At 37.6% G+C, this 142,965-nt stretch overlaps 2 protein-coding genes, 1 non-coding gene and 1 pseudogene across 10 annotated transcripts; 1 reads left to right on the top strand and 3 right to left on the bottom strand.

The window, feature by feature from the left end:
* Window positions 1-21,408: 21,408 nt before the first annotated feature.
* Window positions 21,409-104,776, bottom strand: ATF2 (activating transcription factor 2). Of its 8 annotated transcripts, none has more exons than XM_025000423.2 (15): window positions 104,626-104,776; window positions 93,831-93,930; window positions 86,216-86,333; window positions 80,312-80,386; window positions 78,764-78,833; window positions 66,624-66,720; window positions 63,771-63,889; window positions 63,517-63,645; window positions 59,378-59,556; window positions 57,768-57,882; window positions 54,699-54,785; window positions 43,117-43,266; window positions 40,281-40,487; window positions 28,313-28,418; window positions 21,409-23,946 (listed from the first exon to the last, which is right to left on the bottom strand). In XM_025000423.2, exons 4-15 carry the CDS (start codon window positions 80,341-80,343, stop codon window positions 23,720-23,722), a joined length of 1,518 nt encoding a protein of 505 aa, XP_024856191.1. In that variant the 5' UTR covers window positions 80,344-80,386; window positions 86,216-86,333; window positions 93,831-93,930; window positions 104,626-104,776; the 3' UTR covers window positions 21,409-23,719.
* A 20,618-nt stretch (window positions 104,777-125,394) lies between these two features.
* Window positions 125,395-128,507, bottom strand: ATP5MC3 (ATP synthase membrane subunit c locus 3). The gene is made up of 5 exons (NM_001034692.2): window positions 128,456-128,507; window positions 128,157-128,268; window positions 126,925-127,002; window positions 126,219-126,412; window positions 125,395-125,653 (listed from the first exon to the last, which is right to left on the bottom strand). Exons 2-5 carry the CDS (start codon window positions 128,193-128,195, stop codon window positions 125,539-125,541), a joined length of 426 nt encoding a protein of 141 aa, NP_001029864.1. The 5' UTR covers window positions 128,196-128,268; window positions 128,456-128,507; the 3' UTR covers window positions 125,395-125,538.
* A 6,799-nt stretch (window positions 128,508-135,306) lies between these two features.
* On the top strand, window positions 135,307-135,411 carry LOC112443620 (U6 spliceosomal RNA). The gene has a single exon (XR_003032025.1). It is a non-coding gene; the product is annotated as a U6 spliceosomal RNA (small nuclear RNA).
* A 6,744-nt stretch (window positions 135,412-142,155) lies between these two features.
* Window positions 142,156-142,412, bottom strand: LOC107132246 (ubiquitin-like protein 5; annotated as a pseudogene).
* Window positions 142,413-142,965: the final 553 nt, after the last annotated feature.

Below are 142,965 nucleotides of genomic sequence, written 5' to 3'. Positions count from 1 at the left end.
GAAGAGGCCTGAGATGGTGGGGGAGCTGCAAGGCCAAAAGGACACTGATGTCCCTGGCCACCAGCCTGCTGGGGCTGCACTGAGCTTTCAGCTGCGTCTCCTTGCACCAGCTTTGCCTCCATCACCCACAGTGAAAACTGGGGTCAGGTGCGAACATTTGAAAAGACTTACTGAGATTTTCCCAAAGGTCTATAGCAATTGTGGAGAAAGTATCATACGGGGTGGTGGAGGCGGGACCCACAAAGGAACAACACAAGAACAAAAACTTCCGAATAGGCCAGACCTTCCCAGGGCTCCTGACCTGACGCCCATTCCTCACTCCCAGCCCACTGGAGCAAGGAGTAGCTCACACCAGACATCTCCATGCTCCAGATCATGGCTCTCATTCCCGGGACACTTCGCACTCCAGCGCAAAATGTCCTTCTGTGTGGTCTGAGCTATTCCCAGAATGACTGACAGTGAAAGTATCCACCCCGTCAAGGGAAAACCCAGTCTCCTCACAAAAGCTTCCTATAATTACTCAATAATTACAAGTATGTTTCTCAAATTCTGGGCTGTTTTACCTAATATAAGAATATGTTTGGAACAAAAAAAGCTGAATTGAATTTGGGTTGTGTGATAATCTAAGTCCAATTCCTTTGCGGTCTCTCATCAAGAAATCAAAATTCTTGGAATCCAGTTTATCCATGGTTCACTTGGTTACAACGTGTTTTGGTGATGTGTTGTTCAGAATAGAAGGCTTATTCATATTTTTGATACATTTTTACTATTTTAAATGTTTTTTGTCTCATGTAATACATTAGACTTTGAGTGTTCCTCCACCCCTAATTTTATTAGTTTGCATTTTCCTACCATATCTTTTTTCCCATCTCTTCATTTTCAACCTTCTCTCTTTTTGCTTTATATGCATCTCTTGTACAGAGAGTATAGTTGGGGGCTGGTTGCTCTTTCACCTAACTTTCTGTTTATTATGTTATGTAGTATTGTTTTGTTACCTTTTCACTCAATGTCACAATTTCTGCTGAATTAACGTTTTCTGCATTCATGTACGGTGGCTCCACAATTTCCTTTAAATTTTATTACTTCACCATCAGGTGTTGACTCACTTGTGTGGCCATCATGGCTCGCCTCCACGTGGACATCATAGCCCAAGGAAAGAGAACAAGGGCAGGGCATGACCCAGCAATTGCTTAGGTGATTCCCATTCGTTCAATGAACAAGAAACGGCCTCCCCGTAGCAAGGGACGCTGGGAAAAAGCAGAGGGGCGGCTGTTGAATGCTTGTCTCTCAGATCTATTTCCACCCTCCTAAATTCTGGTTTTTGATGCTGGAACTGGGACTCTGCAAACTATGTTTCTTCTGTGTCAGCTGACTTTGTGATAAATTCCACGAAGAGAATGCGGTGGAGGTAGGACAAGCTGGAAGACAGAAGGGGACAGGGGAGTACTTCTTTATTTGCTGGCTGTCGTTTTCATGTCATGCTGGGAATGGTTGTACGTCCCAGTGGCACCAATTGGTTTCAGTCTCCAACTTCTTTGGCTCTCCTAGAACCAGACCTCAGAAGTCTGAATCACAGCTCTGGGAGACCCTTTCTCTGAACCTTTAGGTTCTACAACTTTAATTTCTTCTCTTTGTTCCCAAAGCCCTAGGAGTTGTAGCTTCTTCCTGAAGTTATTTACCTCTGTTTTACCGCCACATTCTTCAGTCTTCCAACATCTGTTTTGTTTTTTTTTGGCTGCATGGGGTCTTTGTTGCTGTGATTAAGCTTTATTTAGTTGCAGTGAGTGGGGCTACTCGTCGCGGTGCGCGGGCTTCTCACTGCGGTGGTTTCTCTTGCTGGGGAGCGTGGGCCCCAAGGCACACAGGCTTCAGTAGTTGGGATGCGTGGGTTCGTTAGTTGTAGCTCACAGACTTAGTTGCTCAGCGCCATGTGGGATCCTCCCAGACCAGGGACCGTGTCACCTGCATTGGCAGGTGGATCCCTAACCACTGAACTAACGGGGAAGTCTTCTAACAGCTGTTAAACTAATTTCTTATATTAAATTCTTATTATTTAATTAGTATGGTTTCAGCTTTCCTGAATGGACCCTGCCCAGCACATTAATCTGTAGCTGGATGGCCAAATGGCACTAAAGATTCCAGCGCTGTTTAGGATGGGGAAAATGGATATTGAGAACTGCTATCTTCAAAACAGATCAAGAATTCTAGTCAATTTCATTCTGTTGGGGGCATAACCCCACCATATCTTTCAAGATTTGTTGAAACCATGTTAAGCTTTTGTTCCAGATGATTAATTTTTTTATGCCTATAACATTTAAAGACTTTCTTAAACAGTTCTACTTAAATTCACAATAATTATTTGGACTTAACATTTTATTGGTTTTATTTTCATAACTCTTTGATATAACAGATCTTCTTATTTTGTAAGTTATTCTTATTCTTTTTCCTCCCCTGGTTTTTTTTTCTTTAGGGAAAAAATGAGCTGGGAGTATGTTGCATACATTCTGGATTCCTAGATTTTGAAAATGTGTCTGGTCGTGAATGCTGTACATGTCTATAGTGTCATGTAATATTGACTTAGATTATTTGGGGGAAAAAACAGAGTAGTAGCACAAGGCATCAGTGCCCTGAGCTCCCATTACTCCACAGAAGGCTGATCTTGGTGTGACCTACGTGGACTGCATGCATGTGGAATGGCTGCCAGGAAATGAGGCCTCCAAAGCACTTTATATAATTATAGGGAAGATGGAGGAACACTTAGTGGATATAACAGTGGGGTTTCCTGGTTCAGGAGGCTAATAAAGAGCCTCCAGAGCTCAGCCTTTGGTTTTAACCTGTTCTTCTACTGGGCTCATTTAAACCTGCTAAATGGGCTTCTTGTTAAGCTACTGAGAGAGGTGAGAAAATGAACCTCCAGCGCCTTTGGATGTATAGTTGCTGTTCAGTCACTAAGTCATTTCTGACTTTTTGCGACGCCATGGACTTCAGCACACCAGGCTCCTCTGTTCTCCATCTCTTGGAATTTGCTCAAATTCATGTCCATTGAGTTGGTGATGGTATCTAACTATCTCATCCTCTGCCACCCTCTTCTCCTTTTGCCTTCATTCTTTCCCAGCATCAGAGTCTTTTTCAAAGAGTCAGCTCTTCACATTAGATGGCCGAAGTATTGGAGCTTAAGCTTCAGTATCCGTCCTTCCAATGAATATTCAGGGTTGATTTCCTTTAGGATTGACTAGTTTGAGCTCCTTGCAGTCCAAAGAACTCTCAAGAGTCTTCTCCAGCACCACAGTTCAAAAGCATCAATTTTTCGGTGCTCAGCCTTCTTTATGGTCCAGCTCTCACATCTGTACATGACTACTGGAAAAATCATAGCTTTGACTGTATGGATCTTTGTGGGCAAAGTGATGTCTCTGCTTTTTAACACACTGTGTAGTTTGTCATAGCTTTAGTTTCATGGCTGTGGTCACCATCTGCAGTGATTTTGGAGCCCAAGAAGATAAAATCTGTCACTGCCTTCAGTTTTCCCCCTTTTATTTGCATGAACTGATGAGACTGGATTCCATGAGCTTAGTTTTATTAAGTTGAGTTCCAAGCCAGCTTTTTCGCTCTCCTCTTTCACCCTCATCAAGAGGCTCTTGGATGTTTATCTCCTCAGTAATGTTGATACTGATACATATAAAAGATAATTTGGCTGGGTGTGCAGTTCTAGGGTCAGAACACTGTAAGAAAATTACTCTTAGATATTAGTGTGGCTTTCTTGAATCCTTGAGAACTGTGTGAGATCCACTTGAACCGTGACTTCACATTTTGTACATGTTCAGAGCAGTACCCAAGAGTTCTTCATATTCCCAGGGGATTTGTGTAGCATAGTGGTTAAAAAAAAAAAAAAAAAGGTTCATAACCAAAAGTGCCTGTGTTTAAATTCTGACTCTGTTGCTCGGGTAACCACGTGACCCGGGTTTCTTAGACTTTCATTGCCTCATCTGTAAAATAGGAAAATAACACATCATCTGTCCTGACCAAATCTTTCGAGTCCCCTTGTGGTGGGTTAAGCTGTGTGACTAATCGTTGGTTGTGAGTAGAAATGACATTTGTGATCCATGGAATTGTTGATTTGAGACTTTCAAGAGTCCCCTCCCCGCAATTTTGGCATGGTGATAAGCCATGTTTAAGATGGTAAGAATTGCCCAGTTTGCACACACAAATGAAAGGGAATAAAGAGAATCTTGGAATTTGAGGCCTTGTAGGTAGGCTTGCCCATAACATTTTTGAGGTCTGAGGCCAGAGCACAAAAATTTATATTCAGTTGTCTAGATATGTGAAAGTTATAAATGGAGATAAAATATTAAATAAAATATGTTCCACCTTCCTGCCTTAACAAATATAGTTCCATAATGAAAAAATAAAAACTAGTTTAAATCTATTTTTTATGACTGAGAGTCAACAAAATGTCACAGATAATTATTGCACATATTTTAGGTGGTCTTTGTTGGGTCAATAATATTACATGAGCAAGAATATTAAGAAATAAAATTTATGACATTTGATATAATTCTTTTATGAAATCACTAATTATAGATATAGTAAGATTTTATATTCCTGTTCTTTTGACAGTAGTGATATAAAGGGTTAAAAGCAAAGTAATTATTCAAAGTATAAAAGTTTAAGTAGAATTTTATCAAAATGGAAAATTATATAGATGCAAAGTCAAAATCAAAAATTAAAATTATTTTGTTTTCAAAAACATTTTCTCCCATAAATAGCAAAATTTTCAATCTATGAAAAGGTAAAATAATATATAATTTTATTGTAATATATGGATATTAAGCTTATAAATCAAGTTAATAAGTGTAAATAACTTTAATATTTTGAAATGTTAATCTTATTGCTATTTTATAATTTTTATTGCAATTTTAGTGTTCAGTGTCTATCCAGTTGCCAATATAAAGGAAACTGGCATCACTTTATGCATGCATCTAGATCTGATATTTACAAATTTAAGAGTAACATGAAAAAAAAAAGAGTAACATGAATTATTAATATTGCACAATGTTTCTCTGGCACTATGTACATCTTTTGACAATACTACAGATTGGAACAGGAAAAGAAAATGAGCATTTGACATTACTGGGAAGTCGTACTTTGTGCATGAATTTATTGCATTCATGTTCAGAGAAGAGATTTGACAAATTAGTCTTTTTTCTTTCACTTCCATAACTTGAATCTTCATCCACTACAAATTAGTGTTCATCTCTGATATCAGCAGTGACAGCCCACAAAGGTACATGTCACTCTGATGTAGTTACTTTGTTTTGATGATACATGAAAGAGATGTAGAGAAGTGTATTCGTGGGGCCTGAATGGTGTAAGTTGTGAACAGCTGTTGGTGCTGTGCCAGGGCTGACTGTCAGATCTTGAGTGACACAGAGACTCGCTGAAGTATGGAGCCGAGGGCAGTAGTCCCTCTTGTCTAGGTCTGAGGGGACAGAGTGGCAGATTGAGAAGCTGCTGCTGCTGCTGCTAAGTCGCTTCAGTCGTGTCCAACTCTGTGCGACCCCAGAGACGGCAGCCCACCAGGCTCCCCTGTCCCTGGGATTCTCCAGGCAAGAACACTGGAGTGGGTTGCCATTTCCTTTTCTAATGCAGGAAAGAAGAAAGTGAAAAGTGAAAGTGAAGTCGCTCAGTCGTGTCTGACTCCTAGCGACCCCATGGAGTGCAGCCTACCAGGCTCCTCCATCCATGGGATTTTCCAGGCAAGAGTACTACCTACTCCTAAACTCCAAAGAATAAGAGACCTGAAGAAAAAGTTTGAATATCAAAGGCCAATCAGTAATAAACCCAGCAACAAAGGATTGAGTCTTCTCACTGAAGTCTGATGGCATCAAACTGCCAGTGATTAGAGAGAGAGAGAGGCCTGGGAGTGAGACAGTAATGTAGTAAAGTGATGTTTTTGGAAAGCTAAGAATTGGAATGAAAGTTGGGTGTGCCTACTGGCTCATGACACTAACTTGAAACAAAAAGATCATAAGCCAGTTGAGATTTTGAGAAAGTTATATTGCAGAAGAATCTCTGAGCCTAGACTAAAAAGCTTTTAACAGATTGAAACACTCTCTGGCCCCAAAACTTGCAGAGGCAGGAAGTAGGCTGTGAAATCAACAACACCCACCATGATGTGGCCAAAGAGGATACAGAACATGGAAGAACCTCCAGAAAGGTGATCTGGGGCCACAGAAAAAAGGGAAATTCCATCAACAAGTGGCATCAGGCCTCATCCAGGAAATTCCCCAACTGCCAGCAAAAAAAATCCTCACAATGCCTGTCCCATCAGACTCTGTAGTTGCTGCGGACCAGTGATTGCTGTGTATTCTCCAGTGGTCCTTTTTCTGGAGGGAAGTATCTGTAGTAGTTGTCCTCTCCTGAATTTGCAGTGGTTTAGTAAGAGTACTAAACCCACTCCAGTACTCTTGCCTGGAAAATCCCATGGACAGAGGAGCCTGGTAGGCTGCAGTCCATGGGGTCTCGAAGAGTCAGACACGACTTCCCTTTCACTTTTCACTTTCCTGCATTGGAGAAGGAAATGGCAACCCACTCCAGTCTTCTTGCCTGGAGAATCCCAGGGACGAAGGAGCCTGATGGGCTGCCGTCTCTGGGGTCGCACAGAGTCGGACACGACTGAAGCAACTTAGCAGCAGTAGCAGTAAGAGTACTGGGGGGTCTGAGGGAAGATAGCATGTCCACTAGTTCATGTGTTGTGAGGTCACACAGAGCCAAATCCAGATCTCAGAGATACGGGTGTGCTGCATCAGCCTTGGACTTTGAACTGGATGTAGTAACTTGATGGGACTTTTGGTTTTCTTCCTTTGGAAGATGAGAGTATGTTCAGTATGGGAAGAAGAGTATGCTCACTATTTGATAGCCAGAGAAGGGGGGAAATGCAATCAAGACTCAAGCAGGAAGGCTGGATTCCGATTTTAGCAATCACCTTAGCCTCTTCTCGGTGTCCTTGCATGTCATTTTTTCTTTGGATCTTTGCAATAGCCCAGTGAGGGAGCGGGAGACAGACCTTCAAGTACAGGGAGCATCACTGACGAAGGGCCCCCCCAGCTGCTGACTCTGAAATCCATGGCCACGTTTACTCTATGGCCACATCGCCCTCTTCCCACCAGCTGCTTCTAACCAAAGCCTGGATGTGGCTGGGATATTGGGGCCCCTCTGATAGTGAACTTTGGCTCAAGGATATCCCCAATCCCATGGCCCTGATGACCCTTCTTGAGCCTCCTCTCTACTTTCCCTCCTTCTCTATTTTACGAGGGGTCAGCTTTATCAGGCTCCTTCACCTTTTCTCTCACAGGCGTTTCCCCAAATAGAACCCTTGCTTGTTTGGGAAAAAAAAAAAAAGTAGCCAAAGCAAAGGAGTAGATTGCTGTAGACATCACCGTCTTCCACTGAAAACTGTGCTCTTCCCTATAGTGTAGAGACATTGCTGGAAAGACATATAATCAGTTCTTCTGCCGGGGATTAGTTTTATTGGTGTCATGTTTTCCTGGCTCTGGCTTTACAATGGGAGCCCAGGGCAGTCTCTCACTGCGAAGGACACCTAACTTCAAATCCAACTCTCTGCTGTGGGTGTCCTCCTTATTTATGGCACTCCTCTTGCTTTATAGCTCAGCTGTATATTGAAATATTTCAAATATTATATATAGCATTTTTATGTGTTTGGAGGAGGTAGGGTTACATTCCGCATTATCTCCATCCTTAAGTTCTCCCAAAACAGCAAACATCCAAAAAGAAAATGCAAAATTCCAAAAAAAAATAAATAAATAAAAGTTAAATCACTGGGAAAACAGAAACATTTTCCTTTTAAAATGTTTACTTCATCTTATCCTATGCATCTCTTTGCATAGTTGTAATTAGCATGTAAATCATGATTTTAATATTTTCATAATATTTATCAGGTTCCATACAGTATTTTTGTAGTGAATTTCTTAGTGGCTTCTGCTTGCTAGTCATTAAGTACAACATAAATATACCAGTTTACATTTAGATACATTTTTAAAAAATTTATTGAAGTATAGTTTTTTTTCACTTAATTTTGATTGAAGGACAATTGCTTTACAATATTGTGTTGGTTTCTGCCATACAGCAACATGAATCAGCCACAGGCATATGCATGTCCCCTCTCTCTTCAATCTCCCACCCCTCTAGGTCATCACTGGGCACTGAATTTGAGCTGTCTGCATCATACAGTAAATTTCCATTGGCTATCTAATTTTGCATTTGGTAATGTGTATTTTCAATGCTGCTCTCTCAATTCATCCCTCCCTCTCCTTCACCCTCACGTCTGATCTTAAGATCAGGGGGAAAAAAAAAGCTTTATAAAAAACTCCTAACTATTGACTTTCCTTCTAAATGTAATTTTGCTAATAGACTTTCCATTTGGGAAGATACAACATTTGTTCTTTTAGTTTCAGAAAGAGGTTCTGGTATATATTGAAGATGCATTGCTTAAATTGGGTCCATTTTGCTTTGTCTTGAAGGAATATGACCTAGTGCTATATCAACATCTTTTCTCTGTCCAAAAGAGTATTTCACACAAATGTAGGACAGAAAATCTCTGAAGCATATTGAATATATCAAAAGCTGATCAGCAGTGGCATTTTACGGTAAAAAAATCACTGGCTACTTGTTTCAAATTTACTGCTCTTGTTGTAAATATTTGCCTATATTTAAGATTTTGAATACCCTCAAAAGAATCAACATGTAGGAATTGGGATTTGATCATGGCGTTTTAAAAAGCAAGTTTTACCTCGCAGGTAACACATTCAGAAAACTAAGATCATGGCATCACTTCATGGCAAAGAGATGGGGAAACAATGGAAACAGTGAGATACTTTATTTTCTTGGGCTCCAGAATCACTTGTAGATGATGACTGCAGCCATGAAATTAAAAGACGCTTGCTCCTTGGAAGGAAAGTTATGACCAACCTAGACAGCATATTAAAAAGCAGAGGCATTACTTTGCCAACAAAGGTCCATTTAGTCAAAGTTATGGTTTTTCCAGTAGTCATGTGCAGTTGTGAGAGTTGGACCATAAAGAAAGCTGAGCGCCAAAGAACTGATGCTTTTGAACTGTGGTGTTGGAGAAGACTCTTGAGAGTCCCTTGGACTGCAAGGAGATAAAACCAGTCAATCCTAAAGGAAATCAGTCCTGAATATTCATTGAAAGGACTAATGCTGAAGCTGAAACTCCAATACTTTGGCCACCTGATGTGAAGAACTGACTCATGGGAAAAGACCCTGACGCTGGGAAAGATTGAAGGTGGGAAGAGAAGGGGACGACAGAGAATGAGATGGTTCGATGGCATCACCGACTCGATGGACATGAACTTGAGTAAGTTCCGGGAGTTGGTGATGGACAGGGAGGCCTGGGGTGCTGCAGTCCATGGGGTCACAAAGAGTTGGACACAACTGAGAAACTGAACTTAACCTCTGAAGTGGCTCACTGGTAAAGAGTCTGCCTGCCAGTGTAGGAGATGCAGGTTCAATCCCTGGGTCAGGAGGATCCTCTGGAGAAGGAAATGGCAACTAACTGCAGTATTCTTGCCTGAAAAATTCCATGAACAGAGGAGCCTGGCAGGCTGCAGTCCGTGGGGTCCCAAAGGGCTGGATGCGACTAAACACACATGGATGCATGATGTTATGCATGAAAAACTGGCAATGTGCTACTCTGAAAAACTTAGTGTAATTTTAGTAAAATTATTTGTTTAATGTAATATTTTATTTTTAAATTTTAATTATGAAACATTTATAGAAAATTAGACAAGAGAAGAGAAACTGTCATCAGCTTTATAAAGTGTTATCAAGTTGCTCTTTGAAGTCATGGTACCAATATATGCTTCCACCTTGGTCTAATGTTCTCACATGCTCCCCCAATACCTGGTCACATCTGATTTATTTTTCTAATCTGATGAGAAATTTTTGTATCATTGTTTTTTCATATTAATTTGTGGTTTATATAATTCAAAGAGGATATTATTTATACATTTTTCTTAGTAGTAGACCTAGGATTTACAACATTTATCTTAATCATACTGTATCTTTAAATGGTATCATATACTTCACATACAGTATAAGAATCTTACAACAGTATTATTTCAATCTCTCCTTCCACGTTTTATGCTACTGTGGAGATATATATAACTTTTGCATATGCTATAACAATACATTGCTATTATTTTTGCTTTAGACAGTTAATGATTCACTTTGCCATATACCTGGAACTAATACAACATTGTAAATCTGATTAGACATTAGAAAAAATGTGATTAGACATAAAAACTCTTTTATATTTACTTCCATTTTAACCATTTCAAGAAAATTTCCTTTTTGTCAATCTAAGTTTCTGTCTGTTAACACTGCTTGACTTTTGACATTTCTTGCCGTTCAATTCTGAAGATAATAAATTCTTTCAGTATTTGCTTGTCTAACAAATCCTTATTTGTCTTTCATCTTTGAAAAGTATTTTCACTGAATATAGAAATCTAGATTCATCAGTCTTCTCCAGCCATTTGAAGGAGACACAAAGGAGACTTGCTTATTTGGATAAGAAATCTGTGGTGAAACTTACCATTTTCTTCTGTATGTAATTTTTCAATTGATAGGCTTTATTATTTATTTTTTCTGTTGAGTTGCGTGCGTTCTTTGTATAGTATGGATATTAATCCCATATCAGATATATGACTTTCAAACATTTCCCCCCATTTGGTACATTTCCTTTTCATTTTGTTGATTTCTTTTGCTGTGGAGAACCTTTTTCGTCTGATGTAGTCCTACTTATTTATCTTTGCTTTTGTTGCCTTTTGGTATCGAATCCAAAAAATTGTTTCTAATACCAACTTCATGGTGTTTACCTCCTGTTTTCGAGTTTTATGGTTTCAGGGCTTATGTTCAAGTCTTGAATCAACTTTGAGTTTGTCTCTGTGTATGGTAGAAGATGGTGGTCCAGCTTCATTCTTTTGCATATGGCTGTCCAGTTTGTCAACACTGTTTATTGAAGAGATTGTTCTTTCTCCATTTTATGTTCTTTTTAAAAAAAAAAAATTATTGGTGTATGGTTGATTTACAGTGCTGTGTTAGTTTCAGGTGTACAGCCAAGTGAATCAGTTATGCATATGCATATAGCCATTCTTTTTAGATTCTTTTCCCATTTAGGTTATTACAGAATATTGAGTAGTTTCCTGTGCTATACAATAGGTCCTCATTAGTTATCTATTTTGTATATAGCAGTGTGTATTTTTCAGTCCTGATCTCCTAATATAGCCCCCTCCGCCCTTTCCCCTCTGGTAACCACGTTTGTTTTTTGCATCTGTGACTCTATTTCTGTTTTGTAAATCAGCTCATTTGTACCATTTTTAAGATTCCATATATATGCAAGCAATACCATGTGATGTTTGATTTCCTCTGTCTGACTTACTTCACTTAGTATGATAACCTCTAGGTCCATCCATGTTGCTGTAAATGGCATTATTTCATTCTTTTTTATGGCTAAAATCCATTGTGTATATGTATCACATCTTCTTTATCTGTTTCTCTGTTGATGGACATTTAGATTTCATCCATGTCTTCGCTATTGTAAAGTGTTGCAATAAATATTGGGGTGTGTGTATCTTTTTGAGTTAAGGTTTTCTCCATATGCACAGGAGTAGGATTGCTAGATCATATTTATTTTTTTAAGGAAGACTGTCCATTATTGTTCTCCATAGTGGTTGTACCAATTTACATTCCCACCAACAGTGTGGGAGGGTTCCCCTTTCTCCACATCCTCTTCATCATTTATTGTTTGTAGAGTTTTTGATGGTGGCCATTCTGGTGGCCCTAGTGGTGAAGAACTTGCCTGCCAATGCAGGAAATGTAAGAGACGCGGGTTCAATCGCTGGGTCAGGAAGATCCCTGGAGGAGGAAATGGCAACTCACTCCAGTATTCTTGCCTGGAGAATCCCATGGACAGAGGAACCTCACAGGCTACAGTCCATAGGGTCGCAGAGTCAGACATGACTGAAGTGACTTAGCATGCACACATTCTGACCAGTGTGAGGTGATACCTTATTGTATTGGTGATCCTGAGCATCGTAAATGTGCCTGTTGGCCGTCTGTCTGTCTTTTTTGGAGAAATGTCTATTTAGGTCTTTTGCCCTTTTTGTTGTTGTTATTGAGCTGCATGAGCTGTTTGTATATTTTGGAGGTTAACCTCTTTTCGGTCACTTTGCAAATATTTTCTCCCATTCTGTAGGTTGTCTTTTCATTTTGTTTATGGTTTCCTTGGCTGTGCAAAAGCTTTTACATTTAATTAGGTCCCAATTGTTTCTTTTTAATTCCTTTAGGAGGTGGATTAAAAAAGATATTGCTAGAATAAATGTCAGAGTGGGCTGTCCATATTTTCCTCTAAGAGTTTTATATTATCCAGCCTTATATTTAGGTCTTTAATCCATTTTGACACAGTCACTTGTGCATGGTGTTAAGAGTTCTAATTTCATTCTTTTACATGTAGCTGTCCAGTTTTCCCAGCACCACTTACTGAAGAGACTATCTTTTCTGTTGTATAGTCTTGCCTCCTTTGACATAGATTAGTTGACCATAGGTGCATGGTTTTATCTCTGGACTTTCCTGTTCTATTGATCTCTGTTTTGTGCCAAGACCATACAGTAACCTGTCCATTGGTGTAAGTGAGGTGTTGAAGTCCCCACTATTACTGTGTTACTTTCGATTTCTCCTTTTATGGCTGTTAGTGTTTGCCTTATGTATTAAGGTGCTCCTGTGTTAAGTGCATGTGTATTTAAAATTGTTACATCGTCTTCTGGTACTGATCCCTTGTTCATTCTATAGTGCCCTTCCTTGTCTCTTATAGCGGTTTTTGTTCCTATTACCATTTTGTTTTGGATTTGTTTTTTGCAGGTGTTTTTTTCTCCCTCCCCTCTTTCGTTCTTTTGTGATTTGATGACTCTCTTTTAGTGTTGTGTTTAGGTTGTTTTTACTTTTTTTGTGTGTTATCTAATGTAGTTTTTTGGTTTGCAGTTCCCATAAGGTTTTTTTTTTTTAATGCGATGTAGTTCTGTTGGTTTCTGCTGTCCAACACAGTGAATCGACTGTATGTATACGTACATTCCCTCCCTCTTGGACCTCCCTCCCAGCCCACGTCATCCCACCCATCTAGGTCACCACAGAGCATCAAGCTGCACCCCCTGAACTACACAGCAGGTTCCTACTAGCCATCTATTTTACATACAGTGTACACATGCTGACCCCAATCTCCCAATTCATCCCACCCTTCCAGCCTGCCCCTGCCCCACCACGTCCACCCATCTGTTTCTATGCCTGCATCTCTACCATTTTACTAGATTCCACATATATGTGTTAATATAGGATATTTATTTTTCTCTTTCTGACTTACTTTGTATGACAGGCTCTAGGTGCATTCGTGTCTCTACAAATGACCCAATTTTGTTCTTTTATATGAATAATACTCCATTATATATATGTACCACAACTTCTTTATCCATTCACCTGCTGATGGACATTTAGGTGGCTTCCATGTTCTAGCTCTTGTAATAGTGCTGCAGTGAACACTAGGGTGGCATGTGTCTTTTCAGAGGATGGTTTTTTTTCAGGGTATATACCCAGTAGGGGGATTGCTGGGTGATATGGTAGTTCTATTTTTAGTTTCTTTTTTAAGGAATCACCAGTGTTCTCCATAGTAGCTGTATCAATTTACATTCCCAGGAACAGTGCAAGAGGGTTCTCTTTTTTCTACATCCTCTCCAGATTTTTTGTAGATTTTTTGATGTAGATTTTTTGATGGCCATTATGACCAGTATGAAGTGATACCTCATTTTGCTTTGATTTTTTGCATTTTTTTTTTTTTGCATGTAGATTTTTTGATGGCTTTGATTTTTTGCATTTTTTTTTTGCTTTGATTTTTGCTTTGCATGATTTTGCTTTGCATGCTTTTTTTTTTTTTGCATGTAGATTTTTTGATGGCTTTGATTTTTTGCAATTTTTTTTGCTTTGATTTTTTGCATTTTTTTTTTTTGCATGTAGATTTTTTGATGGCCATTATGACCAGTATGAAGTGATACCTCATTTTGCTTTGATATGCATTTCTCTAATAATTAGTGATGTTAAGCATCTTTTCATGTGTCTCTTGGCTATCTATATGTCTTCTTTGGAGAAATGTCATTTAGGTCTTCCACCCATTTTTTGACTCTTTTATTTAAAATATTGAATTGCATGAGCTATTTGATATTCAGTCTGCCGGAAGGTTAAGTTGCTGGTCTCTTAATTTAAAATGCAATTCCCATTTCTGGTGTTTGTACTCTCTTCTCCTAGTCTTTGGTTTTATCATTTTTGTGTATGGATAATTTCCTGCGTTACTGTATGTTTTTCTTTACTGATGACCTTCCCACTTGTAATTTTATTTCTAGTTGTGGCCTTCCCTCCCTCCCACTCTCCTAGAGAAATTCCTTGAGTTTGTTGTGAAGCTGGTTTGGTAGTGCTGAATTCTCTTAGCTTTTGATTTCTCTGTCGAATCTGAATGAGAGCCTGCTGTGCTGCTGAGTCGCTTCAGTCATGCCCGACTCTGTTCGACCCCATAGACGGCAGCCCACCAGGCTCCCCCGTCCCTGGGATTCTCCAGGCAAGAATACTGGAGTGGGTTGCCATTTCCTTCTCCAATGCATGAAAGTGAAAAGTGAAAGTGAAGTTGCTCAGTTGTCCGACCCTCAGTGACCCCCTGGACTGCAGACTACCAGGCTCCTCTGTCCATGGGACTTTCCAGGCAAGAGTATTGGAGTGGGGTGCCATTGCCTTCTCCAGAATGCGCGCCTACCAAGGTAGTATTCTTGGTTGTAGGTTTCCCCTTTCATCACTCTAAAGCTATCATGCCACTCTCTTCTTGCCTGCAGAGTTTCTGCTGAAAAATCAGCTGATAATCCTATGGGAATTTCCTTGTATGTTGTTGCTTTTACATTTTTTCCTCTGTATTTAATTTTTGTCTGATTAGTATATGTCTTTTAAGAAAACAACTATTTTATTGTATATTGGAGTATGTGTGCATGCGTGTGTGCTCAGTCGCTCAGTCAGTGACACTATGGACTGTAGCCCACTAGGCTCCTTTGTCCATGATATTCTCCAGGCAAGAATACTGGAGTGGGCTGCCACGCCCTCCTCCAAGGACCTTCTCGACCCAGGGACTGAACCTGTGTCTCCTGCATTGCAGTCGGATTCTTTACTGCTGAGCCACTGGGGAAGCCCATATTGTAGTATAGCTGATTAATAACGTGATAGTTTCAGATGCAGAGCAGAGGGACTTAGTCATACATATACATGTGTCCATTCTGTCCCAAACTCCCCTCCCATCCAGTCTGCCACATAACATTGTGTAGTTTCCTGTGCTTATCAATAGGTCCTTGTTGGTTATCCATTTAAAATATAGCAGTGTGTACATGTCCATCCCAAACTCCCTAACTATTCCCATCCCAACCCTTTCCCCCTGGTAACCCTAAGTTTGTAAGTTCTCTAAGTCAGTAAGTCTGTCTGTAAATAAATTCATCTGTATAATTTCTTTTTAGATTCTGTGTATAAGGGCTATCACACAGTGTTTCACATCCGTCTTGCTTCATTTAGTGTGATAATCTCTACGTCTATCCATGTTGCTGCAAATGGCATTAGAAAATTAAAGTGTTAGTCATTCAGTCGTGTCCAACTCTTTGCGACTACGGACTATGTATATGTAGCCCACCAGGCTCATCTGTCCATGGAATTCTGCAGGCAAGAATATTGGAGTGGGTTGCCATTCTCTTCTCCAGGGGATCTTCCTGACCCAGGGATTGAATCCAGATCTCCTGCATTGCAGGCATTCTTTTTAATGGCTGAGTGATATTCCCATTGCTTTTGCTCTGAATTGGCTCTTCTTCCCTTAGTGCTGGTTACAACTTGGATTAGTGCAATTTGTAGGCTGACTGCCACAAGGGGCACCCTTTCTATTGTGCATTTTTTAAGCTAAGTCAATAGTTGCCTGTTTTCTAGTCTAAATCCCTTCAGTTCAGTTCAGTTGCTCAGTCGTGTCCGACTCTTTGCAACCCCATGAATCGCAGCATGCCAGGCCTCCCTGTCCATCACCACTCCCGGAGTTTACTCAAACTCATGTCCATCGAGTCGGTGATGCCATCCATCCATCTCATCCTCTGTCGTCCCCTTCTCCTCCTGCCCCCAATCCCTCCCAGCATCAGGGTCTTTCCCAATGAGTCAGTTCTTCACATCATGTGGCCAAAGTATTGGAGTTTCAGCTTTAGCATCAGTCCTTCCAATGAACACCCAGGACTGATCTCCTTTACGATGGACTGGTTGGATCTCCTTGCAGTCCAAGGGACTCCCAAGAGTCTTCTCCAACACCACAGTTCAAAAGCATCAATTCTTCGGTGCTCAGGCTTCTTCAGAGTCCAACTTTCACATCTATACGTGACCACTGGAAAAATCACAGCCTTAACTAGATGGACCTTTGTTGGCAAAGTAATGTCTCTGCTTTTGAATGTGCTATCTAAGTTGGTCATAACTTTCCTTCCAAGGAGTAAGCGTCTTTTAACATGGCTGCAGTCACCATCTGCAGTGATTTTGGAGCCCCCCAAAATAAAAGTCTGACACTGTTTCCACTGTTTCCCCATCTACTTCCCATGAAGTGATGGGACCAGATGTCATGATCTTAGTCTTCTGAATGTTGAGCTTAAAGCCAACTTTTTCACTCTCCTCTTTCACTTTCATCAAGAGGCTTTTTAGTTCCTCTTCACTTTCTTCCATAAGGGTGGTGTCATCTGCATATCTGAGGTTATTGATATTTCTCCCAGAAATCTTGATTCCAGCTTGTACTTCTTCCAGCCCAGCATTTCTCATGATGTACTCTGCATATAAGTTAAATAAGCACGGTGACAATATACAGCCTTGATGTACTCCTTTTCCTATTTGGAACCAGTCTGTTGTTCCATGTCCAGTTCTAACTGTTGCTTCCTGACCTACATACTTTAGGACCCTCTATAAACTAGCCCTATTCCAGCTATGCAGTTTTGCTCATTGCTAACCCTCTTCTTCCTATCTTTCCATTGTCCTATAAACATAACTCATTTATGTGGTCTTTTGTTGTTACTTTTGTTTCCTTTCTACCCATCTCATTCATAATTTAAATGAAGTTCAAATATAGTATGGTTTGCTTCCTTTTGTGAACTTATAAATTGTTTCAGAAGTTGTAGATTTTGATTATTTCCTGTCATAGATGTAACAAATATTTTGTCTTTCCAAATGGATTCTCCTTGACAGTAAGATCCTGGTCTTTATTATTACTGTGGTCCCTACAGTCCAACAACTCGGTGCAAAGTCTGTGCTTATTAGGTACTTCGTTTAGTGAGCCAATATTCGTAAGTGTTTTCACCAGCAAGAGAAATGAGACACCTAAATTAATATTTTTGTTAGAAATTCAGAAAAAATTGGGGGAAAACTTTAAGCAAGAGATTAAAGCATTGTTAAATGATAATTTAAAATTATATATACCTATGCACTATTCGGAGAAGGCAATGGCAACCCACTCCAGTACTCTTGCCTGGAAAATCCCATGGATGGAGGAGCCTGGTAGGCTGCAGTCCATGGGCTCGCTAAGAGTCGGACATGACTGAGCGACTTCACTTTCACTTTTCACTTTCATGCATTGGAGAAGGAAATGGCAACCCACTCCAGTGTTCTTGCCTGGAGAATCCCAGGGACGGGGGAGCCTTGTAGGCTGCCGTCTATGGGGTCGCACAGAGTCGGACACGACTGAAGCAACTTAGCAGCAGCAGCAGCATGCACTATTAGTTATAGCAAACATACAAATATTTTATGCAAGTTCTTATAGATCATTAATATGTTCAAGCGCCTACTACTTTTAAGCCACTTACGTAACTTCTACAGATAAGTAGAACACAATTAAAATGACAATAGAAGTAGATATTTTCAAAATTGTCGTCTAATATTACCTTGTCATAAATAATCTCTAGTCCATAAAAAAGAATTTCCAGTTTTTTTTTGTTTTTTGTTTTTGGTGCCGAAACCCAGGAACGAACAATGAATTTCCAGTTTTGATCTTCAGTCACAAAAAATATCTGAAGATCTTTGTTTGCAATATGTTAATTTAGACTATTGATATGATTGTTGATAATTTAGCTGCTGCTACTGCTAAGTCACTTTAGTCGTGTCGGACTCTGTGCGACCCCATAGACGGCAGCCCACCAGGCTCTGCTGTCCCTGGGATTCTCCAGGCAAGAACACTGGAGTGGCTTGCCATTTCCTTCTCCAATGCATGAAAGTGAAAAGTGAAAGTGAAGTCGCTCAGTCATGTCCGACTCTTCCCGACCCCATGGACTGCAGCCTACCAGCTCCTCCATCCATGGGATTTTCCAGGCAGGAGTACTGGAGTGGGTTGCCATTGCCTTCTCCTTGATAATTTAGCAGATTACCTCAATGTTGGAAGATACCTCAGAATCCATTAGCTAAGCTGAACAGATTAAGATGTAATGCTAAAAATTTAGCAACTGGGGAAAGTCATTAATTATCTGTTGAATAAGTTTTAGATGCTCAAATTAATTATGCTGATAGCTATATTACCTAACTCATTTTATTTTCAATGATAGTATTAGACCCTATGAACAGAATTTTAACAAGCACATCTCCTAAAAATAGAGAAATTTAGCTACTGTTTAATTACATGGGAGATTTAAAAAAAGTATTGGTGAGAAAAAAATAAAATTATCAATTAATACTGAACTGTGCAAAAGGGTTTCTTTTTGAGGATAATGGTAGTGACATATTTTTGCATTTTCTCAAGCATCACATAATGCATTTCTTTCCTTCCAGTTATGAGAAACTCAGACAACTCTATCATCTTAAATTCTGTTAAGTAAACTTCATTTAAATACTTTTTGTGTCAGGTTATGGAAAACAGCATTTCTTAATTTACATGCTTTTAAAAAATCATTAAAGCAAAAATAATTTTAAAAAGAGCTCTTTTGAAGGAACAGTCTCTTTTGTCTACTTTCATAGAAAGCAAAACCTACTGTAAAATTAAGTGAATAAAGTAAAACTACCTTTATTTGACTTGATAGTTAAAAATGAAATTCATAATCGTAAGTACTTTCCCAAATAATTGAGGTAATGCATGATAAAACCATGGTTCTAGCTCAATGAATTATTTCTTAAACGTAAAATCTAATGCAAAATAAAGCAAGGGAAGCACCATGACCATGACAATGGTGTGCTAATGCCATCCTCTTCTCATAGTCATTGGAAAAATTTGGATGTCCATTTGAGGAAAAAAGGTACAATTTACTGGCCCATTGTTGAATATCAGAACTCTTCTAGTCTGAGTGCTATGACATTTTTGAAAATTTTACAATATTTGGTGCATTGGACTGCTACAACAGAATAAAACTATTCATATTTTCTTTTATTGTAGGTTCCAATGTCACATGGCCTTGGTTATTTCAGAACTAATGAATGTTTAGTTCTGGAAACATTTCCATTAATTTTACTTCTATGGCAATGTGTAATTGGCAACTCACCATTTACTTAAATGGTAAAACTATTTATTTCTCCAGAAAAATCCTTATTCTACTTTTTGTGAGTTTTTTTCTCCCACACAGAAAGGATCTTAATAATACTTTGCTTCGGTGAAAACCCAACTGTTAGTCTAATTTTAGATGGCTAGAAAGATCTTCACTTAAAAATGTATGAGAATCACAGAAAAAATGTATTTGTATTTATTCAAAGTTTAAAGAGGTGATTTTTCATATCAGACATAAAATGGTATAATTTTAATTGCTTCAGAAGTTAAGTATTATCTTGTGGTCAAGGTAATCTAGAAACATCAGATTAAAATTTTCTTCTACTTGGTTTTGTAACTGTTCTTTAGGTATTTAGTGTATACAAGTCTGTGTGTGTACATGTATATATTTTTATAAGATGAAGTCCCAGCAGTAAATGGATTCTCTCATAATTATTCTCAGAAATAAATTATTATTGTCAAACATCAAACTATAGTTTCAGAGATGGATAATGAGCAGAACTACACTTAAACTCTTGTCTGTGGAACTTACTTATCTTTCCTATCCTCTGAAATAAAGCAAATGTGTAGTTTCTCAGTGTATTAGTCAAACTTTGTTACAGAAACACATCAGTTTGTCTTTATCAAGTCTTTGATATCATGGATTTCAGATTAAGCACATTTATGAAATGTACACCTTAAAAGTAAATAACCACGTGTTTCTTTGTATCTTTTCAGATTGGCTCTGAGAGAGAAGACTGAAACATCACTCCAGTGCTCTCCAGCACAACTGGGATGTCTTTCTTCACTTAGCACTGATGGTTTCTATTATAACACAGTAAGATGATGTACTGATACTGTGTTGTGTTTCCCTAAAACCTCTCTCCCCACTTAGAATGTAAGCTTCCCCAAAGCAGGAGTTTTTGTGTTTTGGCTGTTAGTGTATACCCAGTGCCTAGAAGAAAAACGGACACCCAGCAGTGCTCACAGTGTGGTAGGAGATGAGGTCAGAGATCTAATGGGATGCAGTTGGGGGAACAGGCCTTGTAGGCCCCTGTAAGGGCTGGCTCCAGCTCTGAATGTAATGAGGAGCTGCTCTAGAACTCGAGCAGAGGAGTGCCCTAACCCGTTGCATGTTTGGAAAGCTTCAGTGGGGCTTCTGTATTGAGGATGGGCTGTAGCAGGCAGGGTGAAAGAAAGGAGGTGGGTGTAAGGTATTCAGTACTCTGGGTGAGGAACAACGAGGGCACAGATCAGGGTGATAGCACTGGAAATGATGAGTGGCTGAATTCTGTATTATTCTGAAGGTAAAGTAACAGCATTTCTTGATGTGTTGGATGTGAGAAGTGAGGAATCAACGATGAGAACAAGGTTGTTCTGACCTCAGCAACTGGAAGGATGGTGTGGTAATCAATTGCTTTATGAAACATTATGGGAGCAGTGTGTTTGAAGGCAGGGTAAGGGAAGATTATACAGTTCAGAGTGAAAGATAAGAGTTGTTTTGGCAGGCAGTTACCAAGATAAACCAAAGGCTGGTGCATCTGTGTGTAGTAGTTGTGTGTGTGGGTAAGGGAATATTCTGGGCTGGAGACATAAATTAAAGTGAATGCAGAGAAGAAGAAAGAGGCCTGAGTGACCTTGCAGCTGAAAGGTCTTTGAGAAGAAATTAATTTTATCACAGGAAACAGAATATTAGGCTCTTCTCAGGTAATAAACATTCTGAAGGAGAAAAACATCATGATCAAGTAATCTTATTTTAGGAAAGACAGATAAGAACAAGCAAATTATGAACATAATTTAAAGATAGAATTTATTCTTTGATGGTTTACTCATGCAAACTGCACATAAAAGAAAATAGTACAGTTTGTGTAACATTGCAAATATAAGGACTCAAAATGCTAGGTACAGAAGTAGTGTGACATCCTGAAAGTCAAAATGGAATTTGTGTTTATACAACTAATAATGATTTTTATTTGCTGAGTACAGACTGATTTACAATGAGTTTTGCTAACCTTGGTAATAAGCTCATTAACCGTTTACATGACTTCTTACATCTATGTAGTTTTATTTTACAGTTGCAAGAATTCCTGTTACCAAAGAACTTTAACTTGCATAAATAATAAAATTTAAGAAAAATGCACTGACTGACCTAGGAGAATGAAAAACGGAGGCTTTTCCTAACCCATCCAAACTACAATAAAAAACAGCCTTCTTGCAGAATTCATATTTTGTGCCTTTGAGATCAACTCCTTAGCATAACTACGGCAAAGTCATGATTAGAAATTGAGTACCTGAAAATTATAAAATCAGTTAAAAAAAAAAAACTTTAGAAGTACAATTATCAACCAAAAATGCTCTCATTTTTTATAAGCCAAACAATAAAATTCCTATTATCTTCATACTTGAAAGTCCTGAAATGTCATTTGTACAATCTGAATGTTTCCCAGTTCGGAACTTAGGCAAGGTGGGGTATTTTCTTGAATTGCCAAGGATATTCCATACAGGTTTTTAAAATGTCAGTCTCATTAGGAGATGGCACTGAGACTTTAGCAAATAGTGTAGTATGGATGCAGAACAAACCACACAACTTATTATAAATGTGTTACAGATATTTACATAATGGAATCCTGCTTGAATGCCAGAGGTCGCTACTGGGGAGGACTCATAACTATTTTACAAAGTTTTTTTACACACATCTACTACTTTATTTTTAACAATTTTGTCTATTTTAAAATATTGTACTGTATTTTGAACATAACTGCAGAATAAAAATAGATAATGGCACATTAGAAAACTCAGTATCCCACAGATGATTGGATAATGAGAAAAGTGTACCTACAATCATCTCATCAGAAACAAACTACATCATGGAATGTTAGTTATCCAAGCCTGCACAGTAATGACATCTTAAATTGCAATCATCTATTGGCCAGCATCACACTGAAGGCATCGTTAAACATTCAAGCAAAGATTGCTGGCATAAACTATTGAAAGACACACACATACACACATACTCACTCTCTCTCACTCACTCTTGTGTCCCACATTATAGTTACATTGTTCTAAAGATAGATACTGATTTTTTCCCACGAGAAACGTTATCAAAATTGGCTACTAAAAGATGACAGTGCTTCCACAAGAATAAGTACAAGTTAGCTTGCAAGTACAAGACAATGGGGGTAAACAGTCTTAAATTTTCTAAGTAGTAATTTTTAGGCTTTTCTGGCAACCATACCTTACTTGATTATGCATAAACTTCTCAGTTTAAAACCTGAAATCTGTAAAAAATAAACAAAACCAAAAATCTAATATCAAAAAATTATTAGGTATCCGATAACCCTGTATTGTACTTTATATAATTTCATATTGTTAGCCTCAAAACATAGGATTTAAAATACTGAATTTAAGACTTGAAAAACAGTCGTCATTGAAATGATAAAGGATTCCAATATTCATGCTTACTTAAAATCTTAAAGAAAATGCACTATTACTGACCTTCATTAAGAGTGTGCCTAAAAGCACTGTATGTCTTTTACCACATTTCACTCACTTAAAAAGTGTTCGCTAATGTTCTTCCTTTTGCATAATGTGCAAAATAAAAGGCAAAAAGATTAAAAGCAAATTTCTTTCACTTGCTAGTGCTTTATGACCTTGTTAACATTACAAAGTCAATAGGGACTATGCAGAACTTTGGTATAAATGATATAACAAAACTACCATCATAGTTGAGGGTTAAGAGGTGGTCAAAAGAAGTGGAAGTAGGAAGAAAGATTCAGTAACACCCCCATTTATTAAAACACCCCCAAATTAAAAGTGAAATAAACCACAATGAATTATAATACAATTTACACATTGAGCACAGAAAAATTAATAAATCTAACAATATTTATAAAAAAAGCAAAATCAGTCTTTTTCCAGAGACTAAAAACTTGTTCAGTCTGATCATCAACTGCTGCTACACCAACTTTAGAGTCAAATTTAATTTCAAGTAAAAAAAAAAAAATTTACAACCACAGATTTCGCATAAATGGAAACTGGTCTTTCCTTGATTTCCCTTTGAAGTCACTAATGAGTATCTAAAGCTGCCGCACTGCAGGTTTTTAATCAACTTCCTGAGGGCTGTGACTGGGAGGAAGGAGCCATGACAATCTGCGAAAGCACAGGCTCTGTACTCTGGTCCGCCATCTGGGTGAGGACTGAAGTGGCTACAGCTTCTGCCTTGGAAGTTGAACTGACTCCATTGGATGTGCTGACAGAACTATGTTGTATAGCTTCGGTATGTGGACTACTCGGCACTGACAAATCTTCTGAACTATCGTCTTTATCAGCAGCTGAGTGGAAAAAAGAAAACTACTCAGTTTCTTAGAATAGTTGTAAAAATTTATCAGGCTGAGTCAATGTACAGAATAAAAGGTTAGATGACATTTTACATCAGTTTAGAGAAGTTGGTATCACAGTAACTGAGTAACTGAAAGGTGGCTATAAGTCATGAAGTAGGCAATTTTGCTGCAACAAGCCAAATGAAGGCACAGGCATGCACATGGAAACCCCTCAAGTCCAGTAAAGCAGAGCTGAAGAATTATTTGTTAAATAGTGTTAAGAAAGAAAATGAAGTAGGAATTTGAGAGGTAAGTCTCTTATAGATGAAACACCCAGCAACACATTTGACATGTAGGCCAATAGACTGGTTTTGTTATTAAAAGGTTAGAAAATATAATCAAAATGAATTCTAACATACAAATTATGTCTTCAAATAATTCCCTCTGCAGAACTATATTTATTCTGACTGACTTTCAATCTGCTGCAGCAAAGGATGATTATAATACCTGATTCTAATGATCTATACACATGAGAATAAGCAATATTTAGAATCTAAATGCCACCACCTGTTATAGTTGCATGCATTGAGATTCAAATAAAAATCCATATAAAACTGGAGACAGGGCATTCTAAATATTTATGAAAATAGATTACCAATTTTTTGGCTTGAACAAATCTACATCTTTCTTATTTTAACAGAAGAGAAACCAATAATTCCATTTGTATAACACCCACAAATTGTTACAGTGTATGCAAGTTATGAGACAACTGATCCTATCAACACCTGTGAACTCAGCTTCCCAACTTAAAAACTGCAATTAACACTTGTGCTTCCTGGAGGGTCCTCTCTTCACCAAAGGTAATCACCATTCTATATGTATTCCTTTTGTAATTCCTTTGTTTTTTCTTTGAAGTTTTACCAGATAAATATAAATCTCTAAACAGTATCGTTCAGCTTTATTTGTGAACACTTTAAAAACAGTGTTATACAGGATGTGTTCTTTTGCACTTTGCATTTGGTATTAAAATAATTTTTATTTAGTGCTCAGAAATAACAATTAGCTGGCTTTCTATGAAATCTGAGAGTACATACTGGCCTGCTTACTGATGGCCAGGTGCTCATTCTGAAAGTCAATTATTAAGATTGTGGACCCCATGAAGCAGGACTTACCCAGTGATTTGTAATGTAGAAGATAGAGGGGGAGGAATCTGGCAAGCACAACTTTAGTTCAAATATAATTCTTCCTTTTGAGGGTTTTCTGAAATATAGTAACCCTTACAGTATTGTGATACATTTGCCTCAAATCCATGCATTTTTGAAAGAATCTCACCTCTCTATAAATCTGCTTTAAATACAAAACTGCACCACTGGATAAAAGTTTGATGTCAAGATATAGTTTAAAAAAAAAAAAAAAAAAAAAACCACTATCAGTAATCCTTTTTAAAATTATGTAAAGCATAAAGGTACTTTTCTGATTAAGCAACAATGAATGTTATAAAATATTTACAATTCAGTTAAATAGCCAATACAATAATAATGCATTCAAAGAAAACACTGGCAAATAACAGTTTAACTGGAGAGAACAGTAAAAAGCCCTTTATTTCACCACTATTCAACACGATAACAAAATGACCTTCCTCTCAATGTAAGTTCTCGGGATATAACAGCTTTCAGAAATAGAGCGAGCTGTGACAAGTGGTATGAGGAAATATAAATACACAATGGGGGAGATGGAGTCAAAATGAAAGTGATAAGGGACAGGTGTATCTTTCTCCAAGCTTTCAGAATTAGGTAAAACAAATCTCTAGGCTGTACAAAGAATCAGGTACTCACTTATAAATTATGTATAAAATACCTTTGTAATGTCATACAGCTGTACCTATGTCCAGTTCGAGATGGTAAGGGGAGAAGAATTACTAGTGTAAATCACAAACAACAGAAAGATACAAGAGATCTTATTACACTCTAAGAGCCGTTTTTAGCACTACTTAAACCAAAAGAAACCAGTTATTTGACAATTCACTCTCTAAAGTTCCACTAATGTTTATACATATTTTCATTAATGAAAATATAAACTCACATTTAGGGTCTAATAAACTTTACTTCCCACTTATGATTACAGAAACAACTATATGTTATGTTAATTATGTCCAGAGGTTTACAGAAGATGAATTAATAGCAGCAAGATTACTCTTATGTTTTATTCTTCATGGAATCCAAACATTAAAAATGTTTTCATATTTCCACTCTTGTTTTGACCCTTAAAATCAATGTCGTGGTTTTCTCATGACTGAAAGGTTTCCTAGGATATGGGACTTTCTGTTTTTAAAAAAGAGACCCTGTGACTGTGTGACTTTATATTGTCACTTTTACCGGCAAGATTTTGTGATATTACTTAATTTCTTCTAAACCTTAGTTTTCTGTCACATCGTTTTGAAAGAGCTAACTAGTATTACAGCTCATTATCATTAGCAATTGCTGTGTGTTATAATTTGATGAACAGTTATGTATTTGTAAATTTCTCCACATTTTTTTCTGAGATGTAAACATTAACTTAAACAATCTTTACTTTGACTACCAAACAGAGAAGTCACATTTTTTTCCAGACTTCAAATTTGAAAATAAAAATTTTGAAATTTCTACAAAATCCAATTTGTAGAGCTGAAGAGAACTAATTTTATGCAAGAACTATACTGACGTCAATCAGTTTGACATACAGATAACTAGACAGGAAAAAAGATGGGAACTGTTCCAAAACTTCAAAATGTCTTATTTTTTTTTACATTTTCCACAACCTTGTGTATCTTCACTAAAAACTTATTAATCTAGATTTCCAAGTCAGTCTGAGGATACAGCATGCAAACCTATACATCTGTACAGTTAAAAAAATCTTTATGGCTTCAAATAAAGAACTGGTTTGCATTTGCTGAGTATATACTGCCTGGATAACAGCGAACTGTTGGGGTTATCCAATAAATTTAGATTAAAAAATTGAAGATAATTATAAATTGAATGCAACTTAAGAGTTTATTTTCCTTCTACTTTTACAGAATTATTTGTATATTTCTTTTTGAATATCAAAATTCAGGAGAGCTCTCTTGTTAAGAAAATCATGTATGCATAATGCTGGACTCAGTAGCTTCTAAAGGAAATGATGTTGTGAAGTCACACGGGAGCCATAACGGCCTCATCCCCGCAGCAGGCGTTGTTAGTACAGCCCCAAACATAATTCTATATGGTTCCAATTTACTCTACAATGTGTTTCACAATCCTGTCAAAATGACAAGACGTCAAAGGCCTGAGATTTATTTGCTCAAAACTGGCAAAAATCAATGTTCTAAATATACATGGCATAGAGAGTTGCTAAATCTACTGAATCTTTTAAATTAAAAAATATTGCCCATTCTGATGAAACTGCTTACAATGACTACAAGTAAAGATGGTGGCCATTAAGTTTTATCGTGAGCACCTGAGGAACTGTTTGCATCCAATACAAAATGTTTTTTTGCTTTGAATTACTGACACTGGCAAATTAAAATGAAGTGGATACAGATGGTTGAAACAATCTTCAGATTTACAAATATCCTGAAATATCACTAAATCATAAAAATGAAAGCTATGGGTTATATATTATGAATGTTCCTAATGCATTCCCAGCTATGTTATTTGTTACAGATTTGTGTACGATGGACAAAATTGGCCATTTATTCAAGACTACCAGCTGGTTCCAACATTGTGCATCTTATCAAAATAGGACATTACAAGAAGAAAAGCACAATTAACCTCTAAAATGCTGAAAACAGAAAAAAAAACCCACCTCATTTTAAAGGGAAATATTTAAGAGGAAACTTACAAGCAGATAATTTCAATACTGTTCTAGTTTAGTATTTTTGTAACTAGAAGGCTCAATATAAACATTCAGAACAATGAAACTGCACAATGCTGATTATCTAAGGAAGAACACTAGGATCTGCTACTGTAACAATAGGATCTGTTACTGACTGTTAAGATAGTTAATTTTAAAAAAATTACTAAATGGAGGCTGGAAAAGAAGTGTTCAGTCTGTCAGTCCAAGAAAACTATTACTCTGAGAATATAAACAAAATATCATAAGTACTTTCACTATATTTTAAATTATTAACCAACTGATTTTGCTGATCTATAGTAATCTCTAGGGAAAAGCTAGATATAGGAAAATTAAAAAACTCTAGATTATGAGAAGTATATCCTCCATTCCATAATAACTATGCAGAACTTCTGATATTTAATATTAAATATTAGAACTGCAATCTCCATTTTTTTAATGGTAGCTTGGTTCACTCTGGCAGTATTTCACTGATATAGCCTAAGGCTATAGGTAATGGAACATTACTCACTATGATAGCCAGATTTCTTCTGCATGGCGGTTACAGGGCAATCTTTATGAGCCAGAAGAAGCTGTTTCAGCTGTGCCACTTCATTTCTCAGCAGGGTGACTTCACTCTGGAGGGGAAACAACTTATGTACCTTACCAGCATCAGACTAAACAATTTTCACTGTTTAAAACAAGTGAAGATTAAGATATGAAAATCAGATATCTTTAAAATACCAAGAAATAAACAAAAATATGCTGCTTAAATTTATTTAATCATTACACATTAGCTTTTATATTTTAATATTTACATAAAACCTGCAACTTACATAAAAATTTAAATCACAAGTGGATAGCGTATTTCAAAGTTTTTTACATTATCATTTGCCTTGGAACTGCTTATATACTACACAGGTTACCTATCAAAGGTATTTTTATTTTACATATGTTACATGCTCTTTTGATTATATGAACAATTAGAAGTATCAAGGGAGTCAGGATAAAATTTCACTGATTCTATTCACTTGGAAATAAAAAAAATTTATCCTGGAAACTAATTAAACAGCTTTCTAGAAACTAGGAAAATCTCCATAGGGGAAAGCACAATAACTGGAGAATCACAGCTATCTAAAGTGCATCACAAGGCACTGTGTTTTTGGACACGGAACCAATGAAAGTAGACCTGATGTCTAAACGGCTTAGCTGCCTTTGACCTAGGCCATTTGTACACATCTAAATTTAAATCTGGTAAGTCAGTGATGATTTGTCCTTCTTACAGAATAAGCAGTTCAGTCTTTGTTTTGGATGCATTAATCTGGTAGATTCTATGTTGAAGTTCCAAGTTGAGAAAGCCCAATTAATTCCTTTGGATCACCCCCAAACCTTAACACATAAATTAGTGATAATTACCAATACTCAAGAGTTACAAATAATATGAGTGTAATAGATTAATAACATTAAAAAATCTTAACTTACAAATACCTCTACTTATTTGGACTTATATTAACTATTCACATTTCATCCATGAACCCAAAATTAAATGAAGAAATACAGCAAAAAGGTATACATAAAAGCTCAAGCACTTCTTTTTCCATCCCTAAATCTCTTACCCAGAAAGCTGAATGTAAAATAATTTAGTAGATTAGACTCATTAGGTCTCCTTAAGTGACTGATGGTAGGAACATACAAGATCAAAAGAATAAAAGTTCAGTAATCCAAAGGCAAGTTTGTCGAGTCAAACAGTTCCTCATACCCCAATACCAACGAACTGTAAATGCTGTGTTAAAGCACAAAACAAAAACTGATGCTTTACAAGAACTTTGAACCATTAAAAAAAAAAAGGTTAAATTATGTTTAAAACATTGTATTTGAGACAAGAATGGGTGTATAGTGATTACAGTACAAATGAAAAAGGTTTAAAGTTTTGCTTTAAAAAACCAGCTGTTACTTAGAAAATTAATTTCTATGGAATACTGAAGTCATTAGTGTCAATACTGCTAATTATCTCTATTAATGACAGTACTTATGAGAAACCATATTATGAATAATCCAACATATATAATCCAAAATGTTTCTCACTCTTTCTGCTGTCAGCTTGATTTTGAGACTCCCATTTACAAGTTTCTCTCATTAATTTCTCTAATATGAAATAGGGCGGGATATGTATTTTTAGTCAAGAATACACAATCTTTTACAATCGAGTACCTGTGATCACCCTTCTCATTAGTTTGAACCTATTAATCAATATTTAATCATTTTGACCTATAAATAGAAATTTTGTATGCCTAACTAAATATATACTGTTATTTCCATCTAGAAAACCTTTCCTTTTTGCCTTGTTAATTATTTCACTATCTTTAAAAGTCAACTCAGTACAATATAAATACACATGGTGTTCATTTCTGTGCTTCCACAGCCATATTTACATATATGTACGTATGTGTGTTTGATAGTGTGATAGCACTTATCACACTGGATTGTTTTTGGTTTACTTATTTGCCACCTCTGTTAGATTGGGGTTTCTCAAGAGCAGGGATCACCTTGCTTTCTATATCCCTAGATCACAGCCCATGGCCTAGCATAAACTGAGTACGCTGAATTACCATGGTCTTCTCTAAAATCTATTTCCAGTGGGTAAAAAAAAAACCACCACCAAAGAGGGTGAAATGAAATAGCTTAAATAATATAAAACTGGTCAATGGTTCTAATTTCATTATTTTTGTCAACAACCTCACCACATAGTCACACTGTTCATTTTCTTAGAAAAGGAAGATTGACATACTTAATAGCATCATCTCAATTACAGAATTTTAAAAATCACAAATGCCTTCTCAACTAAATACTCCATATGGACATTCATCATAAACCATATTATGAAAGGAAATGATGTATTAGATAAAATTCCTGAGCAGTCACAAGTTGATAATCTGATACAAAATAGTTGAAATAAAATTCTGGGTGTTAACCATTAAAACAATATTCCTATGCACTCAAAAATAAATATACTCAAAAATCTCTCTTTAAATGACAGGTTTGAAACTGGAAAGTCTGAATACAGAAACTGTATCAACCATCTAACAGTTGGTGGTATTAGGTCGTTCACCTAATCAGACTACCTGGTCCACGAACAAGTCAACAAATGTAAAGATGCCCCTAGCTAAAAATGGGTAATGAACATTACAGACTTTAGAGAGAAGGTATTTGATTCCTGTTATAAGGGCTTCCCTGGGAGCTCAGATGCTAAAGAATCCGCCTGCAATGTAGAAGACCTGGGTTGGGAAGATGCCCTAGAGAAGAGAATGACTACCCACTCCAGTATTCTTGCCTGGAGAATCCCATGGACAGAGGAGCCTGGTGGTCTATATAGTCCCTGGGGTGGCGAAGAGTTGGACATGACTGAGCGATTAACACTTTCACAACTTATATTTATGTTAACTGACTTTAATTTGAATCAGGGGCAAAAACTGGAAGAGAGGAGGAAATTTAAAAATGATTAAATATTATAATTTGCATATATTAAAAAGGAGATCAGTCCTGGGTGTCCACTGGAAGGACTGATGCTGAAGCTGAAACTCCAATACTTTGGCCACCTCATGCGAAAAGTTGACTCACTGGAAAAGACCCTGATGCTGGGAGGGACTGGGGGCAGGAGAAGGGGGCAACAGAGGATGAGATGGCTGGATAGCACGACTGACTTGATGGACATGAGTTTGGGTAAACTCTGGGAGTCGGTGATGGACAGGGAGACCTGGAGTGCTGCGATTCATGGGGTCGCAGAGAGTCAGATGCGACTGAGCAACTGAACTGAAGTGATACAGTACACAAGTATGCTGTTCTTTATCCAAAATGCAAATAATGTAATTTTCCCCCTATACCTTTAAATGACAGAAATTTAAGGAAAAAAAACACAACAAACTCAAGGTGTGCTCAATACAAATTTAGTCCAATCTTTTACATCATCCTCATCTAAAATATTTTATAATGATGAGATTTTCCTAATGGTAATCCTGAAGCTCAAGTGATTTTTGATCAAAAGGTTAAATTAAATCAATAGTTTGTATTTTATTGTATCCTAATACTCAATTTCTTTAAAAACTGGTTATCAGCACTAGACTGAAAGCAGCAAATGGGACATGGTTGCTAGCAAAGAATTGGACTCTAAGAAATACTGCAAAGCAAACACAATTGGATAAACGAGGCCAAACCTTAAAGAAATGGATTTAGTTGAGCTGGAGAGCCCTAAGTATAAGCATATGCTTACGGTCTACATCAGGTCCCAGGTAGGAGTTGATAAAAGGAGGCTTATCCTGGTATATAACCTTTACATTAGGCAAAATTAGAAGAGTTTGCCAAAGCCTGGCCAGGATTTTTAAAATCATTTATGACAAATGCAGAAAATTCAACAAATTAAACAAAACATTCAAGAATTATAGTCACATAATTATATGTATAAAGGAAAGAACTTAAAAAGACAGTATTTAGACAAGGCAGTTCCATAAACCATGACTTAAAGCCATAACAGAACCAGTTTGCTTAAGCCATAGTGAATCTGAAAGAAATACATGTAATTTGGAAAACTCAGCAGTGGCCACAGGACTGGAAAAGGTCAGTTTTCATTCCAATCCCAAGGAAAGGCAATGCCAAAGAACGCTCAAACTACCGCAAAATTGCACTCAGGGTTCACACACTAGTAAAGTAATGCTCAAAATTCTCCAAGCCAGGCTTCAGCAATACGTGAACCGTGAACTTCCAGATGTTCAAGCTGGTTTTAGAAAAGGCAGAGGAACCAGAGATCAAATTGCCAACATCTGCTGGATCATGGAAAAAGCAAGAGAGTTCCAGAAAAACATCTATTTCTGTTTTATTGACTATGCCAAAGCCTTTGACTGTGTGGATCACAAGAAACTGTGGAAAATTCTGAAAGAGATGGGAATACCAGACCACCTGACCTGCCTCTTGAGAAACCTATATGCAGGTCAGGAAGCAACAGTTAGAACTGGACATGGAACAACAGACTGGTAGGAAAAGGAGTACGTCAAGGCTGTATACTGTCACCCTGCTTATTTAACTTAAACGCAGAGTACCTCATGAGAAAACGCTGAGCTGGAAGAAACACAAGCTGGAATCAAGATTGCCGGGAGAAATATCAATGACCTCAGATATGCAGGTGACACCACCCTTATGGCAGAAAATGAAGAGGAACTAAAAAGCCTCTTGATGAAAGTGAAAGTGGAAAGTGAAAAAGTTGGCTTAAAGCTCAACATTCAGAAAACTAAGTGGCATCTGGTCCCATCACTTCATGGCAAATAGATGGGGAAACAGTGGAAACAGTGTCAAACTTTATTTTTTTGGGCTCCAAAATCACTGCAGATGGTGACTGCAGCCATGAAATTAAAAGACGCTTACTCCTTGGAAGGAAAGTTATGACCAACCTAGACAGCATATTCAAAAGCAGAGACATTACTTTGTCAACAAAGGTCTGTCTAGTCAAGGCTATGGTTTTTCCAGCGGTCACGTATGGATGTGAGAGTTGGACTGTAGAGAAAGCTGAGCACAGAAGAATTGATGCTTTTGAACTGTGGTGTTGAAGACTCTTGAGCGTCCCTTGGACTGCAAGGAGATCCAACCAGGCCATTCTGAAGGAGATCAGCCCTGGGATTTCTTTGGAGGGAATGATGCTGAAGCTGAAACTCCAGTACTTAGGCCACCTCATGGGAAGAGTTGACTCATTGGAAAAGACTCTGATGCTGGGAGGGATTGGGGGCAGGAGGAGAAGGGGACGACAGAGGATGAGATGGCTGGATGGCATCACTGACTCAATGGACGTGAGTCTGAATGAACTCCGGAAGTTGGTGATGGACAGGGAGGCCTGGCGTGCTGCAATTCATGGGGTCGCAAAGAGTCGGACATGACTGAGCAACTGAACTGATAAACAGATTTAATATTAAATGAGAAAAGAAATATTTATACCTCTGTATCTGTGGATTATTTTAGAGTGATTATAATTGGATTCAGCCTCCAAAACCTTTCTGGTTAGTCTGTTATTAGTTTATTTGCAGAATATATTAATTGTCTTTCTGGGTCATTCTGAAGATTAAATGAAATATGAGACATGAAAACATTTTGAAAACATTAAAGTCCCATTCAAATGTGACCAATTACTGATTTTTTTTTTGTGGGGGGGTCAAAGTAAAATGTATTGGGTAAGATAAAGCAGATGCTAATTGTGGTCTAAGAGAAAATGTAATTATTTGGCATTGTCTATACCATTGCTCTAATCTATCTGTATCTACTCAAAAGTTAATTACATACTGATGAACAAATTTTATATATATATATATATATTTACAGTTTGTCTGAAGCAGATCAGACTGATGAAATAATGACAGGATAGCTAACTGATTAACCAATCAAAACATTTCATTGATATTTGGCCACAGATTGATGATCAGGTTCCATAAATTCATGATCTTTGACTTCTAGTTCAGCTACTATCCCCCAAATTAAAGAAATAATATTGGATAGTTTCTTCTTTGGGGAGTTTCTCATTGCTATTATCATTGATTTTTGTGAAGAGTAGCTTAAGTATCTTAACTTCTCTATTACCTCTCTTATTTGGTCTTTAAAATAGTACTTATTCTATGAGTTTGACAGATGAGGAGGTAAAGGCTTGGGAAGATTTTAGTAAAGACTAGTAAAAACTGCAGCCATGAAATTAAAAGACGCTTGCTCCTTGGAAGAATAGCTATGACAAACCTAGACAGCATATTAAAAAGCAGAGACATCACCTTGCTTTGCAAGGTCCATATAGTCAAAGCTATGGTTTTGCCAATAGTCATGTATGGATGTGAGAGCTGGACTATAAAGAAGGCTGAGCACTGAAGAATCAATGCTTTCAAACTGTGGTGCTGGAGAAGACTCTTGAGAGTCCCTTGGACTGCCAAGGAGATCAAACTAGTCAATGCTAAAGGAAATCAGTCCTGAATATTCATTGGAAGGACTGATGCTGAAGCTCCAATACTTTGGCCATCTGATGCAAAGAGTTGACTCATTGGCAAAGACCCAGATACTGGGAAAGATTGAGGTCAAGAGAAGAAGGGAGCAACAAAGGAGGAGATGATTGGATGGCATCACTGACTCAATGGACATGAGTCTGAGCAAACTCTGGGAGATAGTGAAGGACAGGGAAGCCAGGCGTGCTGCAGTTCATGGAGTCGCAAAGTCGGACACAACCTAGCGATTGAGCAACAACAGTAAAAAGAAGTACTCAGAATAGAATACAGGAGATAGAAGTGGCATCACTATTACCCTTTTCCCCTCTAGATTATAGTGAAAAACTCAGTCTGGGAGTGGAGTTCTAGAGTTTTTCAGGAATTAACATTTTTTAATTTTCAGGTATTGGATACCATCTCCCAATTGTTGCCATTCCTTTCTATTTCAAGTGATAAATACTAAAATACTGTTTAGGTACCAGGATTTAAAAAATTGATCCCATTCCCCCTAAGTCAATGGACCAGTAAACAATACCTTTTCTGTATCATTAACTTATTAGTGAAAACTCCTCACATATCTTGTTATCAAAGAATGCTTCTATTAATTTACCAAGCTTCCAGTCCACACACATTTGCAGTGCGTAAGTTTTAAAAGCAAAATCCACAACAAATTCTACAGGTTTTATCACAGATTGTTCAGAGCTCCTATGAGTCTGCCTTTTGTCATAAAGGAAATGCTGCAATTCTAAACTGAAAACTAACCCACAAGATGAGTATATGAAAGACAAAGACATGGGGAGGGAGGAGGGAGGAGGGTTCAGGATGGGGAACACATGTATACCTGTGGCGGATTCATTTTGATATTTGGCAAAACTAATACAATTATGTAAAGTTTAAAAATAAAATAAAATTAGGAACAACAACAAAAAAAATAAATCAAAAAAAAAAAAAAGAAAGAAAAAGACATAATGGTGTTAATACCATTTCAAGTAAAAGACAAAATCATATATTACCTTTGAAAATATAATAATTTATAACCAACAGCATCCAATTCTTGGTCTAGAGTACCATAAATGTCTCTAATACAATTTGATGAAATTGTTTTTCAAGTAATGATTCTAGAAAGCTAAAATATAATTAAATTCAGTGAATGGGGCAGTAAAGTTGAATAATTAGTATTTTCTTAAAACCTAATATATATTTGGTAAAAATATGAACAGTCACACCTCAACACTCATTAAACCTTTTATTATATATAAGTAACCATGGGTCATTACTGCCCATTACACTGATCAGCTAAACCTGAATGTCACGTGAAGAATTATTAAGGAAATGTAGAACTGATGAATGTTTTCCCATAAAGTAGAGTTTAATTATTTCTTTGACATTCAATTTTCTTTACAAGTCATTCTGTTCTTCATAGTTAACAGTTTTGCTGTTGGCAGACTGAATGAAATTTTTTCTCCAGAATCTATTATAAGCATATTAACTCTTCATATTCTGAAAACTAGAATGTGTCACTTACTTTTTTAAAACTTATTTTACATGACATGTAAGTAAAAAAACAACAAAAAATCATATATCCACTTGAAACAATAGAGAAAGTCATAGTTGAAAGTACCCTTTCTTCTCAAACCCCCTTTATCACTGTTGTTACAAACTAATACATGTCATTCTTAAAATTTTACCTGTTTAAAGATTCATTTCTATACTGATTTCCATACCTACACATTTACACATTTTAACTATAAAGCTTTCATTAATGAAAAAGAATTATGCTATACATTTTTAGTATGTGACTTTTGAGTAATTTGTTGAGGTGCAATTTCCATAATATAGAATTAACCATTTTAAACTGAAAAATTCAGTAGCATTAGTACACATCTGCAATGTTGTGCTACGCGCACCCTCTATCTGACCATTCAAGAGTAAAACCTCTTGTCCGTTAACCAGTTTCTTCCTATTTTCCTCTTCCTCCCCCCAGTCTCTGGAAACTACCCATTTGCATTTTGTCTCTATGGATTAATTTGTTCTATATATTTCATATAAATGGAGTCACATAGTTTATGACTTTGTGGCTTCTTTCACTTAAGCATAATGTTTTGCGATTTATTCACATTGTAGCATGTAATTTCACTCCTTTTTGTGGCTGAAAAATATTTTATTGGATGTATATGCCACAATTTATCTACTGATGGACATCTGGGCTGTTTCCAAGCAACTTACTTTTTGCCCATAATATTAAAGACATTTTCCAGGTTAATATATTCAGAAGGACCTTATCCTCTTTCTTTTTTGCAAAAGTTTTTTTTTTAAAAACCCGATAACACATCGTCTCACCTAGCTTCATGTTTTGGTATACATCTTTAAAACTAAGAACACTTTCTTTCTAACCATGATGCTATCCATCCCTCAATTATTAAAAATACTGATTTTTATGCTTAGTGAAATAAATCAGAGAAAGACAAATACTGTATGATATCACCTGTATCTTGGTTCTGAAACATAAAACTAGTGAATATAGTGAATAACCAAAAACAAAACAGATACTGAGAAAAAACTGTGCTTACCAGTGGGCAAGACAGAGAGATAGGGGATTAAGATATTAAAAATTGCTATATGTAGGGACTTCCCTGGTGGTCCTGTGGCTGTGTCTCTGCACTCTCAATGTAGAGCACCCAGGGTTTGATTCCTGGTCAGAGAACTAAATCCCACATGCTTCAACTATGAGTTCACATGCCACATCTAAGATCCAGCACAGACAAATATATAAACAAACATTTAAAAAACCTGCTATGTATAAAATAAACAAGCTGCCAGGACACATTGTACAGCAGAAGGAATAAAGTAAGTTGTAAATGGAGTATAACCTTCAACAATTGTGAATCATGACATGTACATGGCAACATGTAATTATATACTATATATCAACTATACCTCAATTAAAAAAAAAACTGGTTCTGTTTTAATTTGAGATATTAAGTAGTTATGTTCAACTATAGTTTAACTTCGTGATTTCTTGATTGTGACTTCTATTTAAAAGTTTCATGCCTGCTTCAAAACTGAGGTGTTAGCTAACTTTTACCTAGGTGATAAATCTTGCCTTTATTCCTCCAATCAAGAAATTTCTACTCAAATTAGGAAATGTAAAAATGAATACATTTGACAATAATGGTATTTTATATAGTTTGGATGGTGGAAATAACATGAAATTAATGAAGTAAATATTACATTTATTGTGAATACTGAATTCTCCAAAGTTTTCTGATGAGTTTGAGCAAACTCTGGGAGATAGTGAAGGACAGGGAAGCCTGGCATGCTGCAGTCCATAGGGTCACAAACAGTTGGACATGACTTAGCCACTGAACAACAATCTCATTAAAAGTTGTTAATATTGTTATAACTTGGGTCAGAACAGAAAACTGGCCCAACCTGAAGTCCAGTACCTTGAGAATATAACCATATATTTATATACCACTTTACAGTTTTGAAACATTTTCACTTCAAAAAAAGGCATAATTAGCCAAATTACAAAAGAAAATATTGATAAATTTATCCTATTAAAATTAATATATTTTAAAATGCCTGCAAAAATTCTAATTTGATGTAAATAACAATCCAGAGCAGGAGGACCAACAAGTATTATTATCTCTATTCCATGGGTAAGATAACTAAGGCTGACAAAGAATGTTATTTTTAATACCATGTAACTGTTAAGAAGCCAAGTCATTCAGAAGAATGATTTTGTTAGTTTAATAGATCCACCTAAATCACTTTGTTAATGTATTAGTATGAATACTCAAACATTTAAATGATAGTTAATATTCAGAAATCTGATAAATAACCATTTTTACAGTACATAAATAAACTTGTATCTATAATGTTTCACTTTAAAGAAAAAAATTCAAAAGTTTGTTTTGAAAAATTATAATATGAAAATAGTTCCTGAAGAAGAATTTATTTATCAGGTAATATATTATTTAACATATCCTAGTATATAAGTCGGAGAAGGCAATGGTACCCCACTCCAGTACTCTTGCCTGGCAAACCCCATGGATGGAGGAGCCTGGTGGTCTACAGTTCATGGGGTCGCTAAGAGTCGGACACGACTGAGCAAATTCACTTTCACTTTTCACTTTCACGCATTGGAGAAGGAAATGGCAACCCACTCCAGTGTTCTTGCCTGGAGAATCCCCAGGATGGGGGAGCCTGATGGGCTGCCATCTATGGGGTCGCACAGAGTCGGATACAACTGAAGCGACTTAGCAACAGCAGCAGCAGCAGTATATAAGTACATATTGAAGTCTCTGTGATACGGTAAAATTAAAATCATATTTAATTTTAAATGGTTAAAAGTAAGTTTTGCAAGATAATTTATTTGTTCTAAAGCTAACATGTCAATATTCAAAGCCCAACACAGAGTTTTAAAAGATATCTGTCTCACATATGAAAAAGTGTTAAGTTATTAAAATTTACATTAGGTGAAATGCTATGCCTGGAGCTAAAAAGCTAGAAAGCTTTTTCCTAAGCATTTAAACAAGACACTGATACTGGTGACATCTTTAAAGATGTAAGATGAGAGCAAGTCTCATCATCGGTCATGATTAATTTTTAAGTAGGAATGGACAGCTCAGAGGATTGACCAATAATAACAACTACAATTAATTCATTAAATTCATAATGAATTTAAATTCATCAATTTAATTCATCAATTCATCGATTTTTCTCATTGATGCTTATCAATTGATAGTTTAGAAGATTTTACTTGAGAATATTCACAACATTAAAAACAACAAAAAAGGAAGAAAAAACAGAAGGAAGGAAATAGACTTAGTGCTGCCAAATACCATCACTGAAAATCTTACCAAAGACTGAATAGGAAGGAGCCTTAAAACCTTTATACCACATAGGGTTCCTAAGAAATAAATCTGAGGCACACTGGCAGGGCAGTATGAAATGCTTTCTACTGCCACTGGCCATATTGTACCTGTTCTGTGGGTAATTAGTCCTTCAGTTCCAAAGCTGTCAATCTGGCACCTTTCACGAGCACTATATTCACTTTAAATAAAACAAACAAAACAAAACAAAATTTATAATTCAAAGAACAAAAGAACTTAAAAACAAAAACTGTAAACTGAACCAACTCTACAGTTGTGACATGAACCAAAAAATAAGAGAAGTGAAGTACCAGTAATATTTTACAGTTTAAGATTCTGTTGAACTCTATATCATAACTTTATAAAGTTTAAACCAGATAGTTTAGGTACTTTTGTACTATGCAAGTAAACACTTAAATTTAAAAATTTCTTCACTGTATCAGTATTGAAAATTATATTACTTCATCTTGGTATTTAGTTTATTAAACTACACTTTACTACAGATTCCATACACACCCAATATTATGTCCTAAAATGTCTGAATAGCTAACTAGGAAAAAATAAGGAAAATGTGTGTTCATAATTATTAAAAATAAATAAAACAATTTACATATATGCACCATACCTGCAGTTGACCATTTAATGAACTCAAGTCTTCTGCTTTCTTCTCTAAAGACTGAACCCAGACTTTTCTCTTTTGTCGGCATCTTGAAGCTGCTGCTCTATTTCTTTCCAGAAACTTCCTCCTTTTTTCATCGGGATCTTCATTAGCTGCTCTTCTTCGACGACCAGTTGTATTTTGGGTCTGTGGAGTTGTGTGAGCTGGAGAAGCCTATAATAGACACAAATGAAAGTTTTTTATATTTGTACCTAGTGATTAAAATTAATATAATAGGCAGTAAAGGACTGCAAAGGTGAAAGTGAAAGTCACTCAGTTGTGCCAACTCTTTGTGACCCCTGTGAACTATACATTCCATGGAATTCTCCAGGCCAAAATACTGGAATGGGTAGCCTTTCCCTTATCCAGTGGATCTTCCCGACCGAGCAGTCGAACTGGGCTCTCCTGCATTGCAGCTGGATTCTTTATCAACCGAACTATCGGGGAAGCCCCTTGCAAAGGTGACAGGTACTAATTTTATTTTCTCTCATTGTATACATCTGAAGCAATGTGCAAATCACCCTGTTGTTTAACAAATTCCTTGAAATAAATAAGCATTGCTAAACTGAGATTCTCACTATCACAGTGAATGTATTCTTTGTTGTTGTTCAGTCGCTAAGTTGTGTCTGACTCTTTGCGACCCCATGGACTGCAACACGCCAGGCCTCTCTGTCTTTCACTATCTCCTGGAGTTTGCTCAAACTCATGTGCATTGAGGCGGTGATGACATCCAACCATCTCATCTTCTATCACCCCCTTCTCCTCCTGCCTTCAATTTTTCCCAATATCAAGGTCTTTTCCAATGACTCGGCTATTTGCATCAGGTGGCCAAAGTGTTGGAGCTACAGCATCAATATTCATACAATGAATATTCAGAGTTGATTTCCTTTAGGATTGTATTCTATTCTTTAACGTTTGTATAAATAATATTTTCATGTTTATAGACAGAATACAAAGAAATTGAAAAATGTAATACAAACGATGATGTACAGATCTTTTATTTTTCCAAGTGCACTTTTAAGCAAACATTATGTTATTATTCAGTGCTTTGATAATTATTAAGGTACTAATAAAAAATAACTTTTTATTTAAATTCACTATGGGAAACCATGGTTTCTATGCTATTTTTACAATAAAAATAGCATTAAACTGTAAATGTTTTTTAAAAATTGGTTTGTCTAAAATTAAGGAGTTGAAAGTACATACACATTTTAGTGTATTCAGCTTTTCTTCAGTTTCTGAAATTTGGGGTCAGTCTTTTTCTAAGGGTCAGGTTTATATAATTATTAACGCTCATTTTCCGGTAGGTAGAATCCCAGAGTCTAGATTTTCATTTTAATTGGTCCGCCTGCCCAGCAATATCAGCCAGACAGAAATCTTCAGTCATTAGTGATACTGTCCAGTGTTTAGGATTATAGGATATCTTCATGTCTCTCACAAATCCCCAAATAGTGCCACAAAACACCTGAATACAGGAGATACGATATAAACCCTTGGAAACAGTGCAAAAGAAAGCACTTTGTGGCCGTAGACACATGATCCAAAGTAGCAGCCTGAAAACAAATCTCTTGCCTCTACTTTAATGATGTAAACAAAGATTTCTACATTCTCTTCATCTATACCATAGGCAGAAATCTTTACGTTCTGCAGGTAATTAACCTGAATTATATATATCTCTACCTCTAACAAGGATTTGAGGCTACTTAGAAGCATATATTCTTCCTTCTCTCCCTTTTTCTATTGATTCATTCATTCTACTTCACTGAAAAATATGCAGGAACTATTTTAGTGATATAGCAGTGATAGACCAGATAAAAGTCCTGCTGTCCTGGAGCTTCATCCCAATACAATAAAGTATAAAAATATAAATAAAAACGAGATCCAGGTAAACTATAGTTAGTACAAGAAAGTAAATTACATTCATTTACTTTCTTTTAAATAAATTTTTAAGTATGTAAAAGCCATACTGAACTTGCCAGCCATAGATAAACAGCCATGAGCTGCATTAGGCTCATGAGCCAGTTGGCTAACCCTGAATTAAGACATAAGAACACATTCACTTTTCCTCTCTTTTGGCTCCTAGGTAAAGTTCTTGGTGGATGACAACCACAACTATTTCACTTTATCTTAAGTTTCACAAAGGTAAAAATACTGTTATCTAAACACCTATGCTTAGGAGGTAGTATTAAACTTGTTGTTCAGCTGTGTTTCTTTAATTGGAAAGTTTTACTTTTAAATGCTAATATTCTTTAAATAGAGAAGAAAAAGGTCTAAATAGAGCTCTGAAACATTTAACAGAAATACAGTAATGCTTTACTGCAGACATATAGAAATAGCAATCATCTAATGGCCAGACACAAATTAGAGTGAAATGGGCCTCTAGTATAAACAGCTGCCATTAAACCTATCTGCGACTTTGGTGACATTTCACAAGTGTTAAATTCAAGAACTGTCTTATATCAGTAATATGGTTCATATATAAATTACTTGTTGAATACAACCAATAGTAAAATTTTCTTTAAATACTATTGATGGATACTATGCCATTTTAAACCAACATACAGATACTCTGAGAAACATTTACAGAGTGCCCTCAGCAGTAACAACTGCTTATTTATTTTTTATATGTTCAACTTTTATGTTGAGTTACCTTTTCTTAAGGCTTTTTAAATACACTTTTGAAATAAAAATTTGACGAGAAAATCTTTTCAAAGTATATAGTCATTGAAGTCACACTGTGTGGTGTTTTTTTTTTTTTTTTAAAGGAAAACTGAGAGATGAATGATAAAAACAACACACATACCGGTGTTTCTGTGGTGGATGTGGCTGGCTGTTGTAATGACTGTGGTCGAGATTCCTCTGATTGAGTCCTAACCAAACCACTACTGTGACCTTTGACAGTATCGCCGTTGGTAACTGGAGGATGTTGCTGGGTCAAAGCAGCTTTTAATCTCTGAAATGCAAATACCAATTAAAATAAAAATGCTCCCTGCTTTCTACCCAAATCTAACTCCCAACACACTTTTAGTTAACCAAATGAGACATTTGTTAATGAATACATAGGCTTTAAACTTAGTTTTGATTTATTATATTCCACTGCATTCCTAAATATCAGTAAGACAGATAAAAGGACCTTTGGGAAGCTTTCCTGAGTCTTTCTTGGCAACTTTTCCTCTCTTCTTTCTTTGGAAATAGCATAAAGGGGTAGATACTAGAGAAGAGCTTTAGACAAAATCCCCTACATGATTCTAATACAATTGTTTTCATTTACTTCAACTAAGAATAATCTGGAAAATCTGTAATTTATTTTCATCTGTGCATATCTTAATATCTATAACTGATTCAGATACCTTAGAAATGAGGTATATATTAAAAGACCACCAATATTTCTGCTTAAGCAAGTGTTAGTAGACATTTTCTACTGCTAATCATTGTAGATTCTGGGTATGATTTTAAAAACAAGGTCAGTAGTGTAAAAAATGTTTTGTTGAGGTATAAGTTACGTACAGTAAAACGAAGTCTTTTCAGCATATATTTCTATGAATTTTAACAAGCACATACAGTTGTGCACCACCTCCTACAATGAGGATACAGAACAGTCCTATCACCCACCAAAACTTCCTCATGCTTCTTGTCACACTCTCCTCCCACCACAGTTGAGTCACTCAGTCATGTCCAACTCTTTAAGATCCCATGGACTATAGGACCCCAAGCTTCCCTGTCCATCAGCAATTCCCAGAGCTTGTTCAAACTCATGTCCAATGAGTTGGTGATGCCATCCAACCATCTTGTCCTCTGTCATCCCCTTTCTCCTACCTTGAATCTTTCCCAGTATCAGGATCTTTTCCAGTGAGTCAGTTCTTCGCATCAGGTGGCCGAAGTATTAGAGCTTCAGCATCAGTCCTTCCAATGAATATTCAGGACTGATTTCCTTTAGGATTGACTGGTTTGATCTCCCTGCAGTCCAAGGGACTCTCAAGGGTCTCCTCCAACACCACAGCTCAAAAGCATCATTCTTCAGCGCTCAGCTTTGTTTATGGTCCAACTCTCACATCCACATATGACTACCTCCCACCACAGTCCCTGAAAACCCCAAGTCTGTTTTCTGATTTTCAAAGTTTTGCTTTTCCAAATATCATATAAATGGAATCATACAGTATATATAATAAGCCTTTTGAATCTGGATTATTTCCTTTAGCATAATGCACCTGAGATCCATCCCTGCTGCTGTGTTATCAGTAGTTTTTAAATCAGTTTCTAATAAACAGTATGTTGATTTTACAGATTCAGTACAGCTCAGTTCAGTCGCTCAGTCGTGTCCAACTCTTTGCGACACCATGAACCACAGCACACCAGGCCTCCCTGTCCATCACCAACTCCCAGATTCCACCCAAACCCATGTCCATTGAGGCGGTGATGCCATCCAACCATCTCATCCTCTGTTGTCCCCTTCTCCTCCTGCCCTCAATCTTTCCCAGCATCAGGGTCTTTTCCAATAAGTCAACTCTTTGCATGAGGTGGCCAAAGTATTGGAGTTTCAGCTTTAGCATCAGTCCTTCCAATGAACACCCAGGACTGATATCCTTTAGAATGGACTGGATGGCTGTCCTTGCAGTCCAAGGGACTCTCAAGAGTTTTCTCCAACACTACAGTTCAAAAGCATCAATTCTTCTGCGCTCAGCTTTCTTTATAGTCCAACTCTCACATCCATACATGACCACTGGAAAAACCCATAGCCTTGACTAGATGGACCTATGTTGGCAAAATAATGTCTCTGCTTTTTAATACGCCATCTAGGTTGGTCATAACTTTCCTTCCAAGGCATAAGTGTCTTTTAATTTCATGGCTGCAATCACCATCTGCAGTGATTTTGGAGCCCAGAAAAATTAAGTCAACCACTGTTTCCCCATCTATTTGCCAAGAAGTGATGGGACCAGATGCCATGATCTTAGTTTTCTGAATGTTGAGCTTTAAGCCAACTTTTTCTACTATCCTCTTTCACTTTCATCATGAGGCTTTTTAGTTCCTCTTCACTTTCTGCCATAAGGGTGGTGTCATCTGCATATCTGAGGTTATTGATATTTCTCCCGGCAATCTTGATTCCAGCTTGTGTTTCTTCCAGCCCAGCGTTTCTCACGATGTACTCTGCATAGAAGTTAAATAAGCAGGATGACAATATACAGCCTTGACGTACTCCTTTTCCTATTTGGAACCAGTTTGTTGTTCCATGTCCAGTTCTAACTGTTGCTTCCTGACCTGCATACAGGTTTCTCAAGAGGCAGGTCAGGTGGTCTGGTATGTCCATCTCTTGTAGAATTTTCCAGTTTATTGTGAACCACACAGAGGCTTTGGCATAGTCAATAAAGCAGAAATAGATGTTTTTCTGGAACTCTCTTGCTTTTTCCATGATCCAGCAGATGTTGGCAATTTGATCTCTGGTTCCTCTGCCTTTTCTAAAACCAGCTTGAACATCTGGAAGTTCACGGTTCACTTATTGCTGAGCCTGGCTTGGAGAATTTTAAGCATTACTTTACTACTGTGTGAGATGAGTGCAATTGTGAGGTAGTTTGAGCATTCTTTGGCATTGCCTTTCTTTGGGATTGGAATGAAAACTGACCTTTTCCAGTCCTGTGGCCACTGCTGAATTTTCCATATTTGCTGGCATATTGAGTGCAGCACTTTCACAGCATCATCTTTTAGGACTTGAAATAGCTCAACTGGAATTCCATCACCTCCACTAGCTTTGTTCGTAGTGATGCTTCCTAAGGCCCACTTGACTTCACATTCCACGATGTCTGGTTCTAGGTAAGTGATCACACCATCGTGATTATCTGGGTCATGAAGATCTTTTTAGTACAGTTCTTCTGTGTATTCTTGCCACCTCTTCTTAATATCTTCTGCTTCTGTTAAGTCTATACCATTTATGTCCTTCATTGAGCCCATCTTTGCATGAAATGTTCCCTTGGTATCTCTAATTTTCTTGAAGAGATCTCTAGTCTTTCCCATTCTATTGTTTCCCTCTATTTCTTCGCATTGATCGCTGAGGAAGGCTTTCTTATGTTTCCTTGCTATTCTTTGGAACTCTGCATTCAAATGTGTGTATCTCCTTTTCTCTTTTGCTTCTCTTTTCACAGCTATTTGTAAGGCCTCCTCAGACAGCCATTTTGCTTTTTAGCATTTCTTTTTCTTGGGGATGGTCCTAATTCCTGCCTCCTGTACAATGTCATGAACCTCCATCCATAGTTCATCAGGCACCCTCTCTAGCAGATCTAGTCTCTTAAATCTATTGCTCATTTCTACTGTATAGTCATAAGGGATTTGATTTAGGTCATACCTGAATGGTCTAGTGGTTTTCTCTACTTTCTTCAATTTCAGTCTGAATATGGCACATTAGGACACTAGAGATCATTTGCCCAAGGTCACAGAGCCATTAAGCTAGTTAAGATCCTAGATTTAAATCTGGATCTCCTTCTTTTCAAAGTGCAGTTTTTCCATGGCATCATGTTATGTATATTATCCTATCTCCCCCCACCAAAAAAAGAAGGGAAAAAAAAGAAAATGCAAAAATCAAGGAAGATAATCTAAGACTGGGTGGCTTGATGATTCAAAAGACAACTACAAGGGAATCCCCTGGTGGTCCAGTGGTTAGGACTTCGCTCTGTCCCTGTCATAGGCCCAAGTTCAATCCCTTGTCAGGGACCTAAGATCCAGCAAGCCAAGTGGTGTGAAAGACAACCACAAAGGATTCGGAATGCCAAGTCTGATACTGTAACCTCTAAAGCCATATCACCCCAGATTAGGTATATTTTCCCCATCTTTTCTGACTAAGTACTTCCTTATGAACTGCAAATAGCAGTTCATAAAGTCCTAGTTTCTTCACTGGTTAGCATACATAAGATATACTGTGTATATATATTAGCATACAAAATGTGTACAGCTGAGAAGATACTTTACTGTTTAGAAATTAACTCTGTCTCAAACTATCTGAACAAACTATCTGTAAAACTGGGAACAATGACAACTTCCTTGTAGGGCTGAGGTAAAGATTAAATATGTAAAACTTCAGTTCAGTTCAGTCGCTCAGTTGTGTCCGACTCTGTGACCCCATGATTCGCAGCACGCCAGGCCTCCCTGTCCATTACCAACTCCCGGAGTTCATTCAAACTCACGTCCATTGAGTCGGTGATGCCGTCCAGCCATCTCATCCTCTGTCGTCCCCTTCTCTTCCTGCCCCCAATCCCTCCCAGCATCAGAGTCTTTTCCAATGAGTCAACTCTTCACATGAGGTGACCAAAGTACTGGAGGTTCAGCTTTAGCATCATTCCTTCTAAAAGAACACCCAGGACTGATCTCCTTTAGAATGGACTGGTTGGATGTCCTTGCAATCCAAGGGACTCTCAAGAGTCTTCTCCAACACCACAGTTCAAAAGCATCAATTCTTCTGTGCTCAGCTTTCTTCACAGTCCAACTCGCACATCCATACATGACGACTGGAAAAACCATAGCCTTGACTAGATGGACCTTTGTTGGCAAAGTAATGTCTCTGCTTTTGAATATGCTGATATGCAGATGACACCACCCTTATGGCAGAAAGTGAAGAGGAACTAAAAAGCTTCTTGATGAAAGTGAAAAAGGAGAGTGAAAAAGTTGGCTTAAAGCTAAACATTCAGAAAACTGAGATCATGGCATCTGGTCCCATCACTTAATGGCAAACAGATGGGGAAACAGTGGCAGACTTTATTTTTGGGGGCTCCAAAATCACTGCAGATGGTGACTGCAGCCATGAAATTAAAAGACGCTCACTCCTTGGAAGGAAAGTTATGACCAACCTAGTAAACTTACCTGAGTCATATAAGGATTTCTTAATTTTTTATCAGCTTCCTTACCTTTTTCAAAAATATCTATTGAGCCCTCTATTTTCATAGTTCAGGTGTTAGGGTACGGACACCAAAGAATCACAAGAGTTCCTTTACTTTTGTATTTTCAAAATATACTTAGGAAAAAAAGTACTCAGGGATCATCTTAAGGACAGGTTTAGCTCAGTCTGGAGCTAAATATTTAAAATTTTAAATTAAAATTTTAATATTTAATATATTAAATTAAAAAATATATAATTTATTTATTTGACTGTGCCAGCTCTTAGTTGCAGCATGCAAACTCTTAGTTGTGGCATGTGGGATCTGACCAGGGATCAAACTTGGGTCCCCTGCATCGGGAGCGCAGAGTCTTAGCTACTGGACCATTGTGAACTCCTCCAGATGTATTTTATTTTGGAAAATATATTCTCAAGACCACATGATACACTGCATCTTTCAGAATCCAGATTAAGATTCCCAGTTCCATTTTTTCCTCCTTCTCTTATGCTATGCTAAGTCACTTCAGTCGTGTCCGACTCTGTGTGACCCCATAGATGGCAGCCCACCAGGCTTCCCTGTCCCTGCGCTTCTCCAGGCAAGAACACTGGAGTGGGTTGCTCACTTCTCCAATGCATGCGAGTGAAAAGAGAAAGTGAAGTCGCTCAGTCGTGTCCGACTCTTAGCGACCCCAAGGACTGTAGCCTACCAGGCTCCTCCGTCCATGGGATTTTCCAGGCAAGAGTACTGGAACGGGGTGCCATTGCCTTCTCTGCCTTCTCTTATAAACAAGCAGAAATAACCACATTAGCAGCTAAGATTCAGGAAATTGGGACACTCATAACTGATGGGATAATGTGGAAGTGGATGGATTAAAACTAATTAGGTAGGTGACCAAAGTAGTACTTGGCTGTAGTTAGGAAGGAATACTTAAACTAAATGGTCAAAGAAGTGAAAGCAAAAAGAGAGGAATTTGAAAGTGTGGGTCATATAAACAGAAGGAGGAAGATCTGGGAAGGTGGTCAGTGTGCATAATTACATCTTTTATAAGCCAATCTATAATAGCGTTAGGTTAGGGCTTTCATTTCTGGATATAAAATGTATAAAAATATAAGTACTGGTTGAGATGTGAACCTTGGTAAATTATGTGTTGGTAAAACATTTTTAAGTCCTTAGGTAGAAAACAGAATTGAAGAGCATTTAAAGTTTTATAGTAAAGAGCTTAGCTCTTAGAATTAATGAAATATAGTAACTGCACATAGGGGAGTCTGAAGTACATAAACATCACTCTCTTGAATAATCTTTAGTAGGGCAAGTTACTACCTTATAGAGCACTTAAAAGCAGCATCAGTATTCATTCATTATCCTCTCTTGACTGCCCTAGGGTATACAGTACTCATCTAGTGAGGAAGCGCTAATGTTTGCTCCATGCTGTTACATTGATTACAATGGGTCTATCTTGGAAGTGTGCCACTGGATACAAAATGCAAGAAAAAGATTTTCAAGGGTTAATTAACACTGCTTTCAACTACAGATTTTTTTTTAAACTATAAATTTTTTTTAAACAAACATGTTTAAAAACAAATGTATGCTAAAAAAATTACAGTGGGTTAGAAGAAAGTTGTCTAAACGGTGATTCATATACATTTTACAACTAATGTAAGGATATCTATAATCCACCCACATATATGTTGAGACATTTTAAAGAAGGGTAATTTGGTCCCCCCAAATTAATGAAAACATCTATAAATATGATAGATATTTATCTTACAACAGAATTTTGGAGCTACTCAATTAGTCCAATTACCATCTTACAGGTAAAGAAATTAAGGCCCCAAGAGTGAAGTTACTTCCCAGGATCACAGAGCAAGTTAGAAGCAGATCTAGGACCAGAAATTCTGTCTGTTGACTCCTGGTTCACTGAACAAACATATTTTAAACAAAAGGTTGAAAAGGTTTGAAAAAACTAGAGCTTTTGTCTCACATTAAGTATTCTTTTTTTTTTTTTTTAGTATTTATTTATTTAGCTGTGCTGGGTTTTAGCTGCAGCATGTGGAATCTAGTTCCCTGACCAGGGATCCAACCCCAGCCCTCTGCCTTGGGGGCACAGAGTCTTTGCCACTGGACCACCAGGGAAGTCCTAACATTAAGTATTCTAAGTATAGTTTAGTAACCATTAAGAGTATCAAACACTGGTCTGTCCATTACTGGATCAAAATTCTATCAATAGAGAAATCTAATGTAAGTAAATGAAGATTAAGTACTCAGAGAAATTATATAAGATTTAACAAGTCTATATTCTGTAACATGTACAATAAAAGCTAGGCATAATTTTAATTTTAAACTAAAGGAAAGAAAACGAAAATCTTTATTACTATGTTTCTAAGCAGACTAGTAATTTAATGGTAGAGTTACATTTTAGTGTTGTAAAATTCAGCTACTATGTTGAAAACTTTTTGTCTTAAAGACTATGTCAATTAGAGTGAATGTAGGGAAAAAAAAAGTGAATATAGTCTTGTGCTGACCAATCTGATATCCATCTTAAGAGGTAATCTGCTAAAAATAATGTTATTCAAATTCTATGTTATATGTTGTACCCATGAAAGCAAATTTTTATCACATCTGTCAGTACCTGGTAGGAATAAACTACTCGATCATAGTTCAAAGAAAAAACACAATGTTCTCTAGAAACAATTTATGAAAAAGTCAGATCCATATTTCATAAGCACCACAAAAGCTCATCAGAGTAATAACCCTCCTTCTCCTGGGTGTTATCCTACCATCTGCTGCTCTATTACTTATCTTTATTTTGCAACTAATTAACAGCATAATCTTCTAAATTCAGCAAGTTAATTATCATTATTGTGGTCTTTGCAGCATCATCAGTCCTTGTGAAATCTTGCTCCCCACCCCCAGAGAACATATGAAAATGAAGTAGGGTGGGAAAGAGTCTGTTTCGTTGGAGTGGGCTCATTTGGTGTTTGCTCATTAGCTTGGCATGCAGAGGGAGGTCAGAAGAATTCTGCTGAACATGAGGCTCCATGCAGGGCCCAACTAAGTTAATGTAGGTTTCTGAACATTTGCCAAGATGCCCTCTGTCAGCTCTCAGTAGAAACCCCCTGCAGAAAACCTACCAGCTACCCACTGTGTGCAAAGATCTCTCTCTGTTTGTCACACAAGTCTTAAAGAAATGCTTCTGGGGAATACATCTTAAATACTTAACTAAATCTTCTTAAATGAAACTCCTGGATGGTTAACATTTTCTTATTCAGATGAGTTACTTTTTGATTATAAATATTACATAGGAAATTTGTTTTTTTAGAAGAGTAACACAGGTAGCAAATATCTATGGTTTAATGTGCTTAAAGACAAACAAAACCCCTAAACTATATGTACATTTGGTGAGAGCCAGTGCAATTTTGTAGAAAACAGTAGATCCCAGGAATTTTCCTAGAGTATTAAAAAATACTGGGTAATCTTTTATTTGTGGACCCCCCCCAATACATTTTTACTTAAACTAAGTTTTTACTTTTCCAAAAACTCAAAGTTCTTAAAAAACAAAACAAGCACAACTTGTCCTGAAAGAATTTCTTCATTAAAAAAAAAAAGAAAGATCTTTTTAAAATATTTGTAACAAACACAATGCATATAAATCTTCCAGTAAGCACTGGGCACATGAAAACCAGGCCACCGCAAAAGCATCCTTGGCTATCTTAGGATACAAGTAAGTTTCTCTTCAGCTATAGTGTACTACTTATTGTTCTGTGTTCCAATGTTGCCATTTCTCAAACATTTTTTTTTAACCACATTTTAGCAGAGTTACTATTGCTGTACTATTTAACATTAACAGACTGTGACCACAAAGGTCAAATAAATCCTTAGCAGAGATGCAGAATCAAACAGGGAGGATGTTTAAATATTTTCAAAGAGTTGAAAACAACAAAGCAAAATCCAATTGAAGCAGTTAAAGAAGAAATTATAATGTTTGCTGGGGGGCTTCAGACTGGTAAAAAGTCAGAAAAATTATTTAACATGTAACATGAATCTAGGGGATGTGAGCTGGGGACCATTCATTTGGAGAGAATGGAATTAAGAGTTCTATCACTGACAGAGAAAAGAATCCAATCCTATGATCATTTATCTGATCATTAAAAAACCTCTGTGCACTAGGGTATGAATCTAGTCTCAACTTTCTCCCATTAGAATTATACAATTATTTATTTAGTAAATCTTTTTAGCCCCCTGATGCTTAATAAATTAAGAAGATCAATGACACTGACATTTTAATTCAAGTTTAGAAACAATCAAACCAAACCATTCAAAGTTCTAGCAACAGGAGAATGGATAAAGAAATTGTGGTATACTCACAGCAAAATACGCAGCAATAAAAAGAAACTACAGAACATGCAACAACATGGATAAGTTTCACAGACATATACTTAACTGAATGCAAGAGTATATATTGATTTTATTTACATTGCTGGTGATAAATATTAACAGCTGGGGGAGATGGACTGAGGGAAGGAACATAAAGAAACGTGGGTAGATGTTAATGTTCTATACCATAATAGAGGTGAGTTACATGAATGCACTTAAATTGTACAGTTTAAATTGGTCCATTTCAATCTATGTAAATTTTACATTTAAGAACGACTTATTAAAAAATAATTCAGTGACGGTAAGGAGTGGTCTGAGGAAGAACAACAGTTACATTGCTAATAACTGAAGCTGGGTGATGAGCACATGGGGATTCATTACAGAATCTTATTTACTTTGTATATAATACTTGAAATCTTCCATAACAAAAAGCTTAAAAAAAAGGAGGGGGGAGGCTAATTTCTGAATCTTTTTATTTAATTAAAAAATAGGACAATCTTATTTACTATCCCAATTAAAATAGGTAATCACCTAAATGTGGCTATTTTATATGTTAGCAATATTTTACTAAGAAATTTAATTGGACTGTTAAATTTAAGTGAGGCAATTTGTGACTCCCCATGCAATTTGGGGGGCCTTCAACCTATAACTGTGTTTCATACATAAATATGTGAAATACAGCTTTGGTATTTTTCAGTGTACAAGCATACAAAGTATTTTTATTCTTACTAATTAAATTTCTCAAATTTATTCAGTTATTCAGGGAAGCTTACTAGTTTCTATCTTATAGCCAAAAGAATTTCTTTAAATCTGATCTGTTCTTTACAAACTGTGGAGGGAAAAGTCCACTGAATATGTAAAAGTATTCTGAGATGCAGAGAACAACAACAGGATCTCTTTAACTTCTATTCTATTCTACATAGTTCTCACTAATTCATTTTTTCATTATACTAGTTACGTTAAGTAGGAAGTGTAAAACACATTCCTAGTGAAGGTCTTCTGCTAACAAATGAAAAAGATTCATCTTAGTTCCATGGCTTTGACCTAAACATGGTGTTACATGAAAAATCGTCCTCTTGGATTTTCAAGTTCTTTCACTATCATCAATAACCAGCTAATTTTAATACTCTTCAACCAACTATTATTTATTCAGACAGTATATAAGTTTTACTGTTAAAAAAAAAAAAGTTATCACATGCCAAATTCAGAATGATTATTTGCATTAATGGAGAATAGCAGTAAAAAATTTAAAGCCTTGCAATAATACATAATGGTTTTTATGTGTACAAATTTATAATGTCAGTGTAGTGCCTAGCATATAACTGAAACAAATAATAGGTGTCTAACAACTATCGACTGATTTTAGTTAAAAATTAGCTCTAAAGTGTGTTAAATTGTAGAAGGGAGAATTATTTTGATTTAAAAGAAAATTACCCCACTGATCCTCCCACCCCTTAGCAGCAGCTTCAGGTCATCTACTAAGAAGTTAGCAAGTAAGAAAGATTTGAGGCTAAGAAAGACCCCAGAAATCAAAGTTTAATCCCTTTATTTTACAGATGAGGAAAATGAGTCTCAGAAAAATTAAAGTGGCTTGTTTGGGGGTAGTGAACAGAAGAATTATGAGTAAAATGAAAATGTCTTCTGATTCCTACTCTGTAGTTCACCCCTTAACATCGATTTCTTAGTGCTTGAAACACAAGTCAAAAATATGGTTTTCCTTTATATATAATGTTTACTAACCTGTATACTATTTCAGAATTTTTTCTTAATACTGTTCTACTCATTTGAATGACTGTTTAAAATCATTCATAATGTCAGTGCTGCCTTCAGATGATTACTTCTAGTTTCAGCTGCAATATCCCTAGCCTCCAGCAGGAGGAGTTTGCCTAAAAAGCCACATCAAACATCAGACAAACCAATGATAAAAACTAGAACTTTACTTCCAATCGATTCAATTGCTTTCAAGTACCAGTACCCTGTCACTATGCTAATTAAAACTTTCCTTTTCCAAACTTTCTGGTTCCCCTATAATGTAGTACAGGCCCACAAATTTATAAAATTTGATCTAAATTGTGCATCTGAAGTGGGCTTTAATTGAAAAAGCTAATTCAAAACAGAGTCAAGATATGTACAGAACAAATAAAATCTTGCTTACCATTTTTGCTTCTGACTGCACTGGTTGAGGAGAGGAAGGACCTGGAATTCCTGGAACGCTAGGCACCATGGTGACTGGTCGAACAAGCTATCAGAAGATATTGAAAAATAATTACTAGAAAATATATTCAAAATGAGATTTGTACTTTATTTGCAAAATGGCTGCTATAATAATTTACATAATAAGTATATATTAATATGTATATGACAATATATTACACATTAACAGAAAGTATATATTGTGTTGGCAAAAAAGTTCCTTCTGTTTTTAAAGTAAAAATAAGACACATCTTTCACTTTCATCAAGAACTGTATTGAACAACATATTCACTGTTTTGTTCCACTGCCTTCTGCCATTTTTCAGGCAAGTTAATGATTCTGTCTTCCCAAAACCTTTTATCTTTTTGAGCAAAGAAGTGTTCTAGGTTCCTGTCATAATTTGTTTTAAAAATGCAATGTTTTCATTATCTTTCTAATCACATGTAGAAATGACAGTCAAGAAGGTTTTCTTCACTTCACTTACATGGAACACAAATATCAAAGTGATGATTAATCAAGCTGGTACAAATGATTTTCAGTGCTTGATTTGGATATTTTGAGTATGTCAGCTATCAAACTCATAAGATTGAGTGTTCTTAATTAATGCCTCGATTTGATCACTATCAACTTCAACAGGACTACCCAACCATGGGGCATCATCCAGCAAATCTCCAGCACAAACTTCACAAACCACTTTTGACACGTTCTATCAGACACAGCACCTTCTTCATTTACTACACAAATCTTTTTTATTTTTTGCATTTCAATTGTGTTTTTACTTTTCTTGAAATAATAAAGCATAAATGTGTTGAAAATGTTGCTTTTTCTTTCATCCTCAATATTAAAATGGCTATAAATAATTCACCGATTTCAATTTTTTTAAAAAAAATGTACACTAATACAGCAGCTGTCACAATACAATCTAACAAAATTGTTTCAAATGAAGTTAAAGACAACTGAGTGCTACTAGAGCCATCTCATGGGGAGGGACTGAATGAACTTTTTGGCCAACCCAATATATTAATATTTATATTGTAATATAAATATAATAATTGATAAAATTATTTGAGACTGCAGAATCAGAAAACTTCAGAAAACTGTATCTGAACCCTTAATGATCTTAATCCTGACTTATCCTTCAAAACTTGTCAATTTTTCTGAGACATTCATTTTTAATCTCCAATTCTCATAATTTATTTTTAATAATTCCTTCTTACAGAAACTAATAATATTCACAGTGATGCAAAATTTCTCACAGATCTGTCACACCTCCGTTTTGAATGAGAAAGAATGTTAAAACCTGTATAACTAGGCATAAAAAGTAATTTCAACAATGAACTTTGCTTTTCTAAAATATATACATATAAAATTTATAAAATATATACATGAAAGTTCTTTAATACATTAAATACAGCATAATGACAAAGGAGAACCTGATTACCTCTAGTAATTTCACTAATACTACTACTTAACAGATTTTCCATCGTCTTTTGCCTTTAAAAAAAACATAATATCAACAGTGAATGATTAGTTATTGTATACTAAAGTATATCTCTTTTTCATTTCAGTTTCTCTCACTGCAGTTACATTTAACAGGATACCATATAAACCCAGATACAAGAATGCTTCCCCATCAAAAATATCCGGAGAAAAGAGAGAGTAGTCACCTTATATTTGAGTCCTTATAAAACTCTCAAATAATGCATTTTGAACTACAAAGTTCCATTTGAAGACAACACATTACCTTGATTTTGTGGAAATATCTGAAATATTACAATCAATGCTAATTTTGGATACTTAGAAAGGTCACTTTAGTTAATAAAATAAATATTTAATAGTAATTTTAGTTAATATTCATGAGGATATAATCTCACCAAAAGTGTAAAGAGCATTTTAAAAATAATTTTTAAGAACTATACAATAAATGATTATATTGTACTGACCAGAAATATCTATCTACAAGGTGATAAAAAGAGACTGTATTTTTGAGTATCAGGACTTGATGTAAGATTTCCAGGATTATAATAGTAGATTCAAAAAGTGTTACACTGAAATTATTTAGATGAGGATGAAAATAATGTGTTTCGGAAAACTTTGTGAGGCTCCTTAAAAAGTGGTTCTAATGACAAAAACTTGAATGTTGAAGACACACTTGAAGATTCTGTTATTTTATGAAATGTGAGAATAGAAAAAAAAGCATTATTTGTAACATATTATTCAGAAGAATGTGCCTTTAAATACTCACTAAGTTACTGAATAGTATAAGTAGATATTTAACTACTATGTCTTTCAACATTTATATAATTAACATGCCCTTCAAAAAACTTCTTTTTGATCTTCTCATTAGGAAAAGTGGAAACTATCTATTGTCCATTCTAGTAGACCATTTAGATTTTCACATGCTTGGGAAAGCAAAGGAATTCCATAAACCCAACATGATCATAAAAGTTAAGAATGCTTTTATAAACGATTTCTCTAATAATCAAAATAACATGAAGTTACCTGATAAATGTTCCAGTATAAATATCTTCTTATAGAACAGAAATCTATGTTAATATTTGAATTCTACAAATCTAGCAAATTGAAATGGGTTGAAGAAGGAATTAGTTTTTTTTTTTAGTTTCAACCTTAAGTTTATTTTTTAAATTTATTTTGTAATTGAAGGATAATTGCTTTACAGAATTTTGCTGGTTTCTGCCAAACAGCAACATAAATCAGTCATAGGTATACATATGTCCCCTCCCTTTTGAACCTTAGGAATTAGTTCTTAATTACTAAATTATTAGTTCTTAATACTAAAAATAAAAGGAAAACAATTAAGATTTTGAGGATTGAAAAATGTTACTTATCCAGTTATGTTTGCCTTGAAAGATTTACGCGATCACAGTAAATATCAATGAGTAAATATTACTCAACATTAAGTATTTTGTTGAACTTAGTTTCACAAACCAATCAAGCAGCCCCAAGTGTATTTTCTGATTATAAAGATCAGTTTTCTATAAAGAAAATATTAAATAGTCTAAAAACTTACTGGAACTGCAGCTGGAACATGCACATTAGAACTTGTGATTGATGCAGGAATAGCAACAGGCATGGTTTGTCCATTAGGAAGATGTAAGAGAAGAGGAAATGGGCCTGGTACAGGACTAAGGAAAACAAAAGAAGGGCAATTAGAAAAAAGAAATCCGTATCAATGATGTCTAAAAAATATAAAAGTATTTTTACTATTATAATTTAAAAATAAATTTTCCAGAGACATCTAAAAAATTAATAAACATAACAGAAGAGAAACAGAGAACAGACAGGTGGTTGCCAGAGGGAAGGGAATGGAGGGATGAGAGACATTAAGAGGTACAAACTTCCAGTTGCAAAATAAATGAGTCACAGGAATGAAATCCACAGTGTGAGGAATATAATCATTAATAATGTAATATCATCTCTGTATGGTAACAAAGGTGGTCAGAAGATACAAACTTATAGTTAGAAGATATGTAAGTACTAGGGATGTAATGTGGTGTGCTCAGTCATGTCTGATTCTTTGCAACCCCATGGACTATAGCTGCTTGCCAGGCTCCTCTGTCCATGGAATTTTCCAGACAAGAATCCTGGAGTGGGTTGCCATTTCCTTCTCCAGAGGATCTTCCTGGCCCAAGGATTGAACCAGCATCTCTTATGTCTCCTGCACTGGCAGGTGGGTTCTCTACCACTAGCGCCACTTGGGAAGCCCTAAGCGTTCACTGTACATCTCAATAAAACTGAAGAAAAAAAACGAACAAGAGGTCAGCCCAAGGAAAATGCCCATGTGACAGATGCAAACTTGATACCATTTCTCATAAAATGAACAAAATACCCACAAAAAATCATACATGGTATATATACACTGCTCAAGTAATTAAACAAAAATTTCTGAACCACTGCAAAGCACACTGTAAAATTTAATTAGTTTTAATTGCATCTTAAATGTACAATGTATGTAAGCAGTGTAGAAAAAAAGAAAAAAAATGGGAAAAGCTACGAATTTACTTAGAGAACAATCTGCAATATATTAACTGAGAAAAATTCTTGTCAGAAAACTCTTGAGAACTCCCTGTAAAAACTGAAAGAAATGTTTTGTGTTAGTCGCTTAGTTGTGTCTTACTCTTTGCAACACCATGGACAATAGCCTGCCAGGCTCCACTGTCCATGGGATTCCTCCAGGCAAGAATACTGGAGTGGGTAGCCATTCCCTTCTCCAGCGGATCTTCCTGACCCAAGGATCAAAGCCGGGTCTCCTGCATTGCAGGCAGATTCTTTACCGTCTGAGCCACCAGGGAAGCCCTGAAAGAAATGTTATCTAGTGATAAAGATAATCTTATGTGTTTTGTGTAAAATAGCATGAAAATAAGAGATCATCTTAAAATCACAATCTGTTTAGTTTGTCTTTAAAATTGGGCACTGTATATGTTTTCTAATGTGTTAGAAAACATTTATATTAAAAAAAAAAATTACCCGAGTATTTTTTCCAAAAATAAAAGCATGCAAAAATGATTAACACACACACAAAACTAAGGCCACAATTAGAATAATTAAATGTCTTAGGAAAATCATGACAAGAAAAACTTAACAATTCATAAAATTCAATGACTGGCCCAAATCACTTACACAATTGGCCTGTTGGAGGACGGTGCCTGGGTGATTACAGTACTTGAGGTTGGTGAAGGTACTGCCTGCTGAATAATGACACTTGAGTCAGAACTTGTAAGCAGCACATTGGGAACTTGTAAAGATGCTGGACGAACAATAGCTGATGTGGGCTGTGCAGTTTGTGCCAATGGTACTTCCTATTTAGTAATGAGATGGAGAAACAATGAAATTTAAAAATCCAAGTCAATTCATGTACCTTTATGAAAGGAATATAACACATCTCTTAAAAAAGCCCCACAAACTTAGTACTTAGTATCACCCCAAAATATATTAATATTTATTTAAAGTTAATTAAGAGAAAATACAGTACTTTGGCCACTTCATGTGAAGAGTTGACTCATTGGAAAAGGCTCTGATGCTGGGAGGGATTGGGGGCAGGAGGAGAAGGGGACGACAGAGGATGAGATGGTTGGATGGCATCACCGACTCGATGGATGTGACTTTGAGTGAACTCCGGGAGTTGGTGATGGACAGGGAGGCCTGGCTTGCTGCAATTCATGGGGTCGCAAAGAGTCGGACACGACTGAGCAACTGAACTGAACTGAACTAAAGAGAAAATTGTAGAAGTAGTTGTTTCAAATGCAATGTTAATATTTTAATTTAAAAAACATCTGAGTGGTTTTTTCAGTACAACTTGTTTTACCATCAATCTAGAAATAACTTAGGCTGGGCAACTTGGCTATATAACTCCATGAGAATTCTAATAAAAAATAAAACTACAATTCCATGCTCATGGAAGTACAGAACTTAAAATCCAGATGGGACTTCCTTGTCCTACTCCATCATTATATTGTATAAAGAAGAAATAGGTCCAGGAGACTCTTTTATAGTTGATATAAATTCAATAATAGAAATGTTAAAATTTTTTTTTAAGTAATACAAATGTTTGCTAATTTCAGGTAACTATCTCTACATTACCAATAATTTCTCAATATCAAAAGGTGAAGTAATATTAATACCTTGAATGTAAAACTAAACTACTGGAGTAAGATCTTTCCAAAGTAAAGAAAAACACGGAACCTTATAGATGGGTCTCTTCCCCAGTTTACAGATTAGAAAACAGGTTATCCAGAACTCCATAACTAGAATAAAAATTGGTCCACCATGTTCTTTGAATTTGCCTTTATACTGCCATTTATTCTCAGAATTTTATTAAGCTACATAGGAAGAAAGATAAAACTAGTACTACTGGAACTTTGTTTACTTGACAAATTTGAGAAATTACAACATGCCCTGAAGGACTAGTAGGAAAAGAGACAGTACACAAGTAAAACAAACAAGAAAATTTTGGACAATAATGTGTTATAGGCTAACAGTATAAATATAATATCAATAAATCATGAGAGATTAACTGAGGGAAAGTTGGAGTTGGCTACTTTAGATAGTATAGTGAGGTAAAGTGAGCTTCTTTGAAAAATGGCATTTGAACTGGTACTGAAAAGATGAGGAGTGCATTCTAGGGAGAAGGAAGCAATACCAAGAGCAATGTCTTTGAGGGAGGAAAAAGCTTAGAATATCTGATGGACACTATCACAGAAAAGGCATGAGGTGAGGCTGGATAAGAACACAAGTCTAAATCAATGATGGCTTATGGAAGAAGTGTGAGTTACCTTAAATGCAAAGGCAAACCACTGAAGGATTTTAAGCAGAGAAGTGACATAATATATTAAAAAATATACATCCTAGCTTCCCTGGTGGCTCAGCTGGTAAAGAATCCACCCGCAATGCAGGAGACCTGGGTTCGATCCCCGGGTTGGGAAGGTCCCCTAGAGAGGGGAACAGCTACCCACTCCAGTATTCTGGTGAGTGACTTTCACTCACATACATATATATTCAGATATACATGTACATGTACATGTATTCTGTATATGCTTGTGTTTGGATACTTTCTGCATATTTGTTACATTTCAATTAAAAAGAAAAACAAAGCCACCAATTAAGAAAAATATACAGCCAATGGAAAATAGGTTGGAGATGGAAGTAGAAAGTCCTGGTAATTGTTAAAAGTTATATTAACTGAACAATATATTAACAAATAATTATTAATAGTTATTAGAAGGTAACTGTTAATTATTCAAGTAAAAGATGATTTGGACTACAGTTGTGACAGTGAAGATAAAACAGATAAATTAAGGATATATTCAGGAAGTAGGTTTGGTAAGATATGCTACTGGTTTCACTGAGAAGGAAAAGAGGGAATTAAGTATTCTTTATTTTTGGCCAGAGCCAACTAGAGAATGGATGGGAGAAAATTTACTGAGACAGAGAAGACTGGGGGGCGGGGCTCTAATTCAGACGTACTACGTTTAAGATGACACATAAAAGGAAATGTCAAGACAGAGCTGCATATGAATATGGAAATCCGGGAAATATCTGGGTTGATATAAATTTGAAAACCAGGTTGATCGTTTTTAAAGTTACATGTCTGGATGAGAGCATTTAAGAAGGAAAAAACTGAGAAAGAGAAGGGGGCTCAGAATTTACTTCTTACAACTTGGAATAACTATGCCCTGCCCAGTGTGAGCTAATGACTGAAGAATGCAGGAAAAAGAAATACCCCTAAGAGAGATAAAGCAGCAACCAGCAGGAAAAAACTGTTGAGTGTGAAGGGACTGGAATATTCTCTAGGTAAAAGGTATTTATATCAAAGATGTAACAGCATTTCTTATAACTGCGATAATGTGGAAACAATATTTACATTCAAGATCAGTAAATACATTATGATAATGATAAAATAAAGTGCAAACATTAAAAATTATGACTTTGGAAAATTTTCTAATGGCATGGGAAAATCTTGATTAATGCTGAATGTCTAAAACATGATATAAAAAAGTAAACTATGATTCTTCTTGGTATTTATCTTTTTATCCCTTTATACTTCTATGTAACTATTCACTTGTATATGTGTGAAAGTGTTAGGCAGCTCTTTGCAACCTCATGGACTGTAGCCTGCCAGGCTCCTCTCTGTCCATGGAATTCTTCAGGCAAGAATCCTGGAGTGGGTAGTCATTCCTTTCTCCAGGTGATCTTCCCAACCCAGGGACTGAATTCGGGTTTCCTGCACTGCAGGCAGATTCTTTACTGTCTGAGCCACTACAGAAGCCTAATACATATATGTATATTTTTATGTATAAAGGTATACATGTATCTAGGAAAAATGTTTCAAAATATTAGTAATTCTTATTGCTCAGTTATGGGGTAAAAGGTGTTTTTTTCTTTCTTATATTTTTCTGGATTCTTAAAGTTTTTTAATAATGAGAATGCACTTTTATTATAAGTAAATAAAAAAATACAAAACACCTAATGGTCAAAGCATTTATTCCTAGGTATCAATAAATAGTTACCTTTTCTGCCTTACTTCTAGCTCCTCTGTCATGGCAAAAGTCCGTTAGGCTATGATTTTAGAGTAACATAACCTACAAAAGAACACTGTCATTGCCTTTCACTGTGCCCCATGCCTCCAAATAAATGTGTTTAGTAGATGTGCTAATGAATGAACATTAATTGAGAAATATCTGTAGTAATGGTTAACTCAGCACATAATATACCCCAGTTGGCCCCAGGTACCAAAGTATTCAGATCTAGGAATGAGGCACTAAATTACTACAAAAAGACTATACCAAGTAAGACAGTGTCATCGTCATCATATTAGTTGGTATTACCAAACATCACTGCTGAAGTAAGTAGCTATTCCTTTAACCCTTTAAAAGTCTAAATAACCTTTATTCAAACAATTTTTAGTTGCAAAGATTCTTAATTAAGCTATCACTGTATAAAAGTAGCAAAAAAAAATAGCAAAACCCAGAGAAATTAAATTTATAAATGTATGTATCCTCTAAAAAAATAACAGGTTTATCTTAAATGACTATTAGTCTCTCCAATAATTTGTCATAAAAAATTATCTATAAACAAATTATCTTCTTTCCCTAAAATATCTGAGTATTCACAGGCTTTCACATATAAGACAAGTACAACCTGATGCCGATTAAGGCATATTACATTAAAATTTTATGTAGACCAAATATTAGACTTTACTGAAAATGCTGATTTTTTTTTCCACTTAGTTTGAGTTTCTTCTGTAAATACAAACTTCTAACCTTCTCATCACTGGTAGTAGACTCTGGGTGAGGTAAAGGACTATCCTGGTGAGTTGTTTCTACAACAGAAGGCTCCTCAATTTTGCTTCTTATGATGGGTGTTGCAAGAGGAGATAAATCTAGAGGCATCTAAAATGCAAATTAGAGAAAGTGTTAGTTTAAAAACAGCCAATCAGTTTATCTAAAATAAGAAAGCAACAAGTGAAAACTGTTCTGTCAGAAGCACTCTTTTAATTTCATGGTTAATAACATACTTTTTTAATGTCATCTTCTGAGGCTTTCTTGAACTCATTCTCAAATGGACTTGCCAACTCATTAAACAAACCCACTTCTTCACAGTTTTTCAAGAATCTTGTTGGTGTTGGGGTCTGATCTGAAATAAATGTCAATAAGCAATTACACAGATTTAAGTACCATACAGGACTCTAAAGTATTTTAGCTAGTAAATTAATGAATTAGCAAGACTGGTTCAGTCAGCTGTTAATTCTCTTTGGAAAGACCTCTTCCTTTAAAGCAAACAAAATTTGGTTAAGTTCTTGTTGCAGTTTAAGGTAGTTCCTCCAACTTTATGAACAATAAAAGTATGAAAAGAATTTCTTCTTGTTCCTTATTCCACAGGTTCTGAGTAGAGTGACATAAGCATCCTCTATTCAGAGATAAACTATTATCATTATCTAACACAAATTAAAAAAAATTTATAGTATTAAAACTTACTAATGCTTAAAATACATGCAATTTGGGGAAAACTAGGACCAGAACATGTATATTTGCTTGAACTTGGCCCTTCCACTAGTATTCATAATCTATTATGAAAGCAAGCTTAAGATGAAACAATGCTGCACTAAAACACAAACTGGGTGTACATGTGAGCACATATTAATTACAAAACAATAGCTAGTTAAGGTCTACACTGAATGAAAAACAGCCAAGTTATGAATTTTGCCTGTTTTATTATTTTCAAGGCTATTTGCTCACATTGATTAGGATTAATAGCACATTCAATTCTATTCACATTTTATATACTTTAGGGCATCAACTTCATAAGTTACATCAAGGATCTAGCCTAAACTAAATAAAAGTATAAGGATGACTCCTGGCTTAAGATATAATACTCATAAAACCTTCTGTGAAATTAAAATATATATTTGTTAACTACTGGGTTCCTAGAGTGGGCATTACTTACTGTTTTATCATCACCCTCAACCCAACGTACACACAGAGTATTACTACATATAAATATTTTACACTAAAATGATCTATTTGTCATACACATTAGATATAATATAGGCCTACCTCAGACAGTAGTAGTATTATCAAAATTACTGAAGGACTTTTTGTCATCATTTTACCTAACAGTCTGCAATGTACATAACCTGTACTCCCCCAAAGACATACAAAATGGTAATAAGGGCCCAGCATTCTTGTATCAACCTAGGTCCATCCATCATGACTGCAATAGTAAACTGAACCTAAATTTGACTCTTCTGTTCATGCCCAAAGGATTTATCTATGCCTAAGAGAGGGTTCCTATTTTGTATTAAAGGGAGAGGAGTCTTTAAAATACATATGCAAAAATCATTTTTTATCAGCAATTACTATAATGATCAGGCTTGGAAAGAAAAAAGTCAACACAGGCACAACTGTTTAAACATGCATATGTGGTTTTTGGCTATTGATCATCAAATATATATCACACGCATCATGCACTATATTTACACAGTTACGCTATACTACTGATCTCAAATGTATTTAAAGAAAAAAAGTCAAGTGCTATGTTTAAATGTGTTCTACTTTTCTAGCGCATTAAATGTAAACAGATCGGAAAGTAAGTTCTAGAAACCAATCTCAAAATATTTTTGAGTTAAATGTTACAGAGAGAGATATGGCTCTAAAGCAAGAAGTTCCAGAGAAGGAAAGACCTTCATGCTCAGGGGAGTGAAACTTCCAGGCTGTAGTTATTTTGTTGGCATTTTTGGTTTTCTCTCTCAATATCTGATACATGGGATTTTAAAGAAATGCACACCACACTCTTACCTGCTTCCTTTTACTTACAGAAATAAAGATATGCTGAATGTTTCCCTACATTTTTCCTAAACAAATTGTTTTTTGGTGAATTATCTGTTTTACCTCCAGTTTTTTCAAGACAAAAATCTTGATACTGAATGACAAGAATTATCTTTTTTCTTCATTATCATATGCAATGCTTATGAAAGATAATTTGATTTCAAGCTGGGTAATAACTTAAAAGTATTAATAATATTCAGTATTTAGATATAATTCTAGACTTACAAATATATAACCTAAGCTTTACAAGAGAAAAAAATTAAAACATTAATTTGAATATTTGGACTACATGACTGTGGTTATGACAAAAGGACTGAAATTTATATATTAAATTTTATATAAAATTATTTTATCACAATACTTCTGTGTGTATACATATACAGAGATGTATGTATCTATAAATACCCAAAAAAGAAGTAGCTGACACAGCATGGAAGGACAATAAACCAATGCATGTACTGGGCTTCTCTTTTCACATACTGAAAGATAATCATCCATTTAGGTGATACAGTATGTTCACAGGAGCAACATAGGAAAATAAAAATCATTTATTGAATTTAAGCCCCATTTATTGAGAGTATTTTACTAACACAGATGTTTAGTCCAAACAGAAACATAAACAAAATCCTAATGAACAAGTCTGCTAACTGCTTTCTCCAACAGGAGGAGCCTGATCATTTTCTAGCTTCACATAGCACTGTAAAGCAGATGTAAACAGCTAAAAGAAACAATGACTAAACATCACATTAATTGAATTATCAGTTAAATGTAAGTTCTGGAAATGGTATGAATGCTCCCAGATCCTAATTAACTTCCACAAAAAATGATATTGAAGTCTACATTTGAAAACTATACAAAAATGTGAAATGAATGGTCAGAAGGAAACATGAAAATGTAATGGGTAAAATACATGTTGCCAACATTTATTGTAAATGAAGTCATTGGAATATCACCAGACTATATTATTTACAGAGAATACACAAAAATTGTGCACATTCCAGGTGAAATATGTATATAAACTATTAATAAAAGCATATACTAACCAGCCACAATGACACTGTCATTACGTGCTGGACCAAATTTCAGTGTCATCTCATGTTTATGTTTATGGACAGCCAAATGATCCTCGTTGGTAAAACGCTGTGGCAAAAAGTTTTAAAATATAGTTAAGATTTTCAATTTGATCAAATAAGTTAAATGATAAGGAAATTTTCATTTCCACAACAACATGTAAAACCACCATTAACAAAGACATAGCAGTTTGTTAACTATAAAGAATCTACTGTTAGTATAGATAAACATACTAGGTCTCAATCACAGAGAAACTCATTACCCAAGAATGAGCAATAATGATAATACTAGGTCACTTAACTCATTTGAGAGCATTTAAAAACAAAACCTGAGGCAAAGAAACTTTACATAAATTTCATCTGGACACTAAAAATAGATGACTTAATTTTTGCCATATCATAGTAGAAATATATACTCCACGGTATAATGACTTTTGAACAAAGTACTGTTATTTTACTTAGATTTCAGGTTACTTACCACTTTTAAAATGAGAACTTTCTTATAAAAATATTATTCCTGGACAAATTAAGAAGTAAATCAGGTGCTTTATGTTACCACATAAAAAAAGAATGCCTTGATTATAATCCAGCAAAGAAACAGCAGTCAATACAATAAAGCAATTCATTTCAAAATAAAAATTTTAACTTAGAATAAAGTGGTTTTACATTTTTTATCATACTCTTACATAAAAAAATGAAGCAAAATTATTTCTAAAGCTACACTTAACTTTGATAGGTCCTACATGCTAAAGGTGACATTTATGATTACAATATAATAAATACATTGTTTAAATATCTCCTGTGTCTGGATATCAATCTTTATGAAGATGCTCCTTATCTTTAGCAACATTTACAACTGAATATAGAGCACTTTTTAATTTCAAAGAAATAATTATAAGATGTTAAATTAAGAGATCTATACTCACTCTCTAGGCTATATCCTTAAAAGTGGGATGTTAAAATAATGAACATGGTTTCTCAGAACTACCAGAAATGGATTCCTTACCCTGTGGTCTTACCATTCCCTATTCAACTCAATACATACTTCCTTTCATGCAACTAGTGATAGCAGCTTTAGGGTTAACCTTAAAACAATGTAAAAGAAAGAAATATTTCTATCTATTACGCTTTCTTTTCTAAATATTAGAAGTATGACCTGTATCATCCTTGGCCCAGCCCACAAGCCCACTGTAAAAAGTTAATCCCTGTCATTTATATCTGATTTTGCTCTGCACGGTACATGTTTATAGCACCTACTACTACTACTACTACTAAGTCGCTTCAGTCATGTCTGACTCTGTGCGACCCCATAGACGGCAGCTCACCAGGCTCCCCCGTCCCTGGGATTCTCCAGGCAAGAACACTAGAGTGGGTTGCCATTTCCTTCTTCAGTGCATGAAAGTGAAAAGTGAAAGTGAAGTTGCTCAGTTGTGTCCAACTCTTCATGACCCCATGGACTGCAGCCTACCAGGTTCCTCTGCCCATGGGATTTTCCAGGCACGAGTACTGGAGTGGGTGCCATTGCCTTTATTATATTGATGTTTTCATATTTCCTTTCAAGTAGACTGAGCTCCTACTATTTCAGTTTCCCTAAATTTAACATATAGTAAATAGTCAATAAATGCTAACTAAAAGAATGAACTCCTTACAAGTAAAGAACTGAATCTTCAAGCCCAATCTAAAAGAAACAAAAACCACCAAACCACAGACTGTTCCTAAAGGTGAATTAAGCGTTAATTTAATTTGGTTATATTGTTTTCTCATGTAAGTATGCTTTCTACTAAGTCTTTAAGTTACTGTACACCAGTGGAAAATTATTAATATGTCCCCTCTTTGGAACCTGTTTGTATTCCCATTGAAGATGAGTATACATATACAAAGAGTAACTCTATCCCTTGACTTACTCATTTACAACTGAAACAATCATTGAGCAATCATAATCTAGCTCTGCCCTATGCAAGTGCTATTTTCCTACTGCTTTGTCATTATGTGTAAGAATCCTTTCCAAATTTGGAAAAATAAGAAATAGTCATCCTTTCGTAGAGTTTCCAATAACGAAGCTTTTGGAGAATGAACATAGCGATAGCATTTACCAGCACTACTTCATTGCTTTTTACTTTGCATTACAGTTTTGAATGTCTTACAAGTATCTTAAAGCAAGATTCACTTTATGTTCCAAAGAACCTAACAATGTGGCTTCTCCACTGAAGGTAATCATTAAACATTTGCAAATAAATGCATTTTAGTAGAGGTCTTAGATTTTAAAACAGCAAAGTCAGCATAATTAACAGACAAGCTTACAAAGTTATCTCCTAGGAATTTTATCCCAACGGTATCCTCTGCTTAGTTACTGGTTTGAACACAAATATTCAAATCAAACAGCAACTACATATACAATAAATAACATTATGTTTTGTACAAAATATGTGAAAATACCAACAAGATTGATTCTAAGTGAAAAGTAGCAGGTAAAAGGACCATAAAATACATTTAAGATCATATGAATAGTAAAAGGAGAAATGCCAGGAATATGAATTCACAAAGTTTCAAAGAGAACACAGATCAAGTTTATCTAAATGCTATTTATAAAGGAACTGTTAATCATATAATATTTTTATACATGGGTAAAATACATTGAAATTGATACTTGATACAAGTTAGTATCAAGTTGATACATTGACACTCACTTGTATCAAGTATCATGGATCTTTATCATGATATAGATATTATCTATATCTATAACGTTGCCTACCATCTGAGAAGACTTATTTACCTATAACGAGAAACTTAAAACAGTGTCAAAAGGCAGTCACCAGGAAAAGATATATATATATGTAAAATGCATTATTTTTTCAACAAATACAAAACAGCTACTACAAGCTAAAATAGTTTTGCAAGAATCTATTTGAACTGCTTTTCCAGACAAATTAAAAGGTTTATTCTAAAAATAAGTTTTGTAGAAAAATAATGATATCGCTGCTGCTGCTAAGTCACTTCAGTCGTGTTCGACTCTGTGCGACTCCATAGACGGCAGCCCACCAGGCTCCCCCGTCCCTGGGATTCTCCAGGCAAGAACACTGGAGTGGGACTGCTAGTAATAATATATTGCATTCATACAATTTCTTTCTTCCAGGCAATTGAGAGCACTACTCCAATGAAAATGTTATACATGTGCAGTGTTTTGTCAAATAAGAAAGACTTTGAACATGCAGCTGAATAAACAATGGGAAAGGCAGTCAAGAAAGTTAGAATAGGCCAACAATGTCTCTTACAGGGTTAAAAAGTAAGGGTAACCTGACAAATATAGGAAGCGGTGAAATAGTTGCTTCCATAAAAAATTAATTTAAGCTCAGGTATTGGAGAAATTTGTGTTTCCAAAGTGTGAACACTCTTATCAGAATTAACTTAAGAAATGAGTCATTCTGCATTTAATACATGCATTTATATCCATGATATAGATGATTATTCCTAATATAAAACATTAAATAGGTATTAAATTATAAGGTCATTAGGCCAATAGCCAATTTTACTACTTCTTTCACGAATTTAAGTACTCTAATTTAACACCAGGGAGTTACTGATCAAATACACACAGATACACACACTCTCCCATACTTTCATTGAAACTTCAGATTAAATAAAATGAAATCTTTATCTCCTTTAAAAAAAGTTATAATGTATTAACATTTCACCAAAGAAAAAATTTTCAATGAGAGCATCACCAAAAGCAAAGCTATTATCAATAAAATGTAAAAATTTCAATGTTAAAAAGACTCTTTCACTAAATTATCTCAACTTTGTCTCTTTTACCAAATTCAATGGAACATCATGTTAAAATAAATGAAATTATCAAAAGTCTATCTATGAAATACCTAACAGTGACTGGGACATAAAAAAATTTACTAGAAAGAGCCAACAGTTAAAACTTTTGCACTGATTTCTATAGGTCTCTCTGAAATAACATTATCAACAAAATATACTTAAAAATTTTTAAATCTATTTGAAAATTTAAGTTCATTAAGTGTTTTAAAGCTAAAACTCAAATTTGGAAGAATGTTGTTAACTAGTGACAAAAAATAATTTGTACTACCACCATCAGATTGGTGCTTCTAAAATCAATGCTTAATAGAATTTTTGATTTCCTAGGAAATTACTATTTGAATCTAGAGAGAGACCATAACTATTCCTAGTCCAAGCAAGATTTAACAAATGGATGATGCTGACCTTGGCCCAGTTATCATTTGGCCAGTAACACTTATAAAGTATTACTATAATATAGATTAGACTATTTTAAGTATCTCAGAGAACAAATATATGCCAAAAAGTTATTAATACCTAGGAATGAAGTGTTCATGATGAGAACAATACTTAAAGTTATTAGTGAAACTAAAAAGTTGTTTTCGCTTTTAAAAACAATATGAAAAAATGTATGAGGAGCCTTAAAAATGTGTATACATTTTGATCTGATAATTTGGTTTCTAAAAATGTATTTTGAGGAATTAGGGAGATGTACATAAGGGGTTATAGAGAATATTCATCACAATGTTGTGATTTTTTTAGGCCATAATAATTAATTTTTAGGCCATAAAAGAGGAATAGGTAAATAGATTTTGGGACATATTCTGACAACAGAACACTATATAGGAACTCAAACTCATGTTTTCAATTAACACACAATATATATAATGTATAGGATAATACTATATAATGTCATCTGCATACAAATAGAATACAAATTAATACATGCGGTATGATCCCAATTTTGTTTGAAAAATAAAAGGGGGGAAGGACTTAGGAAATGCACAAAATGTTGACAGACATCCTCTCTAGATTTTACTTTGTCAGCATTCTCAGTGATACTTTTGTAATTAAGAAAAAAGAAAAACTTTTAATGTTCACTGAAAAAGATACATATTCAAAGACTCCTATTGAAATATACCTCGAAGGCTTTGCGATATTTTGCTATAAACATAACACAAAAGTAGGCTTGGGTTCACACTTATCTCCAGTGTTCACAGGTTCTGTGACTGAGAGGCATTCAATAATGTATATTTGATTGTACATGTGTAAAATGAGGCCAGTAGCACCAACTTCATAGGGCTGGTGCAGGATTAAATAACATAACCCACATAAGCTTAGTAGCACAGTGACTAAGTTGAAAAATGTTAGTATCATTGTAATTGCTTTTGTTACTACAACAACGATTATATGGAACTTTTAATTCCTCCAATCTTTTTTGAAACAAGTTGGAGCACAAATTTAGACATGGTATGCTACACACTTGATAAATATTTGAAAGCTCTATTCTATGGTTCACAAGCAACTTTTGAGTTTCTCAGGTAGACCTTTTTCATTACTGTTTTGAATACACTTTTTATTTTGGAAAACTTTTAAATTTACAGAAAAGTTGCAAAAATTGTACACAGAGTTCCTGTACACTCCTTACTCAGTTTGTTTCCCCTAGTGTTCTCATATTATTGTGGCACATTTATCAAAACTAAGAAACCAACACTAATATATTACTATTAACTAAACTCACAACTGGTAGCTTTAGTATTGCCCAGCTTAACCAGACTCTGGCTCCAAATGACTTTTTGTTATGTTCCCAAATTCAAAATCATCTCTGAAAATTATGTCAAGGACTGCCAGCTGTCCCTTAATATCTACTACTCTTTTTCCTTCAAATTAAGAATTTCTAAATTTTAGGTGAGCACTTGGCTGCCCAGAACAAAGACCACATTTTCTAGCTTTCTCTGCAGTTAGGTGGCCATATTCTTTTGGGATCAAAAGAATGAGTGAAAATCGTTTGCATTATTTCCAGTTAATGCTCCTAAAATGATGCGTGTATACATGCTCTTCTCTGCTTCCCCTTCTCCCTCCCTTACTGCTGGAATGTGGACTTCATGTCAGGAGCTGAAAAGCCATTTTGGACCTAAAAATGGAAGCAGCATGATGAGGATTACATAATCAGCCAACCTGGGACTCCTACTTCCTGGTTATTATATTAAAAAACAAGCCGATCAGTCTGTTGTTAAGGTTGATTCTTTGTCTCAGCCTGCATCTCTTAATAACAATATGCCATAGCCTCTAAAGATAATTTCTTTTGTGCAATGGAATATACAGAAATGTAGTCCATTCTGAAGGAGATCAGCCCTGGGATTTCTTTGGAAGGAATGATGTTAAAGCTGAAACTCCAGTACTTTGGCCACCTCATGTGAAGAGTTGACTCATTGGAAAAGACTCTGATGCTGGGAGGGATTGGGGGCAAGAGGAGAAGGGGACGACAGAGGATGAGATGGCTGGATGGCATCACTGACTCAATGGACGTGAGTCTCAGTGAACTCCGGGAGTTGGTGATGGACAGGGAGGCCTGGCGTGCTGTGATTCATGGGGTCGCAAAGAGTTGGACACAACTGAGCGACTGATCTGATCTGATGTGATGGTGACCATATCGAAGAAACATGTTTGTATGTCTAAGTTTTGATATGGTTCCTTTTCTCTATTCAAACCTTCTACACCTCTTCCTGACTTTTCATTCTCAGGTACTATGGATAAATTGTCCATGGTCCTATGTAAGGCCAGTCCTTCCACTTGAACACTGAATCCCATCCTCTCTTAAGGACCCTATTTTTGCAACAATTCCTCTCTCTACAGTGTAAAGTATGCTGTGATAGTCGCAACTTAAAATTCAAAACAAAAAAGCTCCATCTTTAATCCTCCTCCAGCAGTATTTCACTGTTCCCTTTAAGCTATTACAAAAGGTATCTTATAAAGTCTCCACTTCTGATTCTCCACATTTACTCTTCAGGCTGACTCCAATCTCATTGTCGTCACTGCTCTTTCACTGAAACTACTCTTACCAGGGTGTCTTAACAGTCCCCATATTCCTAAATTCAATAGTAAATACTGAATTATCCTATCAACTATATGACTATACTGTTTCTCCACATTTTGAAACTTTTTCTACTTGACTTCTAGAACAGTTTTCTTCATTGTCTGCTGCTTCTCTGCCTCCTCTGTGTCCTTCCCCTCTTTCTGACTGCTAAACACTGGAGTGCCTTAAAGCTTAGTTCTCATCCTTCCTCTCTATACTACTTAAATACAGAAGTAAAACTGAAGAAATATGGGGAGTATGGATTATCAAAATGTATTTCTAACTCTACCAATGGAAAAATAATTATTATCAGACATCAAGGGAGGAGGAAAGGAGAAGAAGAAAAATGAGTGTTATCTCCTTTCATAAAAGGGAGTCTAAAAAACTATTCTAACAATATTTTTTCATATTTTCTAAAAAAATTAAGTATTTTAAGCAATCTCTGATACACACATGTTCTTATATTCAGCCATAGGTTGCTTTTTCTTCTGTTGAATTTAAGTAAATTAAAAAAAAATAGTGTAATAAACACCCTTGGTACACTTCACTCAGCTTTAGCAGTTATCAACCTATGATCCATCTCATTTCATCGCTACTCACAATTCACCCAAAGCATTTCTTTTTTTGAGACCAATCCCAAGAATTACTTTACCTAGAAATATTGCAGTATTCATCTGTGGCACATTGTAAAACATGGCCACAAATTCCTTTTGGTATGATATATACCCTCCTCCCTTTGCCATGTGGTTAACGTTGGTTCTCCCATCCAGAGGATGGTACCTATTTCTCCACCCCTTGAGTCTGAGCTGGTCTGGTGACTTGCATGATCAACAGAATGCTACAGGACTGATGCCCTGTCACTTCCAAACTAAAGCTTCAAGGAGCTTTGTAGTTTTCAGCTTCTATTCCCATGGAAAACTGCTGTCCAACGATTCCCAGGTAACAAAATATATTGAACATATATTTAATAACCTTGGCATATGTCCTTTCATAGTTTTGACATAACATTTGTGGGACAGAATCCCAGAAGTGGGATTGCTGGGTCAAACCGTAAATGCATTTGCCATCTTGCACTTTTATCCACAATGAAGGAGAGTGCAGAAGGAGTATTTTTAATATGACTGAAGTAAAATGGCTGCTGCTTTGCCAAAAATATAAACATTCTGATGGTAGAAAATGTCAAAATAATAATAGATTGATTTATAGACAGCATCATTAGATGGAAATGCTGCTGATATATATATACTGAGGAAGAACAGTTGGGTGATTTTTAGGCCTGATAAAGCACTGGAACACCCTTGCTATCTGCCGAAGACTCTACAAAGGCTCTCCTTCCTATTCTTCGTGGCCTGAGGGGTAGTCTACCTCTCAGTCTCTTGACTATTTGTGCCACGGATTGGGCATGTACAAGGCAGTCTGCTATGAGAACTCAAATAATGAGTATCAAAAAGTTCCCAGACTTCCTGGATCTGGTATTGAGGTGAATAAGCTCTGGCTTTACCCCTGGGATGTGTTGTGTAATGTTCCATTTGCCTCATCTCATCAGCTAAGGAAGCATTAATAGTGTCTATAAACAGTATGGGTGTGCTTGAACAGATTGTGTACTTTTCCTCAGCAATTTTAAAATATTTTCTCTACCTGAAAACTATCTCATTTTCATTTACCTTAATTCCCCTAATTTTATTGAATTCATTCTCTCACTGGTTCTATCTCCCAGTTTTGGGGTTGAGGTACCAAAAACCGGGAAAGTTAGATGTTATTAATTCGATCTTGGGTTCTCATCCTCTCTGATCTTTTGTTGGCATTTAATCTTCATTTGGTTAAATGCCAGATGAGAGCTAAGCTTCATTTAACCTTATTTCTTAAGTAAATTTAAATACAATGCTTTTTATTAAAAGTGGCATATATATTACTAAAGAGTCAATCACAAGATGATAATTCCAACTATTTTAAGCAGAAAAGAATAAGACAAAGAATCAGGGACTTATCTGAGACTGACTTTTCAAGAATGATTCCTAGAACAACACAGCAAAATTGGTCATGGTCCAAAGGCTGGCTTGAGAAATATACTGTATTAGCTATAATCCAGGGGTTACAGAATTACGCTCTCTTTGTACAGTCCATTTCAGCAAAATGGACTTTTTTTTAAGTCCATTAAAAAAAAGAGTGGTGGACTTTTTAAGTGGTGGACTCTCTAAGTCCACCTTTCTATTTAACTTAGTCCCAAATCCAAGGAGTAAATGTAATTTACCATTATAAGTAAATCATATCCAAAATTTTAGTGGAAAAGGATTTTGGAAATTGCTTTCCTGAATATATAGAAAAATGTATACAAAATTTATCTCCTAAATATATGTCAAATCACTCTATTTCTCTATATGTACATTACTAACACCTAGTCAAACCACCATTATCTCTCAGCTGACTGCTGCCAGTCTACTTTCCCAGCTTCTACTATTAGCTCAGCAATGGCTTTTCATTCCTCTGTGAATAAAACCCAAACACCTTACACCACAGTCAACAAAAAAGCTCTACAGGTTATGGGCTCTTTTTATTCCCCTACCTTTCTGACCTCATCTCCTACCCTTATCCTAGTTAATCACTATATGTTCCAGTTACAGCAGTCATCTTTCTGCTCTTAAACACACCAAATCCATTTCTTCCCTCGTGGCCTTAAACTTGTTGTTCTTTCACTCTGAAAAATTCTTCCCCAAGGTATGTGTAGGGTTTGCTTCCACATCTTTATTCAAGTGTCACCTTATTACAGAGGCATTCACTGACCAACCCATTTAAAATATCACCAACTCTGGTAACTTCTACCTTTATCCTGTTAAAGTGAAAGCGTTAGTCGCTCAGTTGTGTCTGATTCTTTGTGACCCCAAGACCAGGCTCCTCTGTCCATAGAATTCTCCAGGCAAGAATACTGGAGAGGGTAGCTATTTCCTTCTTCAGGGGATCTTCCTAACCCAGGGATTGAACCTGGGTCTTCTGCATTGCAGGCGAATTCTTTACTGTCTGAGCCACTAGGGAAGCCCCACTTTTATCCTGCTCAACATCACTGGACATCATGTAAACTAAAATCTTTAGATACCACTACACCCTCACCAGAAGGACTACAATTAAAAGACCATCTGAAACAATCCTGAAAAAGGAGAACTAAATCGGAGAACTTACCCTAAGTGACTGGAAGGCTCACTATGTAGCTAGAGTAATCAAGACATATGGTACTGGCATAAAACTTGACAGATTGATGAAAAAACAGAATAGAAGCTCAGAAACAGATCCATGCTTTACAAATCATTTGGTTTTCAAGAAAAGGGATGAAGCAATTTAATGGAGAAAGAAAAAAATCTTTCAACAAGTGACACTAGAATCTCTGAAAAGCCATAAGGGAAAAAAAAGGTGAGCTTCAACTCCTACCTCATACTTATGCACAAATATTAATTCAAAAGGCAAGAGACCTAAATGAAAAGCCAAACTTTCAGAGGAACATGAAGGAGAGTATTTTTGTGCCTTAAAGGTAAGCAACAGTTTCTTAGATAAGTCACAGAAAGCAACCACCAAAGAGAAAAAATTAACACATCAGACTTCATTAAAATTAGAAACATCTGTCCATCTTTTGATGGACAGATTATTTTCATATTATGAAAATCAAGTTGGAAACCAGAGACATAAAGAAAGAATTGAAGATGGACTGGTATCCAGAATATTTAAAGAACTCATACAACTCAATAATTAAAAGACAACCCAATTTTAAAAAACAAGCAGATTTGAAAATATTTCACAAAAAATAAGGTATAAAAATGGCCAATACGCAAATGAAAAAGTGCTCATCTTTTCATCAATGAAATGCAAATTAACACACAATACATCAGTATACACCCAATGAAAATGACTAAAATTAAAAGAACCACACCAAATATTGGCAAGGGTATTATACAACAGGACTGCTCACAGACTGCTAGTGGAAATAGTGAGTGGTTCCTGCCTTTTAGAAGCAGGTTGACAGTTTCCTATTATATGTAACATATGATCCCACCACTACCCTTCTAGGTAGTCACCCAAGAGAAAAGAAAGAATGTGTTCACACAAAGGCTGGTACTTAAACATTCACAATAGCTTTATTTCTAACAACTAAAAATTGGAAATAAGCCAAAAGTCCATAAACAAGTGAATAAGTAACTGCTTGTGAATTACGGAAATATTATTCCTCAATGAAAAGGAATTAACTATGGATCACAAAGGGAGAAACTGCAAATTATGTGGAATGAAAGAATCCAGTCAAAAGTACATACTGTATGATTTCACTTACATAAAATTCTAGAAAATAAAAACTAATCTATAGCGACAGAAGGCAGAACAGACGCTGACAGGGTTGGGAGGGGTGAGAGGGAGGCAATACAAGCACAGGAAACTTTGGGAGATGACGAATACGTTCACTATCTGAATTGTGATGGTTTTATGGGTACATACATATGTTAAAATGTATCAAACTGTACACTTAGAAGTAATTGCAGTTTACTGTATATAAATTATATCTCAACTTAAAGTATCAACTAAAGAAAACAATGAGAACCAGAGAAACATTTTAATATTTATGATTTACAGTTTATATATTTAAGTACTCTACAATTTTACTACACATTAAATTTATTTTTTCATTCCTCAGTGTCTATAGTTATTTTAAGATTATTATAACAATATTAGATTATTTAATGGCCTATTGAAAACCACAGAAATATCTTCTGAAACACTAAAATATTATTTTCTGAAAATGTTTCCACACAAGCCTAAAGATTTTAGACTTAATAACACTAGTATATTAGTGATATGCTGTACATTAGTGATTCGCTCAGAGGTAAAAATTAGTTAATTTCACAAGAGTTCAGCAAATAAAACAATTTTCATATAAGATAATGTATCTGATTTCCAACTGGGCAGTTTACAATGATTTTTAACCAATAATGGTCAAATGAAAATACTTTTAAACCTTGTGTTTTTTCCAGGTTTTCCATCTTTCCCTTACAAGACTTAACTTTTTTTTTCCATATTAGATTGTCTTCTTTAAAATTCAGATATGCTGCTGAGGAAAATGAATTTTTTTCTCCAAATTTTTCTGGGTTATTTTCATTCTAACTCCAAAATTGTACAAAATATCGTAAAGGAATCCCCTTAATGACAACATTCACTGTCATAAGTGTTTAATAAATGTGAACATACCAAATACTTTATGTATTACCTGGCCACATCCAGGGGCAGTACATAGAAACGGTTTGTCATCACTCATATTCCACAGGTCCTTGTATTGCCTATAATAAAACATTCAGAGATAGTTAAACATTTTACAGTACAGATTTTTAAATAAAGAACTTAAAATGTAGTATTACTTGATTTTCATTAAGTTTTTTACCTTTTCTATCTGAATGTGAAATAAAACAGTTTTACCGACATCTTAACCCCACCTTCCATTTTCTTACTATGAATAAAGACATGCAACATGCAGATTTTACATTATAGAAAAAATTGTTAAGAACTCTGATCTATTAGGTTAAACCTTTCCTGTTCAGTAGCATAAGTGTGGAAAGAATGAAATAATTAGAAGATCACTACTTTAAATACCAATGAAATAATGGATAGGCAACTCTCATCAATGTCTGATAAAACCATCAGGAGCAAAGGTGATGGGAGCTTCATAATGGCTGCGTCAGGCTGACAGCATCTGAACTCATGGGTCAGTGTTAAGTTAACGTCACCAAAAGTGGGACAAATATTTTGAGTCCCCTGATGAGACAACAGAAAGCACATTAAGTATTCGTGGTGGGGGGCGGAGGGTGCGGCTGTATCCAAACCTGAAATCGAATCAAGCTTTTCTAGATTCTACTACAGGAAATAAAGGAGATAGACAAAAAGGTCAAACACCACTGCTAAGATACAATTAGCGAAATTCTACAGCACGAAAGACCTGGTCTCCTCAAAAATAAATGTCATGGGGAATAAAAGAAAAGAGAAAGTAGAGGGGAATTGCTTTAGGTTTAAAGAGGTTGAATAAACCATATTAAACAGAATACAATATGGGGACTTTCCTGGATCCTGATTTAAACCAAAAACTACAAAAAAAGACATCTTCAAGTCAATATTATTTTCCTACTTTTTGATTTAGACTTGAAAGTTCCCAATTAGTCCTTCCATTAACTTGCAAGTTTTTGTTTTTGCTTTCTTCCTACAAATTACATGTAACAATTATATTTGAATGAACTAACAATTCTGTAAAATTATTCCTTTTTCAACACTAGTTTGTTAGCCTTTCAGAAATATGTAACCTTCAAAAACCTTTCAGAAAAACCCCTTCACAAACAGAGATGACAATAGCTATTATAGTCAGATTTGGGAAGTGCTAGACTATTTCTTTTGGGAGGCAGGACTTTTCAAAGACAGTATATTCAAGGGAAATGACCAGAAGAGCACCTAGAATGCAGCATATCTGCCACATCCATTTTCTATCTGAACCCTTTTTCACCTCATGGGACTAGTATTATTTGGAACTCATTTAAGGAGAAATCAAATATATATATTTATCTTTGTCATAGTTGACTGTACTTTGATGCTCTATTTAATAATTTAAAAATACAATAGGAGTATCAGCTAAACTACATACTATATAAATAAGTATTCCTTATTTATATATTAAAAAAACATGATCTAGAAATAACCTATGAAAATACTTATAATCTACAATATGAAAAATAAAATTTGAATAGCCCAAAATACCAAATTATTGCATACACACCTGGCAGAATTTACATGTAACTTGAATTTCATAAGCTGAACAACTTATCACGTCCTCTTTTTCATGGCAAGGATACTGAAAAACAAAGTGGTTTCACACTATTAAGTATTTAGTTTTGAAACACTTATAAAAAAAACTCAGATAATTACACTCTCTGTAACTACTGTCATCCAAAAACCCACTCACTATTAAGAATCTTTATAATAGAGCTCTGCTCCTAAAACAAAACACCCATATAAATGCAAAATATATCCAACTCTACCATAAGGTAAAAGAGAAACATTTAGCTTAGCCTTTAAGGTTGTGGTTGAAGGGCAATAATTAAGAGTGAAAATCCTGACTTTTGAAGTCTGGCAAAAAGACGAGACCTCGTATTTCAAAATACCTATTCAGAAAGCTTTAAATTTTTTCAAATGCAGTCAGCGTGGTCTGGTTCTCAGCCTAACTCATCAAAGTCTATTTGCCACAATGTAGTTGAAGGAGCTCCCTCTTCCCTCATTTCATAGCTTACTTATCTGATATTAGCTTAAGGATGAGTACAACACTTAAACTACTTAGGTGAGTGTCTCATTTTTAAAAAAATATATAAATTTACTTATTTTAATTGGAGGCTAATTACTTTACAATATTGTACTGGTTTTGCCATACATCAACATGAATTCGCCATGGGTGTACACGTGTTCCGCATCCTGAACTCCCCTCCCACCTCCCTCCCCTAAGTGTCTCATTTTTAAACCCAGCTAATACTCCATTACATTCACTGAAACCCCATCTAGTGGCGAACAGAGTTAACTATATGCTTATCCATAAAAGCCAACGGTACATAAGAGAAAAATTATTTTTACATAATATTGCTTATAAATGTGGTGAAGAATGTCCTGCTCAACAGAATTGGGTAATTCCTGTGGAGAAATGTGCAAATAGCTACAGTTCTGAGTCCCGGAATCAAAGATGATATAAGAGATAGGAAGAAGAAAGTTCTCCTGAAAGAGAGAGAACGTTTTAGTTCCTCAGTCATCTTGACTCCTTACAGCCCCATGGACTATTGCCTGCCAGGCTTCTCTGTCTCTGGGATTCTCCAGGGAAGAATACTAGAGTGGGTTGCCACTTCCTACTCCAGGGAATCTTCCCCAACCAGGGACTGAACCTGTGCCTCTTGTGTCCCCTGCACTGGCAGGTAGATTCTTTAACCACTAGTGCCACCTGGGAAGCCCCCATTAAATACTAAGGAATGAATAAACTGCTATATGATATGAACCAGATAAGTTTAGATTATGTTACCTATCTCAATAAACTCCTAAAACCAGTAAGAAGATGCAGTTCATATTACTTTGAAAAATCAAAGCAATATTTAAACTCAGTTGAATTCAGGAAACATTTAAACATCACACACAAAGACACAAAGGTGAAAAAAACAAACAGACCCTCCACTCTGAGAAACTTTTAGTCAAGCAGAAGAAAGAAAACAGAAATTCACTACAATCTGGTTAAGAATAAGAGTTAAAATATTAAAAATATAGAAGTAGTTCAGGGAACCAATACAATACTTATAGAAAAGCTTTCTGAAGGAATTAACCCTTGGTATTCTTTTCTACCCCCATGACTACTACTGTCCCATTCTACAAAAGAAGTTCCTTATATACACAGCAGATTATTTTCTAGCCAACCAATAACAATTCCCATTCCTTATACTATTTCCTAATATCTAGCTGAGGTAGCTGTAAAGACAACAGTCGAAGCACCTTCTCCAGCAGGCTTAAATGCTAATCTCAAACCTCTAAATCCAGGTTTATCTCCCTTTCACATCAAGGGTGAAAATATGCTCCTAGGAAAGCATGGGAAGGAGGCTTTGTTCAACTCTAAACTGTCAGAGAAGACAACGACTGCAGATAGAGAACTGTTACTACAGCACACCGCTCTCGGGCAAGCATCTACAAACCCATGAGTTCAGTTCAGTCCCTCAGTCGTGTCTGACCCTTAGCGACCCCATGGGCTGATGAACGCCAGGCATCCCTGTCCATCACCAACTTCTGGAGTTTACTCAAACTCATCTCCAGTGAGTCGGTGATGCCATCCAACCATCTCATCCTCTGTTGTCCCCTTCTCCTCCTGCCCTCAATCTTTCCCAGCATCAGGGTCTTTTCAAATGAGTCAGCTCTTCCCATCAGGTGGCCAAAGTATTGGAGCTTCAGCTTCAAATCCTCCGTCTTTCCAATGAATATTCATGACTGATCTCCTTTAGGATGGACTGGTTTGATCTCCTTGCAGTCCAATGGACTCTCAGGAGTCTTCTCCAACACCACAGTTCAAAAGCAACAATTCTTCAGTGCTCAGCTTTTTTTATAGTCCAACTCTCACATCCATACTTGACTACTGGAAAAACCATAGCTTTGACTTGATGGACCTTTGTTGGCAAAATCATGTCTCTGCTTTTTAATATGCTGTCTAGGTTGGTCATAGCTTTTCTCCAAGGAGAAAGCGTCTTTTAATTTCATGACTGCAGTCACCATCTGCAGTGATTTGGGAGCCCAGAAAAATAAAGTCAGCCACTGTTTCCCCATCTAATTGCTATGAAATGATGGGATGGGATGCCATGATCTTTGTTTTCTGAATGCTGAGTTTTAAGCCAACCTTTTCACTCTCCTCTTTCACTTTCATCAAGACGCCCTTTAGTTCTTTTTCATTTTCTGCCATAAGGGTCGTGCCATCTGCATATCTGAGGTTAATGATATTTCTCCCAGCTATCTTGATTCCAGCTTGTGCTTTATCCAGCCCAATGTTTCTCATGATGTACTCTGCATATAAGTTAAATAAGCAGGGTGACAATATACAGCCTTGATGTGCTCCTTTTCCTTTTGGAACCAGTCTGTTGTTCCAAGTCCAGTTCTAACTGTTGCTTCCTGACCTACATACAGGTTTCTCAAGAGGCAGGTCAGGTGGTCTGGTATGCCCATCTCCTTCAGAACTTTCCACAGTTTATTGTGATCCACACAGTCAAAGGCTTTGACATAGTCAATAAAGCAGAAATAGATGCTTTTCTGGAACTCTCTTGCTTTTTCAACGATCCAGCAGATGTTGGCAATTTGATCTCTGGTTCCTCTACGTTTTCTAAAACCAGCTTGAACATCTGGAAGTTCACGGTTCACGTACTGTTGAAGCCTGGTTTGGAGAATTTTGAGCATTACTTTACTAGCATGTGAGATGAGTGCAACTGTGAGGTAGTTTGAGCATTCTTTGGCATTGCCTTTCTTTGGGATTGGAATGAAAACTGATCTTTTCCAGTCCTGTGGCCACTGCTAAGTTTTCCAAATTTGCTGGCATATTGAATGCAGCACTTTCACAGCATCATCTTTTAGTATTTGAATAGCTCACCTGGAATTCCATCACCTCCACTAGCTTTGTTTGTAGTGATGCTTCCTAAGGCCCACTTGACTTCACATTCCAGGATGTCTTGCTCTAGGTGGGTGATCACACCATATCGATTATCTGGGTCGTGAAGCTCTTTTTTGTATAGTTTTTCTGTGTATTCTTGCCACCTCTTCTTAGTATCTTCTGCTTCTGTTAGGTCTATACCATTTATGTCCTTTATTGAGCCCATCTTTGCATGAAATGTTCCCTTCATAACTCTAATTTTCTTGAAGAGATCTCTAGTCTTGCCCATTCTATTGTTTTCCTCTTTCTTTGCATTGATCACTGAGGAAGGCTTTCTTATCTCTCCTTGCTATTCTTTGGAACTCTGCATTCAAATGGGTGTATCTCCTTTTCTCTTTTTGCTTCTCTTCTCTTCACAGCTATTTGTAAGGCCTCCTCAGACAACCATTTTGCTGTTTTGCATTTCTTTTTCTTGGGAATGGCCTTGCTCCCTGTCTCCTGTACAATGTCATGAACCTCCGTCCACAGTTCATCAGGCACTCTATCAGATCTAGTGCCTTAAATCTATTTCTCACTTCCACTGTATAGTCAAAAGGGATTTGATTTAGGTCATACCTGAATGGTCTAATGGTTTTCCCTACTTTCTTCAATTTAACTCTGAATCTGGCAATTAGGAGTTCATGATCTGAGCCACAGTCAGCTCCCGGTCTTGTTTTTGTTGACTGTATAGAGCTTCTCCATCTTTGGCTGCAAAGAATATAATCAATCTGATTTCACTGTTGACCATCTGGTGATGTCCATATATTGAGTCTTCTGAAAAAATGTGGTCCACTGGAGAAGGGAATGGCAAACCACTTCAGTAGTCTTGCCTTGAGAACCCCATGAACAGTATGAAAAGGCAAAAAGATAGGACACTGACAGATGAACTCCCCAGGTCGGTAGGTGCCAATATGCTACTGGAGATCAGTGGAGAAATAACTCCAGAAAATGAAGGGACAGAGCCAAAGCAAAAACAACCACCCAGCTGTGGATGTGACTGGTGATTGAAGCAAGGTCTAATTCTGTAAAGAGCACTACTGCATAGGAACCTGGAATGTTAGGTCTATGAATCAAGGCAAATTGGAAGTGGTAAAACAGGAGATGGCAAGAGTGAACATCAACATTTTAGCAAACTAAAATGGACTAGAATGGGTGAATTTAACTCAGATGACCATTATATCTACTACTGTGGACAAGAATCCCTTAGTAGAAATGGAGTACCCACCAAAGTCAACAAAAGAGTCCAAAATGCAGTACTTGGATGCAATCTCAAAAGCAACAGAATGATCTCTGTTCGTTTCCAAGGCAAACCATTGAATATCATGGTAATCCAAGTCTATGCCCCGACCAGTAATGCTGAAGAAGCTGAAGTTGAACATTTCTATGAAGACCTATAAGACCTTCTAGAACTAACTCCCCAAAAAGATGTCCTTTTCATTATAGGGGACTGGAATGCAAAAGTAGGAAGTCAAGAAACACCTGGAGTAACAGGCAAATTTGGCCTTGGAGTACAGAATGAAGCAGAGCAAAGGCTAATAGAGTTTTGCCAAGAGAACACAGTGGTCATAGCAAACACCCTCTTCCAAGAACACAGGAGAAGACTCTACAACCTATACTGGTAGGAAAATCACTGGCATGAAGAGTACACAGAGGGTTCTACACAAGATTTAAGAAGTCAGTTTCTTTAGTTTCTCTAATCTCTCTTTTAACTCTTCTAATATTCTTCATCTTCCCTCTCCTTGTGATTTACTGCCAAGGTTTCTACTTTCCACCTTTCAACAAATATCTGAGGGTCTAATTTGTGCTTCACTCTATGCTATGTGCTAGGGATGTAGTAGTGAACTAAGATACTCTCAAGACTATTTGCTATCAAGACTTCCAGAATAGTGACGGAGTTTATACTAGCTAATCAAATATCCAGCTCAGACTTCTCTTTCCAGTTTCTAGGACAATTCCACATATAAACATGTGTATGTTCTTCATATTTTTTCTATTTCATTGCTATAAGGCATTTTATTTTAGAACTCCAAACATGGTTGAAGGTATAGTTTAAATTTTGTTTGTTATAACAGAGTCATAGCAGTATCCACTACTAAGTATACCACATAAATGATCAATCTTACATAATATAATTCTAAAAAAAAATCTTTAAAGCTTAAGGTTTATTTGGGGTTCACAAAGAGGTCATTGCTATTTTTGGATATTATGAACTAAATTACACTTGCTGAATTAAGACTTTGTAAAGAACTTTAAATTTGCTCTCAGAAAAATACAGAAAAAGAAAGAATAATGTACAAAAATACACAAATATTTTTTAATTAAAAAAAAAAGAATATTACAATTTCCTTTAAAATACAATTATTTAAATAATTGTACCTAATACAGGACCTAACAGAAACAGAAGATATTAAGAAGAAGTGGCAAGAATACACAGAAGAACTATACAAAAAAGATCTTAATGACCCAGATAACCATGATGCTGTGATCACTCACCTAGTGCCAGACATCCTGGAATGCGAAGTCAAGTGGGCCTTAGGAAGCATTACTACGAACAAAGCTAGTGGAGGTGATGGAATTCCAGCTGAGCTATTTCAAATCCTGAGAGATGATGCTGTTAAAATGTTAGCAATATGTCAGCAAATTTGGAAAACTCAGCAGTGGCCACAGGGCTGGAAAAGGTCAGTTTTCATTCCAAACCCAAAGAAAGGCAATGCCAAAGAATACTCAAACTATAGCACAATTGCACTCATCTCACACACTAGCAGAATAATGCTCAAAATTCTCCAACTAGGCTTCAACAGTGTGTGAACTGAGAACTTCCAGATGTTTAAGGTGGATTTAGAAAAGGTAGAGGAACCAGAGATCAAATTGCCAACATCCACTGGATCATAGAAAAAGCAAGAGAATTGCAAAAAAACATCTATTTCCACTTCATTGTATACACTAAAGCCTTTGACTATGTGGATGACAACAAACTGTGGAAAATTCTTAAAGAGATGGGAATACCAGATCACCTTACCTACCTCCTGAGAAATCTGTATGCAGGTCAAGCAGCAACAGTTAGAATGGGACATGAAACAATGGACTGGTTCCAAAGTGGAAAGGAGTATGTCAAGGCTTTATATTGTCACCCCGCTTATTTAATTTATATGGAGAGTACATCATGTGAAATGCTGAGCTGTCTAGGTTTGTCACAGCTTTTCTTCCAATGAGCAAGCGTCTTTTAATTTCGTGGCTGCAGTCACCATCTGCAGTGAAAAAGCTAGCTTAAAACTCAATATTCAAAAATCTAAGATCATGGCATCCAGTCCCATCACTTTATGGTAAATAGATGGGGAAACAATGGAAACAGTGACACTTTGTTTTCTTGGGCTTCCAAATCACTGCAGATGGTGACTGCAGCCATGAAATTAAAATATGTTTGCTCCTTGAAAGAAAAGCTATGACAAACCTAGACAGCATGTTAAAAAGTAGAGACATTACTTTGCCAACAAAGGTCTGTCTAGTCACAGCTATGATTTTTCTAGTAATCGTATAGATGGATGTCAGATATGGATGGACTATAAATAAAGCTGAATGCAAAGAATTGATGCTTTGAACTGTGGTGTTGGAGAAGACTCCTGAGAGTTCCTTGAACTGCAAGGAGATCAAACTTTCAATCCTAAAGGAAATCAGTCCTGAATATTCATCAGAAGGACTGATGCTGAAGCTCCAATAATTTGGCCACCTGATGCAAAGAACTAACTCATTGGAAAAGACCCCGATGCTGGAAAGACTGAAGGCAGGAGGAGAAGGGGATGACAGAGGATGAGTTGGCTGGATGGCATCACCAACTCGATGGACATGAGTTTGAGCAAGCGCAGCGAGCTGGTGATGGACAGGGAATCCTGGTGTGCTGCAGTTCATGGGGTTACAAAGAGTCGGACAAAACTGAGCAACTGAACTGAACTGAAATTCTGCCACATTATTAAATAGTATCAGGAGTCTCCAACCTTTATTGGCACCAGGGACCAGTTTTGTGGAATACAATTGTTCCACAGATGGAGGTGGAGGATTGGGGTGGGGGTGGATGGTTCAGGTGGTAATCTGAACCCATGAGGAGAGTGATGGGGATTGGTGCATGGCACAAAGCTTCACTCACTTTCCCTGATGCTCATCTCCCACTGTGCAGTCCAGTTCTTAACAGGCTGAGAACAGGTACTGGTCTGCAGTTGGGGGGTTAGGGACTCCTGATAAAAATCATTAAATTTTAAATGTCATTTTAATGGCTATATAGTATTCCATATAGATCTACAGTGTCATACGGATACAACATATTTATAACTAATTCTCTATTACTCCATTATGTGTGTGTGTTAGTGGCTCAGTCGTGTTGACTCTGTGACCCTATGGACTGTCACCCATCAGGCTCCTCTGTCTGTGGGTTTCTCCAGGCAAGCACATACTGGTATGGGTGCTTGCCTGGGAAGCACCATACCAGAAGGGAAAGGTATGCCATTCCCTTCTCTGGGGGATATTCCTGACCCAGGGATTGAAAGTAGGTCTCCTGCAGTGCAGGTGAATTCTTCACTGTCTGAGCTCTATTACAACTATTCTCTTACTGATTTTCATCATCAGTTACTATTTTTGAGGACAAATCTTTGTGTAATATCTGTAATTATTTCCATTAGATGAATTTCTAGAACTGAAACTACTATATCAAAGTGAAGGCACATTTTTAAGACTTAATTTATATTGCTAAACTCTTCAGACACATAACACTGACTTCTACTTTACCTGTAAGTGTACAGAAAGACCTAATTTCTCAATGCTCACACCAACAGTGAATATTTAACATTTTTGTTAAATTAGTGGGAAAAAAATTTTTAAGTTGCATATCCTGACACACAAATGAGATTGAACCTTTTCATATATATATTGGCTCTTTGTAATCTCTAAACTGCTTCCTTTGCCCAATCTTTTTTAAAAAATGGAAGATATCTGACATACAACATTGTGTAAATTCAAGGTGTAAAATACGCTACCTTGATACATTTGTATGTTGTAGTACAACTGACATTGTATATTTATTTTACATTACCTAATTATAGTACAATATTGTTGTCTATATCCATTATACTGTACATTAGATCATCCTAGCTTACTCCTTTCAAATCTGTATCCTTAAACATCAACTTTATCTATGCCTTTTGCCCATTCAAAAAAATAAAATGTTAGTCCAAAATTCTCTCTTGAATACAGGTCAGAGGCTCTTTCTTATAACATGGATTTCTGATTATTTACCTCATTGTATTCCTGATCTAGTCCTAACTATGCAAACTACAAATGATGCCCTAAACAGTGAAATGACTTACTCAAGGTAAAAAATGGTATGAGAAATTTCTCCTGCTATACTGTGCCTGCCAGCTGGCAAGCTTTGCTATACTGTGCATATGAACTGTCTTGTGTTGCAATTCTTTGCTTACCAACTATACAGCAATTTTATGTAAACCACTTTAAAAAAATAGTACAGAAAGACTCTCTGGGAACTTGTAGAGTTACTCAATAGACCCATTATCAAATAAAACCACACATAATATAAGACGCCAATTAAAAAATCCTAATGAAGAACACTTTAAGGAAAGATGAAAGGAAGGAAATGGTTGAAATTAACCAGCAAACCATTTCTTGTAACTTAAAATGAATAAAAAGACAACCTTCCAAGGAAAAACATAAATAAGGGTATCTTCACAGGAGACAGATTAGTCAGGCCATTGAGGGAGCAGCCTGTCTAAGTACAGAGTGTGGGAACCTGGACAAGAAGAGAAAGGTGCTCATGGGGGGAAGAGGTTGGGCTGGACAGGAGACTGAGTTAGGTGAGGAAAGATCTGTCTATGCAGGCAGGGGGAAGCAGTCTGATGTGGGATGTCGGTGCCCCAGAAGGGTGAGGAGGCATCCACGTGAGGTAAAGAACAGGGATGGCATCAGCCCAAGACAGGATATCAGGACCGAGCAAGAGGATACCTACCTGCTGAGAGGAAAAGGCCTGGTGGCAACAGGCAATTCATTACATGTAACGCAGGTAATGAATGAATAAGTGAATTTCTCAAGGATACAGTGGATGAAAATAGGCAACACTATACAGAGGATGGAAATAATTACACAGAATAAATCCTGATGATGGGATTTAGAGATATTGGTATGAACTCATGATTTTCAATGTAAACATACAGAAACACAGATGATAATATGTGTATAAATATGCACATATATTCACATACTTCCCTAGCTGTGTCACTGAGAGGGCCTAGGAACACTGATAACACATAAGCAAGAAGCCCACTTAGCACCCAGACCTTGATGTCAAAATGCCATTTTCAACCAAAAGGAACCTGGGATCCTTGAAGAATTGGTTGATTCCAGGGCTGAAGCAGGAAAAATACATGATGGGCCTTAAGTACCTTGTGCAAGAAAGAAGGAATACTATGGATTTAGTCAGAAAGTGGCTAGATCTCAGACAATTTCAGAATCAAAATAAATGACAGTAATAGATATTATAAATAAAATAGGATTTCATTAATCTGATATAAAAGATATATACCAATATAGAAGAATAAACTGAAAGTTTGATTAGACAGGATACTTACATCCTCTCAAACTATCTCCCCATAAAATACATTTTAATTACTAAAGACAAAAGAGTAATATACAGTACAAATGCCTGGCAAACATCACTTTACTCAAGTGATACAAGTTAACAATACTAAAAATAAGAAAAATCAGTATCCATATCATTGCAACCAAAGGGTTGCAATGAGGAGGTCACAGCATCACTTTCATGATAGTCATGCCAAAGACACATAATCTGAATCTAATCATGAAGAAATACTACACAACCCCAAATTGAGGTAAATCCCCTCAAAACAACTGGCCCATAATTTTCAAAGTGCCAAGTCAAGGAAAGATCAAGGAACTGTTTCAGATCGAAAAAGACCAATGAGTCATGACAACTAACTGCAACATGAGATTCTAGACTGAATCTGTTTGCTATAAAGGACAGACATTATTGGAATAACTGGCAATACTTAAATATAATGTACAGATTAGATGATAGCAATATTTTAAAATTAACTTCTTGATTTTCATGGTTGTATTATGATTTAAGAGGAGAATGTCTTATTGTAGAAAATAAAGTACTTGCAGGAATGGGACATCATGCTAGCAACTTATCTTAAAAGGTTCTGAACTAAAAAAAACTAAAAATAAAAACGGAAAAACTTACAGGAGGAGCTTAAAGTGTATAGAAATAACATGCACTATCATAATTCACATATAACCATTATATAATTAGCATCATGTAACTTAGCAATAGTTAAGAGAATATACTAAAATATACAAATTCTCTTAACAATTCTCTGATTGTTTCTGGATTATAACTTTCATATTGTGTCAAAGAACAGAAAAACTATGTTCTGTATTGAAAGTTAAGAGCAAACAGAATAATAATTTCTATATCTGAATAAAGACTTGAGAGGTGACTAAAATTTAGACAATTAGCTGTCCTATAGGCAACTCCCTTGTTTAAAACATGAAATGTGGGTTAAACATTTTAAGATAGACAATATTAAACATATTAAGATAGACAATCCTTTACCCTGTAATATCAATATTCCCATGCCATTTTTAATTATATTATTCAAATGATACAACTGATAAAAATATCTGCTTTTCTTAGATCTCCTATCAAAAACAAGTAAAAAGGAAATCACTTCATAGAAACTAGTATGAGCAAATGAATCTTTGAAAACAGAAGTGGGGGAAATGAATCCGTTTCTGGTGGTTAATTTCAGAAATCACTACATTCTAAAATATGAATTTTACTCATCTTCTAGTTATAGAACTACAAATGTTGTAACCTCTACATTTAAAACATGTACTCAAGTTTCAAAGCAGATTTCTGAAATACAGATAATATTTAATGTGACCTATGATGTGCAGAATTCCCAAACATTTCTAATACAAATATATTTTATGAAATTTATTTGAAGATATTTGACTATTTGTACCTGATACTGCATTAAGAATAAGGTATGTTTCCTGACCTCAAAATTAGTTTAGTAAGGAAGACAAACAAGTGAAAATAGTAATACTAATTTAGTGATATACATACAATAATAAAGATATACACAGGTGCTATGGGAACATAGGGAACAGGGAGTATACTAGAGCTGGTTACCTTTCTTCCCCACCCGTAATCCCCTCTTAGAGCCAGATGGCCAGCAAAGGGCAATCCTATATTTCCATTACCCGACATACCTGTTTCATTCAGGTAAACCAGGAAAGACATCTGAATAAGTTAAGCCAATCAGAATACCTCTTCAAGAAATGTGTTAAAAAAAAAAAAAAAAAGTCAACCAGAGCTATACATGAGACATTTAAAATCATACTCAGGATTCACAGACACCTTCTATCATGTTCATACTGATAAGAAATTAATGAAAGCCAGAATGGAGCAGGCACAGAAAACAGGGACAAAAAACCATGTAGCCAAGATGAGTGAAATGAAGCCTGATGCTTTCTGTGACTGGGTCAAGTGAGAATCTTTTCTATACTGAGTATGAGCTCTTCTTTTCTCTAAAGTTAAATTTATCTGATCTTCTACCCCGTCATTAAGACAAGTACCTAACCAACCCTGGAGAGACAAAGGATCTGCGAAGGGTACTAAAGGAAGTAATGCCTGGACTTAAGTCTTCTCAAAGAAAAAAGAGATGATGTTTTGGGCAGAGGAAATAGCAGAATACACAGAAGGATGGATCTCCAAGAACCTCTAATGGCTAAACTATGGGCTATGTGATTGAAGAAGAAGACAGCTGGGGCCACAGCAGGAAGCAAATTTCAAAGGGCCTTTAGTGCCCGAGCAAGGAGTCTGGAGTCCAACCTTATTCCCTTATCTGACCCCTACCCTGAGGTTATAAACTATGGCCCTGTGCCAAAATGTTAAAGTTTTTCAACTTTCTAAATAGTCGAGGGGTGTGTGTGGGGTGGGAGGGGCGGAGGAGAGAAAGAAGCAATAGAGACTATATGTGACCCCCATAAAGACTAAAATCTTACTATTTGGCTCGTCAAAGAAGTTTGCTTAATCTTGCTATTAAAAATGGGAAGATTCATGTTGAGGTTTGACAGAAAATAACAAAATTCTGTAAAGCAATTAAAAAATAAATTTAAAAAATTTAAAGAATTAAATAATAAAAAATGTAAAGATTTTAAATAGGTGATTTAGATCATCAAAGGGGCATTTTGGCAACATCACTAATAGAAGTGTGGAGGATGATTAGTGAGAGTAACACCATGCATAAGAAAATCAGTCACAAACATCTAGATTCAGGAAAGAGAATGATGATTTATACTCAAACAATGCCAGTCAAAATGAGAGGAAAGGAGAAGTTATGCTCTTATGATTAGGTCTCTAATCCTTAACAGTGTCTGGATACCCTTGCATGGACTGGCCTCTGACACCCACCGCATTCTTATGATACCTTGATTTTCTGGCAGTAGTAATGCAAACTTTAATCAGCTCACTCTCTCATCCTAGAGTGCTTTTACTTCCCATTCATCTGTTTCTTAGTTAATGCCACTCACCACTGATCTTCCTCCCTCCACTTTCTCCATACCCTGTAATTTCAAATGTCTCTTTTAGCAATCCAGTTATTGAGCACATCCAAGAGAGTAGGACTTTCTGTCCAAATTGTTTTTAAAATATAGAAAATATCTCAAGGATTAACTCCTGTTACTATCCTTATGAAGTCCTACAAGAGCTGCGACTTTCATACTGGGACCCTTTGCTATAAAGGACTCCCTAGTCAGACAAGTTAGGACCCTTTGAATTAAAATTATGTACTTTTATGTAAAGTCTTTGGTGTGCTTTTATATGCTGATATGCATTGTAGCTCCAAAAGGACATCTCCAAATCTGCCAAACCTCAGAATTTTTTTTTTTATTAAACAATAGTCAATATGGTAGGACACTAACATTCTGAGGATTGCTGTCTGGAAATACCTCTTTAATAATATTTGAGAGACAATCACAAAATAAAAGGCCACTTTTGCAGTAAAAACTTAAAATCTCTTACCTTTCTAGCTGGTAGGCCATGAGCTTTATCTACTCTGCTGCCAGGTATCTGTCAGCTCTTATCAAGTAAGCAGTGCTTCTCAAGCTTCCATCTAAATATCCTTAGGGCAAAGGAGAGACAGAAAAGAGAAAACTCATTACTCTGCAAGAGCTAAATAACTTCACTACAAAAATTTATAATAGCTATTTTACATTTTAAAGTGCATGTGAATTTTGCCTTCCATTCCATTATTTAATATAAAAATTAAGGTTCCCTCAAAAATCTTCCAGGAAGATACTTATCCTGTGGCCTCCCACAACTCCTGGCACACTGCCACCTATTAGAGGTGTAATAGTTTCAAGGATGGAAGCATGGTAATGGAGTCTTGGTGAAAAGAGAAAAATAAAACTTTTTAATGCAACAGAAGGGAGAGGTAGTCATAGCTGATCTGTAAAATGGCAGTGCTGAATCTGAGCAGCAAAATTCTTAGAGTGAACATATTAATAGTTCCTCCTGTATCTGTGTGCTCTACACAACAGTTTATGTGGTTCTTATTTGAAAACAACTTGACTTTTTTACACCTGTATCAGCTAGGATTAGGTTTAGCGGTGAGTGAGAAAACTCAAAATAACAATGGCTTAAGTGAGTCAAAAGTTTATTTCTCACATGAAAACAGGCAGTCAGAACCATGACCATTAGGAACCCAGGTTCCTTCTATTTTGCAGTTTTGCCATCTTCAACATGTGCCATCTCCATCATGGCTTAAAATAACTGCTCAAGGTCTAACCATCACATCAGATGACAAGAAGGAAAATGGGGAGATGAGTGATAGCCTCCTTTCAAGGACACTTTTCAGAAATTTTACAGGAAACCTCTATTCTGGTCAGAACTTAAGTCACATGGCTAGAGCTAGCAGGGAAGCCGGGAAATACATTCTTTATTTCATCATATGCTCAAGGTGGGGGTGGGGGGAAATGGAGCATCTACAATAAGGAAAAAAGACGAGAATGAATATTGGTGGATAGTTTTTTCTATCATCATACTCTGGTCATTCTAAAATGGAAGATGGTTGGATCCCTTGTAGAGATGCCTTATCAGTCCACTGATGGGAGCTTTCAAAAGTAGATAGTTCTGCTAGCAGCCAAGGAGCAAGACCAATGTTAATAAGGACTTCTCTAAATATGCAAGACCAATCTGTATCTGAAGACCAGAGTAAAGAAACAACGTAAATAGCTAAGGTTTGGAAGGATAATCTCACTAGGTTTTCCATAAACTTTCCATAAAAATGATTACACGGGACCGTTAGGTAAGTAATGGAGTGCCTAAGATGAAATTGGGTAAGAACCTGTTAGAAAGCTCAGATATTAACTGCATTAGGAAAAGGCAGGAACTTTGTTCCTGAACAAAGTTAAAGGGAAAATCAACTTTTCTCTACATTTGAGTGCTGAGCTCCCTTACGTGAGAGCCAAGTGTGAATTTGAAGCTCCTTTTCCTTATTGCACAAACTGTTGAAAAGAGAACTTGTCCTTTACCTTGAATAAGGTTGGCTGAAAAGGCCTTAATATGTTTAAAACTTCTGATGCAAATACCAAAAGCGATAATGACTCTTTATTTCAAAGCTGGCAACAAAATTCTGTTTTATATACAGACTATTCCTTAAAGGAAAAGGGACCAGAAGAGGGTATTCTGCTAGACAAATGTAAAATGGGGACTATGAAAGGAGCAGCAATTCAAAGGACAAATGGCTCTGTGGGATAGCTCAAAGTTTCACATCTTCCAGAGAGAGATAAATTTCTGCAAATTATCTTTCATGGAAATGCTTAAGTATGGCTTCAGATTTTCCTATTGAATATTTGCATTTAGTTCAGCAGCTGCTTACAAAAGACCAGGAACTTATATCTAGAAAGCAGCAAGATAGCCTTATGATCTTTACTTCAAGCAAAAGCAAGAACATTAAGCCAGCCAGCTGAATCTGCCAAACAGAGCTCATGTTTAATGCATGCAAGGTTAAGCTAATTATCTAGACTTTGAAAAACATTAAAAATAAAGGTTTATTTGTTTGTAACTTGAAGGGCACAAATGTAAGGACTCTCTCCTTTACTACTACTACCCTACCCCAGCTACTGTGTATGTGTGTCTTATACTTGGATAAAATCGACTTGTAGGTAAGAGGTAGGATCTGTCTGCTAAAGGGGACAAACACTACTAATGACAAGTATTCAGGAAAGAGAAATTGGGGCAAGGAACAGGGCCCAAAAAGGTAGACATCAGTGTGAGAAAGGAATTAATTCTACTTAAGGGTGATTCTGGGAGAGAAGCTAGCTTCTGGCCTTGTGGGAGCAGAAGAGCTAGGTGGGTGGGGGAATAGACTTTCAAGGCAGCAACATTCAGACAGGTGTTTGTATTACTGCAGATACACTAAGACTTTTCAAGGGACTCATAAGTAAGACATGTTTTAAGAACATCAATTCTTGTATCTTCAACTTCCCTATGTTTGCTTTCCTAATAATAATCTGCCTGCTTTCCCTAAGTGCTCATAATTCCATACTTGAAAAGAAACCCATACCTCTTAGCCATATCAAATATTATTACAATGCATTGCCCTGGATTGTAAAAATCTCCATGGAACAAAACAAGGGGATGATTTAAAATAAGAGTGTCTTAAAGCCTCCATTAATCAAGGCACCCTTAAAATAGTGCTGTTAAAGCAAAGCATGGCTTTTTAAGAATGGTGTCGTGCCTTGTGTTGAGGCATGTTTTGAATTCAGATGTACTGAACAATGTGATGACAGGAACAAAAACCCTTTCATTTAATGATTGCCTCTTCTATTCTCAAAATACTGTGGAAAAATGCATTGTCCTGAGAGTGAGCTTCATGAGAACAAAGCAAAGAGGAAATCAATAGGAAACTCTGTAAAGTTCAATTTATATTTGTTGCAAAGAAGTAGGATAAGGTGATGTGATCAAAATAGTTTAAAGCATTAAAATACCCTGGATTCAAATAAAATTATTCTTAATTATAAGTTCAGTCAGAAAAAGGAACAATAAAAATGCTCAATTGTTAAAGGTGAATTAAGTCGTTTGTTTTTTTAAACCAATGACAGATTGAATCACTAAGGATCACAGTTGACGCTCGAACAACTCAGGGCACCAATCTTCCATACAGTCCAAAACCTGACTGTAACTGAAGAGATGTCCTCTGTATATGTGGATCCTCCACTTTTGCAGTTCTGCTCCCACAGGTTGAACTACTGGCAGGTGACGCAGTAATATTGTATATACTACTGAAAAAAATTCACGTAAGTCAACCCATGCAGTTCAAACCTGTGTTCATCAAAAATCAACTGTACTTAGAATGGTGTCAATATCTTGAAAAGTCAGAAATCATTTTTTTTTCAGCTCGCTGTGTCTGACTCTTTGTAACCCCATAGACTGCAGCATGCCAGGCTTCCCTGTCCTTCACTATCTCCCGGAGTTTGCTCAAACTCATGTCCATTGAGTCAGTGATGCCATCCAAACATCTCATCCTCTCTTGCCCGCTTCTCCTCTCGCCCTCAATCATTTCCAGCATCAGGGTCTTTTCCAATGGGCTGTCTCTTCACATTAGGTGGCCAAAGTACTGAAGCTTCATCATCAGTCCTTCCAAAGAATATCCAGGGTTGATTTCCTTTAAGATTGACTGGTTTGATCTCCTTACTGTCCAAGGGACTCTCAAGAGTCTTCTCCAACACCACAGTTTGAAAGTATAAATTCTTTGGCGCTCAACCTTCTTTATGGTCCAACTCTCACATTCACACACGACTACTGGAAAAACCATAGCTTTGACTATACAGACCTTTGTCAGCAAAGTGATGTCTCTGCTTTAAAACTTTTCTTCCAAAGAGCAAGCATCTTTCAATTTCATGGCCGCAGTCACTGTCCACAGTGATTTTGGAGCCCAATTAAATGAAATCTGACACCATTTCCACTTTTTCCCCATCTATTTGCCATGAAGTGATGGGACTGGATGCCAAGATCTTCATTTTCTGAATGATGAGTTTTAAGCCAACTAAAACTAAACTTACAAAGAAAAATTTTAAGAATCAACTTAGAAATGTGCAAGAGTACACAGTTCATCAAATTATTTTCAGGAGTATGAGTATACTAGACAGAATGGTTGCCCAAAGATGTCCGCACCCCGATCCCCCTGGAATCTATGAATAGGTTATGTTACAGAGCAAAATGGACTTTGCAGATATAAAAATGGTCACAGATTCTGAAACAGGAAGGTTATCCTGGGTTATCCAAATGGGCCAATCTGATCATATGACCCAGTGAGAGCAGAGAACTTTCTCTGTCAGATTCTGACAGTAGCAGAAGTCAGAGATAAGCAAGAGATAGACTTTACTTGCCATTACTTGAGGCAGCGATACTGAAAGCATTTTAGCTTCTACAAGTGAAGACCAGCTCCAACTGACAGTCAACGAGGCAAGAGGAACGGCAGTCCTGTAACTGTATGCAGTCAACAATCCAAACAAACTGGAAAGTGGATTCTTCCTCAGAGACTCCCCACTTCCCCAAAAATGTAGCTCTGTGAGCACACTGATTTAGACTTTGTAAGGTCCTAAAAAGAGGGCCCAGCTGGACTTCTGACAAAAGTTGTGAGATAAATTTCAATTGTTCTATAATGCAAAGTATGTGGTTATCTTTGATGAGGAATAGAAAATTAATAAAGCAAAAACTGTAGGACTCGGGAGGACAGGCTTGCAGACCAAGGAGCTGCAAAGATTTATTAGAGTTTTCTCTGTGATCTAATTTCCTTCTCATATCTTGGTAAGCACCAAAAAAAAAAAAAAAAAAAAAGCCAAGAAATGATCCTAGAACTCACACTGGGAACAGCAGTATAGTCATAATAAACCTAAGAAGCTGAAAACCTGAAGGTGTAAGCTAGAAGGACTTCATTCTCCTTTCAAGGTTTAAGATTCTTTGAATTTCTAAGCTAGGAAAAATTTAAATGGTATGATTTCACTACTATCCTCTCCAGTAAGAAAAATATACTAGCTTCAGGATTGTCCAAAAAAAGTGAAATTACTGTATATGTAAAATACATTAAGTACAGTGCACAGCACTCATACAGTATCTATTCAGTTTATTATAAATTTTACTGTTTTATTTTGACTTTAAATGTACATTTTCCTAATAATCCTAATCTTACTACCTCCTTTTTTTTAAAGTCTGAAGGTGAGAACTAGTTAAATTTTTAGACAGAAGTTTTTTTTAATTAATCTTTAACCCATGAACTTGATGGTATCCCCTCAAGTTATCTGGTACATGTTTAGTTCATCAGTGTAAGGAAGTGAGAAAAATATAAACTCAGCTTTAAGGATGAAAGCAGTAGTTTTTAATTGTTGCCCACTGCCAGCAGACATGGGACTTGCCAGGTGGCACAGAATCTGTGCCTGCCAAAGTGGTAAAGAATCTGTCTGCCAAAGCAGGAGATGCAATAGACACAGGTTCGATTCCTGAGTCAGAAAGATTCCTTGGAGTAGGAAATGGCAACCCACTCCAGTATTCTTGCCTGGAAAATTCCACATACGTACACACAGCACACATGACAGATGTTCTTCATACATATCACCACTCCCAAGAGTATACCCAAGTTTTGATGAAATTCCTCAAAGTTGATGAGATACATGAAGAGCATCATAGACTTTTCTCAATACTGTATTCATGAAAGTACATTATGAGTGCAGATGGCCCTATGGATTCAAACAACCTTGAATCAAAAATATTTGGGGGAACAGGACTTCTTTGGTGGTCCAATGGTTGAGGCTCTGTACTTCCAATGCAGGGGGCACAGGTTCAATCTCTGGTCAGGGAAGTTCCAATATCCCAAGCAGTGTGGCCAAAAAAAAAAAAAAAATTCGGGGGAAGAAATTTCAGAAAGTTCTAAAAAGCAAATCTTGTGTTTGTCTCCTGCTGGCAACCATGTACACAGCATTTACACTGTATTAGGTATCATAAGTCATGTAGGATGATTTAAAGAACATGGGAGGATGAACTTAGGTTATATGCAAATACAATGCCATTTTATACATGGGACTTGAGTATCAATAAATTTTGGTATCCACAGGGGATCCTGGAACCAAACTTCCACAGATATTGAGGGATAGCTGTACGTGAATAGTGAAATTAGCCCAATGTCTCAAAATATTCTTTAATAAAAATAACGGTAGTCCAATTTTTAAGTCGAACTTCATTTCTCAAGTGAGTCTTGATTATTCCCAGACCTCTACTTCCTAGGTGATATAAGGTAAGCAAGTTCTTACTTTAAATTTTAAAATTACAATAGAACAAGATTAGAAATATATAAACACAAAGAACTTACAGATTAATGGTTATGAATGTGAACAGTGCTAATCCAAGTTTTTACCAATAACATTATTTTAGACTTGGTAATCATATGAGTTATGTGAAATAACATCTCCAGCATTGTTTCTGCTCAAGGCAGATGAGCAAAATACGCTTCTTGATCACTGCTTTTCCTCACTAAAAACTTATCTCTGAAAGAATAAAAAGATTAAATAGAAATTCACAGCTCAGCAAGAATTAAAATAATTCATAATCACCCCTCAGGAGTATATCAATAATAATTTTTCATTATGAAGAGGGCATAAATAAGATATAGATTATGTACAATTCCCATAACAACACTAGTAAGCTTATATCCTCCGACACCATACAAAGTATGTCAAAATTAAAGTAAATGAAAGAGATACTACCTCAGAAGTAACCCTCATTCCAACATCCATATTTCACAATCATTAAAATCTATCTTACGAAAGATAAAAGATACCAGTGACTCTCAACACTGTGATTGAGAAATGATGTTGTACTTATAGTAAATAATTAGTAAAGAAATCAAAAGCACAAATATCAGAAGTATGGTCTTTAAATTGAATCATCAGGAAGAAATGAAAGGTCTCACTGAAATGTTTATAGTGGGATTGGTGAAGTAGAAGAAAATGATAACTGGATTGCACAGAAATCACAGTATTACAATTTTATCAGTTCAGTCATTTCTGGTAACACTATCCTAGGAAGTATCCAATAAATAGAAGGAAACTCACTAACCCAAACAATAGAATTAGAAAAAAACTAAGTTATAAAACTGGAATGTCAAAGATTCAGGTTCCATGAGGCAAACTAAAGAATGTTTAGGGAACATATTTATAAACTTAAGGTCATTATTAAGGTAGCCATGTAATACCAAAATACACCTGGTGATTTACCAACTGGCTTTTGCCAATTACAATCATTCCCACCTGTCTTTCTCTGCTGCTGCTGCTGGGGCTAAGTCGCTTCAGTCGTGTCTGACTCTGGGAGACCCCATAGACTGCAGCCCACTAGGCTCCTCCGTCCCTGGGATTCTCCAGCCAAGAACGCTGGAGTGGGTTGCCATTTCCTTCTCCAATGCAGGAAAGTGAAAAGTGAAAGTGAAGTCGCTCAGTCGTGTCCGACTCTTAGTGACCCCATGGACTGCAGCCTACCAGGCTCCTCTGTCCATGGGATTTTCCAGGTAAGAGTACTGGAGTGGGGTGCCATTGCCTTTTCCTTGTCTTTCTCTACTAATCTTAAGAATCTCTCCAATAATAAGCTACTATTACTGTTGGGACTAGGCTTCTCAGGTGGCTCAGTGGTACAGAATCAGCCTGCCAAGCAGGAGAGACAAGTTTGATCCCTGTATTGGGAAGATCCCCTGGAAAAGGAAATGGTAACCCACTCCAGTATTCCTGCCTGGGAAACCCCAAGGACACAGGAGCCTGGCAGTCCATGGGGTTGCAAAAAGTTGGACACAACTTAGCAACTAAACAACAACAGCTGTTGGGAGTGCTTTCTATTCCTTGGATATTGTGACAGAAAAAATGACTGAGAATCACTATCTTTGTTAAGACAGACTGCAGACGGGTGAATAGGCCTAGCCCCCAAAGCATTTATTTACATCCCTTCTTGTTGCAAAAAATGTTTTTAATTACTACAATTACCAAAATGCCAAGAGGAAAAAAAGCATCAGTAAAAATAAAAATGTAAATGATGTATCAGTTTCAAGCTTGTTAAAAAGAATTAAGTGAAAGTAATAATCTGTATTTACAATTACAATATATATGTAAAATAATTCCAATTATTGTTGGCCTTAAAAATCCACAAACTTCCTTAAATTTCTTTGAAACTATACCTTACACTAAGTTTTTAACCTTAAGAAACAGAAATAAGATGTTTTGTGGGATTGGCCCCTAGATATGAATGGTGAATACTATTACTACTACCTCCTCGTTAAGTTCCATTAAGAGAACATGAGGAATTTTATGTACGTTCTTAGTCTTAAGGAATAGGTGTGAGAATAAGATAAACAGAAATATAGTAAGTTAAACTTCTGACTATAACTGCTAATTTGTTTTATTTACAGTACATTTTAATTAGAGCCTAGAATAACATTTTGTGTATTAATTTTAAAAAATACATTATTGCTACTCACTGGGTTTTCAATGAGAGACTGGTGGAAATCTGGTTTTAAATAGGGAGACTTCAACTACTTTACCTTGTTGGAGGACATTACAGTAAGACTATTAAAGAGAAAGAAGTACCAGCTTATAGTCTTTACTTCATAATGGAAGGAAGAGCTTGAAAACAAAAATGAGTGGAAACAGCATGTACAGTGGGACTGTTTACTTGATCTAATATGATCTAACAACAATTTACCAGCAGATAACATACAAGTCATTAAACCCCAACTTTTCCAAAATACAAAAATTTAAGTAGAAAAAATGTAGATGATTAATTGAAAGTTAATACTAATTATAGGTAGTAGAAATTTGAGGCAGAGTACATCATTTTTAAAAACGAAATTCATATAGCTTCTAAATCCTAAATACAAATACTCCAATTTATGAAAGAGCTGACACAATCATTTTTACTGTTAATCTTAGTTTTAAAACACAAAACAAATACTCCAAGTAAAGTAAATGTAGGAATTTCTGGATTACATTATCTAATAGATAATATAGTGCCCCAAATATAAAATAAACATTCTAATATGTTTTAAAAAGAACTTCTAGAAAATACAATCAAATCTGCAGAAGGTATCATGTACCTTAAAAACATAAGCACAAAAGCACCTGAAAGCTCCGTCCTTAATGACAGTTAAAAAACAAGCACTTATGTTCTAAATTACAATATTATATTTTAGTTAAAAACCTAATGGCGGCAGCACCCTCTCAGAGTAAGATTAAACATGTCTTGGGGAAGCAGCATACACAGCACTGTAAATTTGGACTATTCTTACAGATTATTTTACAAAGATTAGGATTCAATTATCGATGGCCTTAATTGTTTGATCTGAAGAAAGACATCTCTATTTTTTTTAACATACTTTACAACGATGTTCCTGCAGTTTTGAGAACAGTGTTTTTAGTAGATTCTTCAAGTCAGTGTAATCAATTAAATAACAAAATATAATTGCTATTATATTTGTCTTTCAGGGCACTTAACCATATAGGGATGACTTTCTAAGAAGTTTCTCACCTTCATAGTTTTGGTACAAAACACCAAAAATATAGGCTTTAAGATAATGCCTAGAGAGACTGACAGTGGTTATAAATTACTTCAGATAGGACAAAAAATGTGCTCAGCCCAACAGTTTTTGTTCTGATTTCAAATCTATACATTAAGTGTATCTACTGTTACTGTCTCCAAATTTTAAAATTCCCTAGAAATTGTTACTTTCACATAATAATAGGTATTAGTCAATAGCCTAAAGTCCATCAGGAGTAATCCCTTTTACTCCATCATATTCACAGTAGTTTTGCTCTTGGCCTGGCCAGTTTTAAAACTCTTCATTAACCAAAGGCAAAGATAATTTTATACGATATAAGGGCACAAAAACAGTCCCCATCTCTTTCGCTCTCTCCCTCCTTCTAGCGTCAGTTGAACAAGTGAACACAGAACCCCCCACACACACATACATACACACATGCACACACACTCTCGGTACTGGTCCCCAGGGCATCAATTAAAAAAAAAAAAAGGTCATACCCCTACGATTCTCTACAGTCTACCTAGGAAGGTTTTAAAAAAAAAAAAAAAATGGGGGAAAATACAAGAATCAATCTGCACCGCACCTCAGCCCCGCCCCATCGGGAAAAAGTGGGGGGTGGCGGGAGTGTGAAGGGGCAGAAAGGACAGATAAGGCCAAGACTTCCAAGTCCCAGGTTCTCCATTCCATTTGTTCCGTCAGCTTCCACCGCAGCCAGAGACCCTGACCCTATTTTCTACCGCGCCTCCAGTTCCTCCCCACGCCACCATCATATACAGTGCCCAACCACTGAGTGCAGAGACCAGAGCCGGCCCTCTTCCTGTTCCATTCCAGAACTGAGGGGGGGTTTCCCCGCGCCCTCTGCGACTCCGACATGTGCCCCCGGGACCTCTGAACAGACCAGAGAAGGGGAAGGTACATCGGGGGAGGGGTCTAAGAGACGCCGTTATTCCTTTTTCCTCCACGTTAGGAAAGCGCGCGAGCGGGGAGGGGCCGGAACAACAAATGCCAGTTACCTAACGGTCCGGCCTGGCCAGTCCGGCTCCTGAAGCCGACACCGCGCGGGCCGCAGAGGCGGCAGCGCAGCCACAGCCGCCCCGAGGGCTAGGCACAGAGGCAGGAGAGCCCGAGGTGATGGGAAGCGGGGGGTGGGGACTATGGTGAGCGACGTCGCCATGTTAGTGCCTTCTTTCTCCGTATCCCTACAGTCTCCAGTCCTGCGGCCCTCTCCTCATCACTACTCACCTTTCCAGCTCACTAGTTCATGCTCTTTTCGGTCGTTGGGAAGACCCAAGCTCCGCGGTGTTTACAAACTACCCCTAGAGGAAAGGGCTGAACCGCACTTTAAAGGCCACGGGCTCCCACAGGCTTCCGTCCTCTCTCGCGAGATCGGACTGACAACCCTTCTCTCCGCCCCACTCCCGGCATCCCTCCTTTCTTCTCGCGCCCCTCCCCTACACGCATGCTCCCCTTCTAGCCTTCCTTCAGACGGAGCGCCTCCGGGTCAGGTGGTTCCCTCAGGCTTAAGGAAGTGGGTAGGACTTCAGGAGGGCAGGGAAAAGGAGGCGGGAACCAAGGGATACTCGAGCGCTGATTATTGGATAAAGAACTCGAAGGGCGGGAAGCAGTTATGGAGGAGACGGGACCAGAGAGTCAAAAGAGCTGTGTCTCTGTAACCCGCGAGCAACTGCAGACTGTGATTGGCAGACGGCTGGGAGGCGGGCGCGAGTGTGGGGCGCTGGAGCAGGTGGATGCTGAGGTCGCGTGAGGTTGATGGTGTGCAGGAAGGAATAGGTGAACTCTGGGAAGGCTGCGAGCGGCGGGAGAGAAAGCAGGCGTCCTCTGAGCCCAGCTCCGGAAACCTGGTATTTCCGTTGCTGTCACTTCCCGGTCCTAGGTAGAAAGGAGAGTAAAGCGTAGGGAGGCGCTCACCAAAACCCACCTTCCGGCTACAACTGAACCCTGAGACGGAGAGCTTCGGTTTAGAAGCGGAGTGTGCTGGAAATTAACTCTCGAGCCCCCAACATGTCTGAAATGCGAAAGATGTCAGTTCTGAAAATAAACGAGAAAGCCTTTACTATGAATGGCATTTTTTCGAATTTTACTAAGCTGTAGCTGAAACTGATTCCTCCGGCTCTTAGCGCCCTGTACGTGATGTTAGCATATAATTATGTTCAAAGTAACTTACCAAAAGGAAATACAGTGCTTTACACTATATCTCCCTAACTTAAAATAGTAACAGGGACTTTTTTATGAGAAAACCTTCCATATTATGGTGTATCCTATTTTATCAATTTTCCTTTACTAAATAGTTATAGGCAAAAATACATCAATTTTAGTAGAGATAATTTCAAATCTTTAGAACATGAACAACTCCGTGTTAACACTTCAGAGAAAACCAAAGGACACTAATACGGCATAGAAATAGCGCTGTTTCCACATTACTATCCTACTGCTTCACAGGTTGATGCAATACCAAGAAAATATCTGTCAAACTTTGGAGGTACCTGTTTAAAAACTGTGTGTGTGTGTGGAAGGGGCGGGGGTCATTTGACTAACATTAAGGACAAAAGAGATCATATTTATTGTGCCGCAGTTAACACAAATACACTCCTACAAACTAGAAATCTGTGATTCTTTTTACAACTTAAATGTTTCAAATGTTAACTGTAGGGATATTGGTTGTTCAATAAATACACACTGGCACCGTTGAAAAGTATGATAGGGACCCCTGCAAAAATCTGCATTAGTTTTTTATTTTTTGCATTAGTTTTTTTAAAGCACATTTTTTCCAGTGCCTATTTTTCTGCTTATTAAGTGATGATTTCTAGTCTGTAGCAAAATTGTGAATTGAGTTTACATATAAACATATTTGCTCAACAATAAAAACTTCACCTGCTAATGCAGGAGACATAAGAGACATGGGTTCAATCCCTGGGTTGGGAAGATCCCCTGGAGAAGAGAATGGCAACCCACTTTAATATTCTTGCTTGGAGAATTCCATGGACAAAGGAGCCTGGCGAGCTTTAGTCCATGGGGTCCCAAAGAGTCAGGCACAATTGAGCAACCAACACTTTTACTTTCATGAGCATAAATGGTACTCTCGAACATCTCCAAACTCAAGTGAAACAGAAACTGTTGGAAGATTGTGGGGCATGTATTTGACAGTTAAAGAACTGCAGTTCAGTAACGGTATCTGGCATTTAGCAGGTTTCCGGCCTGTATGCCTGTATGTGAGTCAACAAACCCCTCTTTTAAAACTAATATCATTACTCAAGAGACCTGAAAGAAGCCAAAGTATTGACACAGTTTATGTCTCAAGTTAAAATGAAAGTACCATCCCTATATGTTAGTAACACTGTAGTACTGTTAGTGTAGTGTAACATTGATTGTTAAAACCTCAGGAGCTCAGGGGTCAGATCTGATAGAGTACCTGAAGAAATATGGATGGAGGTTTGTAACATTGTATAGGAGGCAGTGATCAAAACCATCCCCAAGAAAAAGAATGCAAAAAGGCAAACTGGTTGTCTGAGGAGGCCTTGCAAATAGTTGAGAAAACAAAGAAGTGAAAGGCAAAGGAAAAAAAGAAAGATATACCCATCTGAATGCAGAGTTCCAAAGATTAGCAAAGGGAGATAATAAAGCCTCCGTAAGTGAGGCCACAGGACTGGAAAAGGTCAGTTTTCATTCCAATCCCAAAGAAAGGCAATGCCAAAGAATGCTCAAACTACCGCACAATTGCACTCATCTCACATGCTAGTAAAGTAATGCTCAAAATTCTCCAAGCCAGGCTTCAGCAATACGTGAACCGTGAACTTCCAGATGTTCCAGCTGGTTTTAGAAAAGGCAGAGGAACCAGAGATCAAATTGCCAAATATCTGCTGGATCATGGAAAAAGCAAGAGAGTTCCAGAAAAGCATCTATTTCTGCTTTATTGACTATGCCAAAGCCTTTGACTGTGTGGATCACAATAAACTGTGTAAAATTCTGAAAGAGATGGGAATACCAGACCACCTGACCTGCCTCTTGAGAAATCTGTATGCAGGTCAGGAAGCAATAGTTAGAACTGGACATGGAACAACAGACTGGTTCCAAATAGGAAAAGGAGTACATCAGGGCTGTATATTATCACCCTGCTTATTTAACTTCTATGCAGAGTACATCATGAGAAACTCTGGACTGGAAGAAACACAAGCTGGAATCAAGATTGCCGGTAGAAATATCAATAACCTCAGATATGCAGATGACACCACCCTTATGGCAGAAAGTGAAGAGGAACTCAAAAGCCTCTTGATGAAAGTGAAAGTGGAGAGTGAAAAAGTTGGCTTAAAGCTCAACATTCAGAAAAGGAAGATCATGGCATCCAGTCCCATCACTTCATGGGAAATAGATGGGGAAACAGTGGAAACAGTGTCAGACTTTATTTTTGGGGGCTCCAAAATCACTGCAGATGGTGACTGCAGCCATGAAATTAAAAGACGCTTACTCCTTGGAAGGAAAGTTATGTCCAACCTACATAGCATATTCAAAAGCAGAGACATTACTTTGCCAACAAAGGTCCATCTAGTCAAGGCTATGGTTTTTCCTGTGGTCATGTATGGATGTGAGAGTTGGACTGTGAAGAAGTCTGAGTGCCGAAGAATTGATGCTTTTGAACTGTGGTGTTGGAGAAGACTCTTGAGAGTCCCTTGGACTGCAAGGAGATCCAACCAGTCCATTCTGAAGGAGATCAGCCCTGGGATTTCTTTGGAGGGAATGATGCTAAAGCTGAAACTCCAGTACTTTGGCCACCTCATGCAAAGAGTTGACTCATTGGAAAAGACTCTGATGCTGGGAGGGATTGGGGGCAGGAGGAGAAGGGGATGACAGAGGATGAGATGGCTGGATGGCATCACTGACTCAATGGACGTGAGTCTGAGTGAACTCCGGGAGTTGGTGATGGACAGGTAGGCCTGGCGTGCTGCAATTCATGGGGTCGCAAAGAGTCGGACACGACTGAGCGACTGAACTGAACTGAAGTGGACAATTCAAAGAAATAGAGGAAAACAATAAAATGGGAAAGACTAGAAATCTCTTCAGGAAAATCAGAAATACCAAGGGAACATTTCATGCAAAGATGGGCACAATAAAGGAATAAACAGTAATGGACCTAACAGAAGCAGAAGATATTAGGAAGAGGTGTCAGGAATACACAGAACTAAAACAAGATCTTAATGACCTGGATAACCACAATGGTGTGTCTGATCAGTCACCTAGACCCAGACATCCTGGAGTGTGAAGTCAAGTGGGCCTTAGGACACATCACTAGGAACAAAGCTAGTGGAGGTGATGGAATTCCAGCTGAGCTATTTCAAATCCTAAATCGACTGAGTGGATCACAGGAAACTATAGAAAATTCTTAAAGAGAATACCAGACCACCTTTCGTGCCTCCTGAGAAACCTGTATGCAGGTCAAGAGGCACAGTCAGAACGGACATAGAACAATGGACTGGTTCAAAATTGGTAAAGGAGTACAAGGCTGTATACTGTCACCCTGTTTACTGAATACTGTCACATGTCACTCATGTCAATCAGTATATCCTGTATAATGTCACTTGTCACTCATTTATAAGTAAGTTATAAATGTTACAGTATTTCAAATTAGATGAATTTAAAAAACATTTTCCATTCACTTATGTCAAAAATTTGAAATCCTTTTCTCTAGTTTTGATTCATTTTCAGTTGGCAATAGGTTTGGTTTTAAATTTCTCCTCTTCATCCCTCCTCCTCCAGGACTTTGCCAAGTTGATAATTATCTAAATAATGGGTTAAAACATATTTTTTAAAAAAGTCTTTGGGAGTCCTTTTAGACAAGAGAAGAATCATTAGTAATACAGATGGTACCCTGATCTGTTGTGAGGATACATTTTGCTAATTTTCTAAAGAGAAAATATATCAAAACTGAAAAAACATAAAGGAGGTCAGAGGAGGACTTCCTTGGCTGTCTAGTGGTTAAGACTCCATGCTTCTAATGCAGGGAATTTGGGTTCAGTTCCTGGTTGGGGAACTAAGATCCCACATGCCATGCAGCCAAAAAATTAAAAACTTTTTAAAAAATGAAGTTCAGAGGGAAAAACGGGTGGAATGAATGCAAATCTGTTATATATACATGTAGCAGTTTAGCATAGCAAAGTAGCTCACTTTATCTACATCTAGTTCCACAACAGTTCCTTCACTATAGCTTTTCTGCAATGGAGAAAACATTAGGTGTGTACAAAAGCAGTCAGTATTTTCAGTTCTGATCCTGTGAACTTGTAAGCTCACTATTTATGCATGCTGCTGCTGCTGCTAAGTCGCTTCAGTCGTGTCCGACTCTGTGCGACCCCATAGACGGCAGCCCACCAGGCTCCCCTGTCCCTGGGATTCTCCAGGCAAGAACACTGGAGTGGGTTGCCATTTCCTTCTCCAATGCATGAAAGTGAAAAGTGAAAGTGAAGTCGCTCAGTCATGCCCGACTCTTAGCGACCCCATGGACTGCAGCCTACCAGGCTCCTCCATCCATGGGATTTTCCAGGCAAAAATAGTCTCATAAAATTTTTCTCACTTTCTCATTTCTCAATATCCCCGAGAGCTCTAAAGTTCTTTGCAAGTTTTTTTTACAAGGGCAGGAAACTTCTGGACTGCTTCTTTGCCTGTCTTATTGTTCCCCATATGTATCTATCTAACTTACTCCTAGGAAAATTAGTGAGGACCTGGTGAATCACCTTTAAGAAACTAGCCTGACTTCTGAATAAAACTGGTATTCATTCGATACAAGGAGAGACTATTTGAAGAAAACGCCTTTCTGTTGAAAAAAGTGTCCATTACTAAATAAACACAAGAAAAAATGGTGGCCTCTAAATGCTCTCAAAACTTTCCCAATGCCACAGAATGTTATGTTTCCATCTTATTTAGAAGTATTTATGTGATTATTAATCCAAAAATCTGTTATTGCTCATAAGAATGCTACTAAAACCCTACTATGTATAGATAGATAAATATCTATCTATAAAGAGTAAAATGGAAAGATTTATAAGATGTAGTTTCTGTTTGTAACTAAACAAAACATAGCATAGTGCAGGGCATCCCTTATGTCTGCCTTGGACTAGGGGAAAGAGTCTACATTTTCACAGGTATCCTCAAGGTGCAACTCAGTACAGTGGTTTAGATTTGCCTGTGGAATCAGGAAGGGTGTGTTTATGTGTATCTGTGTCGTGTGAAGCAGAATACTTACCCACCCACCTGATATCTGAAAGACGAGGACTGCCTAGCCTAAGACACTTTAGTTGATTTTGGGGGTAGCTTCTATCTCGTAGCAGATTCTCTCTCTTGTACACTGCCAGAGTTTTCTTGTACACTGCCAGCCATGTCCTATGATATAGTTATCTCTGAGCACCTGGTCTCACCGTGGAAGTTTCCATTCTGAACATTTCAAGTGCAAGGAAGACCACTACACACCTCCCAGCCCCCAATCTTTGGTTCTCAAAAGAATTTATCATTGTGTGTGGCATTGTGGAGCTGTATTTATCTTCAAATTACACCAATTAGCTTATTCCAGCTTCAGTGACACCAGCCCAAAGAGAGAGAATGGAATTTAAGGCCTCATTTCGTCCTTCATCTCAATGACTTCTCTTGTCTCTCTCATCCCACTCTCTACAAAGAGGGTTTGTCATCATTATGGTCTGCTTTCCACACACTATTAAATTACCAGTAAAAGTAGATAGAACTACTCCCAGAATAAAGACTTTTATCTGTCCTTTGTGTCTAGCCTTCCTGGCTCCCCATATCTAGTCTACTTATCAACCTGAAGCCCAAGTAAGACCAAAACCATGAGTTCCTTATTTATCAGAAACCAAGGTAGGTCTAGTCATATGGACTCTCCTGGGCCCTAGCTAATACCTAGCTCTTTCCAGTTACCTTCTTACCTTGGACACAGTCTCTCAGGATAACTGTCAACCAAATGCTTTGTCTATTTTTCATCAAGTGTCAATATTTATGGAACATAAAACATTCTCAATGTTAGGCACTGTTCCTGGCCCTAAGACCACAACAATAAACAAGGCAAAGTCCTCTAAGCAGATCCTCATGGTGGGAGGAGGGGCAAAACAGTACATATATAAATAATAAGATAACTCAGTGGTAAGTGCTGTGGAGAAAATAAAGCAGGAGTGTGATAACATGCAGTATGATAAGCTTACTCCTTTTATACAACTTTACAGGACTTGAGAACTACAGATAGTTTAGACCTCTCTAGAGAAGTAGATAAATGCTTTGAACTGTCCTTTAGATACAAGTCTTGAGGGAATAATACTGAGGTGTCCAGCATCCGAGAGACTCAGCCAACCTATGCAGCTATTTGAGGAAGCAAATCCTGTGACTATTTTTTTTTTTTTCCTGTGACTTTTTTATAAGAGGAGCATATCCTGGAATTTCCATGGATGGGAATTGCTGACTAAATGCTTTCTGTTCAAAAGCAGCCACTGACAACAACCATGAGTCCTTTTAGGAGTCTCTACCAAGATCTGCTGCAGGATGATAGCTAATGCTAATAGGCAGAACAATCAGGAGCTCTTGGATTTACAAGTCCCTGTTGATCTTAGGTCAGTTCTCCCCTTCATTATTGTTGAGAAAGAAGCTCTAAATTACAAAATATCTAAGAGACAGATTACTTACATCATTTGGGAGAAAGAAGTATAGATTCTTGCCAAGAACCAATGCCAATTTTTCGAGATTATAAAGAGATTGATACTAAAAGGATATGACCTAGGGAGACAGATTACTCTCAATTTACAAAATTGACATTTCTATAGATTTTTGAGATGTGTATTGAAGCCTGTTTTCTCTCTGACAAATTAGACCAGTGGTTCTCAACTTCCTGACTTTGGGACCCTGTACCTCATAACCACATGTTAACCTAAGTAACATTTTGGGGAAAAATAATTATATTTTCCAAAACAAAAGGAATAAAATTGTTTTCATTTTCCCAAATTATTATGTCATGCTTAAGAGAAGATAGTTGCATTATTGTATCTTCTTCTGCACTTGATTTGCAGTTGAAGCAAATGATGAAAATCTAGCCTCACGGAGTGAAGTATATGGAAAAGAGGACCTCATGAACTCCCTGAAGAGCTCTTGGGGCTCTCAGAATTCTCAGACCACACTTTAAGAATCACTGCAGTGTATCACTACATAATGTAGTACCACAAGTGGTACATTGCAATGCTGCTGCTAAGTCGCTTCAGTTGTGTCCGACTCTGTGCGACCCCATAGACGGCAGCCCACGAGGCTCCCCCATCCCTGGGATTCTCCAGGCAAGAACACTGGAGTGGGTTGCCATTTCCTTCTCCAATGCACGAAAGTGAAAAGTGAAAGTGAAGTCACTCAGCCATGTCCGACTCTTTGCGACCCCATGGACTACAGCCCACCAGGCCCTCCGTCCCTGGGATTTTCCAGGCAAGAGTACTGGAGTGGAGTGCCATTGCCTTCTCTGGGTACACTGCAATAGGGAGGAGAAAATAAGTCTCCCAACGAGTGAGTTGACAGCTTTTTGAAAGATAAAGGAGTCTGAGTCATGGCATGCTGGCAATTGTAGTATTCCGGAAGTGCTTCTTTGAGAAGCACTGTAAGCTTTGAGTTTAATGTATTAATATATACAGATAATCTGGGTTCCTTGTTAAAATTCAGATTCTGACTCAAAAGATGTGCTGTGAGGCTCCAGAACCTATAGTTCTAACAAGCTCCCAGATACTAATGGTGCTGATCCATGGACATCACTTTGAGTAGCAATGTTCAAGTAAATTATGATATACATATTACCAGAAAACCTATAGGACTATGCACAAATGAGCTTCTGTGTGTGAGGGAAGTGTAGGATAGGGACAAGTGGAGGAGAGAGAGAAGTATAAACAAACTAATGCTAAATACTTAAAAAAAAACTATTACGATGCTATTGTTTCTTATAAATCCTATTCAGTTCAGTTGCTCAGTCACGTCTGACTCCGAGATCCTATGGACTGCAGCACGCCAGACTTCCATGTCCATCACCAACTCTTGGAGCCTCCTCAAACTCATGTCCATCACGTCGGTGATGCCATCCAACCATCTCATCCTCTGTTGTCCCCTTCTCCTCCCGCCTTCAATCTTTACCAGCATCAGGGTCTTTTCCAATGAGTCAATTCTTCGCATCAGGTGGCCAAAGTATTGGAGTTTCAGTTTCAGCATCAGTCCTTCCAATGAATAAATCCTATACTATGACAGATTTTCACTACTACTTGTTAACTATCAAAGCAAGCTAAGGCATAATATTGCTATGTTTGTTGAGGCAGAGGAGAATGGTATAAGATCTGAAAAAAAATTTTTTTTGCCCCTAATAATTGGGCAAGTAGTGATAGACTGTCTCTGAAGTTCATAGTATTATCAATACCATGCAATTATGAAATTTATATATTCTAAGTCTGTACAGATATTCAGCAACTCATTCATTATTTCATGTGTCAGATCAGATCAGATAAGTCGCTCAGTCCTGTCCGACTCTTTGCGACCCCATGAATCGCAGCACGCCAGGCCTACCTGTCCATCACCAACTCCTGGAGTTCACTCAGACTCACGTCCATTGAGTCAGTGATGCCATCCAGCCATCTCATCCTCTGTCGTCCCCTTCTCCTCTTGCCCCCAATCCCTCCCAGCATCAGAGTCTTTTCCAATGAGTCAACTCTTTGCATGAGGTGGCCAAAGTACTGGAGTTTCAGCTTCAGCATCATTCCTTCCAAAGAAATGCCAGGGCTGATCTCCTTTAGAATGGACTGGTTGGATCTCCTTGCAGTCCAAGGGACTCTCAAGAGTCTTCTCCAACACCACAGTTCAAAAGCATCAATTCTTTGGCACTCAGCCTTCTTCACAGTCCAACTCACATCCATACATGACCACTGGAAAAACCATAGCCTTGAATAGATGAACCTTTGTTGGCAAAGTAATGTCTCTGCTTTTGAATACGCCATCTAGGTTGGTCATAACTTTCCTTCCAAGGAGTAAGCGTCTTTTAATTTCATGGCTGCAGTCACCATCTGCAGTGATTTTGGAGCCCAGAAAAATAAAGTCTGACACTGTTTCCCCATCTATTTCCCATGAAGTGATGAGACCGGATGCCGTGATCTTCCTTTTCTGAATGTTGAGCTTTAAGCCAACTTTTTCACTCTCCACTTTCACCTTCATCAAGAGGCTTTTGAGTTCCTCTTCACTTTCTGCCATAAGGGTGGTGTCATCTGCATATCTGAGGTTATTGACATTTCTCCCGGCAATCTTGATTCCAGCTTGTGTTTCTGCCAGTCCAGAGTTTCTCATGATGTACTCTGCATAGAAGTTAAATAAGCAGGGTGATAATATACAGCCCTGATGTACTCCTTTTCCTATTTGGAACCAGTCTGTTGTTCCATGTCCAGTTCTAACTGTTGCTTCCTGACCTGCATACAGATTTCTCAAGAGGCAGATCAGGTGGTCTGGTATTCCCATCTTTTTCAGAATTTTCCACAGTTTATTGTGATCCACACAGTCAAAGGCTTTGGCATAGTCAATAAAGCAGAAATAGATGTTTTTCTGGAACTCTCTTGCTTTTTCCATGATCCAGCGGATGTTGGCAATTTGATCTCTGGTTCCTCTGCCTTTTCTAAAACCAGCTTCAACATCAGGAAGTTCACGGTTCACGTATTGCTGAAGCCTGCCTTGGAGAATTTTGAGCATTCCTTTACTAGCGTGTGAGAAGAGTGCAATTGTGCGGTAGTTTGAGCATTCTTTGGCATTGCCTTTCTTTGGGATTGGAATGAAAACTGACCTTTTCCAGTCCTGTGGCCACTGCTGAATTTTCCATATTTGCTGGCATATTGAGTGCAGCACTTTCACAGCATCATCTTTCAGTACTTGAAATAGCTCAACTGGAGTTCCATCACCTCCACTAGCTTTGTTCATAGTGATGCTTCCTAAGGCCCACTTGACTTCACATTCCAGGATGTCTGGCTCTAGGTCAGTGATCACACCATCATGATTATCTGGGTCATGAAGATCTTTTTTGTACAGTTCTTCTGTGTATTCTTGCCATCTCGTCTTAATATCTTCTGCTTCTGTTAGGTCCATACCATTTCTGTCCTTTATTGAGCTCATCTTTGCATGAAATGTTCCTTTGGTATCCCTGATTTTCTTGAAGAGATCTCTAGTATTTCCCATTCTGTTGTTTTCCTCTATTTCTTTGCATTGATCGCTGAAGAAGGCTTTCTTATCTCTTCTTGCTATTCTTTGGAACTCTGCATTCAGATGTTTGTATCGTTCCTTTTCTCCTTTGCTTTTCGCTTCTCTTCTTTTCACAGCTATTTGTAAGGTCTCCCCAGACAGCCATTTTGCTTTTTTGCATTTCTTTTCCATGGGGATGGTCTTGATCCCTGTCTCCTGTACAATGTCACGAACCTGATTCCATAGCTCATCAGGCACTCTGTCTATCAGATCTAGGCCCTTAAATCTATTTCTTACTTCCACTGTATAATCATAAGGGATTTGATTTAGGTCATACCTGAATGGTCTAGTGGTTTTCCCTACTTTTTTCAATTTAAGTCTGAATTTGGCAATAAGGAGTTCATGGTCTGAGCCACAGTCAGCTCCTGGTCTTGTTTTTCCTGACTGTATAGAGCTTCTCCATCTTTGGCTGCAAAGAATATAGTCAATCTGATTTTGGTGTTGACCATCTGGTGATGTCCATGTATAGGGTCTTCTCTTGTGTTGTTGGAAGAGGCTGTTTGTTATGACCAGTGTATTTTCTTGGCAGAACTCTTATTAGTCTTTGCCCTGCTTCATTCTGTATTCCAAGGCCAAATTTGCCTGTTACTTCAGGTGTTTCTTGACTTCCTACTTTTGCATTCCAGTCCCCTATAATGAAAAGGACATCTTTTTTGGGTATTAGTTCTAAAAGGTCTTGTAGGTCTTCATAGAACCATTCAACTTCAGCTTCTTTGGTGTTACTGGTTGGGGCATAGACTTGGATTACTGTGATATTGAATGGTTTGCCTTGGAAACGGAGATCATTCTGTCGTTTTTGAGACCGCATCCAAGTACTGCATTTCAGACTCTTTCGTTGACCATGATGGCTACTCCATTTCTTCTGAGGGATTCCTGCCCGCAGTAGTAGATATAATGGTCATCTGAGTTAAAGTCACCCATTCCAGTCCATTTCAGTTCGCTGATTCCTAGAATGTTGACATTCACTCTTGCCATCTCCTGTTTGACCACTTCCAATTTGCCTTGATTCATGGACCTGACATTCCAGGTTCCTATGCAATATTGCTCTTTACAGCATCGGACCTTACTTCTATCCCAGTCACATTCACAGCTGGGTATTCTTTTTGCTTTGGCTCCATCCCTTCATTCTTTCTGGAGTTATTTCTCCACTGATCTCCAGTAGCATATTGGGCACCTACTGACCTGGGGACTTTCTCTAGGTTTTGCAGAGGATAGTACTGCAATATAACAAACTTTTCTTTACTTATCAAGCAAACAAAACCATATTAGCTAAAATAATCAAACAGAATTTTAAACGTACTAGAAGCATGAGATAGTTTGATTCTTAAATGTTATTTCCCATTTTTCTACAATTCTTCCTTAAGCTTAACTTCAATAACATTAATTTCTACCCAACTTTAGCTGTTCAGCAACTTACCCACAAAATGTCATCATTCCTTGGACCTACCTTACTTCTGAGATCTTGAACACTGAAATTTGAAGAATTTGTCTAAACATTGAAAGGATCTTCAACCTTATTGAAATCTCTAGGCCCTTAATCCCTCCCTTTCAAAAGTTTTTGATAAAATACACATAAAATTTACCATCTTAACCATTTTAAGTATACATTTCAGTCATGAAATACATAGTATTGTTTCACAATCATCACCACCATCCATCTCCATAACTCTTTCCATCTGGTAAAATTAAAACTCTACACTCATTAATATATAGCCACCCCACCAACTTCCCCCACCTCAGCCCCTAGCAACCATGATTCTTTTTGTCTCCATGATTTTGACTACTCTCATTTTTTTTTTTTTTGAGGAACATCATACTATTTTTTATAGCAGCCATACTATTTTACATTTCTACTTACTGTGCATAAGGATTCCATTGTCTCCCTATTATGTCAACTGTGTAATTTTTTGATGTAACTATTCTAGTGGGTTATTTGCATTTCAAGGAAAGCAACAGAATGGGAAAGACTAGAGATCTCTTCAAGAAAATTAGAGATACCAAGGGAACATTTAATGCAAAGATTGGCTTGATAAAGGACAGAAATGGTATGGACCTAACAGAAGCAGAAGTTATTAAGAAGAGGTGGCAAGAATATACAGAAGAACTGTGCAAAAAAGATCTTCACGACCCAGATAATCACGATGGTGTGATCACTGACCTAGAGCCAGACATCCTGGAATGTGAAGTCAAGTGGGCCTTAGAAAGCATCACGACGAACAAAGCTAGTGGAGGTGATGGAATTCCAGTTGAGCTATTTCAAGTACTGAAAGATGATGCTGTGAAAGTGCTGCACTCAATATGCCAGCAAGTTTGGAAAACTCAGCAGTGGCCACAGGACTGGAAAAGGTCAGTTTTCATTCCAATCCCAAAGAAAGGCAATGCCAAAGAATGCTCAAACTACCGCACAATTGCACTCTTCTCACACGCTAGTAAAGGAATGCTCAAAATTCTCCAAGCCAGGCTTCAGCAATACATAAACCGTGAACTTCCTGATGTTGAAGCTGGTTTTAGAAAAGGCAGAGGAACCAGAGATCAAATTGCCAACATCCGCTGGCTCATGGAAAAAGCAAGAGAATTCCAGAAAAACATCTATTTCTGCTTTATTGACTATGCCAAAGCCTTTGACTGTGTGGATCACAATAAACTGTGGAAAATTCTGAAAGAGATGGAAATACCAGACCACCTGATCTGCCTCTTGAGAAATCTGTATGCAAGTAAGGAAGCAACAGTTAGAACTGGACATGGAACAACAGACTGGTTCCAAACAGGAAAAGGAGTTTGTCAAGGCTGTATATTGTCACCCTGCTTATTTAACTTCTATGCAGAGTACATCATGAGAAACTCTGGACTGGAAGAAACACAAGCTGGAATCAAGATTGCCGGGAGAAATATCAATAACCTCAGATATGCAGATGACACCACCCTTATGGCAGAAAGTGAAGAGGAACTCAAAAGCCTCTTGATGAAGGTGAAAGTGGAGAGTGAAAAAGTTGGCTTAAAGCTCAACATTCAGAAAAGGAAGATCATGGCATCCAGTCCCATCACTTCATGGGAAATAGATGGGGAAACAGTGGAAACAGTGTCAGACTTTACTTTTTTGGGCTCCAAAATCACTGCAGATGGTGACTGCAGCCATGAAATTAAAAGACGCTTACTCCTTGGAAGGAAAGTTATGTCCAACCTACATAGCATATTCAAAAGCAGAGACATTACTTTGCCAACAAAGGTCCATCTAGTCAAGGCTATGGTTTTTCCTGTGGTCATGTATGGACGTGACAGTTGGACTGTGAAGAAGGCTGAGTGCCGAAGAATTGATGCTTTTGAACTGTGGTGTTGGAGAAGACTCTTGAGAGTCCCTTGGACTGCAAGGAGATCCAACCAGTCCATTCTGAAGGAGATCAGCCCTGGGATTTCTTTGGAAGGAATGATGCTAAAGCTGAAACTCCAGTACTTTGGCCACCTCATGCAAAGAGTTGACTTATTGGAAAAGACCCTGATGCTGGGAGGGATTGGGGGCAGGAGGAAAAGGGGACGACAGAGGATGAGATGGCTGGAGGGCATCACTGACTCGATGGACTTGAGTCTGAGTGAACTCCGGGAGGTGGTGATGGACAGGGAGGCCTGGCGTGCTGCGATTCATGGGGTCGCAAACCACTTATATATAGAATTCAAAAACTGTACAAATGAATTTACATACAAAACAGAAACAGACACACAGACAACAGACATGTGGTTACCAAAAGGGAGAGAGGAGGGACAAATCAGTAGGAGTATCGAATTAACAAACTACTGTCCATAAAACAGATAAGCAACAAGGACTTACTGTTAGCACATGGAATTATATATCTTGTGATAACCATGATGGAATATAATCTGAAAAAATATTTGAATCACTTTGCCATATATTTGAAACTAAGACTATATTATAAATCAACTATACTATACTTAAAAAAAGTGTGAAGATTATTTGGCCATATATGCAAGGGTTTATTTCTGGGCTCTCTATTACATTGGTCTATTTTATCTACTTTTAAACCAGTATCACATAGTTTTGATTACTGTAGATTTTGAAAGTTTTGAAATCAGGGAATTCATCTTTTTTTTTTTTAAACTTTCTCCACATTTTCCTTTAGCTCCTCAAGCATCTTTAAGATAGTTGTTTACATCTTTGTCTTGTAGATCTGCCATCAGGTCTTTATGAGGAAGATTCTGTTGATCTTTTTTTTCCCCTTTGAATGAGCCATACTTTCCTGTTCCTTTAAATATTTTGTGATTTTTTTTTTGGGGGGGGGATTGAAAACTCGACATTTGAATTTAATAATGTGAATCTCTGGAAACCAGCAAATTTGGAAAACTCAGCAGTGGCCACAGGACTGGAAAAGGTCAGTTTTCATTCCAATCCCAAAGAAAGGCAATGCCAAAGAATGCTCAAACTACCGCACAATTGCACTCTTCTCACACGCTAGTAAAGTAATACTCAAAATTCTCCAAGGCAGGCTTCAGCAATACGTGAACCGTGAACTTCCTGATGTTCAAGCTGGTTTTAGAAAAGGCAGAGGAACCAAATTGCCAACATCCGCTGGCTCATGGAAAAAGCAAGAGAATTCCAGAAAAACATCTATTTCTGCTTTATTGACTATGCCAAAGCCTTTGACTGTGTGGATCACAATAAACTGTGGAAAATTCTGAAAGAGATGGGAATACCAGAACACCTGATCTGCCTCTTGAGAAATCTGTATGCAGGTCAGGAAGCAACAGTTAGAACTGGACATGGAACAACAGACTGGTTCCAAATAGGAAAAGGAGTTTGTCAAGGCTGTATATTGTCACCCTGCTTATTTAACTTCTATGCAGAGTACATCATGAGAAACTCTGGACTGGAAGAAACACAAGCTGGAATCAAGATTGCCGGGAGAAATATCAATAACCTCAGATATGGAGATGATACCACCCTTATGGCAGAAAGTGAAGAGGAACTCAAAAGCCTCTTGATGAAAGTGAAAGTGGAGAGTGAAAAAGTTGGCTTAAAGCTCAACATTCAGAAAAGGAAGATCATGGCATCCGGTCCTACCACTTTATGGGAAATAGATGGGGAAACAGTGGAAACAGTGTCAGACTTTATTTTTCTGGGCTCCAAAATCACTACAGATGGTGACTTGCAGCCATGAAATTAAAAGATGCTTACTCCTTGGAAGGAAGGTTATGACCAATCTAGATAGCATATTCAAAAGCAGAGACATTACTTTGCCAACAAAGGTCCATCTAGTCAAGGCTATGGTTTTTCCTGTGGTCATGTATGGATGTGAGAGTTGGACTGTGAAGAAGGCTGAGTGCCGAAGAATTGATGCTTTTGAACTGTGGTGTTGGAGAAGACTCTTGAGAGTCCCTTGGACTGCAAGGAGATCCAACCAGTCCATTCTGAAGGAGATCAGCCCTGGGATTTCTTTGGAAGGAATGATGCTAAAGCTGAAACTCCAGTACTTTGCCCACCTCATGCAAAGAGTTGACTCATTGGAAAAGACTCTGATGCTGGGAGGGATTGGGGGCAAGAGAAGGGGGCGACAGAGGGTGAAATGGCTGGATGGCATCACTGACTCGATGGACTTGAGTCTGAGTGAACTCCCGGAGTTGGTGATGGACAGGTAGGCCTGGCGTGCTGCGATTCATGGGGTCGCATGGAGTCGGACACGACTGAGCGACTGATCTGATCTGATCTGGAAATCAGATTATCTTCCTCCTATAAGATTTAATTTTTTGATTGTTGTGGGCTCTTGGGCCAAGGATCAATCAGCCTGATGTGTAAACCTTAAGGTATTCCCAGGTCTTTTTGAGTCCGTGGTCACTGTCCTTACTCCTGCTCTGCACTTCTTTTATTCACGTACACTCCATATCATATACATCTCCCCTTTTCGAGCCCATAAGTCTTTAAGAGTATGCTTCTATCTTGACCATAAGTGGCTCCAGTCCATCCTACACACTGTTCTTGTATTAAACTTTAAGCAGATCTAGACCTTCAATAGCTGGCTGTGGTCAAATGAATTACATCTGCCAGATTACATAATTTGGCTTCAGTTTACTTTTGTAGCCTTATCTTATACTATTTCCCTACCCTGGCAGTTGTTTGTCATGAACTTAACCTCATGCTATTCACCAGCTAAGATATCCTCCTAATCTACGCTTTCTTCATTCCACCAGTTCAAGGTTTATATTAATTTGTAGAAAAATAACTCTTCTTCATGTAATTCCATCACTAGAAAACTCTTCCTACCCCTTCTGAACATCGTAGTACTTTCTGCCATTCTTCTGCAACTCACCATTCTACTTTGTTTCAGGTGTTTCCCTGAGTGTCTAGTGTTTGTGGCTAGATGACAAAATTCTCGTTACTTACACTTTATATTCAAATCTGCATTTGAGGTTAATCCCAAAGGCATCAAAAATACCCCATTTTTGCAATGAGGAAAGGTAACAACGTGTCACTAAATAGGTACACATGGAAATCTGAAATACCATTAGGAACAACATTCTTCTACCACTCTTGGGTGGTGGGGTCTCTCGGAGTATTTAAACAGGCCAAACTCTTATCAACATGGAAAAGTCATTTGGTCTTTGATGTGAAAACATCTTTATTGGCCTCTGTTCAGAAACCAAGAAGTTAGTGAAATGCAAACACCATTAATATTTGCTAGTAAGGCTGGTAGCACTTGCTGCAAAAATGTTGTACAATAAACATTTCTGCTGTTAAAGATATATTCCAGTGTTGGAAACATGTTATTATAAGTATGATAAAATTGCCTGTGGTTACACTGCTAAGTTATACTTATTTTCTAAGAATTTTTTTGTTCAGAAACTTAGAAGCCAAGCAGCCATAGCACAATTTCCTTTTCATTCTCAGGGGATTTCCTCAGCTAAGGGCATGTCTTTTAAGAAACCTGTTCCATAATTAATGTTTCAGGCCTCTTTAACCACCAAACCAGCACTAAGAGCAGGTTTTGGTTTGTCTGACTTAAGCTGATCTTATTTAAAATGAACTGGGGACTTTGCTGGTGGTCCAGTGGTGGACTCCAGGCTCCCAATGCAGAGGACCCAGGTTAGATTGCTGCTCAGGGACTAGATCCTACATACCTCAACTACCAGTTCGCATACCATAACTAAAGATCCTGCATGCTGCATATAAGACCTGGCACAGCCAAATAGTTTAAATTAATTATGGCTTTAAAAATTAATAAAATAAAATGAACTTATTACAAAGGATTGGTTAATCTAAGTATTTCCCTAGGGCTTCAAAACTGGCATGACTTTACAATCTGGACTTTAATTGTACAGTACTTAAGTTGTAAAATGCATACTTTCAACCATTTTAAAGCGTATAATTCAGTGGCACTTGGTACATTTAGTGTTGTACAACCATCACAGAACACTGATTACCCCAAAAAGAATCCTCACAACCATTAAGCAGGCACTTCCCAATCTTCTCCCACTAGCCTTTAGTAACCACCAGTCTGCTTTGTCTCTGTGGACTTTTGTTTTTTGATGCACTGCAAGGCTTGCGGGGTTTTAGTTCTCCAACCAGGGATCAAAGCTGGGTTCTCAGCAGTCAAAGTCCAGAGTCCTAACTACTGGACCACCAGGGAATTCTGTGTCTCTATGGATCTGCCTATTCTGAGCATTTCATGTAATAGAATCATATAATATGCAGCCTTACTGTGTCTGGCTTCTTTCACTTAGTCTGTTTCCAAGGTTCATTCATGTTGTAACACTTATCAGTACTTCCTTCCTTTCTATGGCTGAATATTCCATTACATGGATATACCACATCTTATCATCAGTTTATGCAAACACCATCGTTTGTTCATCCAAACATCAATTTGGTTGTTTCCACCTCTTGGCTGCTGTGAACAGTGCACTATGAACATCCGTATATAAAGCTTTTGCTTGAATGCTTATAGTTTTTTGGGTTATACACCAAGGTGTGGAATTGCTGGGTCATATAATACATATAATACTTCTCATTTAAATTGCTGAATTCAAATACTGAGTGGTACTATTTATGAAAATAGTGAAGGCTCCAGGAAATTATCTAACACACATTAGATGATTAACCAAAAAGTGGCAGTAGCTCTAGCCCTATAGTTTTTGACACTAGGTAGTGGGAAGGATTGGAGAAGGCAATGGCACCCCACTCCAGTACTCTTGCCTGGAAAATCCCATGGATGGAGGAGCCTGGTGGGCTGTAGTCCATGGGGTAGCAAAGAGTCAGACACGACTGAGCAACTTCATGTTTCACTTTCATGCACTGGAGAAGGAAATGGCAACCTACTCCAGGGTTCTTGTCTGGAGATTCCCAGGGACAGGGGAGCCTTGGTGGGCTGTCATCTATGGGGTCGCACAGAGTGAAGCTGGGGGACACGACTAAAGTGACTTAGCAGTAGCAGCAGCAGTGGGAAGGATATGGAAAAGTTACTGATTCTCAAATAGTGTGCACAAAGATTACCTGGCACTTTTTTAAAAATGCAGATGGCTGAGTCTCAAGGCCAAATACTCTAATTCAGTAGGTCTGGAGCCCAGAATTTGTACTTTATAGACATCCTAGATAATTCTGATGGAGATGGTCTTTCCACTGCACTTTAACAAACCCTTGAAGCTGATGGCTTTTTCTCAACTGAAATCAGATTAGGCAGAAGGGATTAAAGGAGTAAAATGAAGCTTTCTCAACTGTTATCTTAATCTTTTATAGAAACCCTGCAACTGTGATGACAAACAATATATCTGCTGAGGAAATCATATATCTGCTGTGAGGAAAGCTCAAGTCTTTCTAAGACTTTCTTCATTTTAATAGGCAAAACTTGACCAATAAGCAACACATAGTATTACAAATAAAATACTACTGAAAGCGAAAGAAAGCAAAGTCACTCAGTTGTGTACAACTCTTTTCAACCCCATGGACTGTAGCCTACCAGTCTCCTCCATCCATGGAATTTTCTAGGCAAGAGTACTGGAGTGGGTTGCCATTTCCTTCTCCAGGGGACCTTCCCGACCCAGGGATTGAACATGGGTCTCCTGCATTGCAGGCAGACGCTTTATCATCTGAGCCACCCGGGAAGCCCATAACTGAACCAGTTGTCATTCCCAAGACTCCTATTGTAAGCATTTGTTAGTATCAAAGATAAGCAATGCTATAGCAACTTTTGGCTTTAAATTGAAGCCAATTCAGTTTGCTTTTTGATATTGAGTTTCTTCTAAGAAGACAGATAAGATTCACTATAGACACACAATTGCTTAATGTGAGACTTACTGACAATCAAAAATTGCCTCCCTAATCCCAACACCCATTTAATAAAGTTTCAATTCCTAAAAACCCGACATGATTTATTTTTAGATCCAGGTGTGTAAGACCAGCCAGGTTAGTCTTGGAAGGTAATACTGCTTCCAAGTATTGTAATTCATATTAGCCCTTAAAAACATAAAACCATCTTAAGTAATTAACTATTCTGATTTAATCATATTTCATAGAAGCTCAAAGCACTCAAACATTTCCCCTTTATTTGAATAAACTAAAGCCCTATAATTTACAATGTGCAAAACATTAAAATAATTCCCCTAAAAATTATATTAGCATATTTTCCATCATCAGGGACTGGTACAGCCTCTGCCTGAATACATGGTCTTCTCAGTGATGATCTAAATTTAAATTCAGGTAAATACAAACCACAGCAAAAATTAAAGTTTTCATCTTTAATGAAATGACTTTGGAAATAACATACATTTCCATGACACCAACACTATAGTTTTCGGAGTCACAGTAAGATACACAGAATTATATCCGTAATTAATATGAATGCCAACATTTTAAGCAGTAATTTGTTACATGGCAAACAAAATCAAGAAAGCAACCATCAAACAAAAGAGACCCATAGCTTCAGACAAGGCAAATCCCAGGATAGCATATGAGAACAGCTGCTGCTTCAGTGAAGGGTTTCTAAAAGAGACAACACATATTATTCAAATTTTAGCATGGTTGATAAATGTTAAAGAACCAGATTATTAGTGTTGGGTTCTTTGTAACCTGAAAAGTACTAGCACACCGTTCTGCCCAGATCTCTTTTGGTTCTGCCTGTGACATTCCTTTCCCCTCATTCCTAATCATATGGGAAAAGGGAGGCATTATTCTCCCTATGTCAATGGTCAGTCTTCATCCATTATTGCCTTCTTATTCTGACCTTCTTATCCCCAAAAAAGTATGTTTTAAGATTTAATAGTTTAAATAAAAGGTCTTAAATAATAAAATGGAGACTGGTATTTTTTTAAAGCATGAGCTCTCTTGCTTTGACTTTAGACAAGGAGTTTCTCTGGTCCTTAATAGGTATACTGGAGTCTCTCCAAGGGGTTTTGGGAGCAGTGACAATGCATGCAAAGTACTCAAAATGAAATGCAAGACACAGAAAGGCACTTAATAGAAAGTAGCTATTATTATTTCACTAGTTTTCTAAGTTTCCAACTATTTCAAACATGTTTCAAACTATTTATTTGGCAATAGAAATTACCTGGCATAACCAATGATGAGACTGCCAAAGACTGTTCCAATACCAGCACCAGAACCAGCCACTCCTACTGTGGCAGCACCCGCACCGATAAATTTGGCTGCAGTATCAATGTCTCTGTTGACCGCAGTGGTCTGAAACTCCCTTTGGATTAACTGAGACACACCATTCTGGGTGCCATTAAATACCGTACAGCCCTAGAGAGCAGGAAATAAAAGCAAAGGTCAAATCAGTAATCATAGTTAGCTATTTTAATCATGGTACTGTCAAAATGATAACCACTTCTCTATATTTGTAGCTGAGTTTGAATAGAAGATGGTGTGGCACAATGGAAAACTCTAGGGCTTAGAATAATTCCAGTCTTGCAGAAAAAGAACAGTATCTACACCAGATAAGGTCTTTGAAAATTAAGAAACAGTGTATGTGCATATACTGTTTAATAGAGTAGGCTGTTCAGTAACTGTTGTTATCAAAATCATAAACACCAGCAAGTCAAAATTATACACTTAAGTATATATATTAATTATACTTCCTGGCCAAAATTCAGGTGACTAAGTTTTGGATAAAGTTTCTTTCATTGGCTCATCCTCTGCAAATTTTTTGGATGAAAGGGTGGAAAGGACTGCCTAAAACCATTCATTAATGAGGTTTTCCCCCTTTGCTGTGATAAAGACCCTAAGACTTCTTTGGTAGCATTAGTTAATTTTACCTCTCCAGTCCTAGTCTCTGGTCGAGATAACACTGAGGCAGAAATTGGTCTGTATGCAACTCTGGATCCAGCTCTGATCTGTTCATGAAAAAGATTCCATGTTATTAAGACAACAGATATGACTTCAAGGACCCTTCCCACACCATGAATTCTAAAAAGGCAAGTTGCAAAAATGAGTCAGAAACATCATGACTTCTCTCTATTGATTCTTATCCTGGCTTTTTGATCATGTTTCAATGCATGAAGCAATTTTAACAAAACTGTTAATGAAATTTTAAAACTTATTCATAGTGTATTTGTAATACTCTGAACAAAACTTTTAAGAACAATTAGTTAGAAAGAGTAAGTATTGCTTTTAAAATTTCAATTATTGTAGCGCCACAATTCAGATCAGAAAACCAGCAATAAATACCCCACATTCTTTGGTAAGTTAAGTGGATCAACAAGTACTATACACGCTTGTCATTTTAAATAGCCCATTAGTTAAAATGAGCTCGCGCTATTTCTAAGATTATTCCTATATGTCCATTAATCATAAAATTAAAAAGCAGTTTAAACAATTCCACACTGGTGGAAGAACAATCTTTTAAACAGTCTGACCATAAGGACATATTCCTGCCCTTGAGTGTCCACTAAGGTCACAGAAAATTCCTTCAGAACCGAGACCTGATTCTCTAAGATAAACCCCGCAGATCTTCACACAAAGTGCCCAAAAATAGTTTGGGAAATAACACCCCAAACGCAGTAGAAACTTTCGGCTCCTGCACTAGCCGCCTCCGCCCACACAAGGTGAGGCAAAGTTCCTCCCTCTGCAGCATCGAGTTTGACCTACAGATCGTAATGGAGACCGCAGCAGTAGCGAACGTAGGCCTCGAGGCCCCTTCCAGCCTTCTCTGCACCCCAACCCTCGCGTGCCCCGATCCAACAGGGTGCCGGAGGAGGTGGGGGAGGGGCCGTTCCAGGACAAGGAGCAAGGAGGGTTTGACCTACACCGAGCTGGGCCTGACAACTAGGCCTCGGCGGTTCTCCATAGCCAGAGTGGAGGGGAGGAGCGAAGTAAGAAACCCCAGGAAGGAATAGGAAAGGGATAAAAAGACACAGAGGTTAAGAGGCGTGAGGGAACTGTCCCGAAAGGGCCGTGAGTTCCACGCGGAGGTGACCCATTCAACAACGTGGACGTCTGGGCCAAGAGGTCGGGCCCTCGAGCTCCGGGCCCAGTCTGGGCTACGCACCAGAGCTGGGGTGCAGGCAAGCTTGGCGCAGGCGAACATCTTGCACTCTTCGGGGCAGCGCAGCTGGAGGACTTGGGTGACAGGAGACGTGGGCTCCTCTCCCGCTTCCTCTCTGCGGAGGCAAAGAGGCTTAAGGTCAAGTGTCCTCCGAGGGCCCGTACTTCCACCCAAGTCCCTCAGGTTCCCGTGCACGCGGTCAGCTCGGGCCCAGCGCCAAACGAGGCGCCTGCAGAATGAATGGGTCCCTCTGGGGCGCGGCTCCACCACGGCCAGACCCGGCTTCCGCGCCCTCCGCTTACCTTCCAGGGAGGTGGCGGCGGCCGCTGCGGCAGAGGTCGAAGGAATGGGGCTGGGCGCGCAAGCGCAGTCCCGCTCTTATCCGCACCGCAGCACCCGGATGGAGAAGGCGGGGAATTGGGTGCAGCCCGGAAAACGCTCAAGGTCATTTGTAACAACTTTATTGGTAACCAGTCCGGAAGGACAGAGACAGCCGCCCCAAGATGGAGTGGCGGGCAGAAGAGGGGTGAGGGAGAGACAAAAAGTAGATATTGAAAACTAGCCCAGGGAGAGGGAACCGAACGGATTATTTCGCCTTTGATCTAAGCTGGTCGCAGGACAGTGGGACTTAATCCTTCAGTTGACTTTCTTAATGAGATTTGGCCTTTTATCAGTTGGTAGGTTTCTTTCGTAAAAGAGATCCCTTCCTGGTCATTCTTCTTTGTGAAAATAGGACTCTGTGGGAAAACGGTTCATTCACTGCTTAGCAGAAAGTGAAAATACATTTCTGTAAAGGAATCTGAAAAAGAGTTCCAGAAGTCTGGAATAATCTTTTGGGGGAAAGTGGGCCTGACTTTCTGGGACAAGTTCAGTTCAGTTGCTCAGTCGTGTCCGACTCTTTGCGAGCCCATGGATTGCAGCATGCCAGGCCTCCCTGTCCATCACCAACTCCCAGAGCTTACTCAAACTCATGTTCATTGATTTGGTGATGCTGTCCAACCATCTCATCCTCGGTCGTCCCCTTCTTCTCCCGCCTTCACTCTTTCCCAGCATCAGGGTCTTTTCAAATGAGTCAGTTTTTCGCATCAGGTGACCAAAGTATTGGAGTTTCAGCTTCAGTATCAGTCCTTCCAATGAATAATCAGGACTGATTTCTTTTAGGATGGACTGGTTGGATCTCCTTGCAGCCCAAGGGACTCTCAAGAGTCTTCTCCAACACCACAGTTCAAAAGCATCAATTCTTTGGCACTCAGCCTTCTTCACAGTCCAACTCTCATATCCATACATGACCACTGGAAAAACCATAGCCTTGAATAGATGAACCTTTGTTGGCAAAGTAATGTCTCTGCTTTTTAATATACTGTCTAGGTTTGTTATAGCTTTTCTTCCAAGGAGCAAGCGTCTTTTAATTTTATGGCTGCAGTCACCAGCTGCAGTGATTTTGGAGCCCCCCAAAATAATACTGGGACAAAGGAATAAGCAAATGAATAGATCTAAGAGCTTTGTTGGAGAAGACTCTTGAGAGTCCCTTGGACTGCAAGAAGATCCAATCAGTCTATTCTAAAGGAGATTGGCCCTGGGTGTTCTTTGGAAGGAATGATGCTAAAGCGGAAACTCCAGTACTTTGGCCACCTCATGCGAAGAGTTAACTCATTGGAAAAGACTCAGATGCTGGGAGGGATGGGGGGCAGGAGGAGAAGGGGATGACAGAGGATGAGATGGCTGGATGGCATCATGGACTTGATGGACATGAGTTTGAGTGAACTCCAGGAGTTGGTGATGGACAGGGAGGCCTGGCTTGCTGCAGTCCATGGGCTTGCAAAGAGTCGGCCACGACTGAGCGACTGAACTGAACTGAACTGAACTGAAGAGCTTTGTGACTTGGGCACAAAGTTACCTCTTGATAAAGAGAGGGAGGTCAGTTTTTCTCCCAGCCCTGTGATTGGGAGAATTAAGGGTTGTAAATGTTTTTTCGTGTAGGGCCAGGGACTAAGGAAAGTCCGAGTATTTTCAAAACTGACCCAACTTTAACACTTGTTGTGGGTAACTTTGGGCTTCAGATCAATACAGAAATATCTTAGGGAAAAAAATGGCTCTTAGTGGACTTGTGTCAGGTCTTGAATTCTGTAAATCTGACTTAGTAGTTCTAACAAGTGGCTGTGGAGGTGGTACAAGTCAACATGAAAGATTAAGTATCTAGGGATGTCTAGGGACTGAAATCCGACCCACTTGGCCTAGAGCCCTGAAACAACATGGACCCAGAGGATCACTTTTTTTCTAGTTGGCACCACGGTGCAGTATCATCTGGCAGTAATCCTGGGGAGAAGCCCTCAGAACTAAAACTTGAAGAACGAGTTAAGACTGATCTACTTCATAGGCAATTAAGACACTGATCCAGCTTCACAGGCAAATGCTTCAAACTCACATGTGAGCTAATCATTTTAGGCCCAATCTTTAGCACATAAAACAGAGTTAATTCACATGTGCAGTTCAAGGAGAACTTATTAGTATATTTTCTGAAGCACTCAATTCTTGCCTGAAGTATATGGTAAGATGTCCTTTGATGTCTAAAGTTGAGGAAACAATAACGCTCTGTCGTAGTCAGGGTTCACCAGAGAAACAAAACTAGTTGTAAGAAAAATTTGACCTCTCTTGGCAGGATCCTACTGGTTCTGTTTCTGTGGAGAACCCGGATTAACACAGAGCATTATTATATTAAGCATTATTGTTTACATATATATATAGGCTTCCCAGGTGGCACTAGTGGTAAAGAACCCACCTGCCAATGCAGGAGACGTGGAAGATCCCCTGCAGGAGGGCATGGCAACTCACTCTAGTATTCTTGCCTGAAGAATCCTGTGGACAGAGGAGCCTGGAGGGCTGCAGTTCATAGAATCGCAAAAAGTCAGACATAACTAAAATGACTTAGTGTGCGTGTGTGCCTGTGTGCGTGCGCGCACACACACACACACACACACAGAATGACCATGTGGAATTAATTGACTTATGTGGTTATAGAGACTGAGAAGTTCCATGAACTGATGTCTTCAAGCTGGAGACTCAGGAAAGCTGATGGTATAATTGAACTGGATCTGAAGGCCTGAGAATCAGGGAGGCCAATGATATAAATCCCAGTCTGAGAAAATAAGATGGAATGGCCCACTTCAGTAGTGAGACAGGGAGGAAAAAAGTGAATTCTTCCTTTCTCTGACTTTTGTTCTATTCCTCAATGGACTGGATGATGGCCACCCACATTGGGGAGGGCAATCTACTTTACTGAGTCCACAGATTCAAATGCTGATCTTGGCGGGGAGGGAGGCCCACTAGGGAGGGGATATATATATATAAAATTATATATATAATTTTGACTGATTCACATTGATGTATGACAGAGACCACTACAACACTATAAAGCAATTATCCTCCAGTTAAAAAAAAAAATCTCATCCAGAAACACCTTCACAGACACTAGAAATAAAGTTTAATATACATACTCCTGTGCCCAGTCAAGTTGACACATAAAATTAATCATCACAGGCCTTATACTTCAGTAATAGATTATCTTAAGGGAAAAATTATTCTAAATGAATTTGTGTATGGAAATGGCTTAGAGAAAAGCCCTTCCTCTCCAGCCATAAATCAGTAGCAGTAACTGTTGAGAAGAGGCAGGAGAAAAGCCAGGCCCCCTAACAGTCTCACTTGCATGGTGCATATGGGTTAGCTGCCTATAGGAGTGAGAGATACCCTCTGTGTCCAGGTTCCCGCCTGACATGTGTCAGCATGTCAATGAGCAGATGAGTTGGCCTAGAGGAGAATAGGTCCTTTGTGGGTTCTGTCAGTTACAGTTTAAATATTTATGAAGAATTTTAGGTGTTCAAAGAACAGATGTTCTACCTTTGAGAACAGTGTGTGTGTGTGTGTGTGTGTGTGTGCACGCGCACGCACATGTTTAAAACAGAGACACAAAGAAAGACAAATAATAAGTTAGTCATAAGTATTTAATCCTGTCTACATTTTTCCTTAGACTGTGGAGTCAGTCATGTTAAGTTATGGGACATTAGAATTAGGTAATATCTGATAATATCTGGGTGATGATGGCATGAGGAAGAAAGGAAAGGGGCAGTAAAAAGAAGTATGAAAGATAATTTCTAAATAAATCCTTCCCTATCCTGCATGCTCCTGTGCAATGTGACTTTGCTACTCATTTCATCTAATCAACTGCTTGATAATTAATATAGAAAGGTCATTTTCATTAAAAGAATACGTATATGAATATAAGATCATGTTCCTCTGCTGACTCTAACCCATCTCGAAGTAAGTAACTTACTCTTTTTCCAATTAATATGTCAGATGCTGCTAGTTACCTATTCAGCTTTATTCTCCCCTTCTCTCTTACTTACAGGATCCTGCTCCCAGTTAAAAAAATACTGAGCTTCCCAGGTTCACTTACAGTTAGGAATTATCAATGGTTTGTGAGTTGAAGTTACTTGGCAGTGCCTCTAAGAATGCTTAGAAAGAAGTTAGAGGCAACTGGTTCATTTTTTTTTTCTTTCCTTTTCTTTTTCCTGCCTGGAATATGAACCAGTGTCTGGAGGTGAAGCAGCAATCTTGCAACCATGAGTACAGAAACAACACATTAAGTATGGAGAAGCTGGGAAAGAAAAGGAGCCGGATACCACTCAACCATAAAAAAGAATGAAATTTTGCCATTTGAAACAACATGGATGGACTTGGAGGGCGTTATACAAAGTGAAATAACTCAGGCAGAGAAAGACAAATACTATATGATATCACTTATGTGTGGAATATAAAAATAAAACAAGGTAGCACCCGCTCCAGTACTCTTGCCTGGAAAATCCCATGGACGGAGGAGCCTGGTAGGCTGCAGTCCAGGGGGTCGCTAAAAGTTGGACATGACTGAGTGACTTCACTTTCACTTTTCACTTTCATGCATTAGAGAAGGAAATGGCAACCCACTCCAGTGTTCTTGCCTGGAGAATCCCAGGGACGGGGGAGCCTGGTGGGGTGCTGTCTATGGGGTCACACAGAGTCGGATACGACTGAAGAGACTTAGCAGCAGCAGCAGCAGAGATATAGAGAACAACCTAGTGGTTACCACTGGGGAGAGGGGAAAGAGTATGGGGAAGACAGGGGTAGGGGATGAAAAAGCACAAACAGTTACATACAAAATAAATAAGCTACAAGGATATATTGTACAGCACTGGGAATATAGCCAATATTTTATATGACTGTAAATGGAGCATAATCCTGAAAAATTATTAATCTCTATGTTGTACACCTGGAATTTTACTATACATCAACCATGTTTCAATTAAAAAATAAATAAGGAGTCTGAGTTAACTTTCTTTTAGAGTAGCTACAGCAGCCCTTAACTGCCTATTTATGGACTTCATGGTACAGGAGAAAATCAATCTATTTGGTTAAGCCACTGAGTCAGGTTTCTGTTATGTGCAGTTGAACACAATCCAAACTGATACATAATTCTGTAGATTTACACCTGAAACTTTTTTGGATTTGGGGCTGTGATTATAGTGGCCTATTCTCTCACAGAATTTACATTAACTTACATCTGTCTTTTTTCCCTTATCTGCTAGGTATTTCTGCTGGGACCAACCACAAGACAGAAATCATAATAGTAATTTGAACAGGGAAAATTTAATATAAACTTTGTTGACCAGTAAAAGGTATCTAACTACTAAAAATGGGAGAGTAGGTTCTCAGGGGTCTAGAAGCAGGAACTATAAGAATAGCTGCTACCCTTGGCTGAGGAGGAGAGGGCATGGCTGTCGCAGGAACCTACAGTCCACAGTCCACTTGTGGTGAAGAAACTTGCTGGAGGCAGGGGCCGCACAAGCGAACCGCGAGGATTGCTGAGGTGAACACAAGCAGGCCTCTGCTGCAAGCCAATCCACCTGAAGGAGAAAGTCCTTGCTCTTGTTCTGGCTTCCCAGTGTCTTTCCAGCACCCTCTATTGGCCAAACCTAACATTCTGCCAGTTGTCATAGTGGAAATGCCTATAGGGTTCAGCTGTAGAACAGAAACAAGGCAAAGAAGCATGGATTTCTAGTTGAGAGTCATAAGTTACTAACTAGGAGAGATGGTAAGATTTTTAAGGGCAGGAATTAGGCCTAATTCATATTTATGTCTTCCACAGCAGCTAACATAAAGTATTAAACATAGTAGTCACTCAATAAATGTTTGCTCAGTAGTAACTAAGGTACTGAGTATGGTTGAAGTAACTTGCAAAAACTTATTCTTCTAACTAAAATTTTAGGCTGTGGGGACAAATTGGAATGACCTCTAGAATTTCTTTTTCTTACTTGTATTGCAAAATTCAAACTTAGAGAACTCGAGGAACATTTTCTTCTTCTTCTTCTTTTTTTTAATGTGTGGCATGAATTTGTTCAAATAAACATTCTGTGTGTGTACCTAAGAAGGATTCTGTATTTATAGTCTTGTGTACCTAACGAATTCATTAAAAAAACAAAACAATAAAGTCCTTTATTGACCTGTTCTGTGATACAAAGGGACTGCCCAGGTGGCTTAGTAGTAAAGAATCCATTTGCCACTGCAGGAGATGCAGGAGATGTAGTTTCGATCCCTGGGTCTGGAAGATCCCTGGAGAAGGAAATGGTAACCAGTTTCAGTATCCTTGCCTGGAGAATCCCCACCAAGCTTGGTGGGCTACAGTCCAGGGTGTCACAAAGAGTTGGACACAACTGAGCTTTCCTGAAGAATCCCTTGGATAGAGGAGAATGGAGGGCTACAGTCCTTAGGGTAGCAAAGAGTAAGACACGACTGAAGCGACTGAATGCGCATACGTGCATGCATGAATGACTGAGCACACACAGCGCACGTGATACAATAGAACATTGGCAGAAATGGGACATGAGCAGAAGCAGAATAGGCCCTGGGCTGGCTTGTGAGGCAGGCAAGGTCTGTCGGTGATTAGTCCTTGGCTTTTTTCTCAAAGCCACTGGTCTGTCAGTGGGCAGCTGACTCTCTGCTGGGACCTTGTACTTTCTTGGTGTCTCGTGGCTATGTTAGGCTCTCCATGGCAGCAGCTACTGAAGCTATCTCTTCCAGGTAGTTTCCACTTCTGAGCTCTTACCCATGTAAAATCTAACTTATTGCTTGCTTCAGCAGTGCATATACCAAAATTATAGTGATACAGAGAAAACTAGCATGGCACCTGTGGAAGGGTGACATGCAAACCCATCATGTATTCTATTTTTTATAGTCTGCTACTATATTCTCCAAGCCAGGCTTCAGCAATACGTGAACCGTGAACTTCCTGATGTTCAAGCTGGTTTTAGAAAAGGCAGAGGAACCAGAGATCAAATTGCCAACATCTGCTGGATCATGGAAAAAGCAAGAGAGTTCCAGAAAAACATCTATTTCTGCTTTATTGACTATGCCAAAGCCTTTGACTGTGTGGATCACAATAAACTGTGGAAAATTCTGAAAGAGATGGAAATACCAGACCACCTGACCTGCCTCTTGAGAAATCTGTATGCAGGTCAGGAAGCAACAGTTAGAACTGGACATGGAATAACAGACTGGTTCCAAATAGGAAAAGGAGTACGTCAAGGCTGTATATTGTCACCCTGCTTATTTAACTTATATGCAGAGTACATCATGAGAAACGCTGGGCTGGAAGAAGCACAAGCTGGAATCAAGATTGCTGGGAGAAATATCAATAACCTCAGATATGCAGATGACACCACCCTTATGGCAGAAAATGAAGAGGAACTCAAAAGCCTCTTGATGAAAGTGAAAGTGGAGAGTGAAAAAGTTGGCTTAAAGCTCAACACTCAGAAAACGAAGATCATGGCATCTGGTCCCATCACTTCATGGCAAATAGATGGGGAAACAGTGGAAACAGTGCCAGACTTTATTTTTGGGGGCTCCAAAATCACTGCAGATGGTGACGGTAGCCATGAAATTCAAAGACACTTACTCCTTGGAAGGAAAGTTATGATCAACCTAAGATGGCGTATTCAAAAGCAGAGACATTACTTTGCCAACAAAGGTCCATCTAGTCAAGGCTATGGTTTTTCCTGTGGTCATGTATGGATGTGAGAGTTGGACTGTGAAGAAGGCTGAGCGCTGAAGAATTGAGGCTTTTGAACTGTGGTGTTGGAAAAGACTCTTGAGAGTCCCTTGGACTGCAAGGACATCCAACCAGTCCATTCTGAAGGAGATCAGCCCTGGGATTTCTTTGGAAGGAATGACGCTAAAGCTGAAACTCCAGTACTTTGGCCACCTCATGCGAAGAGCTGACTCATTGGAAAAGACTCTGATGCTGGGAGGGATTGGGGGCAGGAGGAGAAGGGGACGACAGAGGATGAGATGGCTGGATGGCATCACCGACTCGATGGACGTGAGTCTGAGTTAACTCTGGGAGTTGGTGATGGACAGGGAGGCCTGGTGTGCTGCGATTCACGGGGTCGCAAAGAGTTGGACATGACTGAATGACTGAACTGAACTGAACTATTTACCTCACAAGTGGAGAAGGAATGTGAATGCATCTAAGAAGGGGAGAGAATTACAAATACATTTCCTATGTTTTAAAAATAGAGGTTTCAAAAATGGTTCCCAATATGAGAAGGAATGGATTGAAGGGAACAGGAATAGATGCTAACCCTCTTTGAATATACTTTGCTTTCTGGATTTGGATTTGGAACCACGCAACTCATTTAAAAAAGTGGAAAAAAATTAAATCTCCTACAAATTGAAACAGATGAATTCTAGGTATCTAGTTGGTAGCATAACCACAATTTACTCTTTGTAGGTACAAAGAGTCCAGAAATGGATAAAAAGAACAAACAACTCCTTGATCATCAGCTTCATGCTCCTTGGCCCCTTTGCTGTTCCTCCAGCACCCCAACCATACTGCCCCATAGAACTACATGTTTTGCTTCTTTAGTTTGGAACACCTTATGTTTACTTGGCTTAACCTCCACTTCATTCAAGTTTTTGCTCAAGTTACCTCTTAAGTGTGGCTTTCCTGGATCCTTTACTTAACTTTATATTTCTCTGTGGCTGTTATTGCTACCTTGGCATCATGTACGGCCGGTTTGTTTGTATCTCACATTAGACTCTAACTTCTTCAAGAGATGGGAATACCAGACCACCTGACCTGCCTCCTGAGAAATCTGTATGCAGATCAAGAAGCAACAGTTAGAACTGGACATGGAATAACAGACTGGTTCCAAATCGGGAAAGGAGTACGTCAAGGCTGTATATTGTCAACCTGCTTATTTAACTTATATGCAGAGTACATCATGAGAAACATTGGGCTGGAGGAAGCACAAGCTGGAATAAAGATAGCCGGGAGAAATATCAATAATCTCAGATATGCAGATGACACCACACTTATGGCAAAAAGTGAAGAACTAAAGAGCCTCTTGAGGAAAGTAAGAGAGGAGAGTTAAAAGTTGGCTTAAAACTCAACACTCAGAAAACGAAGATCATGGCATCTGGTCCCATCACTTCATGGCAAATAGATGGGATAACAATGGAAACAGTGACAGACTTTATTGGGGCTCCAAAATCACTGCAGATGGTGATTGCAGCCATGAAATTAAAAGACGCTTGCTCCTTGGAAGAAAAGCTATGAGAAACCTAGACAGCATCTTAAAAAGCAGAGACATTACTTTGCCAACAAAGGTCCGTCTAGTCAAAGCTCTGGTTTTTCCAGTACTCATGTATGGATGTGACAGTTGGATCATAAAGAAAGCTGAGCTCCAAAGAACTGATGCTTTTGAACTGTGGTGTTGGAGAAGACTCTTGAGAGTCCCTTGGACTGCAAGGAGATCCAACCAGTCCATCCTAAAGGAAATCAGTCCTGAATATTCATTGGAAGGACTGATACTGAAGCTGAAACTCCAATACTTTGGTCACTTGATGAGAAGAACTGATTCATTTGAAAAGACCCTGATGCCGGGAAAGATTGAAGGTGGGAAGAGAAGGAGACGACAGAGGATGAGATGGTTGGATGGCATCACCAACTGAAGGGTCATGAGTCTGAGTGAACTCCGGGAGTTGGTGACGGACAGGGAGGTCTGGCGTGCTGCAGTCCATGGAGTTGCAAAGAATTGGACACGACTGAGTGACTGAACTGACCTGATATGATAGCAGGGACTTTGTTTTGTTTATTGCTAGATCTACATAGCCTAGAACTTGCTTGATCTATTTATAGGCACTCATTTCATTTTTAAGCAATGAGGTTGGAGAAGGAAAGGAGAAACCGTTAAATTTTCTTCACATGTGCATGTGTGTGCTTACCTCTGCATTATTTGATATGTTACCATAAGCATGAACTTCAACAGTTTAAAAGGCAATATGTTAGGAAAGTTTTAATTTATGATAACTGATAAATGTATTATATTATCCTCTCTGTGGCACCTGCATTAATGAAACCAAAGGGAAGCATTATTAAATGTTGAATTTCAGTTCTTGGTGATGGGCTTGGGTGTACTTTTAGGCAGTAGCCCTATCCAATATATTTCAAATTATATTCAAACTCTAATCTATTCATGGTAAGGCTATTCCTGTTTTAAGCATCATGTATGTGTGGATGTGGGTGTGTGCTCCTTTTTATCTATATATTGGCTGGAGTTTCTTGTATTCTTTTATGTGATAGAAAGGTATATTGTCAGTTTCAGCTATATGTGTGTGTATATACATTTACACACACACACACACACATGCACACACATGCCATGCCATGCCATGCCATGCGGCTTGTGGGATCTCAGTTCTCCAAGCAAGGATTGAACCTGGGCCGTGGAACTGAAAGCAGTGAATCCTAACCACTTGACCACCAGACAACTCCTGTATTACTCTACTTTTATTTAGTTTTTCACATTTTTTTCCTTTAGATTCATGTGTCAATCATTCATTCAACAAGCATTTTATTTATTTATTTTATATAATTGTGATCCTGCTTTCTATAAGGATTTTCTTTGCTGAGAATTCTAGAATAAAATATGTAGTAATTAAGGTAAAATTAAAAGCCTTTTTTTCCCTGGCCCCCTACTACTTTGCTATTAAAATCCTCTGGTCTTCTATAGGTTTTCATGCTACTCTCTAAATTCATCCCACCCTTGTAACTTTGGCTGCTTTGCCTGACAAAGCACAGGGGGACCTCTGAGTGTTCAGTTACCTCTTATATATATCAACAAAATACATGTTACTCAAATTCAGCTGAAGGTTAAAAACAAAACAAATGGGGGGGGGCAGACTAAGTGCAGTGTTAAGAATTAGAACCAAGTTTTGTTAACTGTCTCTATTTGCTATCGTTGCTCCAAGATCATCTAGACAAATAGTATTTCCCTTGAGATCTGATCATTCCTTCCCACATTACACTTCTCTTGTCTTGGAGTTTTTATTTAATTTGGACCTCTAACCTGCCAGAATAGTAACCCTTTTGGCTTACTCATCCCATGCTTTGACATCCAACCAGTTTTCTCTTAAAAACCATCAGGAAAAGAATCCCATCAAAATTGTCTTTCTAAAATAATGTAAGTAACGTATAACTACAGGCTTATAAATAATCAAAGCAATATAAAAATATAGCCAGCAAAATTATAACTGTTGTTTATCCTCCTCCCCAATATTGGTTTCCTCCTTAAAAATAAAAATTATTAACAGTATAGTGTGTACCTTTCTGGGCTTTCTTGGTGGCTCAGATGGAAAAGAATCTGTCTGCAATGTAGGAAATCCGGGTTCAAGCCCTGGTGGGGAAAATCCCCTGGAGAAGGGAATAGCTACCAGTATTCTTGCCTGGGTAATTCCATGGACAGAGGAGGCTGGCAGGCTTTAGTCCATGGATTTGCAAACTTTCACTATATTTTTACATGGAAAGAATTGGACATGACTGAGCATCTAAGAATATAGGAATATTGATATATATGAATAGAGTTTTTAATTTTCTTAAAAATTTATATCTTATTTTCAATGAATAGTGCTGGGAAAATTGGATATTTGCATGTGAAATACTGCAAATCTTACCTCATACCATATACAAAAATTAACTCAAAGTGAATCAAAGACATAAATGTATGATGTGAAACTATAAAACCCTTAGGAAAAAATCTCCATGACAATGGATATTGTAATGATTTCTTGGATAAGAAACCAAAAGCCAGGCAACAAAAGAAAAAGATAAATTGGGCTTCATCAAAATTAAAAACTATGCATCAAAGGACGTTATCTAGAGAGTGAAAGGACAACCCACATCATGGAAGAAAATATTAAAAATCATATCCCTGATAAGGTATTAATATTTAGAATATGTAAAGAACTCCTACAACTAAACAACAAACCCCTCAAACAACCTAATCTAAATATGAAAAAAGGAATTCAATAGGTGTTTTGCCAAACAAGATATACAAATGGCCAATAAGCACATAAAAAGATATACAACATCACTAGTCACTAGGGAAATGCAAGTCAAAACCACAATAAGATAGCATTTCATACCAATAAGAAAGCCTATGATCTAAAAAAATGAAAAGTAACAATTGTTGATGGAGCAGTGATCACTGGAATGTAAAATGGTGTAGCTGCTATTGAAGACAATGTGATGTCTCTTCTAAAAAGCTAAATAAAGAATTACCATATGATCCACAATTCCACTTCTAAGTATATACTCAAAATAATTGAAAGCAGGGACTCAGATACTTGTACATCTGTTTATAGCAGCATTCTTCAGCATATTCCAAAAGGTGGAAAAAATACAAATGTCCATCAACAAATGAATGGATAAGCAAAGTGTGGTATATACATACAATGGGATATGTATGCTGGAGAAGGTGTGGAGAAAAGGGAACCCCCTATGCTGTTGCTGGGAATGTAAGTTGGTGCAGCCACTATGAGAAACAGTATGAAGTTTCCTTAAATACTAAGGAATATAGAGTTACGTATGATCTAGGAATCCCACTCCTGGGCATATCTCTGAAGAAAACTATAAATTGAAAAGATGTATGTACCTCAGTGTTGATAGCAGCACTATTTACAATAGCTAAGACATGGAAGCAACCTAAGTGTCCATCAACAGATGAATGGATAAAGAAAATATGCCTTTTTTATCCGATCATAAATGGAATATTACAACAGAATATTACTCAGTCATAATAAAGGATGAAATATTGCCATTTGCAACAGCATGGATGGACCTCGAGATTATCATACTAAATGAAGTCAAGTCAGACAGAGAAAAACAAGTATCATGTGATATCACGTATATGTGGAATCCAAAAAAAAAAAAGTGATACTAGTAAACTTATGTACAAAACAGAAACGGAGTCATAGAAAGCAAACTTAAATGGGGAAAGGGAGTATTGCTGTTCTGTTGCTAAGTCATGTCCAGCTCTTTGCAGCCCCATGGACTGCAGCATGCCAGGCTCCTCTGTCCTCCACTATATCCTGGAGTTTGCTCAAATTCATGTCCACTGAGTCAGTGATGTTATTAAACCATCTCATCCTCTGCCACCCCATTCTCCTTTTGTCTTCATTCTTTCCCAGCATCAGGGGCTTTTTCAATGAGTCAGCTCTTTGCATCAGGTGGCCAAAGTATTGAAGCTTCACCTTCAGCATCAGTCCCTTCAATGAATATTCAGGGTTGATTTCCTTTAGGATTGACTGGTTTCATCTCCATACAGTCCAAGGGACTCTCAAGAGTCTTCTCCAGCACCACAGTATGAAAGCATCAATTCTTTGGCACTCAGCCTTCTTTCTGGTACAACTCTCACAGCTGTACATGACTATTAGAAAAATAGTCTTTCACTATAGAAAAATAGTCTATGACTATTAGAAAAATATCTTTGACTCTATGGACCTATGTTGGCAAGGAGATGTCTCTCTCTCTTTTTTTTTTTTGCAATCCCTAAGGTTTTATTAACATGAGTTTCCAAAAATAAGCATCCATATTAGTGTGGGAGGAGAGGGAAGGGCAGGGAGAAGGAATTCTGCTCTACTGGTAATAAAGCTCCAAGGTTCATCCATCATGGATTTCATAGTACCCCAGAGAAACCTGGTCCTTAAAAATCTTGTTCCACTTCTTCAATACAATCTTGTTCCAGTGGTGCCAGTTTGGGCTGTGATCAGCTTCTTAAGGTCCCCAGTGGTGTCATCAGTATTGCATGTAATGCAGACCTTCTTCCCCAGATGGTCATTGCAAATGACTTCAATCATCCTGGCTGGAGCTTAAATTGCCTAGAACCGACTGACACCACAACCTCCTCACTCAAGTCGATGTCTCTGCTTTTTAACATGCTATCTAGATTTGTCATAGTTTTACTTTCAAGGAGGAAGAGCTTTTTAATTTTGTGGGTGCAGGCACCAACTGCAGTAATTCTGGAGCCCAAGAAAATAAAATCTGTCACCGTTTCTTCTTTTCCCCCTTCTATTTGCAATGAAGTAATGGGACTGGAGGAGAAGGCAATGGCACCCCACTCCAGTACTCTTGCCTAGAAAATCCCATGGATGGAGGAGCCTGGTAGGCTGCAGTCCAGGGGGTCACTAGGAGTCGGACATGACTGAGTGACTTCACTTTCACTTTTCACTTTCATGCATTGGAGAAGGAAATGGCAACCCACTCCAGTGTTCTTGCCTGGAGAATCCCAGGGACGGGGAAGCCTGGTGGGCTGCAGTCTATGGGGTCGCACAGAGTCGGACACAACTGAAGCGACTTAGCAGCAGCAGCAGCAATGGGACTGGATGCCATGATCTTAGTTTTTTGAAAATGCTGGGTTTCGAGCTAGCTTTTTCACTCTCCTCTTTC

The sequence above is a fragment of the Bos taurus genome, chromosome 2 (genome assembly GCF_002263795.3).
Source record: "Bos taurus isolate L1 Dominette 01449 registration number 42190680 breed Hereford chromosome 2, ARS-UCD2.0, whole genome shotgun sequence".
NCBI classification, from domain to species: domain Eukaryota; kingdom Metazoa; phylum Chordata; class Mammalia; order Artiodactyla; family Bovidae; genus Bos; species Bos taurus.
This window is presented reverse-complemented; position numbering and strand designations above follow the sequence as displayed.

Excerpts from the sequence above, each read along its gene's own strand:
- ATP5MC3 (NM_001034692.2), bottom strand. The coding sequence starts at position 128,195 with ATGTTCGCCTGCGCCAAGCTTGCCTGCACCCCAGCTCTG. Across the intron at positions 127,003-128,156 it reads TTGCCTGCACCCCAGCTCTG|ATCAGAGCTGGATCCAGAGT; the intron begins GTGCGTAGCCCA and ends TTTCATGAACAG. Across the intron at positions 126,413-126,924 it reads CAGAGACTAGGACTGGAGAG|GGCTGTACGGTATTTAATGG; the intron begins GTAAAATTAACT and ends CCTGCTCTCTAG.
- ATF2 (XM_025000423.2), bottom strand. The coding sequence starts at position 80,343 with ATGAAATTCAAGTTACATGTAAATTCTGCCAG. Across the intron at positions 54,786-57,767 it reads ATGTTCCAGCTGCAGTTCCA|CTTGTTCGACCAGTCACCAT; the intron begins GTAAGTTTTTAG and ends ATCTTCTGATAG. Across the intron at positions 40,488-43,116 it reads CATCCACCACAGAAACACCG|GCTTCTCCAGCTCACACAAC; the intron begins GTATGTGTGTTG and ends TGTCTATTATAG.